At 34.4% G+C, this 123,761-nt stretch overlaps 8 protein-coding genes across 22 annotated transcripts in view; 5 read left to right on the top strand and 3 right to left on the bottom strand.

Moving 5' to 3' along the window:
* Positions 1–8,504, bottom strand: part of LOC104905522 (sister chromatid cohesion protein PDS5 homolog B) — a 20,437-nt gene extending 11,933 nt beyond the window's left edge. For both annotated transcript variants that reach the window (XM_010694102.4, XM_010694101.4), the window contains exons 1-13: positions 8,248–8,504; positions 7,083–7,280; positions 6,824–7,005; positions 6,107–6,230; positions 5,590–5,811; positions 5,240–5,456; positions 4,872–5,017; positions 4,588–4,745; positions 4,352–4,501; positions 3,191–3,239; positions 2,623–2,811; positions 915–1,094; positions 357–499 (exon numbers count right to left, since the gene is read on the bottom strand). In XM_010694102.4, coding sequence (XP_010692404.2) covers positions 357–499; positions 915–1,094; positions 2,623–2,811; positions 3,191–3,239; positions 4,352–4,501; positions 4,588–4,745; positions 4,872–5,017; positions 5,240–5,456; positions 5,590–5,811; positions 6,107–6,230; positions 6,824–7,005; positions 7,083–7,280; positions 8,248–8,349 — 2,060 coding nt within the window. In that variant the 5' untranslated portion in view covers positions 8,350–8,504. The remainder of the gene's footprint in view (positions 1–356; positions 500–914; positions 1,095–2,622; positions 2,812–3,190; positions 3,240–4,351; positions 4,502–4,587; positions 4,746–4,871; positions 5,018–5,239; positions 5,457–5,589; positions 5,812–6,106; positions 6,231–6,823; positions 7,006–7,082; positions 7,281–8,247) is intronic.
* A 14,919-nt stretch (positions 8,505–23,423) lies between these two features.
* On the top strand, positions 23,424–30,774 carry LOC104905521 (cell division control protein 2 homolog). Its single transcript, XM_048641432.1, has 9 exons — positions 23,424–23,576; positions 24,101–24,123; positions 24,216–24,400; positions 27,257–27,377; positions 27,808–27,981; positions 28,503–28,666; positions 29,220–29,307; positions 29,385–29,438; positions 30,455–30,774. Exons 2-9 carry the CDS (start codon positions 24,115–24,117, stop codon positions 30,542–30,544), a joined length of 885 nt encoding a protein of 294 aa, XP_048497389.1. The 5' UTR covers positions 23,424–23,576; positions 24,101–24,114; the 3' UTR covers positions 30,545–30,774.
* Positions 30,775–35,289: 4,515 nt separating this feature from the next.
* LOC104905519 (hypothetical protein) lies at positions 35,290–42,512 on the top strand. 2 transcript variants are annotated; one of them, XM_048641427.2, is made up of 2 exons: positions 35,290–35,702; positions 41,593–42,195. In XM_048641427.2, the coding sequence occupies exons 1-2, from the start codon at positions 35,402–35,404 to the stop codon at positions 41,616–41,618; spliced, it is 327 nt and encodes a 108-aa protein (XP_048497384.1). In that variant the 5' UTR covers positions 35,290–35,401; the 3' UTR covers positions 41,619–42,195. The 2 variants fall into 2 exon arrangements, with proteins under 2 accessions (XP_048497384.1, XP_010692400.1); XM_010694098.4 differs by lacking the exon at positions 41,593–42,195 and adding an exon at positions 42,219–42,512 and having other exon boundaries at positions 35,294–35,702.
* Positions 42,513–44,067: 1,555 nt separating this feature from the next.
* LOC104905518 (hypothetical protein) lies at positions 44,068–48,851 on the top strand. Its single transcript, XM_010694097.4, has 10 exons — positions 44,068–44,385; positions 45,071–45,133; positions 45,231–45,312; positions 45,397–45,467; positions 45,975–46,063; positions 46,149–46,352; positions 46,654–46,876; positions 47,843–48,070; positions 48,144–48,341; positions 48,470–48,851. The coding sequence occupies exons 1-10, from the start codon at positions 44,242–44,244 to the stop codon at positions 48,677–48,679; spliced, it is 1,512 nt and encodes a 503-aa protein (XP_010692399.2). The 5' UTR covers positions 44,068–44,241; the 3' UTR covers positions 48,680–48,851.
* Positions 48,852–48,991: 140 nt separating this feature from the next.
* Positions 48,992–55,593, bottom strand: LOC104905517 (mechanosensitive ion channel protein 2, chloroplastic). Of its 2 annotated transcripts, none has more exons than XM_010694095.4 (14): positions 55,449–55,593; positions 54,404–54,632; positions 54,221–54,268; positions 53,792–53,949; positions 52,934–53,054; positions 52,735–52,832; positions 52,505–52,618; positions 51,975–52,035; positions 51,526–51,675; positions 51,313–51,423; positions 51,019–51,186; positions 50,803–50,916; positions 50,162–50,218; positions 48,992–49,876 (listed from the first exon to the last, which is right to left on the bottom strand). In XM_010694095.4, exons 2-14 carry the CDS (start codon positions 54,479–54,481, stop codon positions 49,253–49,255), a joined length of 1,902 nt encoding a protein of 633 aa, XP_010692397.2. In that variant the 5' UTR covers positions 54,482–54,632; positions 55,449–55,593; the 3' UTR covers positions 48,992–49,252. The 2 variants fall into 2 exon arrangements, with proteins under 2 accessions (XP_010692397.2, XP_010692398.2); XM_010694096.4 differs by having other exon boundaries at positions 54,404–54,635.
* A 10,747-nt stretch (positions 55,594–66,340) lies between these two features.
* Positions 66,341–75,797, top strand: LOC104905516 (kinesin-like protein KIN-4C). Its single transcript, XM_010694094.4, has 27 exons — positions 66,341–66,818; positions 66,929–67,075; positions 67,284–67,436; positions 67,548–67,792; positions 68,314–68,489; positions 68,601–68,725; positions 69,015–69,051; positions 69,142–69,233; positions 69,309–69,425; positions 69,503–69,616; positions 69,697–69,780; positions 69,875–70,076; positions 70,223–70,320; positions 70,803–70,901; positions 70,973–71,086; positions 71,163–71,279; positions 71,381–71,461; positions 72,003–72,074; positions 72,146–72,239; positions 72,333–72,364; positions 72,485–72,570; positions 73,384–73,455; positions 73,559–73,786; positions 73,974–74,115; positions 74,229–74,273; positions 74,430–74,996; positions 75,075–75,797. Exons 1-27 carry the CDS (start codon positions 66,675–66,677, stop codon positions 75,441–75,443), a joined length of 3,852 nt encoding a protein of 1,283 aa, XP_010692396.2. The 5' UTR covers positions 66,341–66,674; the 3' UTR covers positions 75,444–75,797.
* A 6,649-nt stretch (positions 75,798–82,446) lies between these two features.
* LOC104905515 (serine/threonine-protein kinase TIO) lies at positions 82,447–99,195 on the top strand. Of its 9 annotated transcripts, XM_048641369.2 has the most exons (23): positions 82,450–82,604; positions 82,693–82,802; positions 85,055–85,147; positions 85,234–85,308; positions 85,774–85,866; positions 86,188–86,262; positions 86,417–86,509; positions 86,919–86,982; positions 87,288–87,372; positions 87,564–87,636; positions 87,728–87,796; positions 87,896–87,961; positions 88,060–88,159; positions 88,609–88,747; positions 90,064–90,232; positions 90,460–90,558; positions 93,222–93,734; positions 93,939–95,057; positions 95,826–96,059; positions 97,469–97,612; positions 97,850–97,930; positions 98,062–98,250; positions 98,694–99,195. In XM_048641369.2, exons 3-23 carry the CDS (start codon positions 85,058–85,060, stop codon positions 98,952–98,954), a joined length of 3,831 nt encoding a protein of 1,276 aa, XP_048497326.1. In that variant the 5' UTR covers positions 82,450–82,604; positions 82,693–82,802; positions 85,055–85,057; the 3' UTR covers positions 98,955–99,195. The 9 variants fall into 9 exon arrangements, with proteins under 9 accessions (XP_019107696.2, XP_057250210.1, XP_048497324.1 ...); XM_048641367.2 differs by having other exon boundaries at positions 82,448–82,802; positions 85,045–85,147; XM_010694089.4 differs by having other exon boundaries at positions 82,448–82,802.
* Positions 99,196–101,140: 1,945 nt separating this feature from the next.
* Positions 101,141–121,335, bottom strand: LOC104905513 (putative disease resistance protein RGA3). 4 transcript variants are annotated; one of them, XM_048641359.2, is made up of 4 exons: positions 120,504–121,335; positions 102,377–105,414; positions 101,998–102,022; positions 101,141–101,593 (listed from the first exon to the last, which is right to left on the bottom strand). In XM_048641359.2, exons 1-2 carry the CDS (start codon positions 121,162–121,164, stop codon positions 102,428–102,430), a joined length of 3,648 nt encoding a protein of 1,215 aa, XP_048497316.1. In that variant the 5' UTR covers positions 121,165–121,335; the 3' UTR covers positions 101,141–101,593; positions 101,998–102,022; positions 102,377–102,427. The 4 variants fall into 4 exon arrangements, with proteins under 4 accessions (XP_048497316.1, XP_048497309.1, XP_048497314.1 ...); XM_048641352.2 differs by having other exon boundaries at positions 101,998–102,031; positions 120,504–121,334; XM_048641357.2 differs by lacking the exon at positions 101,141–101,593 and having other exon boundaries at positions 101,668–102,022.
* Between the last annotated feature and the right edge of the window lie 2,426 nt (positions 121,336–123,761).

Genomic DNA, 123,761 nt, shown 5'->3' on the forward strand with positions numbered 1-123,761 from the left:
TATCATTGCCCATGTATCAAAAACTTGAAGGAGAATTAGAAAGTACATGAACGGCAAATTCAAAACATTTGAATTTCCGGGAACACTTTAATAAATCACAAAGAATGCAAAATCTAGAACGGTGCCAAGGAACAAGCAACAAAAAAAATGCACATTGCTGACACGAGAAGAGGTTTTTTAATTTGTTTATTGTGAGATTAGAGTAGTCAATACAAGAAACTTCCTTCATGATACCAACAGTGGCAAGTTCTAGAAAACAACTATATGGAGTGTGCTAACTGCTAAGGGCCTTCCCACGATACACTTAGAGCCTGTTTACCCATATTTCGTAATATGGATCGCAACAAGAATCGTACCTGAGTTCCATAGAGACATATGGGCCAACTTTTGCTAAAATCTGCAGTAACTTTCCACACCATGGGGAATCCTCATCTAGTATTAGCGTTTTAAATTGGCTTTCTGAACCTCTCAAAAGTTTTGGAAAATTTCTGACAATATCCTGATACAGCAAGATAACCATATATGGAATAAATTAAATACAAGATATTGTTTACTATAAGTCCAAACAGTAAACAACTTCAAGTTAAAGCTTCAGCAAGGAGCAGACTAAGTAGTTTTCCCATGAAACTGCAAAACAGGCTAAATCTCAAGGGTGTCACCCATACAATAAAGCACGAATTGATTAAAAATATAAATAAAACCTTTACACAAATTATAAATTGAGCATGTTACAGACCAAGCTTAAAAGAAATATATAAGCTGCACATAAATAGTTTATGTGATACGAGAATAGCAGACATAGTCACTCATACTACATTTTCATGGAGACTTTGTCAGATAAGATCAAAAAATCGCTGAAAGAATTTTACTTTTTTGCAGCAATCCTATACCGAAGTCAAAGTAATGAGCCTTACTGAGAGGAGGTTGAAAGAAGGTTCTTCCTGATTGTTATCTCTGCATCTGTTGCTGGAAACACAATCCAAGACATATCGAACGTGCTCAGAACAAAATATATTGTTTAAACATTTCAAAGAGAGCAGTTCCAGGAACTCAAAAAGAGGATGCTTATCCCCGATGACTTTCAGAAATTGTTCCTACACAAACAAAAAATGACTCATAAAGGCTGCAATATTCGATAACATATAAGTTATAACAGGCAATTGAACGAAGAACAACTGACATTTCATACTTGCTAAATTTAAAATGCAGTTCTCATTCATTTTCGGGACATTAAACTTAAGACATTATTTTCTTTAAAGAGGAAGAAAAAGGGGCCATTATCTTTTAAAAAACTGGTACATGGGGTACTAGTGGAGTCCCTATCTCAGGGACAACCCACTAAGAACCTGAACCAGTGGAATCCCTATCTCAGGGAGAACCCACTAGGAACTAAAGCACAGAAAAGAAAATAAAAAAATTTAAAAAAAAACCTAGAACTGGCTTCACAAGGAAGCAGACAACAAACAAGGCTTCATGAAGAAGCAGGCAGCCACCGCTTAAGCGGTGATTCGAGGACATCGGCCTAGGTAAGCCGTTGTCTGGGCTAAATTGTGGACACATCATCGACTCAACAATTTATTGATTTGAGCCGATCTGACGAAGTACCACCAACCAGATTTGAGACTACAAAAACCAATCTTCTACGTGGTGACGAGGACGCCGACGCCATGGGCAAGGCATACATATTGCATCAAAATGGGACCACCGACGAACGGAAAAATCCATGGATCAGAGCTTGGGGAGAAAGATGGTGACGGATCGAGAGAGAAAACAAGATTTTGGGGCTGAGATTATTGGGCAGCTAGAGGCGGTGGAGAAGCTTGGATAGAGGCAACAGGAAGGCGGTGAAAAGAGCTGAGTGAACAAGGCAATAGAATTCTAGAGAGAAGGAAGAGTTCCTCTCTCTAGAATTCTCACGAATACACATATTTTACTTTCGTGTGAATAATGATGATGAACTTGGCTTACCCTTACCTCGTGCGAATCCTCTAGCTTGGGTTAGTGTTTTAACTTCTAACTTCTGAGACCCCTTGGATCCACGTAAAAAAAGTGGAAGTGACTAGGAGGGTGAAAGGTATGGAAGGCATAAAGTAGGGAAGCCATCAAGAAGGAAAATGAGGCTGTTGCTGCAAGCAAAGTGCACTACTTCATCTCTCATGAGACTTTGATATAGGACCATTAACGGAGCACAGTCCTAGCAAGTAGCAAGGAATTAAGGACGATCACACCAAGCAGCCAAAGACGATGGTTAAAGAGTCATGGAAGGCATGTAGAGAGCTAGGAGTCGGTTTTCCTTGAAATCCATTGTCTTCCACTGATATTGAAAATTAAAGTAACATTGAGAAATTTAGATATAAGAAACAACAATATTATCCACAAGTAAACTGACTGTATGTTTGACCTGGGTTCTAAAAATGTCACAAAACAAACCTCAAATAGCTTTTTAAAACAATATCAAATGAGATTTTGATGTATATGCCAGTTACATCCAACATTCCTATGTATATGTCTTCTAAGAACAAGACATCACGAATTCAGGACAGTCATATGTCCTACATCAGCCATGTACACTGTATGATGACAATCAAAACCAAATTATACTATAAAGTCTATGAAACGCACCCTCAAAGCCTTTGCACTTGAGAGTTCAGGTTCTTCCAACAGTCCAGACAATTGAAGCAAAATGTTATCATCCTTCAGTAGGTTCAGCTTATGAAAAGATTCTTCTGCTTTGACAGGACTAAGACACACTGCTGACATTCGAGTAAAAGCATTGCTTATTCTCACATTAACCTCTTCAGTATCAGTTCCCTGCAAATTTTGTTAGCAAATTTAGAAGCCTTGCAGTCCCTATTCAATCATCTCGAAACTCCAAAATAGTAACATACAGAATCTAAGATGCCCAATTCAACATAGCCAAAGAAAAGGCATTGTATTCTCATACCACCAGCCATCAATCTTTGGTAATCTCATCTCTACAGTTTAGGTTACATTGTCCTTCATTTGTCAATTATGTATTCATTTGAACTAAAAGAACCAGAAAGAACTAGGAGTCTAGGACTTTTAAAGTGGAAGCTGACTAATTACATTATTACAAGCAACGTGATGAACGCAAGAGTTATACATGGGCCACGTGCTATATCTGTAACTAAGCAAACCAAACGGTGTGGTCTACAGAAAAGCCATTTACCTTTGCTTTCAACCGAAGGGACAAGTAGCTTTGCATCTCTGTTTGAAACCTGAAGAAACCCAATGTTTGAACTTAAAACATACAACATTCTTAAAGTACAATAAACGTAGAAAAAGGACAAGGACGACCCTCACATACAGGACCATAAAGATGATCTCAACCCCATGTTTCAGTCGATTTGATAAATATTTCTAACCTTTTCCTGACTCCCAAAATGGCAATTATATCATGCTAAGTTTCCAATATAACAAGAGTCAAAAATGCAATCATGACTCCTGCTAGAGAGTAGAAGAAGAGAGGAGCCTCATTATAGAAGGGATATCATGAAAAGGAGGAGAAAAGGACTCGACCTCAACATCTTAATCATACAAGAAAAACTTGCCAGAAAGACAATGTTAGCTACATATTTAATGCTCAATATTTCATTTAAATTAATGCTCTGCATCTTCAATTCTCCATTATTTTCCAACATCAGCAGATACAGTAGAACAAAATCACGACCAATAAAATGGCCAAAGTCAACGTTATCTGGGACCAATGGACCGTATTTGAGCCACTAGTACAATTAACTAAGCAAACTTCTCACAACCCATTACTGAGGATTCAAGAGTTCAACAACTCACAGAACACATTTAAAATAAAGGAGAGTTGGCGAACATGCTAAAAGAATGAGTATCCGTTGCATTTACAGGGTAAAAATGAAAATAACCAAGTATGGATCCTGAAGTTGGCAGGGTTTTGGGATGTCCAACAGTAAGCAAAGTTACCACAAGTCCACGAGTACACAGCTAGTCAAGCCTCATACAGAAACCATTCCATTAAGACCCATTAAGATGGTTGCACTTGTCTAAAACACATGTCAGACCTGAGGACAATTCCAGTGATGGAAAGATCCCAATTCAAACACTGATGTGAACACTGGTGTATCAGCCAGAACAGAAATCAAGTTTCAAAAAATATATTGCTTTTGACTTTTCAGGAAACAGATCGTTTTAAGGCTGAACATTTTTTAAATTTAACAGCATTAACATACAACATCCCCGCATCCTCTATCATATCAACGCCTGAAACAGAAGAGGAAATACCGACTCGCCATATAAGTGAGTACAAAAATTGAGATGGCCCATTATTCACAAGAAAATATAATGAGTATAGCAGTACCTTCTTTTTTGACATAATATCAGGTTTAATGCATTAACATGAGCCGGGGTGAACATTGAGTACAGGTAGATCCAATGCCTCATTCTATCGTCCCCCGGAAGAGATGATGGAAAGAAATCCATGGCTAGCAGAAGCTCCAGGTTTTGGGGCCTAGCAAATTTCACAGCAGGTAAATTTCGTAGTCGAACTTTTTATGAAATTAGCAGATCAAATTATCAAACAATAGGGACATTAACCTGAACTCCTTCAGATTCTTATCAAAAGAGAGGATCAGTATTTTACAGGGAATTTGCTCATAAACTTCATTAAGCGCCACTTGTCCTTCATGACACTTGGTGCAATACTCACGATAAACTTCTAGTAACTTCTTCAGTGCCTCCTTCCTTACTGATGTCTATGGAGAGAGAGAGGATGATACCAGTAGAAAGCTTAAGTCAAAAGGATAGAGGGGCGAAGGTATGAAAACAGAGACTAATTAGGAAATCTAAGAGAGAAACAGAATCTAGTAAAAGCATGTCACCATCTTGTCACGAAGTCGGTCAGTCGTCCGAGCTATTAGAACTTCCGGAAAGCTTTTCAAGCTGAACCTAGCCAAATCACAAACAGCAGCAATTGCCTCTGTCCTTACACTGGCATCAAAATCAAGTAGGCGGCCTTCGAGGGAAGCTATACAATCAAATATTGCAGTTAGAGAACACAACTTGTAAAAAGCACACCTCATGACATAGGAAAATTGACAAATTACATATGAAGCAAAGAGTCCATTTCCAAGCAATCAACACAGCAGATAAACCATCATAAAGAAATAAGCAGTAAGATACAGAGTAAAAGAAGAAAACAAGATAGATTGAATTTTGTGATTACAAGAATTAAGGCCTACAAACTTACACAAGATTTCGTGGGATTCTATTGCAGATGGGTTAGCCATGTAGCAAGCTTTAACAGCACGTATAACACTAATTCTGACTTCAGCTGATTTGTCGGAAAACCTTTTGAGAAGCTCGACAAATAAGAAATGATGTTCATGTATTTCATAATCTTCAACCACTGTGAGAAGCTTTCCAATTAAATTAACAGATTTTATCCTGACATCCACTTGATCAGTCTGCACTTAGAGCCAAGTAGTTAACTAAGTAATCTAAGAATAATACAAAAAGGCATAACAACTAGCAAGTAAGTAGTCTAGAGAGCATAAAACAAAAACTCTGAATCTCACAAAATAAAGCCAGTAAACCTACCACTAGTTCTTGAGCCAAATTTGGAATGACTGCAAGAAGCGTATGTGGCATGCACTGAAAGATTTCAAATATGATTTCATGGTAACATTCTTTCAGCCCACTTGTCACACTGTCTCTTTCTGAAATGCAAGACATTAAAAATCCACAGATAGCAGGCTTGATAGTTTCTGCACAATGCTGAATTAAAGCAACAGCGAGATGATAGGAAGCAGGAGCAGGACCCTAAAACATTGGACAAAAAGCAAATGTACAGCCTCAGTAAAAGCCAAAATGCTCACCAACAACATAAAACAGGTCATACTTTCATAAAGATAATTGTCAGCAAACCAGAAGGTGCATTGAACTCAACAAGCAATGGAACCTTCTCTGATTTTGACAAATAACATGGCGTGCATTGTATGACCTTGATAGACAGATCCATCAGTAATTTCAGTCGGTGCCACCGGGAAAAAAAAGTTTGCTTAGCAGATAATGCAGCTATATAACAACAATGCATATATTGTGCTGATAATTTTACCTCTCCATTCTTTCTTAAATTTTGTAGAACCACCTCCAATAGTGGCTGAGGAGCTTCTTCTTCATTCAATATAAGTGACATTATGGACAACATGCTGCTGATCAGGCTCTGTTGGTGTTCCTCTCTAGAAAGCATACAATTCCGTTACAGCCATGAATTAGAAAATAGCATAGTGAACACGAGAAATTGATTGTGTCGGAGGATCCTCCAACAGACAAACATTAAGCCTTCAGTATGCAATAGAGTCGAAGTTACAGGAAATTATCATTTCTCTTCTTGAGAAGGTAATAAGAGAATAATATCGGAAGGACTGGAAGCAGGAAGAATGCCAACCCTGTACATAAGGAGGGCTAGGTACAAAATATCATGCCCCAAATCACGTACAAGTCTCCCAAACCAGTATACTCTGTAAATAAAAACTCAATCCCTCAAACAACAAAATCACACATGATCTTTTTTTTACAAAATATAACAAAGAGTCGAAAATTTCTTCGGGACTAGAGATTACCATATAAAACAATATCTAAAGATTAAGCATGTACGTTACAACTTATCTCGTAATCAAAAATCATGCTTTACAAAGCAAAAATTCAGCACTAAGCCACAAAGGCTGATATTAGCATCATAATCATGCAAAAAAAGCAGCGTCCGTGGGGTCCTTAGGAACATGGAGCAGAAGCTTCTCTAGTTTATGAGCTGATAAAATAGAGGTAATACCTTACAACAGAGAAAAATGTCTTAAACATTTTGAGAATTAGATCACCACAATCCAGATCAAGCATCCGACGACAGCATTCTAGTGTTGCAATGGTCTCTAATATTTTAACTCGTCTTGAAAAATAAGGGCTTGTGGTATCAGCTAGCTCCATAAACATACTAACAAACAGCTCAAAAATGTCCTGCAATTTCAAAACAATGAGCAGGTGACACCGTGACAGAGAACTCGGGGACATAATAAGCAGAGTAATATGCTTACCTTGAAAACATTATCATCGAAGGAAGGGTCAGGTGCAAGGACCCGGATAATTTCACACAAACAAACAGCGACAAGGAGTCTGACATCTTTGTCTTTATGCTGAACCAGTCCGTGCTTTACAAGGGACTGACTGAATGGGCTTATGATAGGTTTTAGTGAGGAAAGCTGATCAAGGTCCAATAGAGCACTTGCAGCTTGCTGTAGGAAGTAGCACAAACCGTCAAATAAAGCTCTAAAGCAACACAATAATGAAAAGCTACTTAAAGAACCCAAGATTGCCACATTAGCAACCATACATGTTACTTTAACTTTAATACCCAAGGTAGCAATCGAGTAATCGACGAATCATCAAACACCTACGCAACATAACTCTTTATACTTCAATACAAGCAAAATAAGAAAGAACACCCTTATAGTCGCCAGATTTGACACTGACATCCTATGTAGCACGGAACATTTTCGGAACAGGGAAACCTCAAGTCCCATCCAATCCTGGACTTCATTAGCACAAAAAAGAAAAGAGTTGTTACCAAGACTACTTTTACTAAGGCTCCGTTTGGTAGAGCGTAAACCATTTTCCTAGAAAACTATTTTCCTCTATTTTCAATTTTACATTGTTTGGTTTGCAAAGGAGTATAAAACCATTTTCCCTAAGTGTAAAGTTGCTCTCCCAATGATGAAAATTCATTTTCCCTTCAAAATGAAGGGAAAACTGTTTTCCTTCATTTTCCTTATCTCTCTTGTACACTCCTCTCACTACCTCCTTGCTTTACTTGTCATTTTCCTTTCCATTTCATCATTTTTCTTACATGGAACCAAACAATAAATAACTAATTTCGGAATTGTGTTTTCCATTGTAAATTGTTTTCCATGAAAATCATTTTACACTAAAAATGTTTTACGCACAACCAAACAGAGCCTAAATGTAAACCCTAAACATCAATTTCCAACTAATAATCTCATAATCTGTCAATGTACTGAGATATGAGTATAATCCTAGAAATCATTATAACATTAACTTAAGCTTGGAAAATAGAAATACTAACAGAAATAAGCTTCATAACTGGAAAATCAGAGAAATAAAGCATAAATTTCAACTCAATCCGCAAATTTCAAAGTAAAATTAAGTAGAAAAGTAAACAAAATTAAAAGAAGTAAAACTGACTCGAAGAGATTTAACGAGAAAATCTTTGGTGAGACGAGTTTGCTGAGAAAACTGTTTTCCGATATCGGCGATTACTTTTTCTGGACTTATCGATTTCGCCATTGTAAGGAATTATGGAGTAGAAGAGATTTTAGAGAAGAGAGAAGGGTTTTCTTGCGCTGGTTTTTTAGGAGAGAGAGAGAGAGAGAAAGGAAGTGCGTTTTTTTCATTCGAGGGAAATACTCCCGCCTTCTACCTTTTGTCTCCTGCCTGCGCATCACATATTGCCACCTCACGTGTTTTATAAAAAAAAAATCCTAATTTACTTCGTCTCTTTCAAACCATATAGTACTATACTAGTACTCCCTTTGTGCTCCCATGGTGAATTTGTGTTAAGAATTAAGCACTATCTCTATCCCATGGTGAATTTGTATCTCCTAAAACCACTTCTCGGCTAATTTTATATAGTCACCATTTTCTAGAGTCATGAGTAAAATGTGTCTAACAGCATAATTTATGAGAAAGAATATAAAATCTCTATTATATGAGAGAAGGGAGAGCAATAGTGTCCTCTTTTGTAATGCCTATTTTGCCCTCTCCCTTTCTAAACTACAAAAGGAACGTCAAAATCAAAATCGACACTCAAAGAAAACTAGCGAAAATTAATTTACACCACTCACTCACAAATTACTCACAAATCACTTAAAAGGAGAAACTTTACAAATCACTCATACAATTAGGAAAATCACGTTATAAAAATCAAGCAAATCATTCAAATAATCAAGAAATTTTATTATAACTTAAAAATAACATACAAACTAAAACTAATAACCTAGAACGTCAATACATACAAAAACATTTACAAAAATTTACTTACAAATCACTATTCTCAAGAACCATTCACAATTAATGGTGGGTCATGATAAAAAATAGAAGTGTATTTGTAGTGAAATCAGAATTTAGAAGTTAGACAAGGAAAAAAGTTATTTACTTTTTTATAGTATTTCCTATATATAATGAAACTTTTACATATATTTGGACCTATCTTTTTCTATTATATAATAGCGATAAATTATCAAGGTAAGAAGGTTTATGTAAAATATCATTCAAAAATTAAAGTACAACATATCTCTATTATATAAGAAAGGGGGAACTATGGTGTCCCCGAATGAAGAGACTATGTTACCCTCTTCCCATTCTAAATTACAAATCCACTTACAAATCAAAGAGGGGCTTCAAACAAAAATAACAAAAATATAATTAAAACAATCACTCACAAGTCAACTAAAATCATAAAATTGCATAATTTACATTAAGCAAATCACTAAAATGAGGAAACTTTACAAAAACTTAAAAATTCACTTACAAACTACTTATGAAAAAATTGACTTGAAATCAAAGTGTCAACTTTCTTTACAATTTATAAAATATTGTACTTAATTCAAAAATCAACTAAAAAATTACTCCCTCCGTTTCCTAAAGATCTTCCCTCTTTCCGTTTAAGGGTGTTTCCAAAAGATCTTCCCTCTTTTGCTTTATTCCTTATTTGGCAAAATAAATTTCCCTATTTACCCTCTCATGTCACTATCATATGGTCCACCATTACATTATTAATTCAATTTTACTACCTTTCTCTCTCCTATTTTAACCCCTTTTTATTTGTTTATTTATCTTAACCCCTTTCTCTCTCCTACTTTACTCACACCATGTCCCACACAACTTGATTTTCCTTGGTATCTGTAGGAGCAGTAAGTGGGAAGATCTTTAGGAAACGGAGGGAGTATAATATTAGAAATCATAAATAAATTCAATAAAATTTCTATTTTGTTCATAGAATTTAACTTTGGAAAGTAAAAAAAAAATGGTGAGAGACTTAAGTGATAGAAACTAAGGGTCTGTTCTCTCCGGCATAAAACAGCTGAACAATACTGATTGGAGCTGAACTAAACTGAACTAAACTGAACTGAACTGAACTGAATTGAATTAAATTAAATTGAATTAAACTGAATGTAATAAATATATAAAAAATATTTAAAAAATAATAATATGAATATTAAATAATTATTATAATGATAAGTAATAATATAATGAATAATAATAATAAGTATTTTGGATATTTTTAAATGATAGTTATAAATAAATAATATTAATAATCATAAATTGTTAATAATAATAATTAATGATAATAATGATAATTAATAATTATTATTTTATATTATTTGTATTAATATATTTATATATTAATACTTTATGATGATATATAATAACAATAATATCTACGAAGTAAATTAATATTACTATTTTAATAATTAGATTTAATAATATAATAATATTAAGTAATAAAAATAATGATTGGGTTGGACCGCGAAAATTACATCAGTAAACCGTCTTGATGCGATTTGATTGGTTTATGGGCTAAAAAACGTGGGTTTATTTGTGCTTTGATCTAAACCATGTTCCTCCTAATAATAATGAGTAAAGCTATAATAAACAAAATAATATATAGAAACAACAACAACAACAACAACAACAACAACAACAACAACAACAACAACAACAACAACAACAACAACAACAACAACAACAACAATAATAATAATAATAATACTTAATAGTAATGATATATGAATAAATGATAATAATAAGAGTAATTAGTAAAATAAATTATACCAACATACTAATAATATTTAACTAAGGGCCTGTTCTCCCCAGCTTATTTTCAGTTCAGTTCAGTTCAGTTCAGTTCAGTTCAGCTCTAATAAGTTCAGTTCAGTTCAGTTCAGCTCCAATAAGTTCAGTTCAGTTCAGTTCAGCTCCAATAAGTTCAGTTCAGTTCAGTTCAGTTCAGATCAGTTCAGTTCAGTTCAGTTCAGCTCTATTCTTTTATAACCATTTTGTTAAATATTATTATTATTATGTTGATAATTTATTTTACTAATTACTATTATTATTATTATTATTTAAATATATATCATTACTATTAAGTATTATTATTATTATTATGTTTCTATATATTTTTTTATTGTAGCTTTACTAATTATTATTACTATTATTATTAGGAGGAACATGGTTTAGGTCAAAGCACAAATAAACCCACTTTTTTTAGCCCATAAACCAATCAAATCGCGTCAAGACGGTTTATGTATAATTTTCGCGGTCCAACCAATCATTATTTTTATTACTAAATATTTTTAAGTTATTAAATATAATTATTAAAATAGTAATATTAATTTACTTCTTAGATATTATTGTTATTATATATCATCGTCAAGTATTAATATATTAATACAAATAATATAAAATAATTATTATTAATTATCATTACTATCATTAATTATTATTATTATTAATTTATGATTATTAATATTATTTATTTATAACTATCATTTAAAAATATTCAAAATACAACTATTATTATTATTCATTATTATTACTTATCATTATAATTATTATTTAATATTCATATTATTATTGTTTAAAATATTATTTATATATTTATTACATTCAATTTATTTCAATGTAATATAATTCAATTCAGTTCAGTTCAGTTCAGTTCAGTTCAGTTCAGTTCAGCTCTGATAAGTTCAGTTCAGTTCAGTTCAGCTCCGATAAGTTCAGTTCAGTTCAGTTCAGCTTTGATAAGTTCAGTTCAGTTCAGTTCAGCTGTTTTATGCCGAAGAGAACAGGCCCTAAATGGTTATAAAAGAATGGAGCTGAACTGAACTGAACTGAACTGATTAGAGCTGAGCTGAACTGATTAGAGCTGAGCTGAACTGAACTGAACTGAATTGAAAATAAGTTGGGGATAACAGGCCCTAAACCAAGCAAATTTTGCAACCAAAAATAATTATAAAGGTATGTCTAATGTATAATTTTTGACTTTTATGCTGAAGAAAATCGAGTTTGTGTTTTGAAAAAAATTTCAAACACGCATCGCGTGAAAAAAAATTTGCAGAATGTTATATGATTATATTATTATTTATCCCTGCATGTTATTTATTTAGTATCATGTTAAGAATGCTTGTATTTTAGTATGTAGTATTCAGCTTTGCTGATGACGTGCTTTGTTTGTGATTGTGATCATGACTTTGCCTTATTGATCCTGTAATGACCCATTTTGGTGAGCAGATTCATTAAAGCATTGACATTACAGGTTCGCAGATATACATCATTTGGAATCTGAATGGAGAGGATGTGTAACTAGTATATTTTATTTTCTGCATTAGTGGGAACATTAAATATTTAAGTTTGTTTGAATAAGACTCATTTAGATTTGTTGATTTATAAATACTTACTCCATCCGTTTCCTAAAGATCTTCCTTCTTTCCGTTTAAGGGTGTTTCCAAAAGATCTTTTATCTTTTGCTTTATTCCTTATTTGGCAAAATAAATTTCCCTATTCACCCTCTCATGTCACTATCATATGGTCCACCATTACATTATTAATTCAATTTTACTCCCTTTCTCTCTCCTACTTTAACCACTTTTTTTTTTTTTATTTAATGATCTTTTATGATCACAATTTATAAAGAGGCCACGACTTGTTATTTACTAACAAGAACGGTAGCTATTATATTATTTACCCATGTACTTTTTGTATAAGTCATGTGGACAAGGTAGTTCCCCTCGTAATAGACTCAGTAAGGAATACTAAACTTGAGGGGTGTGCACACTTTAGGCAAGGTACTAGGCAAGGAAAAAGGATTTTTATTAAAGTTATATACTTTATATTATATAAGTATTATCAAGTATCCAAGAAAGGTTTTTCGAAATTAAATATTTCAAGGATTTATTAAATAAAGTGTTTAATATTCCACATATACATGTACTCAGTATTTTTACTGACACGCTTTTGTTTTGTTTTGTTTTATGGCTTTGTCCCTGTGATGACCCTTTTGGTGAGCAGATTTACTGGTTGATTGATGCATACTTCATATTGGGGAGCTAGTGAGGAATCATAGTTAGTCAAGGAGTTGTTATTTTATTTTATTTATTTGTATTGTTATATAGTTGTACAATAAAGTTTATATTAATAAAGAGAAGTTATTTAAGTTATTTCCGCTGCATTAGTTTAAGTTCAGTTAGTAGTTAGTATTAAAGCCTTTAACGTTATCACGTGGCGGTAATACTCTCAAGTTTCTCAAGGAGTTTCATATTAAAATAAGTTTTCCAAAAGAGAGAAATTTGGGGGTGTTACAAACAAGTTTATTGAAAAAGCTATGTCATGTTTAGTATTGTTTGCCAAGTACATCAAAGACCAATTGCACTTAAATATGGTACTTTAGAACTACTAATTTCTTCGTTTCTTCTCGTAATTGTAATGGATCATCTTTCACATCCACGGAACGCGTTATCATTGGAGAACTATTGGGTGGGCTTTGTTCATGAAAAAATATTTTAGATTTTTTTTTTGTATAATTTGATTAATGGCCAACTCAAATTTTCATTTGCAGACCAAGGCAAAATTTTGTCCTCCCGATATCTTTCATCAAGTACTTTGCAGTCACTTCAACTTCTCTATGAGTTCCAATCATACTCAAACCATTGACATAGACAACAATGATGACGAATTCCTGATTTAGATCGCTTAATAAATATACAAGAACTTATTTGATTATTTTTTAACCCTTCTTTCCATAAATATTCACTAAGACGATTATACCACATTATTCCAGATTGTTTTAACCCATAAAGTGACCTTTTCAATTTTATTGAAAACATCTCTTTGGACATGTATTTTTTGGTAGTTTTAGTCCATCAAGAACTTTCATATAAATATATGTGTCAAGTAAGCCATACAAATGTGATCACTAAATCCCTCAACCTCATTTGAAATCCTTTCGAAACTGGTAAATTTACCATAAATCTTAGTGTAGTTGCATCAAATACTGGAGAATATGTCGCATCATAATCAACCTCTGACATTTGCGAGAAACCTTAAGCTACGAGCCTAGCCTTATATCTAGTACCCTCATTTTTCTCATTTTATTTTCTCATAAATATTCATTTATACCCAACTGGTTTTACACCTTTTGGTATTTTGGCTATTTGTTTGAATACTTCACATTTTTCAAGCGATTTCAATTCTGCTTGAATTATTTCTTTCCATCTTGGCCAATCTTTTTTGCAGCTAAATTCATCTACCGTATTTGGTTCTATATCATTTTTATCGTATATCATGTCGACGTTATGGAGTAAGCGAAGATTTCATTCAAGACAACATCTTTTCGATTCCATTTTTTCTTTGTAGAAACATAATTAATTGAAGTTCCATTATTGTCTACGCTTTCATGTTCCTTTTTCTTCTGGAACATGCTTATCTTTATTTTTGTTTTCATCATGCTATGCGTAATCCTCCCGTAAATTTATGGAATTTATAAATATATGTTAATATATATTTTTAGTATGTTTTATCATTTATATAATTTATTTCTTAAAAGGTTGACAATTTGAAAGTCAAAAGAATTACTGAATGATTTTAAGTAATCAAATATTTAATTTAGTCATGCTTTGAAAAATTATCTTATAACTAAACTACTGGAGTCAAAGTAAAAGAATTTTAATATTGGATTAGAGGAGGCGAAACCTCATAGCTTTTCCAATAAACACCTTCATTAAACTAACTCATCAAAGCCCAACTACTTATTGAACCCCCAATAGGGGAATTTATAAATCCCATTACAACACAATTTTCCCACACATCAAACACTTTATTTCCTCTCTCTCCTCATTCTTTTTTTTTTTCTTCGGTGTTCTTGGTGAGCCGACCGACAACAACAACCGTCGACGTTGTCGCCATCCCCATGTATTCCGCCTCTTTCTCCTCATTTTCTTTGTGGTTATTTCTTCGTCCTGAAGTTATTTTCAATGCAAAATTTGTATTTTTAAGATTTGTTTTAATATGTTTATGTTTAAAAGTTATAGTTTGATGAGTTAGATGTGAATCTAAAATTATATAATTTATGTAATGAAGAAATTAAAATTAAAATTTATTTATTATGTTTGAATTGGATTTTAATTATCAAAGCATGATTTTTTAGGATTTTATGAGTTGAAAATCACAGTAATATATTATAGTTCATGAAATTGAGTATTCTTATGATTCTAAGTATGTTTAGAAAGAGTTTTAATATATAATATGTTGCTGGAAATTAAAAAGAGTGTTAGTGTTGAAGTTTTTATGTTTTAAACATGAGTTTTAAGGGTTTTTGACAACTAGCTAGTGTAATAATGCTATACTAGGAGGTTGTGATAACTAAGTTTTAATGATGGAAGATTTTTAAACACTTTTAAAAAGGGTTTAAAGTATTTTATTATTGCTGTAAATTTAGAAAGCATCAATTGTGGATTTATATTGGTTGTTTTAGGCGAAGAATTCTCTTTAGGCGACTTTTAAGGTTGTGAAAGTGATCTCTCGATTTGTCTACACAAGGTACGTACATACTTATGTGTTGATTGGATTAGTATCATGTCCTAAGGACGAGAATTATGTAGTATCATGTATAGGAAACTTTTATTAGTTCATATGTGATTTCTATTAAGTTGGATCTGCATGTTTTATGTCATTGGGTGAAGCATGTTGGTTATGATATTTATATTATATTTGTATGGAAGATTGATGCAAGCATATGAAATTTGGGAACTTTATTATATTAATTCATACGAGGGATTAATATATATGTTAGTTTGGATCATGACTGAATCATGTTGTTCTCTTTGAATTATCTAATTACTTTACGAGGAACAAGGGCCTTATTTGATAAGTGGATTATTATAACTATGTCCAATAAACACCTTCATTAAACTAACTCATCAAAGCCCAACTACTTATTGAACCCCCAATGGGGGAATTTATAAATCCCATTACAACACAATTTTCCCACACATCAAACACTTTATTTCCTCTCTCTCCTCATTCTTTTTTTTTTCTTCGGTGTTCTTGGTGAGCCGACCGACAACAACAACCGTCGACGTTGTCGCCATCCCCATGTATTCCGCCTCTTTCTCCTCATTTTCTTTGTGGTTATTTCTTCGTCCTGAAGTTATTTTCAATGCAAAGTTTGTATTTTTAAGATTTGTTTTAATATGTTTATGTTTAAAAGTTATAGTTTGATGAGTTAGATGTGAATCTAAAATTATATAATTTATGTAATGAAGAAATTAAAATTAAAATTTATTTATTATGTTTGAATTGGATTTTAATTATCAAAGCATGATTTTTTAGGGTTTTATGAGTTGAAAATCACAGTAATATATTATAGTTCATGAAATTGAGTATTCTTATGATTCTAAGTATGTTTAGAAAGAGTTTTAATATATAATATGTTGCTGGAAATTAAAAAGAGTGTTAGTGTTGAAGTTTTTATGTTTTAAACATGAGTTTTAAGGGTTTTTGACAACTAGCTAGTGTAATAATGCTATACTAGGAGGTTGTGATAACTAAGTTTTAATGATGGAAAGATTTTTAAACACTTTTAAAAAGGGTTTAAAGTATTTTATTATTGCTGTAAATTTAGAAAGCATCAATTGTGGATTTATATAGGTTGTTTTAGGCGAAGAATTCTCTTTAGGCGACTTTTAAGGTTGTGAAAGTGATCTCTCAATTTGTCTACACAAGGTACGTACATACTTATGTGTTGATTGGATTAGTATCATGTCCTAAGGACGAGAATTATGTAGTATCATGTATAGGAAACTTTTATTAGTTCATATGTAATTTCTATTAAGTTGGATCTGCATGTTTTATGTCATTGGGTGAAGCATGTTGGTTATGATATTTATATTATGTTTGTATGGAAGATTGATGCAAGCATATGAAATTTGGGAACTTTATTATATTAATTCATACGAGGGATTAATATATATGTTAGTTTGAATCATGACTGAATCATGTTGTTCTCTTTAAATTATCTAATTACTTTACGAGGAACAAGGGCCTTATTTGATAAGTGGATTATTATAACTATGAAAGGTTGGTTGGTTAATGACTTAATTGGTTCAACGAATAAATGAAGTTTATGAATTATAGTTGGAATTATTCTTGGGTTGTTAAGTTGTTGTTGATCGCCTTTACTAATCCTAAGATAAAATGGAAGTTTATGATTGTTTGATGGTTATATTACTTGTCATACTTGTGAGTCGTAATAAGTGAATTAATTATTAATCATGTAAAGTGAAACATGGATACTAATAGCTCTAAATTTATGGACGTTTGAAGTGTTGGACAAGTATGAGTTGGACTACATGGTGGTAGGCCATGGCTTTTCTTGGGACCGAATTGATCATGGTGACCTATTTATATTTTAAAGGTTTCTCAATATCGTAGGTCAGGGGAATACAAAGTCACGCCCGTATTTCGTCTTCTAAATTGAAGTCTGGTTTTGGTTTCGAAAACTCGTTCCATTGACTATTCCATCTAAATTAATCAATCTATTAGTTGTGAAGTTTATTTCCGTAAACGTAGTCTGCAATGTTATTTTATTATTATTTATCCCTGCTTATTATTTATTGATATCATGTTAGGATTGTTTATTTACGGAAAATTTCCTCAGGTACCCTTGAGGTTTGGCGTAATTCCCAAATTACCCCCCACATTTGAAAAATTTCTCAAATACCCATAAGGTTTGTGTTTGGGCTCAAGATACCCTTTACTATGGACGGAACCCTAACGCCGTTAGGTTTTCCCTCTCTCTCTCCAATTTTCTTTCTCCTATTCCCCCACCCACTGCGAACTCCCCTCCCCCAACCGGCGACCATCACCCACTCCGGCGCCACTAACCCTACCCTCTCCCTTCGCCGGCCATAACAACAGCACCCCCGGTGACCCCACCCTCTCCCTTTCCCCCCACCCTCGACACCCCACCCTAGCCCTCCCTTTCCCCATTCTCGATTCCCTCACCCTACCCACCCCGACACCACCCCCTCCCCCTCCCCCTCCCCCTCCCCCTTTTCCTGTCTCCCATCGTGAGTCGACCCCCTCCCCTTCCCCACCCAGATACGCCACCCCCAAACCCTTAAACCCGCCCTCGAAACCTGTAACACCCCGATAATTCTCTCTTTTTAGAAATATCTTTATAATATAAACTTAGAGAATTATCCAAGTATTATCGCCCGTGTGATAACGTATCGGCTTATTCAGAATTTTGCAGCGGAAAACATATAACTAAACTTTAACCTTTTATTATAAATAATAAATAAATACTCCCTCCGTTTCCTAAAGATCCTCTCACTTACTGTTCCTACAGATACCAAGGAAAATCAAGTTGTGTGGGGCATGGTGTGAGTAAAGTAGGAGAGAGAAAGGGGTTAAGATAAATAAATAAAAAAGTGGTTAAAGTAGGAGAGAGAAAGGGAGTAAAATTGAATTAATAATGTAATGGTGGACCATATGATAGTGACATGAGAGGGTGAATAGGGAAATTTATTTTGCCAAATAAGGAATAAAGCAAAAGATAAAAGATCTTTTGGAAACACCCTTAAACGGAAAGAAGGAAGATCTTTAGGAAACGGATGGAGTAAGTATTTATAAATCAACAAATCTAAATGAGTCTTATTCAAACAAACTTAAATATTTAATGTTCCCACTAATGCAGAAAATAAAATATACTAGTTACACATCCTCTCCATTCAGATTCCAAATGATGTATATCTGCGAACCTGTAATGTCAATGCTTTAATGAATCTGCTCACCAAAACCAAAAGGGTCATAACAGGGACAAAGCCATAAAACAAAACAAAACAAAAGCGTGTCAGTAAAAATACTGAGTACATGTATATGTGGAATATTAAACACTTTATTTGATAAATCCTTGAAATATTTAATTTCGAAAACCTTTCTTGGATACTTGATAATACTTATATAATATAAAGTATATAACTTTAATAAAAATCCTTTTTCCTTGCCTAGGTACCTTGCCTAAAGTGTGCACACCCCCCAAGTTTAGTATTCCTTACTGAGTCTATTACGAGGAGAACTATCTTGTCCACATGACTTATACAAAAAGTACATGGGTAAATAATATAATAGCTACCGTTCTTGTTAGTAAATAACAAGCCGTGGCCTCTTTATAAATTGTGATCATAAAAGATCATATCACTAAGGGAAAAAAAAGGAAGGGCTGCGCAGGAAGGGCTGCGCTTTTTCTATAAGCGCAGCCCTACTAGTGAAGGGCTGCGCTTTTCTTCAAAAGCGCAGCCCTACATAACAGAAGGGCTGCGCTTTTTCTAAAAAGCGCAGCCCTTTACTTAGTAGGGCTGCGCTTTTCAAAAAAGCGCAGCCCTTCCCACAGTAAGAAGGGCTGCGCTTGTCTAAAAAACGCAGCCCTTGTAAAAAAGGGCTGCGTTTTTTAGACAAGCGCAGCCCTTTATGGGCTTTTTTTTTTTAATTTGAAAAGAAGTGGCATTTGACTTGTAAAATAATAAGCGGGCGGGCTACTAGGGTTATTCTCACACCCTCATTCTCTCTTCTCTCTCATACGCCCCTCTTCCCTCTCCCTTCTCTCTCATACGCTCACCCTCCCTCTTCTCTCTCATACGCTCACCCTCCCTTCTCTCTTCTCTCTCATACGCTCACCCTCCCTCTTCTCTCTCAACCTTCGTCGGATATCGCCGTTCATCTCGCCGTTCGTATCTCATACTTACCGCCGTTCGTCTAAACGTAAATCTCTTTCGAGCTCAGAATTTCACCACCGTCGCCGTTCGTATCTCAAAAAGAAACTTTTCGCTGATTTTCGCCGTTCATCTCTCCTCTCTCGCCGTTCGTCTCGCTCCTCACCACCGTCGCCGTCGTCTCGCTCCTCACCACCGTCGCCGTTCGTCTCGCTCCTCACCACCGTCGCCGTTCATTTTTCGTCAGATCTGTAATTTTAGGTTTTTTTTTTCATTTTTGTTTATTTTCGTTTAATTCTCATTTTTTGTTCATTTTTCGTTCCTTTTTTTTTTCTATTTGTTCGTTCATTAGCAGCAACTTCAGATCTATAATTTTAGGGTTTTTTCATTTTCGTTTATTTTTTGTTCATTTTTTTCATTTTTGTTCCTTTTCGGTTTTTTTTTTCAGGATATTAATTTATGTTTTTTTGGTTTATATTCATTTCTTTTTGTGTAGTTACTTTGTAATTTTTTGTATTCTAATGTAGTTGGTCAATTTTTTGTATTCTGATGTAGTTGGTTTGTATTCTTTCTTTTTGTTACTCATTTTTTGTATTCTGATGTAGTTAGGTAAAAAAAAATTGTGTTCATTTCTTTTTGTAATGAATTGTGTTTGTATCTTGTACAAATGTATTAGTGTTATGCACTTGGGTTTACCTTGGTTAATGAAATATCATATATTTTCTGATTCATATCTCCTTCTTTGAGATAGTTTATGTCACAGATGAAGTTGTGACAAAGTTCTGGTTTCTTGTTACCACATTAACATTGTTTTATAGGCATGTATGTTGAGCACACAAGATCAGATCTTTAATGTCAAATTTTATGTTTTTTTAGTAAAAAAATGTCGAAATTTTTTTTTTTTTATTTTTATTTTTTTTTGGTAGGAAGGGCTGCGCTTTTTCCTAAAAAGCGCAGCCCTTCAAGCTTAGAAGGGCTGCGCTTTTTAGGTAAAAGCGCAGCCCTTTTGAGCTTGAAGGGCTGCGCTTTACAAGCGCAGCCCTACTTAAAAAGTAAAGGGCTGCGCTTAAAAAGCGGAGCCCTACAGGTCATTTTCAGCGCAGCCCTACTTCATTTTTCCCCTAGTGTATAACTAATAAAAATCCCCCTGAAATAATCCTCCTTTAAATAGAATAATAATTCTTAAAACTTAGCCATATAAGGCATAAATAAAATAACTTGCTCAATGGTTAACCTTTGAAAAATAATAATAGTTCAAAAACACTCCTTTTTAAATATATAAACATGAATCAAAAGATCCAACTCCTTCTAAAATATTTGAATATAAATTCAAAGATCAAACTTTATAAACGGAAGACATAATTCAAAGTTCATAAATAAAATTTATAAACATTCAAACATGTTCATATAAAACAGATGCAGTTCATAATAAAACTCATAAAAACATGTATTTCAATCTAAAATATTTTCCTAAAAACATGATACTACACTTGCAAAACAATTATTAAAGATCTACAAATACACGCACCTTGAATAATAATAACTACTAGGGAGAAAGAGAAAGGTAGGCTAAGAGGGAGAGAGAGTTTAAACTTGAGAAAAGAGATTTATTTCTCAAATTTGGTGTGAAGAATATGATGGGTGGAGACCCCTATTTATACTAGTTGGAAAAGTAGAATCGGAATAGGATTAGGAAACTAAAAGATGGATTTAGGGAAAAAGATAAACTAATCTAGCTAAGATATAACTAATATTTACGCTTATCCAACTAAGATTAGGAAAAGATATAAATTATCCCATAATACATAATCATATAAGGTAAATAACTAAAAAGATAGGTTAAAAGGAAGAAAAAAATAAACAAAACTTTATCATCACACGCTAACAACTTAGCCGCGTGAGATTATGGCTAACAAAAAATTTCTTTTTCTTTTTTTTTTCTTTTTCTTTTTATAAACCTTTTTTTTAATTTTTTTGTAAATCTTTTCTTTTCTAAACCTTTTTAGATTTTCTGTAAAATATTTTTAATTTTATTTTGAACAAACTACTTGAATATAAAACTTAGAAAAGTTAGGCCCAAAATTCATTTGGGCTAAAATTTATTTTAAATACCCAAAACTTTTCTTATAAAAGCCTTTCTAATAAATAATAAGCCTTTTTAGTAAATAAAACCTTTTTCAAAAACTAAAAATTTTATAAAAATATAAATAATAACTTACTAAAAATACGGAGTATTACATTGTTAGTTAGATACAACAATGCAGAATGGAGTCAGACACTTATTATGTTGTTTTCGAGGAACACAAGACCTTGAATTATTCTATCAGTTGAAACCAAATGCGTCACTTATTGGTTATGCAGATGTTGGGTACCTATAAGACCCACAAAAGGCTAAGTTTCAATCCAAATATCTGTTTAGTTATGGAGGTACTGCAATATATTGGAAATCCACGAAGAAGACTTAACTGCTACATCATCAAATTATGCAGAACCAACTGCTCTCTATGAAGCTGGACGAGAATGTGTATGTCTAAGGTCAATGATCAAGAATATCTTAGAAGAGTATGGAATGAAAACAATAACAACCAATCCAAGTATCATCTACAAAGACAATATTGCATGTATCACCCAAGTAAGCGAAGGGTATATCAAAGGAGACAAAAACTAAACATTTATCGTCAAAACTCTTCTTCACTCATGACCTCCAAAGGAAGGGACGATAAACATCCAACAGATCCAATTTTGTGAAAATCTTGCAGATTCATTTACCAAATCTCTTCCGGCGATAAATTTGAAGAATTAGTCCGTAAAATTGGAATGTGTCACATTCGTGATATATCCTAGATCTAGGGGGGAGTATTATATGCACTGCACTCTTTTCCCTTTCGATCAGGTTCTTATCTCACTGGGTTTTTCCTAACAAGTTTTTTTAAGGAGACAATTAACTTTAAGCATATAAGGATTAAGGATACATAATAGTTGTACTCTTTCCTCTAGTTATGGATTTTTTTCTCATTGGATTTTTCCTAACAAGGTTCTTAGTGAGACAACGTCTATTATGAGTTATCAGTGGACATTCAAAGGGGGGTGTTGAGATAATAGTGGAAATGTGAATTCCACTGTTGAGCTACAGTGAAGTCCACCTGACAATCATTTAATGTAGGTTGGGAAAGTTTTCTCCCATCCGCCACAATTGTTGAACCCGTGCAAATGTACATGATAAATTTTTTGCTTAAAAATATTGTCGTCGGTAAGAAGTGAATTGCTCATTCATGTATAATAAATCATACCGATATATTTCTATCGGTACTTTCTCTCTATTACTCCCTCCGTTTCGAATTAAATGCAATAAATTTACTTTTATGCATGTCAAAATTATTTTGATTACAAATATTTATAATTACATAAAAGTAAAAATTATAAAAATTACATTTTATGAAAGTACGTCACGAGACGAATCAAACAAGATCCCACCTCACTATGTTTTTTTTATTATATACAAGTCACGAACCTTAATCAAAGTGAAAAATGTAAATAGTGACAAAAATGGAATTGTTGCATTTAATTCGAAACGGAGAAAAGTATATATTTTTCAAAACAAAAGGCTAATAATGATAGTATGATACCAACATTTTAGGGCCATTTGCATAAAAAAATTCTGAACTACATGGCTCTGCCCAACCCTAAACCTTAGGAACCTCTCAGTCTCACTCTCAGCTTCCCTCACTCATCCGAAATTCTGAGGTTCGAGTTGATCTTCAAAGCTCATTTCATTTATATATATTTTTTGGTTTCATTGGATGAATCTACTTGTTTAGACGACATTTTGTTGCGATTTTTCATGTTTCTTGCTATTTTAAAAGATCTACTTCACTTGATTATTCATGCGATTTATCTTATGCGATTGTTATTGTTTGTTTCATGAATTCAACTTATTTCACTTTATTTTTATGTTATTTCATGTTTTTAGGGATAATGTACATGTTATAAACTTATGATTCGAACTTTTGGTATAACTGGTTAATTCATGTTTGTTTCATGGAATCAAATGACAAGGATATTTATGCTACAAGTTGAAGATGCTCATCATTTGATGCGGTTGTTCTTTTGTTGTTGTTTGTTTCATCAAATCAAGTTTTGAAATCTGGAATGAATGACCTGTTATCCCGGGGCCCAGTGCCGGTTACTGATTTGCTCTAAAATCACTCTAGTTTAGTTTTAAGCTACTACTAAATGTTAATTCAAGCTGCTTTTGGCTGGTTTTGCAGGATACTGGAGTAGAATGGACCAGGTTTCTTATAAATTTATGATTATTGTTTTTCGTTGTTTTCATAAATTTGTAGGGCGTGTTTATGATTTGTTAATATATGTTAATGTGGACAGTATGAAAAAGTTGAGAAGATAGGGGAAGGGACCTACGGTGTGGTTTATAAGGCGCGGGACAAGGTTACGAATGAGACTATAGCTTTGAAGAAAATCCGGTTGGAGCAGGAGGATGAAGGAGTTCCGAGCACGGCGATCAGAGAAATCTCCCTCTTGAAGGAGATGCAGCATGGCAACATTGTCAGGTATATATTTTCTGTTATATCATTTGTGCAACTCTTACTTCATACAGCTGTTGAAGTAACTGAAGTTTGGTATATTGTGCTGTTTCCGTTTTGTGAGCCCCATGATTGTAGTTTTAGCGTGTTAAACGATATGTTTATCCTTTTACAAAGATTAGCGCGTGAATTTCATTGGCTTTGAATGTATGAAGTGAAGAACAATAAAGCAAAGCTGAAGAGTTAAAATTGGTCAGCCATTGGACTCCGCTGCAGCGTAGTATAAGATGCATATGCTTGAGACTTAGTCCTGTTTTAGCATTGATTTCTGAGATGTGGAGAATAATAGAATGTGGTTCTTGTTGAAGTTGGACTGTGTGAGATTTTAGGTTTTCTGAATCAGATTTAAGTTTCATATCCTGGAGGTGAGACAGATCATTTAGGTTCTTTGGCGTCTGACTGGAATACTGTTTTGGTGTAAGGGAATCAGATTTAAGTTTTATATCATGGAGATGAGACCAGACCATTTAGTTTCTGTGGCATTTGATTTTGCATGTGTGATCTTGAGTCAAATTTGGTGGTTGAAATTAATTAAAATAAATTAAATTTGTTGTGACTAGTATGAGGTTAGGGCAACGAAAGAAGGTGCAGAACTGCAGAGGCAGCGGAGGGGGTAGTACATATGGGAAAATAACAGTTTAAGTTGAAGTATAAGTTGATGTTTTGTGGTACTTATGGTCACGCAGATTGCAGCGTTTATCTGTTGCTGCAGTTACGAATTGAGTACAATGCAGATTTTGAAGTGTGTAGAGTTGTTGTTAGAATCTGTATCTGTATTTTAAGCATTTTATTTTGCACGCTTATGGATTGTTAGATGTGCCTTGCAATATAATATTATGCCTCCTTGGAGGCTATTAGGAAGTAGGAACCGTAAGTGTTCTTGATTTGCCATCAAAGCAAAGTAAGCTTGATGCTTACAGGAAAGTATTGGAATCTATAATTGAGATGTTGGATTAAGAAAGGCTGCTCTTGGTGAAGCATCATTTCCTTGTCTATTTTAACTCACTCAGTCACTCTAGAGGAGCCTCATTTCAAAGCAGCTGTCTTAAGACTGGTATTCAAGTAAAACACTCTAAAACCGTGTTTATATCTTCAGAAAATCCGGAACTATGGTTAATGATGTATTGTTGAGGAACAGGGATAATACCGTTGAGCAAATGGACTTCCACTGGTGGCCTCCAGAAATGTGTTACTGTAATTTTTGAAGTAGTAGCAATATGAGATCTGCTCTAGTGGTTTTGAAGTGTTTGGTTGGCAGGAAAAGTCTAATCTCAAATAATTACCACCCAAACACAACCTACATTAAAACAAACAAGGAGCTAAGAAAAATGTGAAGACGTTCTTATCCTTTTCATCAAAGAATTGGGTATGGGTGCAAGGATTATCACTTTTGTCAGCTTCTTAATAACTGGGATGTATCAATTCTATTTCCCACCAGCTCGTTTTGTTCTATCATGACAAGATCATAAGACTGGCACATCCAACACGTTGTTGAAATTAATGTCAACCATGACAGTGCACTCATCTGCTCCAGTACAGGATCTGAAATGATGACTATTTTTTTTTTAAAAAAAGGCGACCCATTTGAGATTTGGTTGATCGAAGAGTATAGTTCCCTTTTTTAGGATATTCTATTGAGAACCACCCATAAGTGAGTGGGTCGTTCTCTAAATCACCTATAAATAAAAACCTTAAAAAAAACATCCACATATCCTTAATTAATTTTTATGACCACCCCCAAGCCACTAATTAGCAAATTAAGTATTATATGAACATATTTTGATATATAGTTCTTCATTAGTACCTAAATTAACTTAATAAAAGCAATTGTCTCAAAACAAACAAAAAAACTAAATAAAAGCAAACAATAAAAAAAGAAAAGTCCCCTACCCTCACCCCAACCCTGACAAACCCTCACCCCAACCCTGACAAACCCTCACCCCAACCCTGACAAACCCTCACCCCAACCCCAGCAACCCTCACCCCAACCCCAGCAACCCTCAGTCCACCACAGCCACCCTTCCTTGCCTCTCCCAGCATCACCTGCAACAGTAGACATTAAAGAAATTTGTTTATTGGGATCATTTCAATTTGAAAATAAAAAAATTCGATGTATTTTAAAAAAGAATTCCAGTTTTTCAATAATTTGAATTAGTCTTGATCAATTTCGTACAAATTGGATTTGTTTTATTGTATGGATATTCTATCGGTGAAGAGAGATAGACACGGTGAAGAGAGAGACCCTGGGAAGGGAGAGAGAGAGAGATGAGGAGAGAGAGAGAGAGAGAGTGAGTATGAAGGGTGTGGTTTGTGTAGCTACAATGGTGGTTTTAGTCAAGATTTCTGGAAAGAAAGGAGGAAGGATAGAGAGTGTTTGGTTGCGGTGGTTTGGTTTCCATGGCAGGGTTTCAACAATGGGGGAGTGAGGGTTGTAAACCGTAGATTGGGGGTGGTATTGGTGGTGGTGTTTGGGGTTACGGGTCGTTGATTTACAATGGTTGGGGATAATTCATTAGGATTAACATTGAAAGTTTGGCATTAAAAATATTTTTTGTTAGATATTTGGCTAATTATTGGATTTGAGTGTTCATGGGAATAGATTAAGCAGATGAGAGTAGTCTTTTTAAAGGTTATAATTCAGGGGCGGTTTAGAGAATAACCACTAACACATGGGTGGTTTTCAATAAAATATCCTTTTCTTTAAATGCTTGTTTTCTCTTAGATGGGATATTTGTCATATGTCTGCCTTGATTGTTTTGTTTGATTATAGTTTATGACATGGGTCTATCAAATGACTTGTGATGTTATTTATGAATCGAACAGGTTGCAGGATGTAGTGCACAGTGAGAAGCGCTTGTATTTGGTTTTTGAGTATTTGGACCTAGACTTAAAGAAACACATGGATTCATCCCCTGATTTTGCAAAGGATCCACGTATGATTAAAGTAAGGCTTGGTTCAATTTAGAACTTCTGAATTCCATGCTTGATTCAATTTAGAACCTCTTTGGCCTGGCTGCTTAGTTATATCAGTGGGCTTTTGTTCCATTATTTGCGGGAATGTTTTTATGGAAAAGCTCTTTGTTCAATTATTTGAGAAGTTTTGTCTCTCTGAGAACATGACTTATTTTTTCACCCTTTGCTCTTTCGCTGTACTTGAGAATCTCCCTTTCTTTTGTCACTGACCTTCAAAGAGTGAACTCCAATTGCTTTTGCTTTCATATCTCCGTGGATATGTGGGATTTGTGTGAGACAAGGGCTCCCTATTCATTTGTTAGCACTTAGCAAAATTGCTTCGTTATTTTTTAATGTATCTGAATATTGAAGAAAGTTCAGCTCTGCTTTCATTGACATGCGACGTTGCTTTATCTGTGCAGAGGTTTCTTTATCAAATTCTTCGTGGTATAGCATATTGTCACTCTCATCGTGTCCTGCACAGAGATCTGAAGCCACAGAATTTGTTGATAGATCGTCAAACTAATGCACTAAAGCTTGCGGACTTTGGATTGGCAAGGGCCTTTGGTATTCCTGTGAGGACATTTACACATGAGGTAGGGTAGGGCCTGGGTTTGTGGATGTTGGATCCTCTGAAGTTTTACAAATCAATACTACATGTATTTGCAAGGATGTTGTTGTCCTCTTAAGATGAGCCTGATAGTGCCCACTTATATTCAATTACTTAAAACCTGCAGCTTTATATGCAGGCTTGGTCTTGATGGACTTAACTTTCCCCACTTAAACTGTTAAGGTTCCTGTCGACGTGCATTACAAACTTAGTATCATATGCTTTTCTCTTTTTTACTGTCACTTTTTGACAACTATGCCCCTCGAAAAAGGGGATCAGGACCAAACAGGGGCAGAAAATATGTGTAAGTTGATGAGGGAAGTTTGTTTGTTCTCTTCTTTTGGATGGTGCTATATATTTACTGTCACCTCTTTCTCTACGCAAGCTGAGTCATGAGCTGGTTAAGGTGGTTGACATGCCTGCTGCCGCTGGCCATATTTGCAAACTGTGTGTCATGTGGATGCCTTACAAATTGTGACTGGTTGAAATTTGAATGATTTTCTCCAGGTGGTGACATTGTGGTACAGAGCTCCAGAAATATTGCTTGGTTCTCGCCATTACTCTACTCCTGTGGATGTATGGTCTGTGGGTTGTATCTTTGCTGAGATGGTGAATCAGAAGCCGTTATTTCCTGGAGATTCGGAGATCGATGAACTTTTCAAGATTTTCAGGTCTCATCGTTCTTCTTGTTTCTATCTTTATTCTCTCCTTGAAAAACGGTCTGTATGAACTATGAAGACTGCCTGCATCCATGTCTCATGGGCTTTCTTTTAGATAGATATATTTAGTTCACATGTCCTCAACATAAAATGGTAGGATTTGCATCTTGTAGGAGAGGGAAGGCGGGGGTGGGACCGTGGGGGTTGGTCATGTTGAGGAGAGCAAGCTGCATTTGATGGAATCTGTAAATGTCATGAGAGCGTTAAGCCGTTAATCCTATTTGCCAATGGAGAAGTCGTTTTCTTCATTTCGTGTATTTTCCTAAGTATGCTGGCAATCTTTCTTCTATTTTTATTTTTCACGGTGCCAAGGTAGAAAACTGTTTACTTGTCCCATCTTTGTTTTTCTGCCAATTGCTGTCTCCATTGTTTTTGCTGATCCGGTACTGGGTTTTCTCTGGTTTGTTGTGACCTTATTCATTTACTTTACTTCTTCTTTTTCTGGGTGTTTGTTTCCTTACTTAGCCGCTGGAGCTGCTTATAGATTCTTATTGTCTCTTTACAGGACCTTGGGTACTCCAAGTGAGGAGACATGGCCTGGAGTGACCTCCTTGCCTGACTTCAAATCTTCATTCCCTAAATGGATCTCTAAGGTCTCACCTTGTTTTGTTTATATGCTTTATGCTGTTTTCAACTTGTAAATTTACTCACTTCAACTTATGTGTTGTAGGATCTATCGGCAATAGTACCAAATCTTGATCCAGCTGGTATCGATCTCCTAAATGTAAGTTCACATTTCATTTTCTGCTAGTTAGAAGCACTTTTTTCGTTTTTTTGGTTATAGGGCTACATTCTATTGCTGAGTTGTGACTTGTGATCTAGAAAATACCTGCATAGCCTTGGTTTGTTTCAAGGAATTTTCTTCCCTACTCGTTGAGTCCATAACAGCGATAAAAGTCGTACTTCTTTTCTTGCAGGGCAATTGCCAATTTAGGGACCTCCTTGCCTTTTGTTTTATTCTCCCCTTCTCTCTGCCCTCTCCTCTCTCTTGTTGGTGGAATACATCATTATGTTCTTATTGTAGGATTGCTCCATAACTCTCCAACATGAAGCAGGCTGCAAAGCTCGACTGGATATTGATTTTTGTATCAGTATCACTATATATGCCTCACTTTTCTAGTTTGTAGCAGTTCTGGAAGAGTTCTTTCACATGCCTGTCCTTGTGTCTGTAAGACTGAGCTATGCTTTCCTAATTCAACTTTGCTGAACAAGTTTGAAATATCTTCTTGAAACAAATCGGTGATAATTAACTTTTATACTTGCTCAAAGTTTAATGTGCAAGCGGAAACATCTCTCTGGCTATTCCACCTGTCAGGGTAATGACCTTCATTCCCCTGCAAATGCATATCCTTCACCTTGTGGGCTCTTCTAAGATCACTCTGCCTCTTGGCTCTGAAACATGTAATCCTTGGTGGTCCATAAGTAACAAAGATTCATTATTGGAAACAATTTCCAAGTCAACAAGGCGTATGAAAAGGGAAACAAGGAAAATATTACATTACCTCCATGGTTCCATCTACTTTCCCTGCCATTCTTAGGTTGTACTAATTTCCTGTGGGTTTCAAGTTGAAGTAGCCTCCATTTCACCTCATTTTTTTACGGTCTTATGTAGCTATCTATTTGTTCTTTAAGGTCATTTTGCACTGAGAGCTAGTTTTCTTTTTTTGTTTGTAAAAGAGGCTTGAGAACGAATGGATAATGCTGCAGGCCCCTTGCTTACTTTTGTTTATTTTGTTACAGAAAATGCTTTGCTTGGATCCGAGCAAAAGAATTACAGCCAGGAATGCTCTTGAACATGAATACTTCAAGGACATTGGCTTTGTACCCTGATTTTGCTGTTCGCCTTTCAGATTACCTCGTGTGAATATTGGGAGTTTATGGAAGAATTTCTGTTAATCTATTTTTCGCGAGTGAGTTTTGCTATTGTTGTAGATCTTTGTTGCTATGCCTATTATCTTCTTCGCCAGAATTTCATGTTGTGTAATTGACTATTTTGCAAAGGGATCGAGAATTTGTGCAGCCCCATTGCGATATTCAGATTATCCCTGTGTTTTGTATCACTATTGAGTGTTACTTCCTGTATCACTATTGAGTGTTAAGTTGCCTGAATGTGACTAATTACCCCCCCCCCCTCCTCCCCCTCTTTTCCCTTTCAAATAAAAGGATGCGAAATATGTTTCCTCTCTAAAAATCAAATTATTTCTTACAAGCCAAAGTTCCTACATAATTTTAACAGCTCTACGATTGCTGTGGTTTGCACTTGTTTTGTCTGAGCAAATATTTCGACACGAAACCCCTAATCATCGCAACCCTAAATGGTAATGAGATAACCCCCTCCCCCTTCCAGCTTATCAGTGAAATACTTGAACTTCGTTGAGATCAACAATGAGGGTACCTCCCAATTTCGTGACAACTCTCTTTCTGCAATATGTTATCTGCGGTATTAAAGCTTCATTGAAGTCATTTAGGCTGTCAGATTAATATTTAAGTGCAAATTGAGTTACGGAGTACAGTTTGAATGACTATAGTGTAACAAATGGTGTCAAATTCCGGTTAAAGTAACTGTAGCAACGCTAATGCTAGAAAGAGGAATTGTCAGTCGCAAAAGACAAACATAAGCACTAATTAGTTGATCCGACAACTTTTCCTTTTGGAATGAACTTAATTAAAACTACATATCTATCGTTTATCATTTGAATTTTTACCTTTCTAAATTCTAACGTCTAGTCTTTTGTGGATCAAGTTTATATAAATTTTTTAACATAAGGTCTTTGTTTTATGTTATATTCTTAATCTCATAGTACTTATTTTTTTTTTTTTAGCTAGAAAAACAAGAAACTAGGGAGGGACTCAATTTACAGGCCACCCTAAAGCATGTTTACGGATAATCTTGGAAAAAACAATATCAGGAGATTCAAACCAATAACAAAGATTCGTAGTGGAATGACCATGATGTGACATCCAGTCGGCATCTCATAGTACTTAATGAATATAGTAATATTGGATATTTAGTGATGCGTCATATTTTTTGGGACAAACTAGATTTGCTACTTAATTTCATAGTACTCAATTAATCTTAATTAGCTTTATATGAACGCGATGCGTGCATTAATTTTAAAATTGGTTATTCTATTATATAGTCTATTTGTATTGTAGTTATAATTACACTTAAAATGTGAAAGATTAATAGTTAGACGAATTTAGATATATTAATTCGCTAATGTAAAAAAACTAATAAAGGTTGTGAGCGATTTTTAATCTTAATTTGTGTACAAAATTTGATATAATGAGTAGCAAAGGTAGTGAAGGTTTCATACTTTTCAGGTGGACGTGAAATATTTGATGCATATATATACTATTTTTAACTTATTTAGAATGCCAAGTTGAAATGAGAAAGAGTTCTTAGATTCTTTTCTTTTGTAATTCTTTTTCATTCCATTAGATCATTAAGGATAAATTAATATAATTGTATAACGGAAGGGGGGAGGAAGATGGTGTCTCCCTTAAGGGTAATTTTCGAAATAGAATTATTCTTTTGTTTTGAAAATTCCATGTTAGATATCTCAAGTTAACATTCCACTTTTGAGGCATTTAGTATGTGAGAATAGGGGTGACAATGAGTGAAGACAACTCTGAAGCTACTCGAGATCGATTTAATCAAAACTCGGACAAAGCTCGACTCGAGTGAGTTCGAATCGAACTCAAGCTCGACTCGAGATATTGATGAGTCAAGTTGAGCAACTCGATTCGATACTCGACTTGAAAACTCGTGAGAAGCCCGATTACCCAATTATTAATAGCAAAATACCTAAATTCAACAATTTTCACCTTATTGTTGCTTTTAACATGAGAACTTGTAAGCTACTCGAAATCTACTCGGTCAAACCCCAACTCGGTCAAACTCGGTCAAAACTCGACTCGAGTGAGCTCGACTCAACTCAAACTCGACTCGCATCATTGCCACCCCCTACATGAGAGAAGTTTGGAGATTAAGGGTGTTATGAAGAGTAAGATCAGGAATTTATGAGCATTCTCATCACGTCGTTTGGCAGCTGGTACTTGGTAGGAATTGGTTGAGAATAAGGGTCTGTTAAATTCAACTTATTTTGTCTTATCTTATCTTTATTTAATTTTTTTGGAATGAGTGAAGATAAGTTAAAAGAATATCTTATCTTATCTTATCTTATAAGTTCTTAAATAAGTTAAAATAAGTTGAATAAATTAAGACCTAAGTTATTAAATTACTTGTAACAATTTCACATCAGTCATTCCCTTTAATCCCTTCCTCTTCATTAATGACAAATAGTGTTTATCCCCCCTTTTCAATTTCCATTCTCATTCTCATTATCAATCCCACTCCTTATTCCCTTTCATGTAAAACAAACATATGATATGTTTTTGGAAGTTTTTCGAGTGTCTACAATTTTATTGTAGCTACTACAATTACTTAATCTCAACCCTTCATTTTCAGTGACTCATCTTGACCATTGATTTCGTTGACCTTTTTAGCATTAAAATAATTTGCCCAAGACTAGATGAATTTTAATTGTAAATTCACTAATGTATAAATGTTTGTTGTGGTTTAACTATAAAAGTTAATTAAATAAATGATATATATTTTGGATTAAAAATGAATAATCTAGATTAGACAAGTTATCATTTAAATTGTCCTATGTCTTTTTATTCAGAATTCTAGTCCCTACTTTCTTCTAAATAGATAATCCTTTCATCCCATAATGTGGTACATGTTTCATTTCTAATAGGTTAAACTTTATAAATTTTGACCAAATATTTTCATGAATATATATTTCCTCCGTTTCATAATAGATGCCACATTGTTGTTAAAACGGACTCCTAGGCAAAATTTCCTAAGCATGTTTAAGTAGTATAAAGGTTATGTTCAGTTCACCTTATTTTTTGCTTATTTCAGATCTAATCAGATCAGATCAGATCAGATCAGAAAAAATAAGTTCAGATCAGCTCAGATCAGAAAAAATAAGTTCAGATCAGATCAGATCAGACCAGATCATATCATATCAGATCAGTTCAGATCATATCATGCTTATATTTAAAAACTCATTAATATTAAATATCTTTCACTACATATTAATAAAAATTATAATAATTGAATATTAATAAAGTACTCATTGAGACGAATCAAACAAGACCCCACATGACTATATTATTTCTTATATATTGAGAAAAATCTAAAAGATTATCTCTAATTGTGAATAGTGTCAAGATTCTAAGTGAGAAAGATAAAAAAATACAAAGGGAGTATTATTATTTACTAGTTCATTTGTTCAAAAGAATTATTATTGTTGTTGTTGTTGTACTTATTAATTATTAATATTGGTAATTATTATTAATCTTGTTGTTTCCATTATAAATGTCATTGTTATTATTATATTAAGTTATTTTGTTGTTATTAAATAATAGAAAATTAAAAGCCACGTGTTAAGAACATAAGATTGACGCAAAATAAGAAATATATAAAATATGATATCTCAAATTCATGACAACGAAACTACTAAGTTCGGATTACATTTCAAAATAAGCTAAGTGTGAGATACAAATTATAAATTTAGATTCGGTATACCTTTTCCTACCGAATTCCAAATCTCTCTAGCTATTTGAAATTGCACGATATTTATTTATTTTTTGCTCAAGTCATAGTTGTTTGTATATCTTATTCTATTTTATATGGAAAAAAAGAGTTAAGTTTGCCGACTTCTCAAGTTGTAACTTTTTTTAAAGGGAAAGTATGAAATAACATTGTATAAGTGCTCTTATAAAATAATGACTTGAGTTATATAATTATTTTTAGTAATAATAATTATGATTATAATTATTATTGTTGTGCTTATAATAATGATAATAATATAATTATTATTATTAATAAAAGTTGTGTAAAAGTTGTAATAGAAATAAAATGATAATAATAGTAATACTATAAAGAAGATCTTATAATGTATTGCATAATAATGATTTACAAAGTAATAATATAATAGTAATAATATATTTTATATAAGATAAGATCTTGTAAATCAGATCAGTTCAGATCAGATCAGTTCAAATCAGATCAGATCAGATCAGATCAGATCAGATCAGACAAGTTCAGATCAGAAAATTTCAGGTGAACTAAACATAGCCAAAGTGAAGTGATTAATTGTAGTGGTCCCCATGTACTTAAAGTGAAGTACATATAAAGTGATTAAAAACGATGGGGACCACATATAAAGTGAAGTAGATTAATGTACTTAAAACAAGTTAGTAAGGGTAAAATGGTAAAAATATAAGGTAAAAGTTACTCCCATAAATAAGGAAACGGAAGAAGTATAAAAAAATATAGTCATGTGAAATCTTTTTATATTTGACTCATTATTTAGTTTCATAATATTTGTTTTTATTAATAACGTATTGCATTGGAATTATACATTATTGTATTATTTTATAAAAATACGAATAATTAAATAGAACAATATATTTCTTATCTAGCGTTACGGGAACGTTCGTTAGCTTTTGCCTTTCAAAATTATGATGCATCTAATTTTAAACAAGAATTTAAGTAAAACTCCTCATCTTGTTTTCCTTTGAAAGTAAAAGGAAAAAAAAGTAGCTAGAAGTACTTCATTTATCGAACTTGTGTGTAGCCAAGACCAGAAGTTCATCATCATCAAAAGAGAGATGGAGTTAGCAAGTAAAGCAATAAACATGGTGAACAGACTAATCAACAACAACACTTTTATCGACATATTCTTAGTGGGTTCTTTCGTGGCGCTTGGAGTAAGATCGATGAACCAGCAAAACCTTATTGAAGCCCTAGAAGTCGAAAGAGAAGCTTTAATTACCACCAATAAATCCATCAAAAAATCGATGTGGGATTGGAAGCAGCAACTTTACGCCGATGCTTCTTCTCCTGACACCGCCATTGTTCCTCTTTCTCGCCTCAAGGCCATCTATGGCGAAGTTGTCTCCGTCCCTTCTGGTATTTTCTCTCTCCTCCATTTTTACTTGGTGGGATTTCTGTGTTTTTCCATTTTTATTCTTGGGTTTTTTTTAGAACTGGGTTTTTTTTGTGGGTTTTAAATGGGTATGTTATTCTTTTGAAGAATTTGAATAAAGAGTTGAATTTTGGGGGATTATTAGGGGATTGGGAATTTGTGTAGTAAATGGAAATTGTGAATGTGAGGAATTGCATGGATGATGATGATAAGTTGTGTTATAACGAAAGTAAATGAACGACGAAGAAATAAAGAACAATCGATACACAGATTTAACGTGGTTCACTGACAATGGGTTAGCTACGTCGACACAGGAAGGAGAGAAACAGATTTATTATCGGTTGAGGAGAGAGTATAGATTACCTAATATGGAGGCAGAAATTAATAGCGAGACCCTACTGGGTTGTTGGAAGCGCTAGATCACAAATTCAGGGCATTCTGATACACTGATTGATACCAATCCATGTATGTGCTGTTTTGAATTTTAGGATTGGGGAATGCTGAGGACCATGAGTAAATACTTTAGAGGAGATTCTTAAGGCTAGGGATTGATGATCGAATAATTCACTGAACAAACTATTGATGTATCTAGTTATTGGGTAAGGCTATTAACTTAGATATTAAAATTTTCCTCAATATGGTCTGGATTAGGGGTTTTATAGGAGCAGGTGAGTGGACGTCGTCAGATTTCGAGGGTTTTTCTGTTGAAAGGGAAGGAGTTTGGAAAATTATTTTCAGGGGTTTACGTGTTTAAGGTGGAGGAATTAACAAGGATATGAAGCTGGATTAAGGTTTGATGCACAATTCATGCCGGTCTAAGAGCTATAATCAATCTCAATGTTGATTATTGATGAAAGAAGATAATTAGTCACAAACAAAGGCCAAAGAGATCTCGAGGCTTCACATTAGCATAAAACCCAAGTTAACTAGGATTCAGGTGGTTTCTTACGGTTGTGCCTGAGGTTATTGCCAGGTCATGCCAATTTCTATTGGATGGGATAAGCTTATTTGCAGGAACAGAATGACCGTGCCAGTGAGTGTTGGGTATATGGGTTCATATGAGGCTCAATGGGGTGTATGGGGTGTGGAGAAAGGTTGCGTCGAAGAAAAACGAAGAAGGAATTGAAATCGGGGCTCGACACGAGTGGTGCGCCCTTACCAATTGGTCAGGTGCGCCCGCACACAAATGTGGTGCGCCCGCACAGTGTTGCAGTTGATTTTTTCGTCAGGAGGCAGAAGCTTTTGTGCTCCCGCACTCGATGGATGTGCGCCCGCACATCGGGGTGGTGCGCCCGCACCTATCGGGCTAGACGCGGTTTTTCCGTTTTTCGATTAATGAGGGTATAAATAGGTGCTTTATTTACGATTAATGTATTCTTCATCTTTAAACACATATTAGAGAGAGAAAAAGCAATAGAGAGAGTTCTTGGAGTGCTTTTTGTAATCTTTCTTGAATATTCATCGATTCCTAGTGCAGATTCGTGGTTTTTCTCTCAGTTCTTGGGTTTCCACGTAAAATTTCTGGTGTGTTCTTTCCTGCTTTCTTATTTGATATTCTATTATTGTTTGATATTATTTCTAGATTGATAGTCAATAGAACTTACAAGTGGTATCAAGAGCTAGGTTTGATTATTGTCTAGATCTAGAATAATTAACAATGGAGGATTCAAAGATTAGAATTGAGAAGTTTGATGGGACAGATTTTGGATATTGGAAGATGCAAATAGAGGACATCTTATATCAGAAAAATCTGTATCAACCTTTGTCTGAAAAGCCTGCTGAGATGGAGGAGGCTAAGTGGAAAGTACTGGACAGACAGCACTAGCGGTGGTGCGTTTGACATTGGCTCGGACTGTGGTTCAATGTCAAGGATATCAAAACAACGGCTGAGTTGATCAAAGCACTGTCAGATATGTATGAAAAGCCCTCTGCAATGAATAAGGTATATCTGATGCGCCGTTTGTTTGGTTTAGAGATGATTAATGGTAGTTCTGCTGCTGAACATATTAATGAATTTAATTCATTAATAAGTCAGTTATCTTCGGTTAATATTGCCTTTGAGGATGAAGTGAAAGCCCTAATTTTGTTGTCCTCTTTACCTACTGCTTGGGAAACTGTTGTAACTGCTGTTAGTAATTCCTCTGGTAAAGAGAAATTGGTTTATGATGTTGTCCGTGATCTGATTTTGAGTGAGAGCATTCGAAGGAAGGAGAGTGGAGAATCATCTGGAGCATACAGTGCAGAAGGTAGAGGGAGGGGAAAAGGGAGGAACTTTCAGGGAAAATCGGAGTCAAAGGGGGACCGGAGTAAGTCAAAAGCCAGGCTAGTGTTACTTGTTGGGGGTGTGGTAATGAAGGACATTTAAAGAGAGATTGTCCTAGGAAAGAGAATGGAAAGGGAAGAAGAAGGTTCAAGAAAGTGATGATGAAGAAGATGCATCAACTAACTTGATTTTGTAGTATGATTCTGATGCTTTGATGGTAAGCATGATGATCAGGAAAGTTGGTTGGGTGCTCGGGATCATGGGTCTTGGATTCGGGTTCTTCTCATCATTCCTCACCATGCAGGGAGTTGTTTCGGAATTTCAAACCGGAAAACTTGAAAAGGTCTACCTTGCGGATGGCAAGGCAGTGGAAGTCATGGGGAAAGGTGATGTGAGTGTGAAACTCACTCATGGTGGCTCGTTGGAGTTGAAGAATGTCAAGTTTATCCCAAGGTTGAAGAAAAGCTTGATATCAGTAGCCCAACTTGCTACATCGGGTTACAAGGTTGTGTTTCATGGTGGTTCTTGGAAGATTGTCAAGGGAGCAATGATCATAGCTCGCGGGGCAAGGAGTGGAACACTTTACACCATGGGGAGCACAATAAAGGGATCTGAGATTGGGATGCGAATTTCATGTAAAGTGTCGTTTGGTCAGAAAACTATCGATAGTGGGCAAAGGGATGAGAACCGTGGTGAAGCGGTATCCCGGTGGCAAATTGACCGGTAAGCGCACAAGGTGAAGGACGGCACACAAGCGTGTCGTGCCGGAAATCCTAAGTGGAACAAAGGGTGTATTGTTCGAGTGGGAGCAATGTGAGTTTGTTTTCAGAACAATGAGAAGCTTCTTTGGCTTAGGTGGTAATTGGTTTTATTGAATGTTTGATGAGACTTCAATGTGCTTCTTTGGTTGGAGAGGAAGTGGTTATTTTCCTTAGTTGTGAGGAAGGGATCTTCATTTGGTTGTGCTTGTCTCTAAAGTGATCCGACCTCCGGGGTAGGAGGGTGTGTAGGTTCATGGAGTGATGGTGCAATGATTTGGAGTTTAGTCATTAAGAATCAAAGTCGGTGTAGATTTTGATGTCTTTGAATTGGAGTTGGTGCAAACTTCAATGTTAGTTTCCTTGGTGTAGAGGAGATGTGATGTCATGGAATGCTTGAGGTATGACATGGTTTAGACACGACTCGAGATTGCTTTTGCAGTGGGAGTTGTGTGTAGGAGTTGAGATGAATGAGAAGATGATGAAGGTATGGAAATTTTCTTCACTTACACCTATCTCCAAGTGGGAGATTGTTGGGTATATGGGTTCATATGAGGCTCAATAGGGTGTATGGGGTGTGGAGAAAGGTTGCGTCAAAGAAAAACGAAGAAGGAATTGAAATCGGGGCTCGGCACGAGTGGTGCGCCCGCACCAATTGGTGGTGCGCCCGCACGGTTTCAGGTGCGCCCGCACACAAATGTGGTGCGCCCGCACAGTGTTGCAGTTGATTTTTTCGTCAGGAGGCAGAAGCTTTTGTGCTCCCGCACTCGATGGATGTGCGCCCGCACATCGGGGTGGTGCGCCCGCACCTATCGGGCTAGACGCGGTTTTTCCGTTTTTCGATTAATGAGGGTATAAATAGGTGCTTTATTTACGATTAATGTATTCTTCATCTTTAAACACATATTAGAGAGAGAAAAAGCAATAGAGAGAGTTCTTGGAGTGCTTTTTGTAATATTTCTTGAATATTCATCGATTCCTAGTGCAGATTCGTGGTTTTTCTCCCAGTTCTTGGGTTTCCACGTAAAATTTCTGGTGTGTTCTTTCCTGCTTTCTTATTTGATATTCTATTATTGTTTGATATTATTTCTAGATTGATAGTCAATAGAACTTACAATGAGCTTGGCTGAGTTGATCATATAGTTTTCCCAACAACCCAATGCTCTACTCAGCTGGCTGTGGCCATCTTAGGGGGAGAAGTACTTTGTTTTTGGCCTGTCATGCAAGCTACAACTCTTCCTCTAGCCTTTATCGTCCTACCAATTGTTTAGCTCTCCTTCTTCATTGCTAGTAAACTTGATTTTAGGAGAGTGAACTCGAACTCCCAAAGGAGTTGTCCTTAGCCTCACCACACAAGCCCAGTACTCCATCCATGCTCACAAGTTGGCTTCCCTTTGTTCTTCTATAAAAGCTTCTATACCATCTTAAGAGAAAACTTCTACGTCATATATTGGAGCCATATGATGACGTAATGTTTCTATTTGTGTTTTTATGGTTTAATAGATAACAATTCTCTTAGTGATTATGGTGCGGTGGATCTAAGATTTGTTTGTGGTTCACCCTCCTTTTTGAAGACTATAAATGAAAATGTATCTGATATACATGCATGGGGGCTTCTCAGTAAAGATTTATTCTACGATGTCTGCTTCATGTGCTTTGTGCTCCAATCTGCAAGGCTCTGCCACAGCGGTGTGGAATGTCCAATTTCGATCCATTTCTCCTTTGGCTTCTACATGTAGTAGGAGTTAGCTGTCTTTTTAGAGGTTAGTCTTATTAGGGATAGTGTTAGAAGATTTGAGGAACATGGCAGCTCAACGGTTTCTATATCCTCATTCCTGATTTCTGATCATTAATTCTGATTGAAGAATCTGTTAGCTATATATGCCCTCATCTTTGCTGGTGGAGAGTAAGTTATTGTTCAATTTGAAATTTCAAGATTATGATGTGAGCTCAAATGTGACTTAGCTTGTCTGAATTCAAATCCTCTTTTACACTTTGTATGGATAGTTATATAGGAGGGAAAGTAAGGGGAGGGGGAAGATGAAGCTCCATTTTTCCTCCAAAACTCTTCAATTTGGGAGGGAAGATGTTTGTTTAAGAGGGAGGGAAGATGGATCTTTCCCTCCCCCTCCCCTACCGTCCCTCAATCCCTTATGCAAACAAGGAAACTTGTTCCCTCCCTTTGCCTTCCTTCCCTTTCTCTCCATTTCCTCCTATTCAAAAAAAGTGTTAGGCTCGAGTTGAGCTTGACTAGGGAGTTTAGCTATATGAATAAAGTGAAGCTCAACAATTACACAGCTGCTACATAAGTTGAACTATGTTTGTCGTGGCATCGACGATTTAGAGAATTGATAGCTTGGAATATTCAATGTTGCTGAGGTTATCAGAGGTCTAAATTTATGAGATCTCCCAATGTTGCAGTTTATTGATTTAGGTATTACTTTCTGAAGTTGGATGTTTGATAAAACTACTAAAATCTTTCTTCCAAGAGTTCTAGTACATATTTTGGTTACCTTTTAGATCCAAATTAAGAAATAATGTCATGGAACTATTTTCTGCATAATGTAGGCAATAAAATGTCACTTCAAGGTTTAGGCTCTTCTTGTTTAATTGCTTATGTGGGGAGTTCATAGATAAATGGTCTTGTGGGTGAGGAGCGGGTGACTGTAGCTTATCTCTTCTTGTAAAACTGCATTAGCACGTGCAAGAAAGACATATCATTTTATTCAGTTCTTGGTGCTAGATCATGTTTTAGTGGTTGATCAAGGCATTATTGAGTCTCAAGAGGAATTGACTAACTGTGAGGTTTTACCATCTACTTAAATGTATTGTACTATCACCTGGATTTTGTAGCTCTGAATTCAGAAATTCATGATTGAAGTTCCAATATCAACATGTGAGGCCGTGGGTGAAAGATAATCAAGTAAAGATGCAGACAGATGGTGTTATTAATGTTGAAGATGCTTAATCAAGGCAACAATACAATGATGGGAAGGAAGCTTTTGACATATGTGTAAATGGGCAGCGGCTTGTCTTCAGACTTAAAATCTTATGATCATTCCAAAGAATAGTCGTTGCGATGAAATTTACGAAATTACTTGCTAATCTATAACTAACAAACTCCCCTAATATAGTAATATGTGCATATTACAGTAAAATGTTGGACTGGCCGTCATGAAGGTTAAGTCAGATTTGAAGTTTCCTTTCTTGCCTTGTACATTTAGTCAGATATCTAGCACATATGGAGAAAATAAACTGGCGGGTATGGATTAATTTGTATGCAATGCAGTAGGAGGGGGGTGTCTGTGGAGTTGGAAACTTGTAGGTAGACCATTACAGTAAATCTTATTAGATGATACAGTCAGTGGTGGTGTGCTAGCTTAGCCATTTCTTACTTTCAATTCTGTTATATGTTCAACTTTTGCAGTCGAGATTTTGCTTATTTGTTTTTTTTTTTTCTCTTCCTATCACTCTCGCAGATGCAGACGCAGAGAAAACAGAAAAAGCATCATCGAAGCTTCTTATCTGATGTTGCATTTCTATTCGACAAATCCTAGTTTAGTTGTTGGGATCGACATTTGAATATTTTAGGAGATGGGTAGGATTTAAAACTCCTGCTATCAATGCTGCCTTGAACATTCTCTGGTGGGCAGAGCTACTTACAGCTACCATGATCTCTCTCTTTGTTAAACAGAGCTATTTACAGCTTGGTGTTTTGGGTCTTCTATGGCTGCATTTTTGAAGGGTTGGATTTAGAAGGAAACATTTGCACATACCACTAAGGAAAATTTGTCTACTGCAATGGTTATCTAGCTCATATGTTGGGCTACATTGACATAATACATTAATACTCCACTAAAATAGAATGATTTTATGTTGGACTATATTGACATGATACTCTTTAGTCTTTAGTGGTGGACTGGTGGCATGGAGCTTGGTGATGTGAAGCTCCCAAAATTTAAGTCTCGGTGCTACGCTTGGGGGAAGCTTGTAGCCACCCCCTTCCCAAGTTGAGTTCTTACATGGTTAAACAAGATAGTCAGGCTAGGCCCTAACCACATATTAGGGATGACAATTACTCTAGATTAGGTTCGAGTCCGACTTGTTCCGACCAACAAAATCCGATCCGAATCCAAAAATGTTGAATCCTAGATATAATCCAATAACTCCGACCCAAATCTAATTTCTTATACTACATTATCAACTTATAGATTAAGACCCTGTTTTTTTGGAATTATTTTTAGTTCAGTTAATTTCAGTTTAGTTTCTATCAGTCCAAAAGAATGGGGTCTAAATCTACGTTAGAATAGGCCAACTATGCTAATATCATTATAAAACAAGTAACATATGATATATCTATATTCTAAAACACTGATTTTTGTGATCCTAAGAAATAAAATAATATGAATCCAATTAATTCGACATAAATTCGATAAATCGAACTGATTCGAATAAAGGTGGGTGGGTCGGATATGGAGTTTGTAAAATCTTATCTAATTTGATTTGATGCCCTTCCTACCTCATATGGACCTCTCAACCAAACGATTAGTCTAGTTAGTAGCATTTATCATAATTCAAAAAAAAACACTCACTTGCAAATGTATCTAAAGAAATTGGTAAAAGAAAAGTCTTCTAGTGACATTGAAGTATAACTCAAGTGCAATATTAATCCAATTGTCTAAATCTCCTATTTTCACCTTTTTTTCATCTCCTTACCCCTTCCAAAAATTATTATCACGATGAGAGAGAAAGAAGAGCGAAAGCAGTGGATCGTTATTGTTAAAGTACGAGTTTAAGTTTCATTTTGACATAATTATGTTAAATTTAATAAAATTCTATATTTATAAGACGTTGTAATTGTAACTATATAAATTGTCACACAACCCTATTTAATAATTCATATAAATATGTCATTGAATACTTTTTTTATATCAATATAATTAATTATTACTTTTTATTATTCTAATATGACGATTTGGTCATTATTTATTCGAGATCGACTCGATCAAAACTTGAAACAAACTTGAGAGATCGCCTGATAGAGTTGAGCTACTCAAAAACTCATGAGAAACTCGAAATCACAATGCAATTTATCAAGTATCATCAGACGTAAAATGACTTAAGTAATTTATCATGTATTGTAAGGGGTAGTTTTGATATGAATCAACTTACGAATTATCCAAGATCAACTTGTTGGAACTTGGAACTTGAGTTAACTCGAATTCGACTCCAAATATTAGCGAATCAAATTATTAAGAACTTAAAACTCGAGTCAACTCAAATCCGATCCAAATACTAGCCAATCGAGTCGAGCTACGCGAAACAACAACCCTCTATCAAATTAGTTATTGGGGGTACATCCCGCTGATAGCATAAGATCACTTACTCTCTCCATCCTCCATTTTTGTGGGTCGGCCTTATAAATTATGATTGCAAATTTCAATATGATTCATCTTCTACAACACTAAGAACACACATCAAAGTTAGAAATTTTGTTGATGAATGATGATGCAGGTTTCACAGCATCATCGGAGCTACTACTCCCAAAAATCACCGGCTTTTCTTTCTCTCTTTCTGCTCTTCCTCCCCATCTTTTCTCCTGATCTCTTCTCTCCCCTCTCTCGCTCTTATTCTTCTCTTTTCTCTGTAAGTTCCACTCTTTTCAGTTTCTTTGATTGAATCAAATATATGGCATTTATTTACTCTTTCATAATACTTATTGTCGATTTTTACTGTTAATGTTTTCGGGTATTTGATTATGTGTAGTGGCACATCAAATTGTTAATGGGTTTTCATTCTTTCTGGTTTTGCTGGGTGTTTGTTTTATTTTACCCCCTATTTTTGTACTTTTTTTTTTCTTATGCTAGGATCAATGGGCATTGAGAGATTCTTAAAATGTGAATTTGGCTTTGATTTGATAAATATTAACTAGAAAAGACTGTACCTTGAACTTCTGTAGCTCGAAAATGATATTGATTTAAATCTATAGGTTCTTATTATAGAAGTACTATGTTAACAACTTTATCAGGTGGAAAATGCTATGAATTATGATGTATTTAAGTAGAATTTTGAAGAGGAAATTACTTTGAGTGACTTGAATTTGATATTCCTCTAAACTTTATAGAACATTTATTATTAATATAGAAGGAGATGGTGTTGAAATAATGACAAGAATATATCTTTGGCATTGATGGAGGTTGGAGATAGTGATTGGCATAGTGAAAGCAAAATATGTGTTTGACTATGATCTGTGTGTAAAGTGTTCTAGGGTTAGATACGAACTTTCAATGGAGTAGATCATAATTCAATTCAATTCATTTCCGAATTTTAGGAATGGAATGCGCCCCAGTCAAGACATGTGCGTCTCCTGCAGGGTGCATTACAATGGCAAACTGTGAGTATGTACTTTTTAGCTTTGCATTAACTTAGATTAATTGTTGTATTAAACAATAGAGGTCTTAATGGATTTTATATCTCTTGCATTGTTTCAGCCCTTTAAACAGCAGCTTGAGCTGTGGACTCCATTGTCCCACCAAGGATGGAAACCATGTCAGGATTCCCAAAAGCCTCATTGTAAGTATTAGAAACTAGTGTGTCCTTTTTACTCAGGGAGTCAGGGTTAAATGTAATTGTAATGTTCCTAATTTATTATGGCAGCCTTGCCTGAGAAGTCACGGGGTTATATCCAAGTATTTCTTGATGGAGGATTAAACCAGCAGCGAATGGGGGTAAATTCATGTGCTTGAGATTGTGAATATGTTTTTAATTCATTGTTTGTTGCTGCTGGAGTTCATCGTTCATTTTCTGTTCTTTTTTTTTTTTATGCTACATTATGTTGGTCTCCTGATTGGTTGATCCTGGTTTGGTGGCATTGCACTTTGCACTACTGTATTTAGAGATGTTGGAATTTTTGATCTGGTATATTTGTCATGTCTGTAAATCCTTGAAAGGGCATTAGGGCATTCAACTGATTGGGTAGCAATCATCATCATTGATTATAAATATCTAGTCACAATTTTTAGCTGTAGTTTATATACATGTTTTGCTAGAGCTATTGTGCTAGATCTCTATCTACTTAAACACGAAAATTTACAGAGTTCTGCTAGCCTAGTTACAATTCATATATTTCCTGTTCTGCTCACAATAAGTGTCATTGCCCCCCCCCCCCCTCCAACCGCCAATTTCGAAGATTGTGTGTTTAATGTATCTTATTGTGTCTTTTTCTTCTGTTTCAGATTTGTGATGCCGTTGCAGTTGCTAAAATTTTGAATGCAACTCTTGTAATCCCCCATTTGGAAGTAAATTCTGTGTGGCAGGATTCAAGGTGCATCCTCAGTAGATTGATTTCTTTGATCGATGGCTTTTAAGGTCATAAGAATGGTAACTTATAGGGCTTTACCTTTTTGCAGTTCATTCGCAGAAGTATTTGATTTGGATCACTTCATCAATAGCCTAAGTGATGAAATTTCCATAGTTAGAGAATTGCCTGTTGAGTATTCTTGGAGCACAAGGGAGTACTATGGTACAGGTATACGAGAAACCCGAATTAAGACTGCACCTGTCCATGCATCAGCTGACTGGTACCTGGAAAATGTATTACCTGTATTGCAGAGGTTAGTTACTCTTCAAAGTAATTCAAAGACTAAATGTACTTTAAGAGTAAAGAAATTGACTCATCTAGACTCAAGTACTGAAATCACCCAAACTAAGCTGTTACTGATAACTGACATATACCATTTTGTTGAGGCTAGCCTTAGCCCTTCTCTTTAAAGCTACACGCCCTATACTCTTCTTTCATTGCCTGACTTAAGACTTACGTTCTTCATATCTTTCTTTTACATGTTCTCTCATAATCTTGAAAATGTTCATTTCCTGTAACAGGTTCTTAGATTATATTGTTTTGAACTGTTTCAGATATGGAATTGCCGCAATTTCCCCCTTCTCACATCGTTTGGCTTTTGACAACTTGCCTAAAAGCATTCAACAGCTTCGTTGTATGGTCAACTTTGAATCATTACTCTTTGTTCCACATATTAGAATATTGGGTGACACCCTTGTCAATCGACTGCGCTATCCTAATAACTTTTCTGGCCAAAGTTCTGAAAAATATGTTGTGTTGCATCTCCGATTTGATAAAGTATGACTCTCTTCCAGAATCCGTGCTTCTTCTTTAACCTGTTGCATAATTAGCTTCTTATAGCCCTGTGTTGGTGTGTGTGCTTTTTGTGGGATTAAGGAAAATTGTAGATTAAAGAGCAAATGTGCAAGCCAGGGGACAAATATTCTTGATAACAACTTATTTCTATCAAACAATCCCCTGCAAAGCTCATGTAATTTCATAGGTGATTTTATATTTACAAGCTCTATTTTCTCTCTCTCCACTAGAGTGATCTAATGACTGATAGTATGCTCTCTTTTAAGTGCGGCAAACTATTTTATGACCTATTTGCAAACAGTTTTGAGGCCTGTTTATCTCCTGAAGTTAACTAACAAACCTACTGAATAGGTTTAAGATGGGCTTGGAATATCCATTCCTTTATCCCTCATTTTTTTAAAAAAAAATTCTTGGCCTTGAAATGCTGCTCATATATTTCCCCACTTCAACTTTAGAGTTATCTTTGGCTTTTATGTTTATAATGCTCATCTAAGTAATATTTACAAATAAGTATGATCCCTAATTTTGCAGTGATTTATTGTTCGGTTATTGCACCACTATTCTTGGAAATAATCTTTTGATGATAAAATTTCAACCATTGGATACTAGAGTCATAAAATATGGAAACACCTGCACTGTAGTCTCTGATGCAGCCTTTCCTTAGAACTCAGTAATCTTCATTTCTATCGCTATTCTTCCCCCATCGAGCTCCCTTCCCATCCAAAAGGTAAATATCATGTTTGTTGGGAAGAAGTTTTGTCAAGGATGAGCTCCAAAAATGCCATTTTGTGCACAATGTATTTTATTTGCCCCCACTTAAGGTCATTTGTTTCTGGAGGGTTTTTGGAATTACAGTTGGCTTCCAAATAATGTCTAGAGGGATCTGAAGCGTACTTCTAAAGCAATTAATTCTGTACCATTCTTCTGCAATGTTGTGTCCTTGATCAGGATATGGCTGCACATTCAGCTTGTGATTTTGGTGGTGGTAGAGCTGAAAAATTGGCTCTTGCAAGATATCGTCAAGTCATCTGGCAAGGAAGAGTTCTAAAAACTCAGTTCACTAATGAGGAATTGAGAAATCAAGGGCGTTGTCCATTGACACCAGAGGAAATTGGATTATTGCTGGCAGCTTTAGGTTTTTCTAACAACACTCGTCTTTACCTGGCTTCGCACAAGGTCTGTGACATGAATCTATGAGAACTTGAATATCATGCTTTTATGTTCAGGTATACTAAATTATTTAATTCAGGTATATGGTGGTGAAGCTAGAATTTCAACTCTACGTAAGTTGTTTCCTCGTATAGAAGACAAAAGGAGTCTTGCCACTGCTGATGAGCGTAAGAAGGTTGAAGGCAAAGCTTCACTGCTAGCTGCAGTTGATTATTATGTGAGCATGCACAGTGATATCTTCATCTCTGCTTCACCAGGAAACATGCATAATGCAATGGTAAGCAACTTAAGTATCGTGCTCCTAATCTTGATTGTTATATCATCAATAAATAAGTTGCCATATCCATGTGAGATATTTCATTCTGCCTTTATACTAGATACTGATGTGAATATGTTGTATTACAGTTGGGACATCGAGCATATCAGAATCTGAAGACTATAAGGCCGAACATGGCATTACTAGGGCAGCTTTTCCTGAATCAGAGTATAGGCTGGCCTGGATTTCAAAATGCAGTTGTAGTTGGGCACAAAAATAGGCAAGGACAAATCAGAGTGAGGAAGGAGAAGCAGTCCATATATACTTATCCTGTTCCTGATTGTATGTGCCGAACCTAACCAAAATGAGAGTTCAGCAGTTGTCTTCCCTCTGTTCTTAGTCTTTTGTAGTTTAGCAATGCAGAAAGTGAGTATTATCAACAAATTTCCACTTTTGGCTTATTTTTTATATGATTAATTTATAGTAGTAAATTTTTTAAAAAAAGTCTGGGCTCTTTTCTTCAGCATGACAGGTATGGTTGTCAAACTTCAGATTTATCTTCCCTTAAACCTGAACTGTTAATCTGGATGAGTGGAAATGTCATATTCAACTCTTTCTTTTTCATTTGATGAAAGCGCATTTAGAGGATGAAATAGAATTATAATTTAGAATTATATACTAATGTGAACACCTCACTCTCAATTGCAAATTTATTAAAGCTCGAGCCGAGTGTGCTTTACAAATTACAACTAGGCTGAAATGGCCAAATTCCTCTACATCTCTATACAAACATACAAATACTAACCTTTGTACTACTAATATACAACACATCGTAGAATACATATATCTTGCATTTTGCCAGCCGTGTGAAAATAGACAGCTTTAAGGCATCACCTCTGCAGATATATTTGAAAAGTTTGTGATAACAATGTTTACCCACTGTATTTCTCACGGTTATCACCTGTGTTCACACTACCAATTGCTGATACCTGATCGTCTTTCTTGTCCTCCACATTCGACACACTTCCAACTCCATTTCGAGATGTAGCCAATTCCTTTGAATCCCCTGAGGAAGGGGCCAACGGTGAAATTTCTTCTTCTTCGATAGGAAGCGTTCGCTTAGAGCCCTCTAAAGCAACTCCAAGAACAATATTCTCATCTAATGCTGTCCTTGCTGCTGGAGAGGTGGCTTGACTTTCATCATCTCTTTTCAGAACAATGGGCTCCACTACTGAGGCTGCTTTATCATTTGCATCTAGCTTATCTTGATCATCAAATTTGGCATCTACCTTGGTGTCAGATTTTGAGGTTACATCAGACTTTTCATCCTTACGAGTTGAAGATTTGGTTTTATTATCACTATTTATTTTGTAAGAAGGTTCAATTAGTAGGAAAGGATGGTTATTAACAGCACCGGAACCATTGTAGACAGTTTCAGAAAATGGAATATTGTCAGCATCTGCTTCTGTGTAAACTTTTCGTATGGTACGAATGGGTGTGGCAAGTCGGGCACGGTGATGGCTGACTACTCTCAGAAGATCCAAGAGTATCGCTTCCTATTTCATGAAAAAGGGATTTTCATGATTCATGAATATGCTACATAAACTAGTTTTCACATCAAACTTTAATGCAAAACCAACAATCAAATTATTTCTTTCTAAGTAGATTTGGGGAGTGTAAAGTTGCTGCTGTGATGGAGCTAGAAGAGTAAAAAAAAATAGCATAAATCATTGTTCTTAATTCAAAATAGAAGTGGGAAGAAAATTAAGGAACAGAGGTAGTCTACAATATCAAACAAGCACTAGTTGATCTTTAAAAATCTAATGGTGATGAAATCTTACCTTTACACAAAGGTACTCCTCAAAGCGAGAAGTCTTCACGAAACAAGATATCATGATCTGCAAAACAGAACGAAAGAAATGTAAGCTTGAATTCTTATAGTTGGAAGTCAGTGAACTTGATTCAATATCCACAAAAAAATAATAATGGAGGTAAATAATTCCATAAAAAGGATAATGGAGGTAAATGATTTGAGTTTTGACTATGTGATTGGGGGCAGAGACATGTTCCAGGATGGCACTACCTCCCAAGTTGAGAGAATCCTGCCGAAAGATTTATTCTAGGACTCTTGCCACCCAGGTGGGCAGAAACTTCCATAGTTGCACAAACAACGACTCACTGATATGACAACTAAAAACACTACCGAAGAGAACATCAAAACAAAAATTTTGTGTTTCTCGCCGTCCACTTATATTCACAAGTCACAATGCTGTCCATGCGCACAGGAACGAGAAAGTTATCGACTCTCGAGAAAGTTATGGACTCTGGAGCAAATAAACATCCTCTAAACTTGTACACTAATCTTCTTCATGAAAAACTAGAAAGCTAAAATTTTGATGACGAAAAGCATTATCAGCTGAAGAAAATTATTTTCATTAAAAAACATATGCCAGGACAAAAATAACCTGTCCTATATACTGACCAGAAGGGCCTGGTTTTCATGATTGATGTTGTCCAGGAAAACTCTCCTATGCAGCTTCTGCTGCTCTACTTGGGGATTTTTAGCCAAAACCTTGCGCATGTCAGCTACTATATTCTGCAAGAAGAAAAGACTATCATTTGAAATGCAAAAAGTGAAAGCAAATACTGACTTGGTAACCAAGTAGATCAATATAATGAAGATCAAGTGCGTACTCACATTAATCTTGTTGACATCTAGATGGCTAATAGCGAGATGGGTCTTAATGCGCCAATGATTCTTTTGGGTCAGATTTCTTACTACACTAACTGTGAACTTGTGATTGGGAATATAAACTGCTTCACGATCATCTCCTCTGATAATTGTTGGTGACCACCAACCTACATGCTGAGATGATAACAAAACCATTATACTTGCATATAGTATGTTGCAGATGCAACAGGTCCATATTCTTAAATTATTGATATGGATATGGTATTCTATCAGTTTTGCAATATTAGAGATTGAATTCACCTCAACTGTACCAGACACTTCATATCCTTCAATCTTCGTTTGAATCCATTCATTCAAAACAAATGGCCGAGTTGCATGGATCATCACACTTGACAGAAAATTTGTGAATATCTGTAGCAATCAACAAAGAATGAATCAAAACTGGAAGGGTCTATTGTAATAGGCAGAAGACTACTGATGGTTAGGTAATAGTACAAAGGAAATAAGCAGCACCTCACGTCCAGCAAGGGTGAGCAATACTGTGCCAAGACCCCCAGCAGTTAGCCACTTCTGGGTAGAAAAACCCAACAATTCCATGAACAGTGAAACCGATGCCACCCATACAGCTGTGTAGATAGCCTTCCCGGCAAATTGAAACCCCATCTACTCAAAATCCATGCAAAACAACAGACAAAGAAAATGTCAACGGAAAACTTCACAACTAAAATGGAAATTGGAAAACATCAATGAATTGCCAACTAGTAATGAGCTCCTCAAGTTTATTGCACGTTGACTATGAGTGTGACCCATACACAATCATGGCAAGTCAGAAATCTTAATCCTTTTAGAAGAAAGTATATGTATATGAAAAGCACTATGTATTTGCCTACAAGTACAACAGCCTATATCACGAAGTTGCATAAATGCCAAAAGAAAAAGGAAAAAAAAAACCTAGAACATACATCTCTTGTGTCATTAGAGTCGCTAGCTTCCATAAAGTACTTTTGCACTTGTTGAATCGAGCTGCTCAGAAAAAGGAAAAACAGGAGGATGGAGAAAGCAAAATCAACCATTGTAAAATAAGCATTGTAAATACAAAGTCCTATGAAACATCTGTCGAAAGGACTCCTGAACCATGCAATCATGGAAAATTATCACAGTCAGCATCGTAATCAGCATGATGCAACAGAAATCATACGGTTATCTAATCAATGCATGCTTATAGATACTTGAGTGTTCACAGGAAGGAAAACTACATAACTATGAATTCATAGGTTCCTAAATGTTATAAGTAGCCATCATAATATAAGAACATTGTTGAATCCTAATATACCAATAATAAAAACAATCATCTATTAGGAAATCGAGTTACTCCAATGTAATAAGACAGAGACTTTAGCAGAGAACTGCACATATATTTCCAACAACAATCCAAAACTAATCCAGCTTCTTTCAGCACTATATCTAAGATCAAGATAGAAAAGAAGCTCACCAAGATAGGCAATAGGCAAAGGCTACGACGGTGGAAAATGATCGTACAAAGTGCAGAAGCCGCTGCTTAACAGCCTGGCTTGCTTCCGAAGGTAAGATTATAGGATCCAGTGCTCTGAAAAACACAACTTTAACTATAACCACCAATTGATTGCCCAACGATACCTAAAAATTAAGACGCGAACAGAAAGAAGATTACTACTAATAAACATGCCATAATAATTTCTTCACCTGCAAATAAGCAGTGCTCCAGTCCATAATAGCAATGGTTGAACATATGAGGTGGCAAAATAATATGTGCTACTCTTTTTCCAGTTGCCGCCATTTTTCTGGAGGGAAAAGGAAGGAAGGAAGTCAAAAATGAAAAATTATTAAATTGAAAAAGTAACCAACTGTATAAAAAATTCCAGTGGAAAGGCTATCTTAATACATGGAGGAAGATACTCCAGCCAAGACGCATAAGTGGCAAAAGTCCCCATGCTAAAGCAATGACACCAATGGCTGGGATTAGCTGATACACAAGCGACTTTGACGATAAACTGTTACACACCCTGCATAAATGACCAGCATTTGAGTAATTGCAATCCATGCTGAACATATGAGAAACTATAGGAGGCCAAGAAATGAAATAAAGCACAAGATTTAGTGGCCTTAATTTGAATTCTAACTTAATACCACACATCTTAATCTAGTATCTACTTACAGTGCAAGAGAAAAACTCAATGCACATTCACAGAGATATTTACAGGCAAACAAGACGACAGAGCTGGTAACATATGCAGGAACTTGAATCTCTTAGTAATAGTTCATACTGTAATAACAGTACATATGAAGTATAGGATTAGGAATCACAATACGAAAACAAAGTCCAATGCTCAATTTTGCAGCCTTCATTTCTTCTTCGTCTAAGCCATTGAGGCCTTTGAGGGCAAAAGAAATAGACAAAACAATTGAAAGTTATAACTTGAATGGAGCTTGGTATCATGTTAGAGTGCGATGCCTCACAAGCCTCATTCTTCACAATATAAGGACTTAAATAATAGCGTTCTGCATTCAGAGACCAAATACAAAAGGTAGGCTAGCCCTACATTTCTAAACACATCATAAAAATTACATTTCTCACAAGATTCGACCCAACCAAAGGCAAACTATAAACAGGTAGTAGATACCATCCACAAATGAGTTTTATCCGTGGTAGGCTGGTAGCAAACATTTAGATTGTTTGTTCAGTTTAACAATAGATAAATGAGGATGGTAAAAGGACAGAATGCAACACTAGTATGAATACCTCTTCAAAAGAGCAGGAGCATTTTGCATTAAAGGAGAAGCATTTCCTCCACTTGGTAAGAATATGGATCTGCAAAGGAACACCCTATGTTTGGGGGAGGCAGGGGTTTTGGCGTTGATTCCTCTACTTAAATTTTGGAGATTCCAAGCATCTTTCAACTGAATACACGCAATGAAAAAAGCTGTTAATCCTGAATATATGCAGATGTATCTGTGAAAGAAATCTGTAATGAGTGTAGATACAAAATTATTAAGATAACTTTTTATATCTACGAGAGAGGGATCATTTCAGTAAGATACTGCATATAAGTGTAAGTATGGCTTGCACAAAAACCTAGTTATGATATACGTAAAATTTAACAAAGATTGGTATTCACAAAAAGGCATAAACCAATATAGAACTATTTTCTACTTCCATAGAAAGTCTTACCACGTCATTCGATGAAACAGCAGCGTTGGAGAAAGGAAATCGACCAATCTGCATTACGAGCAGAGATAATAATGCTATTAGAAGTACAACCAGCACTAAAATCAGCTACTAGACACATACTTCGGGACAACGAATTGCAATGTCAAATAATCAGATATCCTTTAAGAAAACAAAACTTTGTACCTTTGGCTGGTATGGTAGTCCATAAGAGTTGTAAATTCTGAATTCGTACGAAAAATGCAAAGAAGAAGCAACCACCATTCTTTCAAGAAGGCAATTGAGCAACACCACTGGTTATATTTATCAAGATCGTTAAAAATCAGCTCCCAGATTCAGGATATAACCCAATCAAGTTACGTCGAAGTGAAGGCCGCTATACAAATTAAACCCAAGTCTTACAACACAGCAAGACCTGCTATTGAAAGAACATAAAGTAAGTACCTCAAAGACATGTAAATCGCCATTAGACTTATGTGCTTTTAGATCATAATCCAGCGCGACCAAAAACAACTCACGATAAAAAATAATCCCAAATGACAAATCCAATAGAACACTTGCAAAAATTTTGTTACTACTAGAGTAAAAGCCAATAAAACCATTTGACAATTGACATACTAAATCGAAAATTATTGGCATATTATGTAGTATAAACAACAATGCCGAAATCTCAAATCCTCAATAGGATGATTTACATACTATACAGAAGCACAATTTTTCTCTACTAACATAATCCTACTCTGATGCAAGTTATTGATAAGTGCATCAATCATACAATAATCCATGGTAGTGCTACCTTCATCCAACAACAACAACAACAACAACAATACAAATCTCAAAATTTTCAGAAACTACCGAATTTTAACAATTCAGTTACAATTCAATGAATTGATCCAGAAAATATTACTAGCAATCAAAAAAAATATCATACTCTACATAATCTAGTATACCGAAAACAACACTAAGCAACTTCAATTTAAGTAAAAAAAATGCCGAAAAATATGCAAAAAAAAAAAAGCATGAAAATTAGCAAACAAGTAATATAGCAATAACAATTCAAATTAAGAATCATAACTAATCAATCAGCACAATTAAACATAATTTTGATCAAAAATTCATAAAAATTATAATTCTACTTCAATAATCACTAACTTCAATACTTCAACAATCACTAACTTAAGACTTCAAAATCAACAATAAAGTTAAAAATGAGAGAAGATTAGCAACGAACTTCGAAAATTTTGGAGGAGAGAGAATGAATACTGTTTAATCAAATCCAAATCAACAGTGGAATTTTTGCTTTTTTTTTTTTTTTTTTTGTGCAGTTGCGAGTTGAAGAAGAAAAGAGTAAAAAGGTGGTTCAGATGAATATTGAAACGCGGCGTTTTGGGATGGTAGGTGAATTAAGAACATTATCTTTGTTGTTGTTTTGATTTTTTTAGTAATTTATGGGTGCTTACGTGGCATCGTACAGTCCAAGTTATTATCAACGGAGAGGATGATTCGCTTTTTTACCACGCAGTATCGAGTTGCTGCGTTACGAGAATTTAGAATTATCTCAGCCGTCGGTTTTGTGATGATGATACTTTTGTGGAGAAAATGAAAATTAGTACTCTCTCGTCTTAGGCATCCGTTTGGTGGGGCGTAAAACATTTTCAATATAAAATGATTTTCATGGAAAATAATTTACAATGGAAAACACAATTCCAAAATTAATTTTCCATTATTTGGTTCCATGTAAGAAAAATAATGAAAATGAAAGAAATATGAGAGGAGGTAGTGAGAGGAGTGTGTAAGAGAGATAAGGAAAATAGTTTTCCCTTCATTGTGAAGGGAAAATGATTTTCCATCATTGGGAGTGTAATTTTACTCCAAGGGAAAATGGTTTTACACTCCTTTGTCAACCAAACAATGTAAAACTAAAAATAGAGGGAAATGGTTTTCTAGAAAAATGTTTTACACCCTACCAAACGGAGCCTTAGATTAGTTACTTTTTTATTATTTTTTTCCTAAAATTAATTTGAATACTTTCATTTTTGCGTGATCCCACTATTAGTACATTACTAGCTTTCTAACCACGCGATACGTGCGACGATAATTTTTTCATTGTGATAATTCGTAATGTCGAGTAGCTAGTTTTACATGCATCGACAGCTCATTATAATAGTTTAAGTTGCAGTTTTTCCAATAAAGGCTATGTTTTGTTTAACTTATTAGAGGTTATTTTCAGCAAAATAAGTTCAGATAAGTTGATCATATTATCCTCTACGTAATTCACTTTCACATATTGAAATTATATAAACCCATTAAAATGAGCATTCCTTTACATGACTATAATGTTGTAAAAGTATATTGTTGATTTTTTATTTTGGTGATTTTTTCTTTTGATGGAAGATCTTGATATTCTTATAGTTGTGTTTGGGAACACAAATTTCATTTCAATTGTTGGATTTCAAATTTGGAAATTAAAATGCTCATATTCAATTCCAGACGATAGCATATTAGCAGTATGGTAGAGGAGAGAGAATAGTTAGGGCAGGGGAGACGTAGTGCAATAAGGTGAAAGAGAGATAGAGTAGAAAGAAATAGCTTTGCTTTAGGAGAAGTTGAATTTCAAAAGACTCAATAATCCATGGTATTTCAAATCCCACATCAAGATGGGCTTTCTTAATTATTCCATAATTTGAACAAGTTCTTTGATTTCAAATTCGATTTTTTTCCTTGAATAATACAAAAGTGGGTTTTAATTCCCAAAATGTGCCCAAAAAAATTAAAATTCCCTGCGTACCGTCCACGTAGGACGGCACGCGAGAAAATTGTTTTTTTTTTGTTTTAACCCATGGAAACCGCTACTCAAAGTAGCGGTTTAATTTTAAAATAAACCGCTACTCTGAGTAGCGGTTTACCTGCGCAAAATATGGTAAGCAGATATCAGTTTTCATAATAAACCGCTACTCGGAGTAGCGGTTTACAAAAAAAAAAAAAAAAAAAAAAAAAAAAAAAAATTGTAAACCGCTACTCCGAGTAGCGGTTTTACCTAAGTTAAAAAAAAATAAAATCTCGGCGCTTGTAAACCGCTACTGCAAGTAGCGGTTTTACTAAAAAAAAAATCTCGCGTGCCGTCCTACGTGGACGGTATGCAGGGAATTTTAATTTTTTTGGGCATATTTTGGGAATTAAAACCCACTTTTCCATTATCCAAGGAAAAAATTCTTTCAAATTCCAACTCACCCAAACAATGGAATTGATACAAATCCAGCATTTGAAATGAAATACTGGCACCCAAACAGGCCATAAATGAATTTGCTATCTTTATTTTTTATGTAAACTTCTTTAGTCTTTCCTTTTTTTTTAACCTAAAATTTTAAGTTATACTAATTGTAGTATTTAAAAATGACAAATATTTTAATTGATTGATTACCCATTATTATTTTAAAAATGTAAACAAATTAAAATTGATATAATTAAAAAAGTAAGTATAGTATAATCAATTTAATAAGGGACATCATACCTCCCTCCTTCACTTATATAATAAAGATGTCATTTACACTCTTTTGGTCCACACTCTGATATACATTTATCAGTAAAAATTACCCAGCTTTTGTCTCTCCTCCAATAAAAAATAGTAACTCAACTCATATTAATAACTACAAAAATAATTATTACCTCAAATTATGTGTCTCAATCAGTGTTTAGATATTTATGGAACAGAGGGAGTACTCCGGTATTAAGAAGTAGGGGATGTAAGCGGACTACGAAAAGTCCAAAGTCCAATCCAGTTCGGTACAAACTTGTCGGACTGGACTGCACTAAATTTTTTTTTTGGGCTGGACTCAGACTCAAATTTTCGAGTCCAAATATTTTCGGATTGGATTTAAAAGATGTAAATTCCACTAGGGGCTCTTTGGGGTGAGATTTCCATACCACCCCCCATCACTCCAAAGAGTATGACCTGCAAACCTGACTAGTTATACTCGTGCGATGTGTCAGTTCAGTAGGATCATTCATCTTACCAACTTAAAACAATTTATATAAAAGATATACGTGACTTATTTTATAAAATGGATATAATGAGCTTCATTTTTCAAATTCAATTATGAGAACACATTGTCAATCATTGAATCTAAATTCAGGAAAAAAAATATATAATAATCGGACTGGAGAATTCGAACTAAAAAAAAAAATCGTATTGAATTGGACTGAACTCAAAAAACCATTTGGATCAAACTTAGATTGAATTTCTCGAGTCTAAAAAACTTTAGACTGAATTTGACAAAGTCTAATTCAATCCAATTTACTTATATCCCTATTAAGAAAAATAAACAAAAGGGCAAATAAAAAAGGTTGTACAAATTTGTCAATTTTATTTCACTGTCAAAGGTCAATCCACATTATCAATCTATGTCCATACTCTGCAGGAGATGTGAATGATGAATTGGCTTTTCCTTCTGCCGTGACGGAACAATAAACCATGTGAATATTATGTAATTGTAGTTCATGTAAAACAAAATAGTAAGATCCTCTTTTTTGGAATGAAACTAGTTTATTTTTCCAGTGTGTATCGGGTCAGTTACAATAAACAAATATATTATTACTTTTTATTTCATAATTTATTTTGCTAATTTTCGTATTTTTTGTCCATTAAGAAATTGAAAGATACACGCCACGACGTGATAAGTAAAAAAAATTGAAAGCTTTGAGTTTGAAAACAATACCTTAAAAGGAATTGTGGTAAGAGAATATGACATCAATATTCTTTTGTAAGTTACATAATAAGAGTATTGAAGATGTACTCCCTCCGTTGTTTTTAATTGCTACATTTTCCTTTAATGATTGTTTTTTTTAATTGCTACATTTTCCTTATTTGGAATACTTGGGCCACCATAAAGTAATACTCCCTCTGTTTTTTTTATCATTCTCACTTTCCTGTGCACATCTCCCAATGCACTTCTTTGAACTTAAATATCTTTCATTATATATTAGTAAAATTATAACGATTGAATATTAATAATGTACTAATTGAGACGAATCAAACAAGACCCCACATGACTATATTTTTTTCTTATAAATTGAAAAAATTTGAGAAGATTTTCTCCAAGTATGAATAGTGTCAAGATTCCAAGTGAAAAAGATAAAAAAAAAAACAGAGGGAGTACTTTATATTTGTTCTTCTCTCTTTCAACTCAAAAATACTACTCTTTCACTTTTTCTCATTACTTTACATTAAATGGATCAAAAAGTATACTCCAAGAAGCTTGAAAGTGACATTGCATAAATTGTTGTACATAAAACAATGTAGCAATAAAAAAAAAACGGAGGGAGTATATACTTGTTAAGTTTTTTTAGTTAACTACAATTATTACAAGATTTTATCATATTTTATTTGAAACATTAAACAACAAAGTCATAGTGTATTGATGGTTAAGCTCTTATATATCATTTCAAAGGTGACGTGTTCGATATTTTGCTTTTACATATTTTTTTAAAAGTGAGGAGTACATGAACATAAAGCATTTGCATTAGAATTTTGAGGAGAGTGTCACGTGACACATAAACTTTATTTCGCACGCCTTTTAATATATTTGTATAGACGAAATTATGAAAGGAAAAACCAACTAAACAAAACAACTACAAATTAGTCTAAAAAACATGGTTTTAGTACTGGTCATAATCATTTGAATGGTATATCTTAATAGTCTTATATGTACACAATTCGTGCGAAAGTAAATAAAAAATGCATTAAACTTTGATAGAAATGTTGTGCTATTTTGCCTTTTTTTTAATACAATTGGTAAAAATGAGTTTCATTGTTTTTTTTTTTTAATTTAAGCGCAAGTTTGTAATTTAAGGTGGACACTAAATTCTCACATCTTTCCTTATACAATAGCGATATTTAATAAATACTTAATAACCTTTGAGATCATAGTCCATATTTCATATTAGTTGAAAGTGAGGGATATCCTAGTGGTTAGAGCTTCCCTCCCGGTTCCAGGAGGTCCTGAAATCGATTCTCATCCTTGACAAGTTGGATTCTCCTTTATTCCCCCAACTTGTCAAGGTTATACCCCCAACTTGTCAAAGTTTCTCCTTAACTTATTTTAAAAAATATTTCATATTAGTTTATATGAATTCCATATTAGTCTATACATTATTCATATTTGTTGTTAATTTATACAAACATGATATAAATATTGCATAAATTGGTAAAAAAAAAATGTATAAACTATTATATATATATATATATATATATATATATATAATTATAACAATTATGCATAAACTAATGTGAAATATGGATATGATAATAGTTACATATAAGTTGAACTTGGCAGAAAACCAACTCTATTTTTGAGAGGTTATCAACAAAGTGTGTGTGTGTATATATATATATATATATATATATATATATATATATATATATATATATATATATATATATATATATATATATATATATATATATATATATATATATATATATATATATAAGGAATGACTCTTTTGAGAACATTTTTTTATGTGAGAACAAATCTAGACTTTTGGATCTAATCTAATCTAACCGTTTGAAAAACACTTATGAGTAATAGCAATTTCGTAATTTAGGTTAGCACTTACCCCCTCTTTCACGCCACTTTCTCTATCTCTCTAAAATTTTACACAACTTCTCTTTCTTTATCCTCTGTATTATGTCGTTCATGGATATTTCTTCAAAGTTCTACTTCATTTTTTTGCGGATTACACACTATTCTTTCCATAATCCAACATGTATTATTCGAACTTTTTTTGCAGATTTTTGTTCGATTTTCTTGCAGATTTTAGTTTATTTTTATTGTTTGATCTTAATGAAGTTTTCTTCAAAATTTTAGTTCGATTTTGTTATTTGATTTTAGAGGAGTTTTCTTCAAAGTTTTTCGACTTTGGTATTGATTAAAATATATTAAAATTGATTATCGTTTGGTACGGAATTTTTGTGGTGTTGATTGAAATTTCGGTATTCCGCATTATTATCATTTCGATTATAGTCACATTATCATAATACATGATCAATGTATGCAAAATGTATCTCATATTTTAAATTAATGTATATGATCATGTTCTAAACCAATGTATTCGTGTTCTAAAATAATGAGCAATATGTTCTAAATAATGAGCAACATGTTCTAAACAATGTACAACATGTTCTAAACAATATACATCATGTTCTAAAACGATGTACATCACGTTCTAAAATTCATAACATGCATGTTTGAAAATTTTCAAAAGACACTTGACATATTTCACAACATAATTAAAATACTTTCAAACATGTTTGAAATAATTCTGAATATGTTTAAAAAATTTAGAACACACTTAAAATATTTCAGAACATAATTAAAATATTTTAGAACATGTTTGAAAAAATATAGAACACACTTGAAATATTTCATAACATAATTAAAATAATTTGGAACATGCTGTTTGAAAAAAATTCAAAACATGTTTGAAAAAATTTAGATCATACTTGAAATATTTCATAACATATTTAAAATAATCTGGAACATGTTTGAAAAAAATCATAACATGTTTGAAAATTTTCAGAACATGCTTTTAATATTTAAGAACATAAGCTTAATATTTCAGAACATGTATATACTATGTATTGATTATATTCTCATGCTCTAAAAAAATATCTTTGTATTCTAAATTTTAAAGTGTGCTCATATAAGTATGTATTCTCACATAAGGGGGTATTCTCACTGGATCTCAACCCTATATAAAAGTGAATTCATATGAGACTGCATACTTACATGAGAAATGAGAATTAATTTTACAGGCTATAACTCTTATGAATAAGTGATGTTTGAATCGTTATCACATCTTCATTAGTGTCATAAAAGTTTTCACTTTGAGCACAACATTTCTTTTTAGGGCATGTTTGGCAAAACTAGCGGTTCTAGTAGCGGTTAGTAGTTGTAGTAGCTGTAGCTGTTGGGGGTAGCTGCTGGCTGTCTACTAGTAGCTGTCAGCGGTCAGCGATTAAATTAGTTGTTTAATTAGAAGTGTTTGTCAAAAGTAGCTGTTGGAATTGTAAATGATAAAAAAAAGAGTTAATAATTATACCTTATGCTATTATATAGGGTTGATTTGGTAGACCGCTACCTCTAAACCTCAAACGTTACTTGTAGTTACGTTCCACAACCGCTACTCATAATCTACTCCAACTGCTACCCGCTACTTCAACCACTACCTTACCAAACACTCATAATTTTCTTTAGTAGCGTTTCAATATTGCCCAACCGCTAACCGCTACCTCAAACGCTAGTGCCAAACAGGGCCTTAGAAGGTTTTTAACCATAGGTATTCTTTCAAGGGTAGTATGGGCCAATGAGGCATGAGTATCATATTGGAATTGGGACCCACAAAAAAAGGTGATAAGTTGGAATACAATTTGAACTAAGGATTCTTGTGATTCCCGAAGATCCAACTACCGGAGAACTAAGAACAAAGAGCTTTCCCGACTTTTCCGCCCGACTCCTTGGTAAATCGTTTTTTCGACGGAATGAAAAAGACATATATGGTATAATCGTAGCCATAGAATACGACCCTAATCGAAATGCATACATTTGTTTCATACACTATGGGGTTGGTGAGAAGATATATATTTTATATCACAGAGGAGCTATAATTGGAGATACCATTGTAAGACACATCACTTATTTATTAAAGTCACAACTTTTCTCATCTCACATGCAAAAATGCATTCTTACATTAACCAAATAAAATTTTAAACCTCGTTCAATCTAAGGGCCTGTTCTCTTCGGCATAAAACAACTGAACTGAACTGAACTTATCAGAGCTAAACTGAACTGAACTTATCAGAGTTGAACTGAACTGAACTGAACTGAACTGAACTGAACTGAACTGAACTGAACTGAATTGAATTGAATTGAATTGAATTGAATTGAATTAAATTAAACTGAATGTAATAAATATATAAATAATATTTTAAACAAGAATAATATGAATATTAAATCATAATTATAATGATAAGTAATAATAATGAATAATAATAATAATAGTATTTTGGATATTTCTAAATGATAGTTATAAATAAATAATATTAATAATCATAAATTATTATTAATAGTAATAATTAATGATAATAATGATAATTAATAATTATTATTTTATATTATTTGTATTAATATATTAATACTTGATGATGATATATAATAACAATAATATCTAAGAAGTAAATTAATATTACTATTTTAATAATTAGATTTAATAATATAAAAATATTTAGTAATAAAAATAATGATTGGGTTGGACCGCAAAAATTACATCATAAACCGTCTTGACGCGATTTGATTGGTTTATGGGCTAAAAAAAGTGGGTTTATTTGTGCTTTGACCTAAATCATGTTCCTCCTAATAATAATAGTAATAATAATGAGTAAATCTATAATAAACAAAATAATATATAGAAACAACAACAACAACAACAATAATAATAATAATAATAATAATAATAATAATAATAATAATAGTAATAATAATAATACTTAGTAGTAATGATATATATTTAAATAATAATAATAATAATCATCATAATAATAATGATAACAATAATAATAATAATAATATTTAACAAAATGGTTATAAAAGAATGGAGCTGAACTGAACTGAACTGATTGAAGCTGAACTGAACTGAAAATAAGCTGGGGAGAACAGACCCTAATCTAAACTATTACTTCCTTCGATATTTTTACTTGCAACACTTTTTTTTTCATCAACTCCAATGTAAAATTTGGGTAGGAGAGAGGTAGAGAAGAAAAAAAAAAGGGCCCCATGTGATTAGAGAGAGATAGAGAAAAAGAAAAAGCAAAAGTAGAAAATGTTGCAAGTAATTAATTATATCCCTTTTAGGAAAGTGTTGCAAGTAAAAAAAAAAAAGGAAGTATACAAAAGTATAGGATGCTTTTTTCAGGAGCTTGAAAGCAGCATTTTACCTAATTTAGACCAATGAGATTGAAGATATAATTAATTTAATTTTGATTAAAAAAATTCTAAGGCAACATAAACCAATTTAACCAATCGGATAAAAGAAACACAAATTTGTTAATAGAATATAAATGATACTTTAGGAATAAATCTAACAATTTTTTTTCACTTCCAATAAACAATCTCATTACTTGAAATAAGTTTAACTTTTGTGCGCAATATATTGGTCTGCTAAGGGTGCATTTAGTACAACTTATTTAAGCTTTAGTGCTTATTTCGGAAACAATCAGACCAAAACAGAATAATTCATATTAGATCACATCAGGAAAACTCAAATCAGATAAGAAAAAGTAAAATCAAATTAGATCAGATGAGATAGCAAAAACTAGATCAGATTATAAAAATTATAACTACTAAAGTAGCTATAATAAGTTCAAATCATATAAGAAAAATTCAGATCAGATTAGATTGTATCAGAAAAATTAGATAAGAAAATTTCAGACAAACTAAACGCAACCTAAGTCATATGAAGGGTCAACCAAGATGTATAGAACCGAAATGGTTTGAGAGCCATCAGGATCCATGTAAAACTAGTGGTACTAATAACAATAGAGTAATGGCCAAACTGAGCTTTTGGAAGATTTCTAACAGCTTCCTCTTCAAACTGGAGCCTCCAAGCTTCATTAGCTAACCTCGTTTCTAACTTATATGATTTGAGAGTTTCTTGCCAATTCCCTTGGAACCAAGTATGTTCAAGATCCGAACATCCTAAATAAATAAGACTATTGTTCTCAATTCAATTTGAAAACTCCCTACATCTTCTCTCTATTTCAGACCCTTCTACTCCATTGCGTTCATTTATACTTGTAGTTTCATTGAAGTCTCCTGCAAGGAGCCAAGGACCTGTATATGCATTCTTAATCTTTTCCAATTCTTGCCACCATTCTCGTCTAATTATGCTATTAGGGCTTGCGTATATAACCGAGAAAGTCACGACTCTTCTCCTACCTTTTTTAATATCAATGGTAAGATGATGATTGTGAGAACCAAAAGTTGTGACTGTTACCTCTTCAGTCCTCCAAAACATCAATATCCCCTAGCAAAACCTTGAGCTTCGACTCTTGTTTGTCTTAAAAAACCAAATTCATCACAAATTTTATGAGTTTGATCACCACTCAAGTGAGTTTGAACCAGCACCAACACTGTTGCTCAGTAATCCGAATAAGCTCTCGGATAATTGGCACCCTGCTGCCCGAACCTTAAACGTTCCACACTAAAATTTTGATCGACATAGTAAAAGAAGGGAATAAGGGATAACAATCATACTTATTCTGAGGAACATTGTTCACCATGGATAGGAATGCTTCCCTTAGGGATCTCATGGGCCCGTCTGTCACATACGGGATTCCAAATGCTATAATCAAGAACCAGTTGTAGGATGATCCACTATCAACAAGGGTCCTTCCGATTCCTCCTCCACAAATATCTCCATTGAGGGCGGAATTTTGGATTGAAGAGTGATTGAAATTTGAGAGGGATTCATTATCTTCCTCTCGATGACTCAATATTGCTAATTCAACTCCTAAAACTTCATTGGTGGAATACCAATACTTCATAGTGAAGAGATTTATTTACCACTAATGATTTATTTCGAGGCGTTTTTCGAGTTTTCTTTTTTGAATTTAGGTCCCCGGAGATTCGAAATCTTGCTACTAGGAGCAAGAAGGTTCGTATTTCCACTCATCGAAGATTTTGGCAAAATCACCGAATTTGAAGTTTTATTTTGTATATAAATGTCTTTGGATAAATTTGTTCACAATAACTCCGATGATGTGATATAATATAAGGATGAAAATGTTCAAAAGCTCCTAAAGTTGCATTGCCTTTGTGATTTCGAAGATGTTAGCAAACCATTCATATTGATGCTATCCAAAATTCAGCAAGTTCTCTAAAACCTAAAGATCAAACATAAAACAAAACCCCATAAGTTTCATCCTCTTGGGTAATGAAATCAGCCCAACATCCCTACTTAGTCCGACCCATACCATCAAAGTGAAGTCACGTGACACTCTTAGAATGAGCCGTTGAACAATCACGTGATCACTCCTAAAGTTTTTTTGAATTTGAGCTTTGCGCCTACATTTGGTCCCATCTAACACAAATAAAATAAAAATAAAAAAAACTCAAGTGCTTCATTTCATAATTCATACCCTTCTCAGTTCTCTGCCCAATATACAAAATTTCAATTTCAAATCAATCAAATTTTCAAATCTTTCTCTCTCCAACTTTCGCCATTTTACCCCTCTTTCTACTTTCTCTCTCCTCTTCTACCTCAATTTGAATATCTTTCAGCTCAATTTGCGATTCATTTCAATCAATGTTCATATTTTCCAATTTCTCTCTCGCATTTGCCCTAATTTCGTCGCAAATTTGAATTTCTAGGTTAAAGTTTTCCCCAAATTGTTGCGATTATAATGGAGAATAACGGCGATGGAAAGAGTTCATCAACACACGACAAAGAATGTGTTCGTGTTGCTGTAAATATTCGTCCATTAATTACTCCTGAGCTTATTATTGGTTGTACCGATTGTATTACAGTTTTTCCAGGCGAACCTCAGGTGAATTAAAAATCCTTTCTATTTCATTTCATTTGTTTGATTTTTCTGTAATTACTAATTAGGGTTAAGATTTGTTTAATTTCTTTTTTTTTTTTTTTTTGTCAAAATAGGTGCAAATTGGTTCTCATTCGTTTACATTCGATTACGTTTACGGAAATGGAGGAACTCAGTGTTCTAGAATATTCGACGACTGTGTTGCGCCTTTAATTGATGCTTTGTTCAAGGGATATAATGGGACAGTGCTTGCTTATGGACAGGTTATATTTTGTTTAAATTTTCGGCTATATTGGGAGTTTTGGATGGGGTTTATTAGCTGATTGTCATGTTTAACTGCTTAATTCTGCATAATTTGTATGCTGTACTACTCGATTTTATCAGCTGGTTGTAAAGTTGATCTGCTTTATTCTGCATATTGTTTGGCTTTTGGGGTTAAGCTGATTGTACAATGTATTTGTTTTACTGAAGACGGGTTCGGGGAAAACTTACACAATGGGAACAAACTATAATGGGGAAGACAATGCTGGTGGAATTATACCTCAAGTAATGCAGAAGATTTTTTCTGGAGTCGAGTCCAACAGGGGTTCTACTGAGTTTCTTATTCGGGTGTCATTTATTGAGGTAACCTTAATAGAATAGTACATTCTCATTTGTTTTTCCTTTTTCATAATTATAAGTTTTGCAACGAGTATGCTAGTAAGCAAGTGCTTTTTATTTGTTTAAATATATCAGATATTCAAAGAGGAAGTGTTTGATCTTCTTGACCCAAACCCACCTGCAACTTCTAAAAGTGAAGCAACAAAGCCTAGTGGGCCTGCGAGAGCTCCCATACATATTAGAGAAACAGTTAATGGTGGCATTACACTAGCTGGTGTCACAGAGGCAGAGGTGAGGACAAAGGAGGAGATGGCGTCATACTTGACGCGTGGGTCTTTGGCTCGTGCTACCGGTAGCACTAACATGAATAGCCAATCGAGGTACTTGAACACACATGAAACCCCAAAATAAAGTTTATATGAGAAAGAAACTTGTGAAAGGCATTAAAGGAATTAATGTTATCAGTTTCTTATCAAAGGAATTAATTTAATTGTAGAACACGTTAATTATATATTAGGAGTTTATCTCAATACGTTGCTTATGTGTTCTTATCTAAAACATGTGATTGATTCTTACCTGTGTATGATATTATTGAGATTTTTCGATGTATGTTACTGGTTTATTTCTATGTTTTTTTTGTTCTCTCTGTCTTTCAATTATTTCTTCTTATGACTTCCTCCTTTCCCCTAACTATCTTGATTAGTTGATCAGACTTGATGTTTCTTTCGGCATGGAGTTGTTTTTAAGAGGGGTCGGAGGCATGGTTGTTGAATCCCTGGATCCTCTTTTTGCTCCATAACTGTTCTTTTATTTCTATTATCTTTTCAATCTTCATTCTATAACTTCAATTTTTCTTTGTTCATAATGATGTATCTAATGAAAAGTTGCCCCTTTGTTTTAGTCGGTCTCATGCAATTTTTACAATAGCTATGGAGCAAAAGAAGATCGCCAAATGTTCAGAAGGGCCAAATGGTGACACGAGTGATGACATATTGAGCGCAAAGCTTCACTTGGTTGACCTTGCTGGTTCTGAACGAGCCAAACGGACTGGTGCAGATGGAATGCGTCTAAAGGAAGGTACAAACAATTTACTTTCCTTAACGTTTGCTGTTATGACTTAATGTGAGAAAAAAAGTAAGTTACTTATTCAGTTGTCCTTTGCCATTGCTTCCCCCCCCCCCCCTTTAGGCATTCACATCAACAAGGGATTGCTATCCCTTGGGAATGTAATTAGCGCGCTAGGAGATGAAAAGAAAAGGAAAGAGGGAGGGCATGTTCCATACCGTGATAGCAAACTCACCCGCCTATTACAGGTAAACATCAGTTGCCTATCACAGCTTAGCTCTTTACAATTTGCCAGGTTTAGAATTTGCCTCTGAATTCAGAAATAATCACTAGAATATCTGATCACATTTGTTTGCCATCTTGAATTATGTTAGGCTAATTTCCCATCATTGCTTACCATATCTGTTCTCATTAATGCGTAATGATTTCTATTTTTTTTTTTTTTTGGTTTCTTGATACTTATGTTTTTTTTTTTTTTTTGAGGGGATCTTGATACTTATGTTCCTATGTTACTTTGTGTTTATGTCAAACTATTAGGATTCGCTGGGAGGAAATAGCAAAACTGTAATGATTGGTATGTTGGTATCCTTTTGCCTTTTGCTATATGAAACCCACACTTTCTGCTTAGCTGATTAATGATACCTTCTCCAATTCTTAATTTTAGCGTGTGTTAGCCCTGCCGACACAAATGCTGAGGAAACACTCAATACTCTTAAGTATGCAAATCGTGCTCGTAATATCCAAAATAAGGCAGTCGTAAGTTCTTATTCATCTATCATCCTTGGTTTGTTTAATATGTCAAATTTTGTTCACTCTACTTTCGTCTTGCAGATAAACCGTGATCCAGTTGCAGCTCAGATGCAAATAATGCGCAGTCAAATAGAGCAGCTTCAGACGGAGCTTCTCTATTACCGTGGTGACTCAAGTGTATCTTTTGATGAGCTTCAGGTACTCCATGTAATATAGGTGTTGCCACAACTTTCATATTACGCAACAATATTTATGCATCCACTTTGTATATCTAGATTTTGAAGCACAAGATATCATTACTTGAAGCAAGCAATGCCGAGCTGCAACGTGAACTGAAAGAACGCAGCATTAGTTGTGAGAATTTAGCTCAGCGTGCTCTTGATGCTCAGGTTTGTCTGAAATTTGAGTCTTTAAAAGAAACATATTTGCGTAGTTTGTCATTTAGATGACGTGTAGATCTCCGATTCAGGTTGAAAAAGATCAGCTGATCATGAAACTCGAAGCTGCAAGGAAGGGCAAATCGTGGGATGAGATTGATTCTTTGGGGAATCAGGTGTGGACTGGTGGTTTTACATTGAAGTGACTGATAAATTGCTTTTGGTCAATTATGTAGTTTTATTAACGAGACACCTTGAAACATGTTACAGGAAATCGATTTGGTCAAGAGTTACGTGTCAAAAATTCAAGAATTAGAGCGAGAGTTGGTGCGACTTCAGAATGTGAATGGAGTGAAACAGGATGGTTTTCATGAGTCTTTTGACTCAGACGATGAAGTACTACCCTCAAAGAGTTCCTACTTAGCCAATCTGAGTGAGCACTCATCTGAATCTGATGCAAAAGAGATGGCAGGTAAGTTGCAGCTATATTGATGTCTATACAAGTTAATGTATGTAGTCTAAATTTTGCTCAGTCTTCATTACTATTTTGATGCTATACATCTCTTTGTTGTCTAAAGCTGTACGTTCTCAAACATGAAATATATTGTGTTTATGTAGGTGATGAGTTTCAAGAGAAGGAGCTAGAGCATTCCTCTCTACAAGAAAAGTTAGACATGGAACTAAAAGAATTAGACAAGAAACTTCAACAAAAGGAGGTATATTTGTTTGCATCCTTCACTTTTTAGCTTTCTTCTTGGTGGTTATTTTATATTTTTATGTGCTTGGTTCAAAAACATTCAATGCTTAAAGTATGAGGGTGGGAGTTTTATGGGTATAGATTGAAAGTCCTTGTTTTGTTTTGCTCCCCCCTAATTGTTTGGTTCACTCAAACTACGTGTTTACAATAAAAGTAGGGAGGTACGGGTTTCATTTGTTCGGGTGGTATTAATATGATTCAGGTTTGGGTTTCATTCCTACAGGTGTGATGTTTATATGATTCAGGTTCGGGTTTCATTCTTTTCTTTTTGGTGGGCGCTAAATGTTACTCCATTTTGTACATCTTCATATACTATATACTATTTACCTGTCTCATTCCTAACTATTAGTGTTCTCCATTTTGAATTTTCTTATATACAACGTGTAATTTTGTTTAAAATGCTATTCTTTTGTAACTTTGCTCTTTGCCAATGCTTATTAGGCTGAGATGAAGCGGTTTGCTGGTTCTGAATCCTCTGTTCTGAAACAACATTATGAAAAAAAAGTTCTTGAATTGGAACACGAAAAGAAGGCATTGCAGGTCAGTTTTGATTATTACTTGTGGAATTGTTTATTGAGGATTCATTTCTCTGAGTCCTTACATGTTAACAGAAAGAAATTGAGGACCTGAGGCATAAGCTTGGTAGTATCTCATCAACCTCTGATGTCGGTGCTCAAAGGCTCAAGGAAGAATACCTTCAGAAGCTAAATGTACTTGAATCACAGGTCAGTTCTGTAGCTTATAAATCTTGTCATGTTTTTTTATTGTGTTTCTGCTGAGCAATTTTTTTTTCCATTTCAGGTTTCTGAGCTAAAAAAGAAACAAGAAGCTCAAGCTCAAATTTTGAGACAAAAGCAGAAGAGTGATGATGCAGCGAAGAGGTTGCAGGATGAGATACATCGCATAAAAACTCAGAAGGTTTGTGTAATATGGGGGATTTGAAATCAGAGGTTTCTAGATCTCTAAGCAATTTATGTACTGTGTTTATTTTTATTTTCTGAACGTGGCACCCAAAACAGGTTCAATTGCAAAACAAGATTAAGCAAGAGTCCGAACAATTTAGGTTGTGGAAGGCATCGCGGGAAAAGGAGGTTCTTCAGGTATATGAACTGTTGTCGTTACGAGTTTTTTCAGTTTGTTGCAGGCTTTTGAAATAAAATAGCTAATAAATGAAAGGATGCTGTAGATTGACCTCTTTTTTATTTGTTTTATTACTTCAACATGATTTAAGGTTTGTTTAAGTTTTTTTTTTTCCTTACTTTGAACAGTGGAATATTTTTGTTTTTAATCAATCTTTCAAATGACGAGGCATAAGGGAACTACCCCATTGATAAACAGTTTATTTAATTGCTCCTACATTTCGCTCCAGTTATGCCTTTCATGGGCTATCATATTTAAGTGAGATCTACAATTTGGGCTTTTCGTGTTCTTGCAGCAGTTATTTTTGCAGGGTGCAAAATTTTCTATCAATTGTTGTGGAAATGAATCCACAATAATAAATTGTTCTTGTATTTCTATTCTTTATTTATAAACTTCTCTATGTCAGGGATATTGCCTTTTTCTTGTTCTTAATGGGTCTGGAAATATACATATTTGAGGAAAGCATTACATTGTTTTTATGACAACCTTATTGGCCCACAGCTTAAGAAAGAGGGAAGGAGGAATGAGTACGAGATGCACAAATTATTGGCACTGAATCAGAGGCAAAAGATGGTAACTTAAACTTCTCCCCTCTGCTTGGATGTTGGTGAATTCTTTTTCCTCAGTGTTTGTCTTTGTGCCAGGTTTTGCAACGTAAGACTGAAGAGGCATCTATGGCTACAAAACGACTGAAAGAGCTACTTGAGTCTCGCAAAGCTGCCCCCCGAGACGTCTCTGGTGAGAAGCAAGCTTGAGTATTATATAGTGAATCTGTGACTGATCAATCTTCTAGCCTGTTCTAAATTTTACTCTTCTGTTTGTATCATCCAGCTGCCGGTAATGCCAATGGTCCTGGAGCTCAGGTAAGTCTAAACATGATTTAAAATGTCTTTTTCTTATCCTTGATGTTCTTATCGGTTGATTTGCATTGTTGGTCATCATTTGACCAGTAAGATACTGATAACATGTTTTTCTATGTTCAGGCATTAATGCAAGGAATTGAGCATGAACTTGAAGTCACAGTATGGGTACATGAAGTTCGCTCTCAATATGAGCGCCAAATGGAAGAGTGAGTTCTCTTTATTTTTCTTATTTATTACGATTGACATATGAATATAATGATCTTAATCTGATGTTGTGTCTTGTATGGCTCCGTGGGATCGTTGTCTGTTGAATGCCTTGATGTCTATCTTGCTAGACATACTGCTTTTTTGACTCATGTATCACTCTAGATTTTTAGAACTCGGAATATTCTGTATGACAGTCTTTTTATATAGACTTTTTCACCAGAGGAGCATAAGCGAGGGATGATGTTCCTTTTGCTCTTTCTTGTGTCACTTCATGGTTCTTTGAGACTTTCAATGATTGGTACTTCATTAGTTCTGATTCCCAAGCTCTGGTTTTACCCTTTTTCTTTCACGTGGGTGGTTTTTTTTTTTTGGGGGGGGGGGGGGGTTTCTTAACACTTAAGGATGCAGTAGATCAGGACAGGCTCAACTTTTGCATTTGAATAACGTAAATCACTATTATTAGAAGGGTTTTCAACTTAGTATTAGTTGTCCTATTTGTGCTTCTTTAGTGTTAGTCTGGGGTGATACAATTCATGCTTATCTTGGATTTACCGGATTCTGTTGAACTGGACCTTGTTCAGCGTAGATAATTCTTAATTCGATGAATATAGATGAAAAGTATGGTCCTCTGTTAGAAAATTTGGCTGGGAACATCAAGTTCTTGCATAAAGAACTCTGGAAGATTGCATTAGCGTATTAATCTGCCATTCTGATGCTTTATCATGAATTAGGAAGAACAATTTTCTAGATTTTCCTACTTAGATTCTATTCCTAGCACATTTGACCTGAGCAAACATATGTTGGTGTTCCAGGAGAACCAAGATGGCACAAGAGATTGCAAGGCTGAAGGAAGAAGCAGAAATGCTGAAGCAGAATAATTTGAGGTGCAGCAAATTCTGCTTGCCATAAAATATGACTAATGATGTTCGATACTTTTATCATTCATGTAAAGAAAACTTAAAGCTTTTAGTGCATGGTTATATGCAGTGAATGCCCCGAAACCATGTCCCCTGGTGCAAGAAACTCAAGGATTTTTGCTCTTGAAAATATGCTTGCAACTTCCTCGAGCACTTTAGTCTCAATGGCTTCACAACTATCCGAGGCAGAAGAACGTGAGCGCGTCTTTAGTGGTAGAGGACGCTGGAACCAAGTTCGATCTCTTGCTGAAGCAAAGAATCTGATGAATTATTTGTTCAATTTGGCTTCATCCTCCAGGTACTGATTTGTGCAATGTTAGTGTTTTATTTTGTGGGATGGTGTACACTCTTTTTATTTTATTTGATCTACTCAGATTGCTACCATATTCCATTAAATAATTAGTGTGATCTATCTTGATATTCAAAAGTTATTATCATGATCCTTGATTTGTTATAAGACTTATATTTTATGGTGTCGCTTGAAGATGCATGGCACGAGATAGGGAACTCGATTGCAGAGAGAAAGACTCTGAGATAAAGGACTTGAAAGAGAAGGTCGTCAAACTCAACAGTTTTGTTAGACAAATGGAAAAACAAAATGCAGAACTCAAGCTGCAGATGCAGCAGGTGCATACTTCGTTATAAACTAATTCTTCAGATGATTTCCTTTATAAGCTGAAACTTATACGGCATTAGATTTGAACAAGTTGCTATTTGTCTGCATTTTCTTGCTGATATAGGTAATTGCAGTCTATGGAGAATTACGCACATATGACTTGCGACAGGTATAACGAACTAAGCAAAGTGCTTCTTACATCTTGTGCTTTCATATGCTTGGCATTTCTGCTATTGTGAAAAAGCTTCAGTAAAAAATGAAAGAAACCTGTTTGTAGTGATGGTTATTTAAAAAAGTATTTCTCTTGTATGATTTTGTGAGTCAGGGTCCTAGGAGCTCTGGATTTTTCAAGTTTTCTGGTAACAGTTCAGAGCTGTTGGAGGATATGGATACATCTGAATCAGAGCATTCTCAATCTGGTGAGGAATCTGCTGACGAGTGGGTACATCCCATGTTTATAGTAAAGAAAAGGAATTCAAGGAAGGGAGGCCGATCAGGTACTGAGTCACACTCATTAGACACAGATGGTGACGAAAGTATAAAAAGAGAGGACTCAGTCGACGTTTCTTCAGCAGAAGAGAATTCAACTACTGCTGTTTGCTGTTCATGCAGCAAAAGTTCATTTTGCAAGACCATGAAATGTGAGTGCCGTGCTTCTGGAGGATGTTGCTCAGCATCCTGTGGCTGCTCCGCAAATAAATGCAGTAATAAAGAAGGTCAAAAACTTAAAGAGCGAGATAGTGGCAAGCAACCTGATGAAGTAGAGCACGAGCGTGATCTTGCCTCACAAGGGGCAACATTACTACAGAGTGCACTGGCTGAAATGCCTGCTGAGCAACATGAAGAAAAGGGTGCCCAAAGGAAGCCATTGGCTGACATTGGGAATACAGCTGTAAGTTAATTTCCACGAAATCTTCTTTATGCTATATATCTGTATCTTCATTTCATTGATAACCGGAACTTGTTGCAGGCAAAATCAAATGCACCAAAACCAATTAAGAGGAAAAACTGGCGGAAGTCCACCATTCAGCTTGTTCCTGCAGCGCCAGCTCTAGCGCAAGCTGAGAGTGTAGAGCTTCCGGAAAAGATGGACATCAGTGCAGGTGAGAACGTAGAAGCTGGTAAAAAGGTGGAATGCAGTACTGCAGAAGCAAACATCCCTTTGAAGTTACCAAGGGCCATGCGATCTGCTTCCTCAAACAGCAGCAATCTTTTGAGAGTCAGGAACTCCGAACGTAGAGAAGAACCTGTCGTACATAAAGAGTCTGGTGAACCTGCTAGGAGAAGTCCTCTACGGAGACCAAAGAAATCTGAGGAAAAAGAAAATTTCGGCCTTTAATGCATGATGATTTCACAACGTAATTTAGATAATATGTAGAGAATTTGGAAATTAATGCCATCACAAGCTTGCTTCTCGGAAAGCGTTTGGAAGAGGATCGATCGATCCTCGAACAATTGGTAATTCTTTTTTAGTTTATTGAATCGATGAGGCAACTATTGAGTGGGTTAGAAAGAAATCTTTTGTACTTGGATAGATTATTTAGCTACATTCCCATAGTTTTAGTTGGTGTGAGTGTAACCTACAATTGTTGTGTTGCTGGGAAGGAGCAAACTGGAGGTTTTAGTAACCTTATTGTTGTATTTACGAGACTACTCAAATGGCATAAAGGAAAGAGATCTGCTTATTCTTCAATCTTCCACACATAATTCTGTATTTCCTCTTTTATTGAAAGACCCTTGAAGTTTATGTTAAGAGGAAGCCTATGTGAGTTTGTTTGTCCATGGTTAAAGCATTAGCTAGATACGCATAAAAATTAGATCTAGAGGCTTTTCTTTGTGACTAATGACTTGAAATAAAAATCAAATTTAAATAACTACTATTTACTTTAATCTGAGATAAATTAATAACATCGAAGTATCTAAAAGAAGATGCAATAGAAGTAAAGGAACACAAAGTACGTAAAAAAACTAGTCAAATTATAGAAGTAAAGGAATGCCATTAAATCATGTTATTCTAAATTAGGAGGAAAACAGAGAAATTATTGGTTGTCCTTGAAGCAATAGTTGAAGCAGTTTAAAACTCAATATCGGAAGATGACTCGACTCTACTTCTATTGAGGCAGCTGCAAATTTTCACAAAAAAATACAAAAAAAGAGCATCAGACACACCAACTTTACTCAAATGAAAAAAAGCATATATTGAACTTTACTCATGTGTTAAAAAACAAAAGAAACAAAGAGGCTTTAAGTAATACTTCTTCCATCTATATTAGTTGAAACATGGGGGGAAAGGAGACACGAGATTTAGCAAGTACATGGATTGATATACATATTTATTAATATACATAAAGTATTTAGCTAGTTATCACGCGATATACCCCATCTATTTTATAGATAGATGGGTAAAAAGTTTATAGAATCAAAATAATGAAAAAGAATTTGATTTGATTTTCTATTTTTTTGATCAGCAAACTAAAAGATCTGAGTAGCTAGCTAAAGAAATGGAAATCAACCGAGACCCCGTTAGTAGCGGCGAGCGAGAGCGGATTGGGGGTTTGAAGAAAAACAAACACGAAGAAAAACCTCAGCAAAGTGTTCACTTCTTTTTCGCCAGGTTTCATTCGATTTGTTGTGGATTGGATGATGGAAAAACCAGCAAGCTACGGCTGAAAAGCTGTAATCCCTCGTAATTTTATGGATTTTATAAATATATTTTAGCAATTATATATTTATATTTAAACATAATTTAGTTTGAAATGATCTGTTTATTTAAATAAGGTTGACTATTTTGAAAGTCAAAGGAATTATTTTAAGGATTTAAGGAAGTTAAAATATTTTGTTTAGGCATGCTTTGAAAAATGTTTGAAATACTAATTGGATTTGAAAAAGAAGTTTAAATGGGCATGAGGAACCCAAACTCCAAGTGGATCAGGAAAATGAATTCTATCGGTGTTAGGAGTTTTAATTCATCAATCCTATTCATCATCAAACTTTATTTAAATTCAATCTCCTTTTACTAAGCCCAAAAGAAAAAGCCTACTTATAAATACTTAAACCCACACAAAAAAATTATCCTCCTCGCAATTCCAAGTTGACGGCCCCTTCCTCCTTCTCTCTCTTTCACGTGTTTTTGTTTTCTTCCAATTGTTCTTTCTTCTTCTTCAAGTTATGCTTCTTCACCAAGAAACATCACCACACCTCCACGACCACTGTCCTCTTTGTGCGCCACTGCTGCCGGTGATGTTGCCTTATTGTCGGCGCTTTGACCTTCTTTTTTTTGATTCGTTGGTTTAACTCTTTTCTTCCTCCCCGAGTTATAATTAAAGATCATATTTTTATGTTTTATTTTAGTGCTAATCATGATTAATAACTTTAATTTAATGTTTTAATGATTAATATTGGATTATATATATTATGTATTAAAAGAATAAAATTTCAGATTTGATTATATCTTTAGATTGAGTTTTTCATTATAAAAGCATGAATTTTTAGGGTGTTAAATATTGAAAAATCATAGTAGCATATTATATACTATGAAATAGATTTAAATTATGAATTTAAGCATGTTCAAATATGTTTAAAGAGAGTTTTAATATTTTATAAGTTTCTGGAATTTTAGAAAGGGCATTAATAATGGAGTTTTCTGAATTTTAATTACTAGTATAGTAGTACTATGCTAGATAAAATAAGTAATTGAAGTTTTAATGGTAAAAACAACTTTTAAATATTTTTAAAGAGGATTTAAAGTATTTTAAAGTTGCTGGATTTTATTTAGAGTATTCACTTTGAATTATATTGGTTGATTTAGGCGGAGATTATTGAGTAGGTGACTTTTAAAGTGATTAAAGGTGGTCTATCAGTTTGTTTACACAAGGTATGTACATACCTATGTGTTATGTGATGTAGTATCATGATTTTATAGATTAAAAGTTTTAGTATCATGTATAGGAATTTTGTAAGTTCATATGTGATTTCTATTATGATTGGATTTTACATGTTTTATGCCTATCATGTTGATTATGAGTTGATTTTCATGTTTGTATGGAATATTGATACAAGCATGTTGGTTGGGAAATTGATTATTAATTTACATGGGGGAATTAATATATTTGCTGAGATTGAATCATGTGTTCTCTGATATTATTATTCTCACTATTTTGTGAGGACTGTGGGCCTTATTTGGTAAGTTGATGATTTATGCCTTTGAAAAGCAAGTTGATTGTTGGCTAGGTTCAACGAATAAGAAAGATTGGAGTAAAAAGAATTAATCTTGGATTGTAAGTTGTGTGATCACTTATTTAATCCCAAGTTAAAAAGAAATTTAGTTGTGAGTACTTGATTATATATATTTGTGTTACTTGTGTGTCATAACAAGTAATTAATTGTAAATCACGTAAATTGTAAATTGGATAGTAATAAACTTTAGACTGGGGCACGTCTGAAGTTGGACAATCAGGAGTTGGAGTACATGGTGATAGATCATAGCTTTTTCTGGGAAACCGATTGATCACCGTTTCTATTTTTCAAAAGGTTCCTCAATACCGCAGGTCATTCTGGAATATGGAGTCGCTCCCGTATTTAGTCTTTCTAGGTGAAGACAAGTTTTAGTTAGACAACTCGGTCTAATAACTATTGTAATACCCCGAATTTTCAGAAGTTATTTTATTATTTATTAAGGATTAATATTTTTTCCCCTCAAAATTTATTTTATGATAATGCGATTTTATTTGATAACTATGTTTATTAAAACAATGATTTCATTTAGTTTATTTTAAGTTTTTTTAATAAGTTTAAAATAAATCATTTACTTGTTTTATTATTCATTTCATTATTTCTAATTAATTAAACTCTTTACTTTTGGTTGTGGGTATCTTTGTACATGTGTTCATCCATTTTTAGCAATCCAAGGCCCAAATACCAAGTCCATAACCCATATGATTTTTAGCCAAAAGAAAAAAAAAGGAAAAAAGAAACAAAAAAAGGGGTGAACACGTGATTCACTCCACTCATCATCTTCATCTACTTCCCTTCTCTCACGTCTGAATTTCCAGCACAAGAACCAAGATTTTCAACACCTTCCTCTCCCCCCCCTTCTTCGTCTGATTCACAACACACAAGAACCAAGATCCTCAACACAAAATTTTCAGCTTTGTCAGTAAGTAATTGAATTTCAGCCCACATTTGAGTTATTAGGGGACATTTTTTCAAAAGTTAAACCGTAGCTCTCACACCTCACACATCCACCATTAGATATCTGACCAAAACTCCCCTATAAGTACTAAACTCTACTCACCATATTACTCAAGCAAACAATCTCAAAAGGTTTGCTTCAATCTTTTATCTTCTTCCTTAATTTATGATTTTGATTTTGAAAATTTAAAAATGAAATTGAAACCACCAAACACAACTCCTCAATTTTCTTTCTCCGCTGGAAACCGCCACCTTCAACCACCTACATAACCGTCTGACACCACCTGAACCAAGCCGCGACAACCGCTAGCTCTTTTTTTTTTTTAGTATAGCTTTACTCATTATTATTACTACTCCCTCCGTTTTTTTTAGATGTAACATATTGACTTTGGGCACTATTCATCCAATACACTTTGACCACTAATTGTTATTTATACATAAGAAAAAATATAGTCATGTGGGATCTTGTTTGATTCGTTACGGTATACACTTTCCAAATATATATTTTTTATAATTTTTACTTTTATACAATTGGAGATATTATCGGTCAAAGTTGTGCCTCGACAAATGTGAAAACTCCAATGTTACATCTAAAAAAAAAACGGAGGGAGTATTATTATTAGGAGGAACATGGTTTAGGTCAAAAGCACAAATAAACCCACGTTTTTTAGCCCATAAACCAATCATATTGCGTCAAAACGGTTTATAATGTAATTTTACGCGGTCCGACCCAATTATTATTTTTATTACTAAATATTATTATATTATTAAATCTAATTATTAAAATAGTAATATTAATTTACTTCTTAGATATTATTGTTTTATATAATCATCATCAAGTATTAATATATTAATACAAATAATATAAAGTAATTATTATTAATTATCATTAATTATTATTATTAATAATAATTTATGATTATTAATATTATTTATTTATAACTATCATTTAAAAATATCAAAAATAGTATTATTATTATTCATTATTATTACTTATGATTATAATAATTATTTAATATTCATATTATTATTATTTAAATATTATTTATATATTTACTACATTTAATTCAATTCAGTTTAATTCAATTCAATTCAGTTCAATTAAGTTCAGTTCGATTCAGTTCAATTCAGTTCAGCTCACCTCAGTTCAGTTCAGTTCAGTTTAGCTGTTTTATGCCGAAAAGAACAGGCCCTTAAGTCTCTCACCATTGTTTTTTTTTTTTTTTTTATTTTCAAAGTTAATTCTATGAACAAAATACTTCCTCCGTTTTTTTTAGATATTACATTTTCTATTTTAGAAAGTTTTAAATTAGATGTTACACTTTTATTTTGGATAATAATTTCTCTCTATCTCTCTCCTATCACATGTTCACATGGGGCCCTTTTGTTTTTCATTCTTTCTATCTCTCTCATCTCCAAAAATTACCTAGGAGTCCGTGATTTGAAAAGTGTAACATCTAATAAAAAACGGAGGAAGTATAAATTTTCTTGAATTTATTTATGATTTATAATATTAACATTTTTTAGTTGATTTTTGAATTAAGTACAGTACTTCATAAATTGTAAAGAAAGTGGACACTTTGATTTCAAGTCAATTTTTTCATAGGTAAGTGAATTTTTAAGTTTTTGTAAAGCTTCCTCATTTTAGTGATTTGCATAACGCAAAATTATGCAATTTTATGATTTTAGTTTACTTGTGAGTGATTGTTATAATTATATTTTGGGTACTTTTGTTTGAAACCCCTTTTGATTTGTAAGTGAATTTGTAATTTAGAATGGGATGGGGATAACATAGTCTTTTCATTCGGGGACACCCCCCTTTCTTTTATATAATAGAGATATGTTGTACTTTAATTCTTGAATGATATTTTACATAAATCTTTTTACCTTGATAATTACTCACTATCATATATTACCTCAGTTTCAAATTAATTGTTACACTTACACTTTTTACGCATGCCAATGCAAAACTTTGAGGACATATATATATCTTTAGTTTTGTATTTGTAAAAATTATAAAAAGTACATTTTAATAAAATACATAGTAATACAAATCTAACAAGATCCCACATGACTATGTTTTTATTCACGTATAAATCACAAACGAGGGTCAAAGTGCAATTTGTGAATAGTGTAAAATGTCAAAGTGTAACAATTAATTTGAAACGGAGGAAGTAAGAAAAAGATAGGTCCAAATATTGGAAACACTATAACGTGATTTTCTCAATTATATGAGTGATTTGTAAAGTTTCTTCTTTTAACTAATTTGTAAGTGATTTGTGAGTGAGTATTGTAAATTAATTTTCGATAGTTTTCTTTTAGTGTCGATTTTGATTTTGACATTCCTTTTGTAATTTAGAAGGGAATGGGGGTAAAATAGGCATTTCAAAAGAGGACACCATTGCTCCCCCTTCCCATATATAGTAGAGATTTTACTTAGTTTTATTATTTTACTTTTATTTTTAAAACAAAACCCATAACTTTCCTAAACTAGCTTACTTTAATTAAGTTAGTATTTTTAGTTAACTTAAGTCTTCGATAAAACTTGATAATGTTTCTTAAATTTCTAAAATGAAGTAAGGAGTATAATAAAATTAGTTTTTCCATGTTTAAAATAATTGTTCAAGTTAATAAAAATTAAGTTGAAGTAATTTTTGTGAATACTTAAAATGATTTCATAAATGGTTTGAAAACTATAAACTTTGATTTATAAACTCTCTTAAAGATCATTAAGAATTTCTTTAAGTTATTTGAATGATTTAATCGTTTATTTTATATGCGTAAATCGGGGTTATTTAGGAACTAACTTAGATCTCGTTAAAATCTATTGTAGACCCCGAGTGCGTAGGCGAGGAATATCAAGAGTGCTAATCCGTTCGCAAACTTAACTTTTGGGCACGTGTCACGAGATAATCTACGATGTCCATCTAAACATAGATCCCATTAGTGTAAATTTGTAAAACGAATTTTTAAGCAATTTTTTTTTTAAATAATTACGTGCAAACCCGTTGAATCAACCCGAACCCGAAAATTTGAGTTAGGGTCCTACAATTTTCTACCCGTAACCCGAAATGACACGACCCAAAATAACCCGAGATGACCCGACCCTAACCCGACCTGTCCGAGAAGACTAGAAGTAACAACGTTAGGAGAGGAGTCGCGCCCTTGCGATTCCAGATTTCAATTTGAAACACCAAACCCTTTTCCTCTGTTCCCCCTCTTCTCAAAACATTCACTAAAATTTCCTTTTCTGGGTGCAGTTTCTCTCTGTCCTACAAACTTGTGATTTTGAAGAATTCGGTTTATAGAGGTAATTTTACTTATTGATTACGATTTACGAGTTACGAGTAGTACATTCTTTGCTTCAATTGCTGCAAGCCTGCAAGTGTGCAACGCAGCGGGGCAGATAGGCACCCAGACAGGGGCGGCGACTCTGAGTTCGAATCTTCGAGGCAGGAATTTGAGCGGGTTTTTTCCGGCGCCGGCAGGAATTCTGCTTCACAATCAGGTAAGTTCTGACCTTATATGTCTTGACCATTAATTTTTGGTGTTGAATTGTTATTTAATTTTAGAATTTAGGAACTAGGGTTTCAAGCTTTCAATTATTGATTAATTAAAATTGTTGTTAAATTTGGGTGATTGGGTTAGGTTAATCTAATAATCTTGTATTTTTTTTTTTTTTGGGTGATATGCTGTTGAATTTCAATTGTTGTTTCATATATTGTTGTTGAATTAGCTGAATAGCTATTGAATTTGGGATTAAAGTATGTTTAGGATTACAGTATTTTTTTTTTCTTCTGTATCTTTTTTTTCTGTATTTGAGATTAATTTGGGAATTAGTGTTTAGAATATGGGAGTTAGTATGTGGAATTAGTGTTTGGAATTACAGTATGTTTGTAGTGATACTGTGATAGTTGGTTAGTTTTGTTGAATTAAGAATGTGAAATGTTAGTCAGAAATCTACTTGTTTATTTCAGAATTTAGGGGCTAGTATTATCAATTTATGATGATTTTTAATTTATGTTTAATCTTAGAGAAAGATGTGTTTTTGGAAGTTAGCATAGATGATATTATAGATGGATGTCAAAACATGAAAACTCGGCGTGAACAATTGTAATGATATTGTAACTGTGAAACTTGTTGAGAATGGTATTTGGTATTTTGGTTGTAAACTTGTAATATGTATTTTTATGTAACACTTTGTTATCATATGTTTTATTTGTGACTTTTGAATCTAATGAATTACAAAGCACTTGCGGGAAAAAAGGAAAAAAAATTGTTACAGGTGATGGTGATATACCATGAAATAAATCCTGGGTCCGCCCTGGGAGCAAGTATATGATTAACCTGCTATGTTATGATTTTAGTAGAGGTGATCATTTTGGTCCGGCCTGGACCGTTTTTGGGCCGGGTTGGCCTGCCCGTATTTTTTTGCCCGACCCGTTTTGGCCCGCAAAAGCCCGCTAATTTAGGCCCGAAATAGTGGGCTTTGGACACAAAAAATCGGTGTGGCCCAACCAATGGGCAATTTTTTTTGGCCGCGGCCCGCCCCGAACCCGCCCCGCCCCATGATCACCTCTAGATTTTTAGTATGGATAATTGATTTATGAAATTGTGGACTTCATTGCATGTGAAATTGAAGATATGATTTGTGTTTTAAACTGTTATTTGCTCTATGGAAGAGATATCTTGTTGGTCAGTCTACTTGCATATCATATTTGGTTGGATGGTTGCATATTTTCAACTCAATTTTATTTTCGAAATTCATTCAACAAGTAACTTGCCACTTTTTTGTACAGTTGTCCTACTTTTATTGATTTTCAAATTTGTGTTTTTTTAGTATGTGAAAAAATTGTTGTCGGAGTTTGAACTTTGAATTTCTACTAGGATTTATTGTGCATACAAATTGTACATGTATATTTATCCTTTATTAATGCAGTTTCTATTGTTTGTAATTTATAATTTGGACTATTTAAGATATTGGACTCTATTGTACGCCGGAGGTGCGACCGTCTAAGGCCCATACCTCAAAGGGCCCAAAAGATGCTAAAGTTGTTATATTTAATCTGGGGTTAATTAAGGAAAAACATGTATTAGTGCATCAATGCAGAACAATAAATAACCTATTCCATATAAAACAATTATGTATTGGCTCATCAATCACCTTTGTGTTTCTATAGAAGTTCAACTTTTGACGTCAAAGCCAAATAACTTATTTGCATTCCAATTTATCTACTTTCATTTTATATTTATTGATGTACATATAATAGGCCCCATATTCACTTGGTTTTGTTTTCACTTTTTCTAATTAACCCAATAATATATACTCATTTAATGTAATTTTCTTCTAAAATCCACTTTACTTAATGCCCTCCCCAATTATACTCGTATATTTCTTATCAAAAAGAAGAAAAAAAGAAAAAAAAATATAACACTTTACAGCAAAACTGGGAGGGCCTCGATCAATAGCTAGTTCCACATATGGCCTAGGAATTGTCAGGCGCGGCCTTGGATCTAGTTCTTGATAGTTATATAAGTAGATTATTTTATTAATACTGATGCAAGCTGTTGGTAAATTGCAATTTTGAATGAACTGCAGTTGTATATTGGATTATGGATTTAGCTTGTTTTGTGCTCAAATGCTTCTCCTCAAATTCTTGCTGACATAGCAGATAGTTGTAACTCGAATTATTGATTAAATTTCAACATTAGACTTTGTTGTTATATAAGTTTTGATATATTCATATCAGTGCCTTGCAGACAATGGGTGTAGAGAACTACCATGTGGTTGAGCTTGTTGGTGAAGGTTCTTTTGGAAGGGTCTATAAAGGCAGGAGAAAATACACTGGCCAAGTAAACTGCCTCTTTCACTTATAAGTTTTCTTTCAAGGTTAATATTATAGTTTCTCATGTTAGAATTTTTGGTTCATGAATGTCAGATTGTGGCGATGAAGTTCATTATGAAAAATGGGAAGAGTGAGAAAGATCTTCATGGCCTTAGGCAGGAGATTGAGGTAATCTTTTGTTGAATTCGAACAATTCACCTATACATCAATGCTTCTCAAGGCATGTTCTATGTTCCAGGGAAAATTACCTATGTTACTTCGACACCCTCATTTACCTTAAGAATTGAGTGTCGTATTGTGTCGTGTCCGATACGACACTCTACTTGGATACTTCATTTTTAACTAAAAACTTGTTTTTTTTTTTTTCCAAAAAAATGGCCGAGTCAGATACTTCGTCACTCGTATACGAGTAGACACTTAATCTGTGCCTGAGTAACATAGGAAATTACACGTTATAGTGGAGTTTTCAAATAGAACTTTCATTGTAATATCATTTTGTTTGCAATTATAAATAGATTAATCTGAATCATTATTATTTCAGTGGATTGGTGTTGGTATAAGTTATGCTTGGATTCATCCAATCCGAGAGATAGCTGTTTTCTTAATATGCTATTGTTTCTGTGCAAACCTCAGATCCTCAAAAAGCTGAAACATGAAAATATAATTGAGATGCTCGATTCATTTGAGACTGCAGAAGAGTTTTGTGTAGTCACTGAATTTGCTCAGGTAATATTCTCCCCAAAACTTCATACTTCTGTTAAAACAATCTTTAGACAATGACACTTAAATAGTTGTTACTATAAACTGTGCTAGCACGTATAGTTAGATTAGCAATTCTAAATTTTTTGGTACACTGATGCGTACGACCCTGATGCTGTATTTGATTGTGCTTTAATTAATAGTCTCTTAAACATTTTAATTAGCCACTATGTGTAGTCCATAGTCCAATGTATACTAGAAAGTTTAAAATAAGTGTTTGAAATTGTACAGTTTGCAAGTGTTTTGCTATTGAAAATTTTGAGGATCTCACACTTTGCAAGTGTACAGGGTGAACTATTTGAGATTCTTGAGAATGACAATTCTATGCCAGAAGTACAAGTTCAAGCAATTGCAAAGCAGTTGGTAATGGATTTGTTTTGTTTCCTTCATCTCAATTTTATTATCTAGCCAATGCAACAATTTGCAAGCTGTATTGCAATCTGGCAAAGCATTTGATTATCATCGGCTTCCACCTAGATTGAATGTCTCTAATCTTTCGCTGCATAGAAAATTCCAGGTGTGTGCATTGCATTACTTGCATTCCAATCGAATTATTCACAGGGACATGAAGCCTCAAAATATCCTCATTTGCTCAGGCTCCAAACTTAAGGTCAGATTGTTGCAACTATTTATTTATACTCATTGCCTAAGATTATGCTATGAACTAACATAGCTTGGACACTTTAATGGCAGAAATTAAGGAAGAAAATGAGTGTTTGATTGAAAAAGAAATTACAGCAATATAAAATGATAGTTACAAGCTTTCGAGAGGCTTGTTCTCGCCCATTGAACTTTAAAAGCTCACCCAATTTTTCCTAACAATTTTCAACATACCTTTCTCTCTCTAATTAACCCTATATATAGAGTACTTCTCTTAGCATAACTGCCTAGCTTGTTTCCCAAGCTACTCATTAAGATAAAACCTAAATTACCCTCCCCCTAAAATATCAGTTTATAGCAGATTACTCTATTTGCTTGAATTAATTATGTTATGCTATTTTATTTTAAATACTCTTCAGCTTTGTGATTTTGGTTTTGCACGTGCCATGTCAACTAGAACTGTGGTTCTTCATTCTGTCAAAGGTCAGACTCATCTGTTTTTCCCCTTTTTTCTAGAATATTTCATTTTGAAAATTTATATTTAGTTTTCTTCTATGTTGTATGCTTCCCTAGTAAAAGATTGGTATCACTTATGAGCTTCATTTTCTTTAATTGTGTGCTTTTGTGCTCTGCTGTTCAAAGGTTGCAATTGCAACAGACCCTTGGTTATTTGTAATAGAAAAATTTTAAATAAAAATAAGAGCTTGTATGAACTATGTTCAGGTATTACTCAGCTGATTTGATTTTTTTTTTCTTTTTTTATATATAAATATGTTTAAATCTATTAGGCACTCCGTTATACATGGCTCCTGAGCTTGTTCGTGAGCGACCGTACAACCACACAGTTGACTTGTGGTCTCTTGGAGTCATTTTGTATGTATCTTCATTTTATCTCACTCTGTTTCATTTAAATGTCGATGTTTTTTTCTTGTTCCCAATAACATGTGATTGACCTATTATTAGAGTTGCAAAATCACCCAACATACAATGTGGCAGAACTTGAATATGAGTAATACTTCACCAAGTCAATTAATCATGTGTTAGCTAATGTGTGCATGCAACAGGTACGAACTTTTTGTTGGTCAACCTCCATTCTATACAAACTCAGTTTACTCACTTATTAGACATATTGTCAAGGTATCGATCAACTCATATCTGTATCAGAGGTATTGAACTATTGAAGTGAAGTATTGCAATATTATATAAGTTGATTTGGTCCATTCTGCAGGATCCAGTTAAGTATCCAGAAAATATAAGTTCTGAGTTTAGAACTTTCCTAGAGGGGTTGCTGAATAAGGTTGTTTATGTTACATTCTTTGCTTCTACTTTTTTCGTTTTCTTATAGCTTTGTGGCAATAAGTACTGATTTTCATTCAATTTTTTTTTTTGGATTGAGGTCCCGGAACAAAGACTTTCGTGGCCTGCTCTTCTTAAGCACCCTTTTATCAGAGAGGACTTGGAGGTTGGTATAGTATGCTATAATGCTGTATATGGAGTGCTCTTTTTTTATTTTTTTTGATGCCACTCATCTTAGAAACTCATTTTTGTGACAATACCCAGGAATCTCTTCCCGATACAAAAAATTTAATGGAATGTCAAGCTGCTCTGAAAGGAAAAACTCCAATTAAGCCTGTGCATCTTGATGCTCTTAACATTGATAGTATGGTTTCTAACGTATCTCCATTCATCAGTTTAAGTTTATGTGACTACAGACTAGTATTATCAGCGAGTAGATTTGATTTGATATAGGGGGCATAGGCATAAGTCACTAGCTGGTGGTCCTCAAAAATTACAGGTTTTCAGGCCTTCTTTCTGATACCAGCCGAACACATGTGAGTTGGCTTTTATATGCATTATGAGTTGATTGTGGTCTTTAAAAATGACAGGTTTTCAGGCCTTCTTTCTGATACCAGCCGAACACATGTGACTTGGCTTTTATATGCATTATGAGTTGCACATTTCATTTGTCTGAAATCTGAAATAAAGATTGTTTTATCGCCATACCAGTTGATGCATGAATTGGGATCTCATTTTTGTCATTACTTGAGTGAACTTGAATTCAATGAGATTGAAAGTTCGAAATTGACCTGTAGAATTCATGTATTTCAGGTGGCCAGCCATTGGATAGGCTGGAAAACGGTTCTTGCAAAATCAAGGAGGCAAAAATTATAGGACAAGAGATGCATGCCCTGGAGCTTGTTTTGGAACCAGTCAAGATAATTTCGAAAGGCACCCAGAATTCTTGCAAGTAATTAAATTTTTACCTATTCTTTTCATCATTCCTATATAGATGTAGATACTTAGTGGCTAAGGATAAGAATCTGCTTGTTTGTTTGTCTCGGCCTTGGTTGGTTGCATATAGGAAATTTTACTTCCTAGGAATAACTAATACTCATGAACATATATCTCCTAGGAAATGCTAGAACTTGTTTTGATTAGACATTGGAATTTCTAATTCCCATGGGAATTTTAACTTACCTAGGGGGGACTAGGTAAGTCAATTCCTCCATCTTGTAGGAAGTTAATTCCCATGGGAATTTGCATTTCCTACATTATTGTCAACTAAATAATTGCATGTAAAGATATTTCCTGGGAAAAACAACTTCCCTTGGATCTGTGTGTCAACCAAACAACACCATAGTCTATAGGAATGTTGCATAAAATTGCCGTGTCATTATCTTTCTTTCATGTTCTCTTTGGAAATTGATTTGTATCTATGCTGCTCGGACTCGGGTACGGGTGTCGAATACGGGTACGGGTCTAAGTGTCGGACATTGAATTTCTAAAATTTAAAGACTCGGGGATACGTTTTTAAAGGGTCGTAATTTTGGATATGGACTCGGGGACACGGATATATATATATACTTCTATAGTTCTTTATATTATGTTGAATAAAAAAATATTAATTACAGTATTAAAAATTGAAAGATAAAAATTACTCCGTAGATTAAAGGTACAGTCTTATCTCTTCTCTTATCAATGTTAATAATTAAGTACAACAACCATCTTTAAAAAAGGTGACAACTATACTTTAATAAGCAGTACCCTAATAATCACTCGTACTGTACAAGGCCAACAAACAAGGCTTGTAGATTACCAATGCAAATTGAAAAGAAAAAAAAGCTGTAAAGTTTGTGAGAGAAGAAAACGTGTTATTTCTTTCATCTTCCTCACCCAACTTGGTGTTCCATCTATGGAGTTCGAAATCTGCCAAAACAAAACGACAAGCATTAATGGGGACTTGGCGAGTCCGAAATCCTTTCCCGGGTCGTGTCTCGTGTCGGGTCGTGTCGACACGGGTACGACAGGGGGGAGGGAAGAGTCCGAGCAGCATAGATTTGTATAGTAGTTTCAATCTGCAATATGAGCATGAATTTGTTTGCATGATTGTGAGATATCATAATTGTGGGTGTGCATGTGTATATTGGAAGCTGTCATAGTAGGTAGCTTTGTCACTAATAACCGTGATCTACTGAGCAGTATGCTTAGAATTTTGTTGGAAACCAATTGAATTGCATGTTAAGCTACAATAAATAACTTAAACTTTTTTCTTAACTTTCACAGGAAGGAGGCACTTCGTAATCTAAATCAGTCGCTGAGAATTCTTTCAAATTTAGTGGCAGCTGAAGCTATTGTGCATGGTTTTCTGGATAAAATAACTTTTGAGCTTTTGGAGCTTATATCCGCCATTCTTAGTCAAAAAAGTCCTGAAGTTTATGACTTGATAGCTAAGGTGTGTTGTTTTTTCTCTGGTTTTCTTTTGAAATATCTGCTATTATGCAGAAACCAAACTGGGTGCTAGATGTGCTTCACCCTCTTTTTTTTGTATTTACTTTTTTCATGTTCTACTTTTCTTGCTAGAGAATTATTATGTTTACCAGAATGAGACACCAGTCAATTCTTCTAATTAGAACCCTGAATATTATATGATCTCTATTGTTTGATATTGTTGCGTTCCAGGCTTTGTTGATTATTAGAAAACTGATCAGTGGCAGTGGACTCGACTTTGGAAATTCATATTTCACTAAGTGGGTTGCAGTAGTTGAGCTGTATTCACAGGTTGTTCTTTTTCTTTAGGTTTCGCAGTTTTGGGTCACTTAATTTGTTTTATCAAATAGGTATCTCATGCTAATATGATGAATTACATTCATTATGTTATTAAGAATATTGTTTATTATTAATTGGTCGATCATGAGTTTGGAATAAAATTGAGATATTTGTTAATTGTTTATCTAGATAAATCTGTATATTTATTGTAAAATCTAGGAACATATCTCATGTATATCATGAAGTATGTTTGAGTTTCTTTAAAAAAATCCAAAGATATATAATGCAGAAAAATCTATCTATCTATCTATCTATCTATCTATCTATCTATATATATATATATATCATGTTTTAAGATTATCTATCATCAATTTAGTATAGAATTATCAAGAATTGAGCAAGTAAAGTCTGTAATTATGTCATATGTGCATGGATTGTGAAGTGAGGTAATCTAGAGATATCCCACAAAATATTAGGAGGGTAGAAATAAAGTGTTCTACCAAGAGAGTGAGAGACATGAGTTCTCAGAAAAATGGTTTTACAAATTTTAGGAAATTTTGCCAAAAAAAACCTTTTAAAATCTCGAATTTGCGAAAAACACCTTATAATTTTTTTTTGCGAGATCAAACCTTAAACCTTTTTTTTCTTGCGAAATGAAACCTTTTTGTACTTATCAAGGGTTGACTTCGATTTAATCACGTTGACTACCAATTTTGCTGCCTAATAGTGCTATTATTATCCTAATCAATAATTTTCCCTTGATATTATCCCTAACTAGCCACCAAGCATTCTAAGCCACCACCACCATTGCAACTCCTTCCTCTCTCCTCTCACAGGCACACACGAATCACCACCACCACCAATCGTTCACTTGCTTTCTCTCTCATGTTCGCCGATCTCCTCAATGGCGGGTTTTGTGGGTTAGGGACTTAGGGTTTTGGTGGCTCGGTTTAATTTCGACAGCAAAGGAGTTCGGTGGCTAAGGGTGGGGTTTCGACGCTGACGGTTTTGGTGTCAAACGGTTTCGATGGTTGGCTTTCGGTGGCTAAGGGTTTCGGTTGCTGATTGTAAGTGGTTGGGTTTCGGTGATAAAAAGGGTTTTTGGGGGTTTCTATGGCTGGGTGGGGGTGATTTGGGTATGGGCTCGGGCCACTCAGCGAGGTGAAAGTATTTTGGGTGTGGGTGGTTTTTGTGTGGGGGTGGTTTGGGTATGGGCTCGGCGGGGCGAGAGTGGTCTGGGTGGGGGTGGTTAGTGGTCTAGGTGGGGCTGGTTGGGCGATGGCTAAGTGGGGGTTTGGGTGTGGACTCGATGGGGGTTGTTTGGGTGTGGGTGTGGTTTGGGTGTAGGTTCGGTGGGGGCAGCAGTGGTCTGGTGGGGATGTTTTGGGTGTGGGGGCAGTTTAGGTGTTGGCTCAGTGGCCAGTGGCGAGGAAGTGGTGGTCGTGGCTGGAGGCGGGGGCTGAGTGGGGGTTTTCAGTGGTGGCTTGGGGTGGTGCATAATTCGAGGGGTGTTAATTCTAATTTTAATAAGGTTAGGTTAATTAATTTGATTTTTTATAATAATTAACAAAGTCAATGTGATTAAATCGAAGTCAAACCTTGATTAGTGCCAAGAGGTTTCATCTCGCGAGAAAAAAATTGTTTAAGGTTTCCTCTCGCAAAAAAAAAAATTATAAGGTGTTTCTTCACAAATTCAAGATTTTAAAAGTTTTTTTTTGGCAAATTTTCCTAAATTTTATTAGTTTAATCGATGAAAATGCAATTTATTGTATTATTTGGGTCCATCAAACTTCCGTGTGCGCCCCCTATTTCTATCAATAGTTCCACATTTAGGATCTTTGGAATTTCTTATTAGAGATAATGTTAGGTCTGGAGACTCTCTCTATGGGGCTTCAGTTTTCCCCTCTTATTCTTGTTTTATTATTGTTCCATTTTATGTAATTCAAGCACAAACAACTTTGCCCTCAAGCCTGCTTGACATGACCCGTATTTGGCTATAGAATCAACGCCACATCCATAGCTCAGCATTCTGATGTGGTGGTCCAAGGAGATCACGAAGCAACTCATGAAAGAAGAGGATAGAGAGTGAGAGAATTCAGATAAATCGCGGCATTGTCTTAAACCATGTCAATCCACATCTTCATAAAGAAATTTGATTTACAGCTTCATAAATTCCCAACTGGCAATGGCATAGCTGGGCAAGAGCAGCAATAGCAGTGAGCGAAGCCACAGTTTCTGGGAGGTGGAAATGGTTATGCTAAGGGGGTAGCGGCTTGCCTGTGCATGTTTGCTTCTGCAGATGTGGGGGTTTTGCCTGATATTTATTAAATAGATATTTTGGGCATAGACTAACACAACATGCACACACTATAGCAACTTCCTTTTAACTTTGCATGTATTAGATTGATAGTAGTGTAATACTTTGTATATATATGTGATGTAATGCCTTTTGTGCTAAAACAATTTTCCAAGATACTGTTGTATAATATGCTGGTAAGGTTTGTGGCACTTACATTTTGTTTTGGTATTCCGTAAGAAGTAAAACATTCGAAAGAGTGACAAACATGTGCCATTTTATAAAAATGCCACTTGCTACTTATTTAATCTCGTGTAATACTTTTGGTATTTTTTTTTCACATGCCAGCATTCTGTATTCCCATTTTATCTTATTACAGATTATTCGTGGCTCAGAGGATTCAAGTGGCAGAATTCTTTACGAGTCTAACTCTCTCGTTGCAGCCATGTTAAATCAAGCTGTGTTGGCTGTTAAGAAATTTCCTCTCTCTGGATCAAATATCCCGTTGAAAATTCTTGTGCATGCCAAAACAAGCAGCCTTGTTGATCACTTGTGTCAGAGCTTAGCAGCTATTGGAACAAGCAAGTTATGTACTGATAACTTATTATGTGCTGCTTCTGAAGGTTGCATAGCACTTTGGTATTTGGTAGATGCCTTAGAAAATCTATCCATCAAGAATAAATCTTGGACATTCCCACTCACCACTTTGCACAGCCATTTGTTGGGCCAAGTTAACATCAGGGGTTGTGACACGCTTCCAGATATTGAAACAGATCCTGAAAAGGTTGTTGTGACTATAACAAGAGCATTTTTGAACTCCGAACCAGTTCAAGTTGCTATGCTTTACTGCCTTCGCCAGCGTATTGAAAAAGTACTCATAGCTACGATCCAGGTTTGCTATGCCCCCGCTTCCTTTCATTCTTATGTATGAATGAAGAGCTTGATGGCTAGGAATTGTGACTAGCTGTAGATTAATGTGGCGCTATAATATTTTAAATCTAAAAGAATTTAGTCATCACAAATTTTATTGGTCTAAAAAGCCCTTTTGCCAAGGTGGCATCACATTATCGCTTAGATTTTTTCTTTTTTCTTTTAGCTACTACTCAGGTGCTGTATGCAGAGTGGAATAATACCCAGTGTGCTTTGCGGCATTCCAAGATCTTTGCCAGTTGCTACTGTTATTAGTGGTGGAGGTGATGATACATTTGTTTCTGAGATATTCTCTATGATATCGCTATGTGGATCGTATATGAATACAGGTTTACCTATGGGGGTCATTAATCCTTGTGAGGTTGCTATGCATTCGTGTCTGCTGCTTGCAACAATTGCTCAAACTTTCTATTCGACCGGTAGAAAGTCAGCGGTTCTTATTCTGACATCTTCCTTGGAAAAACAGAAATCAAGGCTTTTATCACTTGCTTGCCTTTATTCGGTTAAAGATGGGGCGATTACCTCATTGCAACCTCATCTTGCATCAGCCATGTTAGCATTTGCATCTATATTATTGATTGACAGCAGAGCTTCTGCTGTATTTGACATTGCAATGCCTTTTGTCCCCTGTATATCTGCTCTTTGCGACTTTTTAAAAATGGAATTCAAAGATGGGTTGGAGAACAATTGCACAGCTACAAATTATATGTTTTCATGTGGGCATGGTTTGAGGGATGGATGTGTTGGGTTGCTCATATGTAAATTGAGATCGGAAGAGCTGTTGGCTCTTAAAAAGTTTGGTGCTACTGGACTTCCACAATCTCTTTTTGGTTTGCTAAGGAAAGATCCTGTTCGTTCCGGAGCAACAGATTGCTTGCAGGAACTGGTTGGGCTATCTCCGGTTGGAGTTGTGTGGGCTGTTTCATGTCTAAGTCACTGCCTTTCAAGTGGTGTCATAACTTTCCAACAGATGATGCTGGAGAAGGGACATGTCAAATCTATCAATCATTTAATATCTAGTGCTCATCTGAACATTCTTAGAAATTGGGGTGGGCCTGGTGGGCGAAGGAATGGAGTAAGGGAAATCATTGATGCAGTGATTGATTTTTTGGCTTTTCCTTTTGTCGTCGCTGAAAATGTCCTTTGTTCTCCTCTCACTGCATCCATGAACGGTGGGTTTCTTCTAAATGTCAGCTCACCTGCTGCACATGTACATTGGGAAAACGAGGACTTTACAAAAGCTGTTAAAAAGAGCTTTGGAAAGTATATGGAGATTCTTATAGAGGTTAGATGATCTTTCACCATATCCTTGTGCGTATTTTGCAACTTTATGTGTGAACTTAGATTTGACATTTCATATTACGTGAGGCATGGATCATAAATTCATGATGATTCACTATGGACGAGAATGCATGAACACGTGTGTTGACTAGAGTAATTATTTTCTCTGATGACCTATCTTCTTTGGCAATCATATTTGTTTTACCTTTTTCCTTTGGGAGAAGTGATACTTTGTTGGATGGCTAATGCTTGTGTATGCTAAATTCTGTAGATTATAGAATGGAGAGAAAATTAATATTTCTCCCGTTCCAAATTAAATGCAACAAATAAAAATTTTGAATTAAAATAATGAAAAGGAAAAGTTGTGAATAACTACCACCGAAAATGGACTTTTTTCATACAAATACTATTATAGTTTTTATTTAAACAACTACCATAAAAGTTGCAAATGTGTTGGTTCCACTACTACATGTCCACGTGTTCCATACAAAGACAATGAGAGGAAGACATGTGGACAAGTGGTAGTGATACCAACACTTTTTGCAACTTTTGTGATAGTTGTTCCAAATTAAAAACTTTGGTGGTAGTTATTTTGAAAAAGTCATATTCAGGTTTTCACAAGAAAAACTACTCATTTGTTGCATTTAACTTGGAACAGAGGAAGCATAACATATTGAAAAAGTCCGCAAAGCAATTTGTTTTCCACTGTTTCTTTCTAAACTATTCATGCATAGTTTTTACACTATTTATTTTACATGCACCATTTTTGCAGTTAGAGGTGCCTATCCAGGTTTTGCATTGTGCTGACATTGTGGGGTTGGAGGACATTAGAAAGCCAGTCGCGTTCCTTGCAAAAATGGTCAGCTGTAAAGCGATAGCAATATGTCTTGTGCGAAAGGGAATGCTAGAAGCTGCAAGAATGAGAAGGTTGCTTGATGATTCATCCCCTAAAGAGGTCATCCTAGACATGCTCATGATAGTGTCTGACCTTGCTCGCAAGGATGTGGTTAGTTTCCTTACTATAAGTCATTTCTTTTGCTTGTGTATTTTTTAAAGGTCACTTTTGACCCTCTAATATTCTGTAAATTTCTTTCCATTTTCTTCTCCCTTGATGTGTCTTTACTCCCTATTAAATGTAAGTATTCAAAACACAAAAGAATCTTGATCAAAAGATAAGTTCTTGGTAGAGTTTAAACCTCACAAACACTACTCATTCAGGTTAGTTTTGAGGTCTTTGTGTTCATGTGCTGAAATCAACTGTTGCTGTTGTTTAAAACTGAAAAGTAACTCTTAAGAGGGACTAACCACACTTGGGAGGGATCTTAAGAAGCCAAGGGACAAAATTTCTTAACAAGGCAAGGGCTTATTACTGGTTGAAAGGCCACGGACAAACCAGAGGTAATGCAAGAAGTTGGACAAACCAGGAATATAAGCTGATTATATTTTGCTTGAATAAAACTAAAAATAACGATTGCTTATAATTTATATTATAGACCTAACTAACCTAATCTAAGTAGGATAACATACCTAAAGAGGGGCGTGGACATGTCCCTAGATCACCTTAAAATTTTGAACTCAAACTGATAACAATTCAGTCATACAAACCGATATTAACTATATTTAGGTAACTAATCCTAACAAACTCCTAACAACTTTCTAAGGAACTTATTTACTCTAACAAACCCCCTGATTGAATGAACAACTCAGCAACAGTAACTTAACAACCTAACATAACCGACTAAACTCCTAATCATTTGCAAACATGGAATTAAGAAATAAATAAAACACTTAATATCAAACCCTGAAATTGAATTAAAGGAATAGAACTAGGTAAATTCAAGAACCCTTGTTTCTATGCAATTTTTCCATTGCAAGGCATGTGACTTATTTTAATCCATTTGAAGCTTGAAAATTAAACATCTTTAAGTCTATCTCAATTGGATCAACTTTCAGCATCCCTCTCTTCAGCTTTCATATTATGTTGCTTTCCAATACCTGGGTGCTGAATATAGTTTTGCTAGTTTGCCTTGAATCTCTTTCTAGGAACCCTTTCCCCTTAGTGCACTTATCCCATCTAAATCAATGTCCATGATTTCTAGCGTCTCTGTGCAACATTAGAAGAGAACATACCAATGCTTTGTGCCGTTGCAATTGTGTGTGCGTGCGTGTGTGTATGTATGGAACCTTTTAAGCTAACAGGTTTTCTTTGTTTTACTCTCATGAAAGAATTCTGATTTATCTTGTTTGAAGTTTTTGCTCTCTCTTAAGATTAAATAGTACTTCCTCCGTTTTCGAATACTTGCAACAAATGAATTTTTTATCTCTCACAAATATTCCTCTTTGTTGCAAGTAATAAAAAACTGAGGAAGTACTAGAATTCCTGCTCCAATTATTGTCTCTTGTATTTTTTTGCAGCATTTCTATGAGTACATTGATAGGGCAAATATACTGATACGCTTGAAGGAATTGCTTGCTTGTGATGATTCTTCGTTACATGCGAGGGCTTGCAGTGTTGTAGGCAACATGTGCCGGCATAGCTCTTACTTTTATGATTCATTGGTAGGTTTTACAAAGTGATCATCATTTTGTGTGTTTATCTATCTATCTATCTATTTATATATATATATAATATATATATATATATATATATATATATATATATATATATATATACTAATAATACACATATTTTAAACTTTTTCCTCTATGAATTGAATAAATATTATCTCATTATTTTCTTTAGTTATTATATTAGAAGTATTATGATTGATTTTGTACTAATGTGTTCATATATAGGCAGGGCATGGTATCATCAGCCTCCTTATTGACCGATGCACCGACTCAGACAAGCGCACCAGGAAATTTGCCTGTTTTGCTGTAAGATTTTCCACTTTATTTATATGCATTTCAGACTTGGGGTTTTTTTAGTTGCACTTAGAGGGAAGCCATTGTGCAAATGTTGCACTGAAGTACAGGAGTTTCAAAGTTTCTTGTGTCTTGTTTCACAGGTAGGAAATGCTGCCTTCCATAATGATTCATTGTATGAAGAACTTCGAAGATCAATATCTCCATTAACGAAACTGTTGCATTCCACTGAGGATGATGTCACAAAATCAAATGCGGCAGGTGCATTGAGTAATCTTGTTCGATACTCCGACAAGCTTTGCGATGATATCATACGTACTGGTGCCATTAAGGTTAGTTGTCAATACATTTTGGTTATGGTCATGCTTGTTTAGTTGGTCTTTTGTCCAACAGATTATCATACAGTGTAGTTTTGGGTTAGTAACTGCTTATTATGACATCTAAAACAAGGTAGCTTGTTACTGTTACTTCGAATTTGACCTCTCTCAGCTTGAAGGTTGAAGCTAATTTTTGGCTTCTCTGGGCTATAAGTATTCCGGTTTTTTTAATACCGTACATGTCATACATATTCCGTAAACATGAGGCTTTATTTATAAGCCACACTATATGTAATGCTTAATACGGAGTATGTGGTTTTTGGCTCAGTTTTCATTTGATTTAACTCAGCATTGTAGCTGACATTTGACTTTTTTGGGCCAGAAAATTTTTAGATTTTTCATTAGCTACTTGTTCCATGATCATGACTTCTCTGACAAGTATTTATCTAATCAAGCAGGAGTTACTTAAGGTGGTCAATGAGTGCTCTACGACAGCTTTGAACTCTCCAAAAATGGATGTCATTAATGCTTCCCCTCTCAATAATGCACTTTGTGCTTTGGCAAAGATGTGTGCGTGCCACTCACCCTGCAGTGATTGCATACGTATGTCAGATACATTCCAATTGATAGTACTGCTTCAGCAATTACCTGAACCAAATGTGGCCAAATATGCTCGTTCTATATGTACCACAGTGATGCAAAGCAAGACTGTCATTTGAACACTCTACATGTTGTGGAATTTTTTTGGAATGTTGACTGAGGGCTTGTTCTTTTCGGTATAAAACAACTGAATTGAGTTGAACTAAATTGAATTGAACTGAACTGAAATGTACAATGATATGTGAGTAAAAGTATTGTCTAGAGCTGATTTGAACTGAAAATAAGTTGGGGAGAACATATCCTAATTTTTGTAAAAGTTTCTTTGATTAACTTTGTAAATCAGTAGGTTTCTTTTATGTACGCTCATGTAGTCATGTCAGAAAACCTCTCTCGGGAACAAACATAATCATATAAGAGTACTCTAAGCCTGTAGCAGACAATCCAAATTATAAACCTAAATCATGAGTGAACAAAGCAATCTATAGCAAGTACCAATTCACCTGATAGACATTATTAGCTAACTATTTTCTACGTGTCCAAAAAAAAAATCTATTGTGTTTAGTATGCTGTATATCTGATCGATCTCCATCTATTCTTCCAGACTCTAAGGGCACCAAACGACAGAGTAAATGCCATTTTCCTTTTTATTAAAACAACTACGGAGTATACACTCTGATTGCTAGTCCTTATAGGTAACAGTTTTATACTTGTATCTTCTGCCACGTAAGCAAAATATTTTGACCAATGAAATAAAAGAGGAAAAAGTTTATTTGAAGAACAGTTAGTGAACTGTGAAATAGAGATTGTGGGATCCAGGAAAAAGTGAAATTACCAAAACATTGGTAGCAGATCATTCGAAGTCCCTCATATTGAGTCTTCCGAATTTTGCCCTTTAACCAAAACTTTGATAGGAGAGGTTTAGTGAGATCTAATTCCACACTAATTCTGGTAAATTGTCCGCGTTCAGCATTGACAGTATTATGGTCTACTTTGAGAACTTTCCCAATTTTTACACCAACCTTTTTTCAGAAATTCCACATCAAAGTATTCGACAAACGGGGAATTCGCACCAAGCAATAAGAACTTTATTTTAAAGGTGAATCATCCGAGATAAATTAGGGATCCACTTTCGAATAGTGAGATAATTATCATCAATTAACCAAAGTTCATCCAATAACACCTGATTATAATCATCTAGACTAGTAAACCTAGCAATATAGTAATACCCGATATCCGTTAAGAGTTAACTCACCTTTCAAATGCCACATTTTTTTTTCAATCTTCTCATCAATGCCATGTATCCTAATTTACCACCAAACATCTTGAAAATATAGCGATGATCTCCATGGCCTTCTAATACATTGCTTGTCTTCTTTGGTAAGTAGGAATATTGGGCATTTCTCATCCTGTTGCATATTTTCAGGGGGTTCATCGTCATCATATACCTCCTCTTCCTCATGAAAAAAATGACTGTGGAGGTAGTGATTAGGTTGATCTAATTGGGGATTAACTTCACCCTGAACCATATCTAACAAAAACATAAATCGGAGAGTTTACGAGTGAAGAACACAGTGTAAGGTTGTGTCATAGTAGTGTTTTTACGAAAAGCGATAAGTTTTTTTTCACTCAATTTAACCCCCTTCTTAAGTGTCACCTTGTACTCCAACAATATCTCTAAAGGAGACGGGTGTTGAAATTTTCAACCCTGGAGTATGACTTGGAATATTTGTCAAATGAATAGATGCCTGGGAGACAGAATCAACTTGATCAGATGTGTTATTTTGCGTTTGGCTTTTTAGGTGGTTCGGTTGAGTTGGTCTCGCTCTTCGATGGAGGGTGCCAGGTCGCTCATGCTAGAGAAAGAAAAGTTCACTCTAGCTAGGTGAATGTAAAGTGACAGAATTCTTCAATCAATATTTTCTACAATTTCTTTATTGGAAAACTATAAACTTGGGTTTGGGTAAAAAATATCTAGCATAAATTCGCGAGATGACTGATTATGTTTTGAATTGATCAATCCTTCAACAGGCACGCGTAGAGGCAAAAAATAAAATCATCCAAGGAAGTACAAATGTTCTGCATTTCTTCTGGAACACAATTTCGTTCAGCGTTTGATCTTTTGGAACACAACTCCATGCACTCCTGAGCACATGAAAGTTGAATTACCCCAATTGAACAAAGCGTGGATTATGCACTAGGGTGCACAATGCTCATTGTGCACCTAAAAAGAACATACCATTTAAATAAAAGAACACGAACTTTTTTCAATAACTTTTCTACGTTAAAAAAGAACACACAACTACAATTAAAGAACGTGTAAATTTATATTTATAAAAGAACGAACGTTATAATGAAAAGAATATATAATAAATGAACATCTACACTTAAGGTAAAAGAATATATACCTTTTAAATTTAAATTTGAAAAAGGAATCATTAGTTGCAAAATTTAAGGAAGCAAATAACAATAATTTTTTAAAATTATAGACTCTAAAAATGATAAACGACATAGTTTAGAAAAGGGTACACCATGCTCTACATGCACTTGGGTGCATGTAATTATTTGCGCCAACCGAACTATCAACGAAGGCTCGCAAACTCGCAGTCTCCCATGTGTGGCATGTCCAAGCATTTATCATATAGCAGATATAGGAGTATTTTGCTTATTGCAATTTCTTGAAATACCATGTCAATTTTTATATTATGTGGTTATTTATCTCTTGCTTTGCAGTTCCTCGCTTTAGCATACGCTTCTCTTGTTGACGTAGTCGGAAGTTATGGAGAAAAGCAAGCGCTAATATCGAATCAAGAACAAACAGATTTACAAGCGATAAATCTGTAAAACTCTGGAATCCACCAGAAAAGAATATAAACTCTGTGATATTATTAAAAGTCAAAAACTGCCTCCAAACAACGAAATTAAGGAAATAATAAAATTCGGAAATAATTAAAAAGCTGATTTCGGGCCTTAAACGAACTCGAATGACCTAAAAAGCATATAGGTCACGGCATAGCGGTGAGTTTGACTAGCTGGGCCGTTCCGCTTCCGAAAAGGTATCACAATAAGCAATCAGACTCCGTCGGCCCAATTAGCGCAAATCATTTCAGGCTTTTCGTCGCGCTTCCTTATCGAACTTATCTGCCAACCGTCCTACGTCACTTACAATCAACAATCAACCTTCCATTGTCTGATGCAACTACGAACAAAGAAGGAATAAGAATGATTTAAGATGTCACAGTTTGCATAATCACTATTAAGCATTAATTAAAAGTAGAGGAAAGCAATTAGCTATAGCTTGAATCACTTAGACTGATGCTAACATCCTCAATATATACTGACTTTTACTTAATAGATTATATATTAAATAGTACTTGTGAAAAAAACGTCAAAATAAATTGATCAAAATGTACACTATCTAAAAAAAGAATAGCTAAGATCAGATTAAAGCTTGACCACTCAGTTCTTTTACTTGGACTATCAATCTTAATTAAAATGTAGTAGGAAGATTATTAGTTAGTTCAGTAATTGTACATAACCATACCTTTAAAATCATCCTTTGAACGGTTTATCCTTCTGATTATGTTCTCCATTCTCATTCTTTAACATGATAGTCATCACCTAAAAATGGGGAACAACTGAGATTCTTTACCCATTTAGGCTCACAACCATTTCCATATCTTTCTTTCAGAAGCGGACATTTTTCAATCTGTAGACTCCTTAAACAAGAAAGACAACGCATATTTTGATCAGATGGAAGATCTTTCAACTTGTAGCATGACCTCAACTCCAATGTCTCAAGACATGACAGCTTGCTAATCCACACCGGAATTTTTTCCAATTCAGCAAATGATTCGATATGCAGATGTCTAATGCTAGTGAGGAAACGAAGTTGTGGAGGAAGAAAGTAGTGTTTCGCGAAATCTCTCAATATTAGACATCTTAGGGATCCGCTACTACTGAGGGGTGTCATATCAGAGTGGTTACTAGTACCATCTTGGTCATCTTCGAACCCACCAATTTCCAACTGTCGAAGACACTGAAGATGACGAATGGATTGTAGCACCAAAGACAACTTTCCTGATTTAACAATCGTCAACTCCAAAAGCCCCTGCAGTTTGCTAACAACATCAGGAACAAGATTCTCCAGAGATGGACAATTCTTCACCCTCAAACGCTCCAAAGATGTGCAGTGTGTCAGACTAGTCGGAATCCTTTTCAAACCTTTACAATCTTCAAGGACTAATTCTTGTAGAGAAGAGACACCATGGAAAAGATCCCCTGGTAAAAAACTCAGGGCTCCACACTTGCTTACTGTTATCTTCTTAAGATATACAAAGGGTTGGTGAATCCCAATGGGGAAAGACGTGAGATCACCACAGTCATGAATCTCAAGTGCTTGCAAAGTCGAATAATTTAAATCCAACTCCAGAGGTAGGCTTTTGATATTCTGCATCTTCGACAGTTTGAGCTCTTTGAGGGAGTGACTAGATCTGATAATGCCCAAGGGTTCAGTATGACCAAGTCCTTCAAAAGTTAGATGTCTAAGTGACTCAAGCTTTAAGACCGGTACTGTTTTCAGATGCGGACAACCTTTTATCTCTAGAGTTTCAAGACGAGGAAATGCAATAGTTTTTGCTGATGCTAATTCCTCAGGAGGTGGTTCCCAGGATTTTAGCTTAGTTAAGTTATAAATATGAAGACGTTTAAGAGCAGGAAAAAGTGATGCTTGCAGTGAGGTATTCGGTTGGTTTCGATAGAACTCTTTGCCTATACCTTCCACACAATCTAAATTTTTTAACTTGAGAATTTCGAGAGAACGCAGCTGGCCGAGTGTTGGAAGATCTTTGCACTTGTAACAAGAACATAGTTCCACCTCTGTCAGATTTTCAAGTATTCCTTGTTCAACGACCATTTTCATCATCCAAGGAGGAAACTTTTCGCCGTTAAAGCTCGTTACATTTAATGATTTTATGTTTGGATGAGGCTGAAGCCCATCCAAAACATTCTCATCATTATTATTCTTGTCTGATCTCTTCTGATAATCCCAGATCAAACGTAATTTCAGAATCTTCTCCTTACTTCCAAGGCCTGCTCTTGTTGCTTCTTGCTTGTTCTTGACACAATCAAGGCGCTTAATGCGAATCTCACCCGTAAGTTCCTGCAAGTTTTCCAGCTCATCAATGGTCCATCCTTTTCCATCACGCAACTCAAGTCGAGGCAAGGTCTGCAGGCTTGTCAAGTCTCGTAACGATCCTTTACTTGCAAGCACAAATGTTGATGTGAAGATGCTCTCGAGTTGGTAAAGTTCACCTATCCACATTGGTAATTTTTCGATTTCATTATCAGACAAGTCAAGATACCTTAGATGTCTCAAATGCTCAATGGCAGGTGGAACCTCCGTTAGCCCAATTTTTGCCATTATTAACGTGCGCAAGTATGTTGCACTTTTCAGCAAATCAAAATTTGGCACACCATTCCAAACACTCACTGTTCGTAGCTTCGGTATCATTGCATTTGCTTCCGCGGAAGATTCCATTGCTACTGCAGTTTTTCCAGAGTTACATATAACATGCCGGTAGCTCACATAGCTGCACCCATCTGTAAGCTGTATGTCTCCGTCCTTCCACAGTAACAACTCATTCTGCAAAACATAGTTTGCAAGATCATGCACCAAATCGTGCATCTTGTACTTGATAACTGGCTCGTTTTCATCATCACTGATGTCCTCTATCAACAAGGAATTATTGAACAACACTTGAAAGCAATATTCACCTGTTTTCAACGTATCCGAGCTGCCTTTTTTATGAACAATGCCCTGACTTAACCAAAGATAAATGAACTTATCTTTGTCAAGTAAGCTACCTTTAGGAAGGACACCACAGTATGCAAAACATTGTTTCACAGTTGCAGAAGGTAAACGATTATAGCTTAACAACAATGAAGGCATGATGTGGTTGTGATTATCTTGTGGTAAATTCCATAGTTCACTTCTCTGTATTGATTCCCACTCAGATGGATATTTCGTCATTGACTTCAACATATTACCAATCCCTTTTATTGCCAAAGGTACACCCTTACACTTTTCGCCAATCTTTCTCCCAACATCCTCAAAAGAAGAAATATGTGGCAAGGAGAATGTCTCGCTAGGAAAAACTTGGTACTTCAACAGAGCCCAACTATCGTCTGTCGATAATCCCTTAAGCTCATGCACATATACAGCTCCTGCTTCATCCACAACTTGTTTGCTACGAGTGGTAATCAAAATCACACTTCCTGGTAAACCCCCAATTATCTGCAATTCATGTCCAAGGGAATCCCATAACTCTTTGTCGTTATTCCAGACATCATCAAGTACGAGCAAGAATTTCTTCCCCTTTAACTCTGTTTTAAGTATTTTCATCACCGCACCTGTGTTTTCCAGCTCACATTTCTGTGACGTTAGTGCTTCAACCATTTCCTTCAAAAGACTATGAACTACGAAGTTCTTGAACACGCATACCCAAGCTTTTTTCTTATCAAAATATTTGTCAACTTCCTCATGCTCATATATTTGTCTTGCTAATGTTGTCTTTCCAAGACCTGTTTGAATAATACAAGTATTAAGGCTTGTTCTCTTCGGCATAAAACAACTGAATTGAATTGAACTGAATTGAGCTGAACTGAATTGAACTGAACTGAGTTGAATTGAATTGAACTGAACTAAACTGAATTGAATTAAACTGAATTCAATTAGATTGAATGTAATAAATATATAAATCATATTTAAACAATAAGAATATTAAATAATAACTATAATGATAAGTAATAATGATGAATATTAATATTAGTATTTGGATATTTTTAAATGATAGTTATGAATAAATAATATTAATAATCATAAATTAATAATAATAATTAATGATAATTAATAATGATTATTTATATTATTTGTATTAATATATTAATACTTGATGATGATTACTCCCTCCGTTGCCTAAAGATCTTCCTTGTTACTGTTCCTACAAATACCAAGGAGGATCCATTTGTGTGGTGTGTGGGGTGGGTAAAGTAGTAGAGAGAAAGGGGTTAAGATAAATAAACAAATAAAAAAGGAGTTAAAGTAGGAAAGAGAAAATGAGTAAAATTGAATTAATAATATAATGGTGGACCATATGATAGGGACATAAGAGGGTAAAAAGGAGAAAAAAATTCCAAATAAGGAATAAAGTAAAAGAGGGAAGATCTTTTGGAAACGCACTTAAACGGAAAAAGGGAAGATCTTTAGGAAACGGAGGGAGTATATAATAACAACAATATATAAGAAGTAAATTAATATTAATATTTTAATAAATAGATTTAATAATATAATAATATTTAGTAATAAAAATAATGATTGGGTCGGACCGTGCAAAATTGCATCATAAACCGTTTTGATGCGATTTGATTGGTTTATGGGCTACGAAACGTGGTTTATTTGTGCTTTTGACCTAAACCATGTTCCTTCTAATAATAGTAGTAATGATAATGAATAAAGCTATAATAAACAAAATAATATATAGAAATAATAATAATAATAATAATAATAATAATAATAATAATAATAATAATACTAAATAATTATGATATAGAAATAAATAATAATAATAATAATAATAATAAGAGTAATTAGTAAAATAAATTAGACCAACATAATAATAATAATATATAACAAAATGGTTATAAAATAATGGAGCTGAACTGAACTGAGCTGAGCTGAACTGAGCTGAACTGAAAATAAGTTGTGGAGAACAAGCCCTTAGAGACTGAGACAGTCATCCACAAAACTCCTAAATGTTAAAGCCAAAATTTATTTCCATATATTATACTAGTCTGTAATCAAATAAAATTATTGTCAAGTCTAGGCAGTACATATATTGGCTTTGTTTGGGGAAGTATTTTGGTTAGCTAAAATCCTGAAATGATAAGGTCCTAATATATTTTAGGTGCTAAAATGATTTAGAAATATTTGGGGAGTATCTAAAATAAAATGCCAGGTGTTAAAATGACTTAAATGATACTCCATCCGTTTCATTTTAATTTACTCACTTCATTTTAGGGGAGAACCAAGGAGGAAGTAGAAAAGTATGAGAGAGAAACTGAAAAGTGAGAGAGAGAAACAAAAGAGTGGGTTAAAATATTAAAAAGTGAATGACATTGGTGAAAAAGGAGGAAAAAGTAGAATTATCAAAAAAAAAAGGAGGAAAAAGTAGATGTGATATGTTACCAAACAGAAAAAACAACAGTGTGTACACTAAAAAAACGGACTAAAAAGGAAAGTGTGTAAATTAAAAAAAAAAAGGAGGGAGTAAGTTAAAATTTTTACCTTTTCAACAAAATTTTGAAAAATCTTTTTTAAAAATTTGATAACAACTAATTTAGTAAAAATAATTTATCAATTTAAACAACTAATTTTACCAAACAGTTAAGCTAATGAACTATCTTATGAGTTTCACGCTTCCAACACTTTATAAGTTTCAGCTTTATCTTATCAGTTTTAGTTAACTTACCAGTTTCAGTTTATTTTTAGCTAGTATTATCAAACAAAACCATTATAATAATGTCGGTAGGAAAGTGTATTTTCCTCAATAGATAGTGTGAAAATAAGAACAACTGATTATGAGTTGGAATTAAAAGAGAAATTAAACTCACTTCAAAGAAAGATATAGTGAATGGACAATCAATATGACAAAGGTTGGATGAGGTAGATTTTGCTTTCAAGTTAATAGGTAATTTGTTTGTCTTGGAATTATTTCCAACATAATGTTACTCTCTATCTGACTATGAGACTATCTCAAAAAGGTGTTCCCATTCACAATCTTAGCACAATGCCACAATTCATAAGTAATTTTATATATTCTCTATGATATAAGAAAAAACCTAATTATATAGAGTCTTATTAATAGGTACATTATGAAAATCAAATTTTTACTTAGTATAACTACGGATATTATCATACAACATGACACCATGTGCATTACACACGTAAAAAGAAGACATAAGAACAATGTTTTGGGATGAAAGGAGTAGAATGTATTCCGTTATCGAACATCGAAGGAGTAAGAACGAATTGTCGTGTTTAATTATAATATCAAGAACTTGTATATGATTAATATTATGTGCCAATTTATGGATTTTGCGTAAATGGAATAAGTGGACTAATGTATACATTTATATATTTATAATCAAGACTAGACACTTATAATTTTTTTACTTTTTCCATTCAGACTTCAGTTTAATTGAATTTGACCCTTTTTTTCTCAGCTATATATATACAAGTATAAAATTTTATTATTGTCTCTTTTGTCACAATATTTATTTTAATATATTTTTTAAATACCAACTTTCCATAATATTTATCACTAGTTAAAGCTAGTCTAATGCATTGGTTGCATAGATGTTTGATGATATACTTTTGTGGGAGCAAGGACTAAATTTTTGTCATGAATTTTATAAATATGGAAAAATTGATGCCGGGTATAGCTGAACATTTCAAATAGGTCCCAACTACCAGTTAGTGTTGTTGGGGGTTATTTACTTGCTCCCTTAAGTTGTATTGGTGGTTTTGGTTTTTTAATGCATCTTACTAGATTACCAAAAAAATTAACATGTACGGCTTGTTATACATGTACATGTGTTCATTTGACTTGTTATCTATGTACATTTGTCTTGTTATTCATGTATATGTGTGCACTATGCTCTATGTACTAACGTGTGCACCATCTAAGCTTTGGAAAGTCTCTCATTGTATGGCATCAAGATGTCTCAGAACTTTAGAGTTGCACTTAGCAATCTCATTGGCGTTTAACGGTATAAAACTTTCGAAATTGTATATAGGGTTAATGAAGTCATGGATTAGCGTGAGTAGTCATGGAACATGCTACATTGTTGAGCAAAAGGAAAAGGAAGAAGAAGGTAGAGAAGAAGAGAAAGAGGAAATCACGTGATTATAAATGAAGTCGATCATATGACCTGTAACCTACTCTAGTAGGTTGAAAACCTGAAAGGTCCTATTAAAAACAATGTTCCCTAAAGTTGGAACCTCTACAGATTAATTTATAGTTATGACCTATTAAAAATGTTCGGCTATAGTTGGAACTTCTGACATCGGATCAATTTTTCCTATAAATATTGATGAGTAATATTAGTCTATGATTAAGATGCATATTGAGTCTCTTTTAACTCTTTTTTTTAAATCTCTTTTAACTTAGTTTTGAAGCATTTAGGGTTAATTTTCAATTCAATTGATTCTTTTTAGTTCCAAAGTACGTTGTTTTCTTGTCTCTATGAGTTCAGAAAAAGAAAGTCCAACAGGACAAAGATGGATTCACTTTGGTCACCACTAACACAACTATTCTAGATGCAATAAATGTTCCATTACATAATCCTTTTATGATAATGTTAGATAACAATGAAGATGGTGCTACAGGAGCAGGCCAGGAGGGAGTTAGGCTAAGGAAGCAGAGTCTAATGGCAGTTGTGGTGAGAATGTATGCATGAAGGGAAGGGTGTGGCTCCCTATAACCTTTATGAATAGCTTAAAGTAGGCATTTTTTTTCTGGAACAATAAACAAAGAAGGGAATTAGAGAGTGTTCTTTATGATTGATTGTGTATGTGTTTGCAAACCATGATTGGGTGGAGAAATATGAAATGGCAGAAGCTTCCTTCCATCCAGAGGGGAACTTTGATCATTCTTATCATCCTAAGTGTATATCTAGATTTACCTAGAAAAAATCCATTCAGGTTTCACATGTGGTGTAATCATTAATCTCTGGTTGCCACTATGAGACAGTCTTGGGATATGCAATTCCAGGGTTGCGCAATGTACATGGTAGTTCAGAATTTGAAGAATGTTAAAATAGCCTTAAGGGATCGGAGATGAACACTGGGTTTTGTGGATGTGGAAGCTAGTGTGTTCAAGGCAAAGGATGATTTAATTAATGCTCATACTGCTACGCATGAGAGTCCTTGTGATGAAGAGAAGATCAATAGAGAAAAGGAGGCTCATGAAGATTTGAGAAGGGTAAAGAATAACCGACAATCCTTGCTTCAACAAAAATCTAAGGGTCCGTTCGTTATCGTTTTTTGTTTTCAGTTTTCAGTTTTTTTGAAAACTAAAAACCAAAAACTGAAAAACGAGAAAAAGTGGTTTCACTTTTCAGTTGTCAGTTTTCAAAATCATCATATTTCCAATAAATTTGACTAATTTTTTAATTCATTATAGGATATACTACTATATCATATGACTTTAAAAATCGAAAAATCACAAAACAGAAAACCACAGTAATATATATCGAACGGGCCCTAAGCTAACATGGCTTGGATCTGGTGATGAAAACACCAAAGTCTTCTACCAGGCCATCAAGGCTAAAACATATCAAAATAAAGTGCATGCTATACATGATTTAAATAGTGTTTGGGTGAATCAGCAAAAGAAAGTAGAGCAAGCTTTCTTAAAGTTTTACAATGGCTTGTTCTATTGTAAGACTTAAAAGCAAGTTGTTCTTCTTACTCTCCTGAACATGTTGGAGTTTAAGATTTAGTTATTGTTGTTAGGTTGTTAAGCGTTTACTAATATTGTTAGTTAGTTTGTTAGATAACATTAGTTTGGTTACCTATTGTAATTAGTATAAATAGGTAGGATGTAATATTCTAACAACTTACTTCTTTTACTCCTTACATCATAATAATACATCACTCTTTCTCTCTACCTTCTTCAAGCTCTCTCTAAAGTCATCAATGGATGACCTCAATCTTTTCTCCTTTCTTCCTCCCTAAACAAGAATTTTAACATGGTATCAGAGCAGATCGATTCTGCACTATATTCTTCCGCAAAAGCTCAAGTCAGGTCAAGAATTTCTGAGTTAATTCTTCTGGCGTTTTCTTCAATCATTTCGAACAAAATTCTGAGCTAAAATTCTCTCTGGAATCTGTCTGTAAGTTTGATCAATCAAGGTTTCTTTACTTCTGCAAATTCTTGATTTGATTTCTAAGATTGATCAATTTCTATTAATTCATCTGAAAATCAAAATCATTGTTCTTCCGTAACTTTCAGATTTCTTCTTCTTTCTTCTTTTTTTTTTTTTTTCGAATGAAATTCATTCAATTTTCGAACCAGAAATCACACAATCTTTCGATTCTTGAGTTTTCCCCAATTTCTAGGGGTTCGTCCAGTTGAAAACCGATTCATTTTCTGGGTAATTGAATTCGACAATTTTATGGGTTAATTGATTTAGGATTGTTCAATGTTCTGTTATTCTGGATTCATTTTTTGTTCATTCGGGTCGAATTTTCATCCAATTTAACACATTCGATTGATGGGTATAAATTCCAAATTTCTGAATTCTGGGTTTGATCGCGGTTCATGAAGCTGCGAATTCTTGATAAAAATGATCAAGTTTGATATTCTTTCGAGCTGAACAGTTTGATTTCATGGGTGTTTCTTGAAGACTACATGGGTGCTTCTTGAATTTGATTTGGTTTCTTGATAAAATTGAACAGTTTGATTTCAATATGGTTTCTTGATCGATGTTGCATCAATGGAGAATAATTCAATATTCTGGTTGCTGATAAATGGTGTTTTTGGATTGTTGAGTTGCTGGTAGCTCATGAATTGAATTGTAGTTGTTGCGTTGTTGTTCTTCTGGTTGGTCTTTTTGAGTTTGCTGGTGAACCAAATTGTAGAAGTATGTTCTTGGTTTTGTTGCTGTGCTAATGTTGTTGTGTTCGGTTTCTTGCTCTTTTCTTCCCTTTTCTCTGAAATTCTTCTTTTCATCATCTGAATTCAGTCTATCTACTGAATTACTTCTCTGAATTTTTTTTTTCTCTGTGATCCATAGTGATCATTTCTCTGTTTTGTTCAAAGATCCATAGTGATCTCCTTTGCTCAAAGCCTACTTTGTTAGGTTCTAAATTTGATAGTCTTATGACTTTAACCTCCAACCCATAGTGGTTATCTTCTTTGTTTTCCACCCATAGAGGTGTGTTTTGTGCCCATAGAGGCCTTGTTATGCCCATGAGTGGCTTTGTTTGCCCATAGTTGGCTTTGTTATGCCCATAGTGGCTTGTTTTGACCCATAGATGGTCTTGTTTCGACCCATAGAGGTCATTTTCAAGCCCATTGAGGCGTTTCTTTGAGACCCGAAAGTGGTCATTTCATATTTCTCACAATTTTCTCATGTTAGATGTCTCTCATTCCCAAATTCCAAAACACATTCTTTTTCATTTCTCCCTTCAAACTTACTCAAATTCATTCTTTTAATCTTCTTTGATTGGTGTTGGTTGTTTAGTATCTTCAAGCTTAGAATTTTTTTTTTTTTTTTTTTTTTTTTTCAACCCTTCTAAGCTTGAGGGGGGGATATGGTGTTAATTGGTAAGATTGTTTGATATAGGGTGGTTGTAGAGATTGGCTTTGGTACATTGTGGTAGTCTCCCAACTCTCATTTGGAGCATTTCTTGCTGAATTATATGGCAGAATTATATGGATTCAATGTGGATGACAGTGAAGATGTTTGGTTCTGCATATGAGATGGATGTAGGCCTTGATTCTCATGTCCCCTTGGAGGTGTCCAGCATTGTAGCTGAAGGCTGAAATGAAGGTTGGGTCCAGGGTATTAACTGGTATTGCATATGAGAAGGATTTTGTGTACGAGATAGTTGTGCAAACTGTTCGTATTTGTGCCTGCATGCTTTGTTGTTAGATGTCATGTGGTGATGGAATGGAATGTTGGTACACCCCGCCACCGTTGCTACTCGGCTCTGTTGCAAAATGTTCTGCTGGTTTGGTCTGTGTTTCCCTCTGGATTGTTGCTGCTCTCTGGTTGTTCTGGGGTTTTGCTGCTGCCTTTGCAGCTGTAGTTGCTGTAGTTGTAGTTGCCTCTGTTTTTTTTTGTAAGTCCAAACTGGAATGGTCATCCCCATTCCAGTTTGAGGGGGGGTGTTGGAGTTTAAGATTTAGTTATTGTTGTTAGGTTGTTAAGCGTTTACTAATATTGTTAGTTAGTTTGTTAGATAACATTAGTTTGGTTACCTATTGTAATTAGTATAAATAGGTAGGATGTAATATTCTAACAACTTACTTCTTTTACTCCTTACATCATAATAATACATCACTCTTTCTCTCTACCTTCTTCAAGCTCTCTCTAAAGTCATCAATGGATGACCTCAATCTTTTCTCCTTTCTTCCTCCCTAAACAAGAATTTTAACAAGGGAAGAAATTCACAACAAATCACTTACAACTATTGCAAATAAAGTTCACTAGTGATGATGTGAAGTTTTAGCATCCCAGATAAGAAGGCTTCACGGATGGTTTCAAATAGCAACGTTTTGTTTTGCCAAAGACTTGGTAAAGATGTTTAAGAGGAAAACCACCAGATCAAGTTACATGATGAAGTTTGATCTAAAAAAAGCTTATGATACTATAAGCTAGAGTTTTATGAGGTATTTTAGAGGGTATAGGATTCTCTAGTTTTTTTTTGTTGAGTTAATCATGAAATGTGTAGCAACACCCATGTTCTCTCTTATGCTTAATGGCTTTCTCACTAGGTTTTTCGGGGCTCGAAGAGGCTTGAGACAGAGAGACCATATGTCTCCTCTTTTATTTCCACTGTGCATGGTTTATGTGGATATGATTCTTTGTTTTGTGAGTAAGTAAGAGGGGTTCAAGTTCCATGTTAAATGCAAGGAACTAAAGCTCACTCACTTCTACTTTTGCGGATGATCTACAGTTATTTTGCAATGGTGACTTTAGATCAATTTATATAATGCTCTAGGGTTTCCAAATGTTTTCCAATGCTTATAGTTTGGAGGTTAAGAAGCAAAAATATGAAGTATATAATGCTGGTATGTCATACTATGATATTCGAAGGGTTACAGATGTTAGTGGTCGGTTTCTATATAGGGAGGCTACCTTTTAAGTATCTAGGAGTATCTATCTCCAAAACAAAGACCAAGAATAGGGACTGTCAAGTTATGATTGATAAGATGGTTAACAGTAGGGGTGTTAATGAGCCAGGGTGGCTCGCAAACTGTTCGAGCTCGGCTCGGTCAAAGCTCGGCTCGGGAGGGAGGGCTCGAGTCGAGTTCGAGATCGGCTCGTGACCTTAGCGAGCCGAGCCTGAGCCTAGTAGAGTTCGGCTCGAAAGTTCGCAAACATGTTCGTAAAATATTTTAGATAGGCTTTATGTAAAAAAGTATTGTCCCACATCGATAAAAAAGTAAACACCAACCTTGTTTTCCCTATATAATCTTATTACCCTTTAAGTTCATTATAATTCTTGTTTGATTTGTCTTATTTTATAATGTTGGACAATCATTAAATATGCAAAACCTATAAACTTGGATTAGCATAAAATTAACTCTTTTACTATATATAATTCTATTACTTTTCTTCTACCAATATTGGGAGTATGAGGAACAATGCATAGTTTATAAGTCCCACATCGGTGAGGCAAAAGCAAAACTTCACATCGGCAAAAGCAAAACTTCACATCTCCAAATATAAAATGTGCATGATATGGAAAGGGGAGGAAGCAAGAGTAACAAGGGACCTTTTGTATTATATGGGCATGCATAGAAAGGAGTACAATGTATGGTGGTTGGGCTTGTCATATTTAATGAAAATTAGCCTAACATTCATACTTATAAAGAGTTTGACAAAACATAATGTTGAGCTTATTTAGTTAAGGTTTATAAGTCCCACATCGGTGAGGGAAAAACAAAACTTCACATGTCCAAATATAAAAGGTGCATGATAGGAGAATCTAAAGCACCCATCTCTTCTTTTTCTCGCTGCTCGCTATAGAGCCTAAGTGAGTTCCTTTGTTGGATTTTAAAAGTATCACATTGGGGAGAAAGCAAGAGTAATAAGGGACCTCTTGTATTATATATGGGATATAGATAGGAGTAGAATAATGTATGGTTGTTGGGCTTGCATTATTTAATGAAAATTAGCCTGACATCCATACTTATAAAAAGTTTGGCAAAACATTGGGCTATATCTAAAGTCTTGGTTAATGTTAAGCTAAATTTTCTTTCAATTTTTAAAATTTTAATTTCACGAGTCGAGCTTCGAGCCGAGCCGAGCTTGGTTTTGTTCATTTCGAGCTCGAGCCGAGCTCGAACTCATTCATTCTCGAGCCGAGCCGAGCCTGGGTATGTTCGGTCTCGGTTCGGCTCGTTAACACCCCTAGTTAACAGGATACATGCTTGGAGCTAAGGAACCTTTATTTTGCTGCTAGAGGGTAACTTGTCAATATTGTTTACTGGGTCAACTATTCATCCTCCCTAAGAGTGTCCTAAAAGAAGTAACTAGCATTTGTAGGTGCTTTATGTGGATAGACACTTACAATGACTACAAGCCAGATGCTATTGCCTGGGCACAAATTATTAAAAGAGACGGTCTAATTTTAATATAAAAGTAGACCTAGTAACTAAATGGATTAAACTAGTGACCGAAATAAATTAACCTAGTCACTATTGGGCTTTAGTATTGGGCTTAGCTTTGCCTAATTTTAATTTAAAAGTAGGCGGTCTCTTACAAGACAAACTACTGCCTGGGATATTTTATGTTAATCCAAGAGCACGAGGGGTCTAGGATTTAGGGACATTATGAAGTGGAATCTAATTGCTATTAGTAAACTGGCATGGAGCGTTGCTCAAAAGAAGGATAACCTAAGGTGAAGTGAGTGAACTGCATATACATAAAATAAGCGCCCTGAAGCACTTATGAAGCCTCTAATAATAATGCTAGTTGGGCTTGGAAGTATGTTTGCGTAGCAAAAAATGAGTTATATTAGATGCAAGGTTGCAAAGTGATCAATGGATGAATTGCAATGATTTTAGCATAAAAAGCATTATAATAGCCTATTGGAGGGACGACCTCAACACATGCAATGGAGTATCTGTGTTTCGAATAGGTATAACATGCCTAAACACAGGTTCATCTTGTGGTTAGTTGTTCAGCTGAAAACTCGAGCTAGGCTTGTGCATATGAATTTGAGTGATATTGATAGATGTTTGCTGTGTCAACAATATGCTGAAAATAGTTCCCACGTGTTTTTTTGGATGTATCTTCAGTAAAAGATGTATGCATGATGTGATGGAGTGGCTTGGAGTTAAATGGAATGGAACGAACGTATTTTAGATGTGTAGATGGCTCAGAAGTAGATAAAATGGTACTAGATTTAAAAGGCAGGTGATGTTGGTTGCTATGGCAGCTACTATGTATATGGTATGGAGGAATAGGAACTATGCTTATTAAGATAATCTAGTTAATACTATAGAGCACGCCATATAGGAAAATAAATACCTGATCAAAGATAGGATAGTGCAAATTTTGAGTACAAAAGTAAAGGCTAATGTACGTTATGGTTTAATGAATAGTAATTAGTTAGGCCTGTGCAGTTTTGTTGTTTGGTTGTATGGGCTTTGCCACCTCCTATTTAGGTGTATTTTAATTTTGGTTTAATTTTACTCCTTAATTACCAAAAAAATCCCATAATTTATAATTTCAATCATTACATAATTTAATTACCATTTACAATTATTTGAAAGAAAAAAAATATTTAAAAACATAGTATCTTTTTCAAATCAAATTTATATTATTTGAATAAAAATATTTAACTTATGTATGACATAGGCAACAAGTCTAGTATCATTTGAATGTATTTAAGTTTAATATTTTTCAGATTTTTACTATAAATAAGTACTTCCTTTTTTTTTACTTGCAATATTTCCCACTTTTGGCAAATATTCCTATTTTTAGATACGTTCTCTCTCATAGCACATGTAATTCTCATGTTATTTCTCTTTATCTCTCTCATCTCCTTTCCTTGGTCCTTACTCTTTGATACAAACCAAATATTACAAGTAAAAAAAAATAAAAATAATGGAGGAAGTATTTCATAACAATGAGCAAGTAAGGTTAAATATTTATATTTATATCACCTAGTAGTATAGTACAAAGAATAAACCTTAAGAGAATAAACACACTCGAGCTGATCATAGGCGAGATAGCCCGTTGGGCTCGCCACTCCAGCCAACAAAATTGAGCTGGCTTGGATAGCTTTTTTTAAAAGAAAATTTGGACGGGCTTGTAACAGCTGGGTAGAGGCAATAAAAAATACCAATAGACAAGCCCATCCAACCAATTAACTTTTTATATTAATATATATTTTTATGAATTATATTCTACAAGTACTATCACAACTTACAACTATTTGGCATGTAATATAGGATAATTTCATTTCCTTTATTTTGAAATTTTATCGGGGTATATTTCAAGTTTTAATTTCACTATTATGTCTTCCTTTTCACTTTAGTTTTTATTGATTTTTTTAATGCTCATTGCTAATTGAGCATTACATAAATTTCAACATTGATTTCCATTGCCTTAAGAGTTCCATTTTTTTCATTGAGATGTGTAAAAGTTTCATTTATTAGATAATTATGTTACATGTCTTTTCCCCCTAAAAAAGTCTTTTAAAGCTCATTTCCCCGCATGGGAGCCGCCCCCGGCCTCGCTATTAAAAGGGCCGGTGGCGGCAGAAAAAATATACCTGCTATAACTGAAGGGCTTTGCAATTCCCTTTCCGACGAAATTTTGAAAATAAGCTCAATCCATTTCTCAACCAAATAAGCTCATGATAACCTCCTAAACAGAAATGGCCTACTTTGCTACCGGGTAGGCAGGTACTAGTAATAAAAATAACATAATGAGGGATGGTCTACTTTGAGTATGTGATTAAATAAAAAGAAGAAAGAGAGAGTATGAGATTGAATTTAGGCGGGCCAGTTACACATGTGGAGAGAGAATGAAAACAGTGAAGCAAGCCTAGCAATTTTTGTCCGAAAAGTGAATTAGACCAAAAATCTTGTTCACAGAAATTGATCTATAACCAGAAAACGTTGAACAAACCGAGATATTTTAGATAAGCTAAGAGAAGCAAAGTGGAAAAACTGACAACTAAGGGAGTGTTTTAACAGTTTATTTCAATTTCAAACTCCTAATCGTGTAATACCAATTTTCTATAGGAAAAATCGTCAAGAATAAGTCAAACTTTAAATCGTCAGCTAAAAACAAGTTAACTTTTTGATTATCCTTGAATAAGTCAACCTTTAATAAAATATGTTTTTAACGAGTTATTGCCTGTTGTTAACTCATTTGACTTTGACCGCTTAGATATGATATGTGTAACTCTTCAAAAGGATGAGAGAGAAAACAAAAAGAAATTAAAAATTACAAAAAGAAAGAAAAAAGTCATATTATTTGTAATTTCACTTGTTTAAAATTGATAGGCGCTAAAGGTAGACTTATTTAGGAAATAATCAAAAGATAGACTTATTTTTAGCCGATGAGACAAAGCTTGATCTAATTGTTCCTTGTCTATAAATTTTACCTACTTTTTTCATTTTACAAATTCACTTTAAACTCATTCCTATTTTATATTTTATCTCTTGAATTCTTTTCAAACTCACTCTATATTACTTTAATATTATTTTATTAAATCTATCTCCTTTTTTTTTTTTTTACAGAATATAATCAAATCAAACTAAAGTTGCTCTTTCCTTGCCCTTAAGGCAAGAATATGAGCTTTTTAAATTTTGTTTCGGCTAACATGTAAAATTCTAACATTACTTAATTTCCTAAGCATTCCATCTATATCCCTAATTCTAGTTCTAATGGCCGTGTTTCCTCTCTTAGGTTCTCTCATCGATTTCACTAGTTCTTCACAGTCAGTCCAAATTTCGAAACTTTTCAATTTTCATGTTGATTTAATTTGCTCCATATGTTTCAAGCTCAGTCTCAAAGCCTCTGCTTCTGCTTGCAGCGGGGAAGTGGCGGAACTACTGCCCCCTCCTTTCTTAACTTTTAAGACTCGTGTAAGACTCTTCCATTTTACAAACGGCATTAATGCAAGTTTGGTTATCCAAGACTAGGGATAAACAAACCCTGTGACTATGTTCTTTTAAAGATGATTTCAGTTCAATTCAATTTGAGGTATGTTTATCCCTCAAACTTAACCCAAGATTTTAAATTGTGTCGTATTAGTTTATCACTATATTTTAACCTACTTTTTATTTTTAAGACTCACTCAACACTCATTACAGTTTTATATTGTATCCCTCAAACTCTCTCCAGACTCACTAACAAAAGTTTAACATTATTTATATTTAATAATTTCGATTTTTTTAACATTTAAGTATATCTTATATCATGAGATCATATCATAGTTTGTATATTTACCTTTTCTTTTATAATTCTAAAAATTATTTACGATTTTAAACTTACATTGATTTCATAAAAATTATGGGATACTAATTCAGTATGTGCAAAATGATGGGATACTAAATAGTTACTTGGAGGAATTTCAGAATTTCTTTTTATAAAAATGTCACAATATCAATTGCCAACAAATTGTAGAGGTTGCAATTTGCTTTGGGTGGGATAATGACAATGTTGCCAGCAAGACAAAGTTAAGTCTTTGTCAGAGTTTTGGTTTTCTAATTTGTTTTGAGAACTCCGGCCATCAAAGACTCTGTCAACAATTTACTCCCATTATCGCAAGTCTTGCAGTTGACTTGCTTCACACTCAGTCCAAGACTCGTGTGAACAGTGGCGGATCTTGATCAATCATTTTATAGGGGTTGAGTAGACAAATTAAAAATTTAACTGTAAAATTTTAAATGTTCAATAAAAATATTAATAGAAGCACATCAAAGTTTAAAAATATACTATTAACAATGGCTACAAAGAAGTAGTAGCTAATATTGTTTTAAATCTCAATCCTTCAATTTGTAAGCAGTTTTATCTATGTATTTGTTTGAATATTATCAAATTTTCAAAAAATTGAAAGAATAGCTTATATGTAAGTAGATTTTTAAGAAATTGAAGGAAGGCTTCATTAGTACCTAAATCAATAACCAAATTGATTTCGTAATAAAACACAACAAAAAGGTGAGGTACACTTAATTTTTATGATTGTTAGGAATAACAATAAATGTCCTAAAATATAGAGAAAAATAAAAAAAGGAAAAGGCCTTTATATTAAGAAAGAAGAAGTACAAAAAATGTTGGCAAGGAGATTCAAAACCGAATCATTTGGAATGCGGTTGTGCATTGAGTCCACTATGCCAAAAAAGAATACAGTTAATTTAATGGAGTATTTTTAACTTATAGTTAAGGGGGGACCAGGCCCAGGCCCGCCCTAACCATAATCCGCCAATGCGTGTGAAATTAAGCTCAAAACGAAAGGACGACCATAACGGTCGTTCTAATTTAGTAGTCGTTGGTGGCCATGGAAATGAATTTTACATGTAATAATGTTACAAAGGAATCATTTATAAGGGGTTATTTTCATCTCTAAATTTATGTTTTTTTTTTCTTCATGAAGAAAGTAATTTCACCTTTAAATGTGTGTTTTTTCTCCAATAAGAAGTCATTTTCATTATCACTTATAAGGTGATATTGGATGAGAATAAATATTTAAGAAGAAAAATAAACAATCTAAGATATATGAGCGTTATCATGAAAATGAACAATGATTTTCTTCACAAATTTACATTAAAATTCATTTCTACTACCACCTTTTATGACCAACCATCAAACAGACCGGCTGTAATAGTAAAAGAGAATGGGAATGAAGCGTATACCTCCCATCCCATGGATGGCAATAATTCTGAAAAAATCGGGTGCATTGGCGGTGTGATTGCAAAGCAATTGTACTAGTTTCTTTCGATCAAGCTCCTTCCCAATATATTTAGAACCAGGTGCAGCAGCATGTTTCCGAAGTTGATACAAATCCCTTTGATAATCATAAGTAAAATCATAAGAACTGGATACTGCGATTCTTTCATTTTTTAACTGATTGATGAGACCAACACTGTTAGCCTCCTTCTCAAGTTTATCGAACATGGAAACAATGTCGTTAATTCTTTCAGACATTTGTTTATGGAAGCCCCCTTTCTTTAAGTTTCTGAGCTTGCCTTTAACTCGCCTGAGCCTCCCTGCACCCAGCTTCTTGCGAAGCATTTCGAGGGCGTAGTCATCATGTACTTCTTCAACAAGATAAGCGACATCCTTGAGTTTTGAGATCCAAACAGTCACACTATTCATCTCAGTTTCACTCCTCACACGGCCATCATCTAATTTCAAATTTGATGTATTCTTCAGCCTCTCGAGGAGATTATCATAGGATGGTAGCTGTAATTTCACTTCAGATCTCTCATAACGATCGAGTACTTGTTTTACGACAGCCACCGCTAAATCTATTGCTAGACTAGTAGTCAGGATTGATGATGACAACACTACCATTGGAACTCTTTTTCAGTGGTTTAGCTAGGGTGCAAAAATTTCAAAGAGAGAGAGAGGGAGGGAGAAATGTGATATGGAGTTTGAAGGCTATGGAGTACAACACTACCACCAGCTCATCTATACATATGGCTGTCGACTTGTCCATTGTTGATAGCAACTCAACATTTAATGTTGGGTGAATAGATTCAAGTCAATGCTCCGGTAAACTTAAGTATATGCTGAATTGAATTGAATTTAACTGGATTGTATTGAATTTAATTTAATTGAATTGTATTGAATTGAATTATACTGAACTGAATTAAATGCAACTAAACTATATTGAACTGGACTATATTGATGAACAAATTGAACTAAACTCTGTTGAATCTGAGCTGAACTTAAGCTCAAAAGAACAAAGAATCAATGTCCTATATATCTACATATGATGGTTGATCTAGTAAGATTACTATTTGTTTGGAACCGGTCAATCCACTTGTTATTTGTAACTTAAAATCTTGTGAATATGGCATAAAACAGAATTTAAACGCACATATCTCTAAATATATAAATGTTTTTAATGTGATTTAAGTTGGAGGTGATAATTGTTCCAAGAGCTTTCCAACGACAGGTTATATGCACAATTCCACTGAGAAATCAATGTTATGACTGTTTTTACGAAAAACTGTCGAGACTAAAATTTCGCCTAGCTCGATCGGGTGGTTTGGCCCTATATATCGGGCAACGCGTTTTTCACGAGTTTTTATATTGTTTTACCCTAAGTTTATTAAGACGTCATTAGATTTATACTATGAGATTATTCTAGGGTTTCCTTATGTTATAAAAGGACCCTCTTGGTGATCATTATTTGACACATACTTTAAGCCATTAAGATTTTAGGACTCCTTGTATATTCTCTTTATTTTTCTCCATTATAGTGAATAAGCTTTCGAATTAATCCCCCACCTGTCGAAGTAGGTCTAATTTGACCGAACCACGTAAAGCATTGTGTTGTTCTTGTTTATTTTCTTTATTGTTGTTCTCATTCTTTTTATTTCATTGACTTATTTCGCATTAATCAAACAATACACCGCCTATTTCCTAACAAATTGGTATCAAGAGCAAGATTTTAAGGTCTCAGGTGAAAGTTATATTGGTTCAAAGTGGTTGTCACAAGGCTCTTGAAGATGCATCGAAAAAGCCTTTGGGTATGACATATGATATGTGGGAGGAGATCGATTTGAAGGCTCTTTCGGCAAATCAATTATGTCTCTCTAATGAAGTCTTCAGAGAGGTTTCCAAGGAGACGATTGCTGTGGGTTTGTGTTTAAAGTTGGAGTTACTTTATATGAAAAAGAGTGTGACCAACTGTCTACTAGTCAAATCTAGACTTCATAATATCAGTTTACAAGAAAGTAAACCGCTTGAGTCTCATCTAGATAAATTCTTCTCTATTATTATGAATTTGCAAAACATTGATGTTGAGATCGATGATGAGGATATGACTATTAGGTTGTTGTGTTCTCTACCGCATTCGTATAAGCATTTTCGAGATACTTCATTGTATGGTAGAGATGATTTTGAGTTTGGAGGATGTTAAGGATGCCTTAACTTGGATAGATTTAATTGACAGTAAGTTGGTTAATAAATCTAATAATCCTTTTCAGACTAATGTTTTGGTTGCTCATGTTGGAAAGAATTTTAGGCAAAAGATCAGATAAATTTGTAACTATTGTCACGTGAACGGCTATGTCAAACCGAGTGTTGGAAATTCAAGAAGAAGAATGGGGAAAAGTCCAATCAGGACCAACAATAATCCGCAAATATCGCCAACGATGTCTTTGATGATGATATTGCATTTTAGGGTTACAAGTTTTGGGGCTGCGGTTTCTACGATCTCCTCATGTTTGGTTCCCTTTTTGAGATCTCTTGGTGAAACGAGGTACCGTGTGGATTTTGCTATGGAGTTGTATGATAGATTGCTTTTGAGTTTGTAATAAAGTAACAATCTTGGTTATGCATTAAATTTTGTTCTAGTTATGCTATATCTTATCTCATTTTGGTACTTTTGTTTTTTGTTAATTACGATTGCAATTTAGAAATTATTGATGTAATTTAATTTTCTAGAATGCTTAAGTTTGTTTTTGAGAGGAAGAATAAGTGTTTGACGAGAGTTTTGGTCAATTTCAATAAGCATGATTGGCGTTGGTGACATTATACTCTCACATGGTTTTCGTATACAGAGTTTTGTGTTCGAAGACACATAGGTACACAATTTATAGAAGATGTCCGTTCTTGATTGCCTAAAGTGAGTAGGCTTATATTATTTTGTTTAAGGTGGAGGTTCTATATTTATGATGAGCATCACTTCTTGTTTTTCAGTTCAAGGTGGAGTTATTTTGATTGATCGATTTTAAGTTAAGCTGAAGATTGGTTATTTGTGACTTGAAATCTTGTGAAAATGGTATAAGGCTGAATTTGATTGCAAATATCTCTCAATATATAAATCATTTTGATGTGATTCAAATTGTAGGTTATAGATTATTCCTAGAGCTTTCCAACAACTGGCCATATGCCCAATTCCGTTGAGAAACGAGAAAGTTATGGTTGTTTTACGAAGA

Source organism: Beta vulgaris, chromosome 1 (genome assembly GCF_026745355.1).
Source record: "Beta vulgaris subsp. vulgaris cultivar EL10 chromosome 1, EL10.2, whole genome shotgun sequence".
NCBI lineage: Eukaryota > Viridiplantae > Streptophyta > Magnoliopsida > Caryophyllales > Amaranthaceae > Beta > Beta vulgaris.

Excerpts from the sequence above, each read along its gene's own strand:
- LOC104905521 (XM_048641432.1), top strand. Across the intron at positions 27,378-27,807 it reads AGGATCCACGTATGATTAAA|AGGTTTCTTTATCAAATTCT; the intron begins GTAAGGCTTGGT and ends TTATCTGTGCAG. Across the intron at positions 29,439-30,454 it reads CTGGTATCGATCTCCTAAAT|AAAATGCTTTGCTTGGATCC; the intron begins GTAAGTTCACAT and ends ATTTTGTTACAG.
- LOC104905519 (XM_010694098.4), top strand. The coding sequence starts at position 35,402 with ATGGAGTTAGCAAGTAAAGCAATAAACATGGTGAACAGACTAATCAAC. Across the intron at positions 35,703-42,218 it reads AGTTGTCTCCGTCCCTTCTG|ATGCAGACGCAGAGAAAACA; the intron begins GTATTTTCTCTC and ends TCACTCTCGCAG.
- LOC104905518 (XM_010694097.4), top strand. The coding sequence starts at position 44,242 with ATGATGATGCAGGTTTCACAGCATCATCGGAGCTACTACTCCCAAAAA. Across the intron at positions 45,313-45,396 it reads GGATTCCCAAAAGCCTCATT|CCTTGCCTGAGAAGTCACGG; the intron begins GTAAGTATTAGA and ends TTATTATGGCAG. Across the intron at positions 46,353-46,653 it reads GTATTACCTGTATTGCAGAG|ATATGGAATTGCCGCAATTT; the intron begins GTTAGTTACTCT and ends GAACTGTTTCAG.
- LOC104905517 (XM_010694095.4), bottom strand. The coding sequence starts at position 54,481 with ATGGTGGTTGCTTCTTCTTTGCATTTTTCGTACGAATTCAGAATTTAC. Across the intron at positions 52,036-52,504 it reads TTTGCCTATTGCCTATCTTG|CTCGATTCAACAAGTGCAAA; the intron begins GTGAGCTTCTTT and ends TTTTCTGAGCAG. Across the intron at positions 50,219-50,802 it reads ATGAAAACCAGGCCCTTCTG|ATCATGATATCTTGTTTCGT; the intron begins GTCAGTATATAG and ends TCTGTTTTGCAG.
- LOC104905516 (XM_010694094.4), top strand. The coding sequence starts at position 66,675 with ATGGAGAATAACGGCGATGGAAAGAGTTCATCAACACACGACAAAGAA. Across the intron at positions 70,902-70,972 it reads ACGAAAAGAAGGCATTGCAG|AAAGAAATTGAGGACCTGAG; the intron begins GTCAGTTTTGAT and ends ACATGTTAACAG. Across the intron at positions 73,456-73,558 it reads CTGAAGCAGAATAATTTGAG|TGAATGCCCCGAAACCATGT; the intron begins GTGCAGCAAATT and ends GGTTATATGCAG.
- LOC104905515 (XM_048641367.2), top strand. The coding sequence starts at position 85,058 with ATGGGTGTAGAGAACTACCATGTGGTTGAGCTTGTTGGTGAAGGTTCT. Across the intron at positions 90,233-90,459 it reads TTTATGACTTGATAGCTAAG|GCTTTGTTGATTATTAGAAA; the intron begins GTGTGTTGTTTT and ends GTTGCGTTCCAG. Across the intron at positions 96,060-97,468 it reads ACCTTGCTCGCAAGGATGTG|CATTTCTATGAGTACATTGA; the intron begins GTTAGTTTCCTT and ends ATTTTTTTGCAG.
- LOC104905513 (XM_048641359.2), bottom strand. The coding sequence starts at position 121,164 with ATGGTAGTGTTGTCATCATCAATCCTGACTACTAGTCTAGCAATAGAT. Across the intron at positions 105,415-120,503 it reads TGCCATCCATGGGATGGGAG|GTCTTGGAAAGACAACATTA; the intron begins GTATACGCTTCA and ends TTATTCAAACAG.